General features: G+C 43.9%; 1 protein-coding gene across 2 annotated transcripts; it reads right to left on the bottom strand.

The window, feature by feature from the left end:
* Positions 1-34,129: 34,129 nt before the first annotated feature.
* Positions 34,130-141,618, bottom strand: LOC132825009 (E3 ubiquitin-protein ligase TRIM33-like). 2 transcript variants are annotated; one of them, XM_060840000.1, is made up of 19 exons: positions 141,171-141,618; positions 100,439-100,557; positions 70,935-71,082; positions 69,474-69,606; positions 67,791-67,907; positions 65,973-66,087; positions 64,053-64,199; positions 63,512-63,629; positions 60,814-61,097; positions 59,770-59,928; positions 57,653-57,835; positions 55,262-55,397; positions 54,147-54,219; positions 53,857-54,028; positions 46,751-47,088; positions 43,291-43,423; positions 40,286-40,363; positions 39,654-39,806; positions 34,130-34,499 (listed from the first exon to the last, which is right to left on the bottom strand). In XM_060840000.1, exons 1-19 carry the CDS (start codon positions 141,439-141,441, stop codon positions 34,278-34,280), a joined length of 3,099 nt encoding a protein of 1,032 aa, XP_060695983.1. In that variant the 5' UTR covers positions 141,442-141,618; the 3' UTR covers positions 34,130-34,277. The 2 variants fall into 2 exon arrangements, with proteins under 2 accessions (XP_060695983.1, XP_060695984.1); XM_060840001.1 differs by lacking the exon at positions 57,653-57,835.
* Between the last annotated feature and the right edge of the window lie 2,561 nt (positions 141,619-144,179).

The following is a 144,179-nucleotide window of genomic DNA, read 5'->3' as shown; positions in this document are numbered from 1 at the left end:
CCAAAATCCTCCCCTTTTTTTGCACGGACAGAGGCAACTCTAACTCCAGCTTGTCCACCAATTCCAAACGCTTTGCCTCGCTCCTTTCTGTAAAACTCCCAAAGTGACTTCTTCCACCCCCCAGGAAACTCTTAGTGGCTGAAAGAGCCATCACTGCACAAGCACGCCTTGTTTAAACCAATCATATTCAACGCCCAAAATGTTGAGTCCAATAGTATTTTGATTCTGACAAGAGCCCCCAGTTTGTTATGGATCAGACCAAACTCCGCTCAAAATATATTAAGAAGGTAGTCCAGACCCTAATGTTACAGTGTTGTGTTCCAGAATAATTCGATCAGTCAAACTACCAGGCTTGAAGTAAAATTCATACCAGACTTGAATATGAGATTTTGTTCATATGCTATAATTAAAATACAGCCAAAATAAGAAGAAAAGAATTGACTTATCTGTAATTCTTTTGCTTCACAAAATTATATATGTATTAACTGCTAATTAACTGGTCCAGTATGGTAACATCCCAAAGACACACCCTTGGCAAAGGCAAATTCACTAAAATAGATTGTCTCACATGCAATTCTCGTAGCAAGAAGAGAACCCCAGCTTTTAGCTGTAACAGAGAGAGGAATAAAGGCTTCCACATCCAGCTTCAAGACCCCAACCACTGAACGCTAAAACCAAAAATCCTGGTTCTGTGGGAGCTTGACCCCACCCATTCAGGCTGCTTCTATTGTTCCAACTTTAAAAGAAGACCCAAAGCTTCAGAAGCAATTTTTTTTATTGGCTTTGGAGCGGGGTGCTCAGTACCTCTGTCTCAACCTGTCTCTGTTTTTAAAACTAGAACAGAATAGACCCCTAAAACCCATGGTATTGTCACAATGGGCAGTGCCATCAGAAGGTGGGTCGTGACATTCCCACTTCAGAGAAAAAAGTGCACTGCCCTCTGCTACCCATTAAGCACATTGTATACTTCACATTTTGCTGTGGTGAATAATAATCTTAGAGAAAGGAATTTAGGGCTGAATCTTAACTGTATTTTGCCAAATTGTCATCCAGTTTCATGGAGTATTTCTTTCTGCAAGGTTGAGCTAGTTTTATTACTCTGTTGCCCAAAGCAAATCCCATTAACAAAGTCACCATTGTCTTACCAGGCCATATGGCTGTTCTCTCATTAGAGAGGTGCTTTAACCTGTCTTGGGCAAGGGGTGAGATTGAGAAGGAGAGTCCTTCATGGAAACCATCAGACTCAGGTCTCTAGAGTGGGACTTGAATCCACAACCTTCAAAATTCAGAACCAAATTATCACTGAGCCACAGTGAATACTTAACCAGGATTCTCATTATGCTTAAATGATGCACTGACCACACACTTCAATATATGATGCTCTGTGTGCTTTGTGTTACTGTACATCACAGTTTAAAAAACTGAGCCTTCTATGTATTTTGCTGAATTCTGTTCCAGTGGCTTAGTTCATGCTGGATGTGTACAGAATCGATTGATTCAATCTGGATCGTTACTGACTGGATCAACGCAGACTCGATCGACTCAGACTGGAGCAAGTCAGACTCAATGGACAGCAAATGGATTGGTTCACACTGGATTGGCGCATACTTTGTTAGCGCCTAGATGTATTCAAACTGGATTCATGCAGAATAGATCAGTACAGGCGGGATCAGCACAAATGGCATCATTACAGAAGGGATCAGTAGGATCTGGAGTAGTACAGGATGGATTGCTTCTGACTAGATTGACACAGCAAACTGGCACTGGTACGGCCAAGTCTGCCCACAGGTAGGTCACTGATGCGACGGTTACTTGTCACTTTGGTAAAACATAATGTTTTAACTTGAGTTCTGGTGAAAGGCTGCTTCCAATGAGTACTAAGTCATGCAAAGCTGAAGACTGACAGTTTCAAACTGACCCCAGCCTTTCCCAAGATGACTGATCTTATTCGGGGTGCCTTCTGAGGGAGCTCCTGTTGTCTGGGGACCATAAATACCAGTTATCGTCCGAGCAAGTCAGCTGCTGAAACGCGTGGATGTCAGGTGAGGGCGAGGACATGAGGATGCCCCCCACAGCCAAAGACCTTGCCAATGTGCATCCAGTAGACTGGAAATTTTGGACATAACCCAAGTAATATAGGCTGACACCTCTGAAGCCAGGAGGCACAGTCATTAATATCCCAATCTCTAACCTTTCCAATGCACCGTCAGATACCCATTACATGGTAGAATCTTACAGGTTGGAAGGAGGCCATTCAGCCCAGCTTTAGAGGACTATCCAATTTGTCCCACTCTTCCCAACTGCTCTAATTTATTTTTCCTTTTGAAGTATTTATCCAATTCATTTTGAAAGTGACCATTGAATGTGCCTCCACCGCCCTCGAGACAGCACAATCCACTATGAAAAGTAACTTATCACCTTCTGACCCCGTCTTTTTTCAGGGAGTGTGTGTGTGTGTGTGTGTGTGTGTGTGTGTGTGTGTGTGTATCAGACCCATCCACAGTGATACTCCATACCTCCCAATATCCATCCCTGCACCAAAGGGACAGGGAACAGCCATTCGTAACAACTGTTAAGGCAGAAGACACAGGCAGGAAGGATCATGGAGAATGGCTCATTCAGTGAGTTACTAATCCTGCGAGGACATCTCTTAATTTTCAACATCTCTATTAAATCACCCCTTGATCTGCCAACTCTGGCTTCTGCAGTCTCTGCACAAAACTGATATTCCTTGACCCAGGCACCATTCTGGTGAATTATTCCCTGCCCTTCCCAATGTCACAGATAGTTTTGTATTTCTAAGATGGCAATGGATTGTAGTTAATGAAGGAGGCAGCCTGAGATTACCCTCAGTGAGGCAAATGGGCCCCTTGTGAATCTGCCCATCATGCAACTAATCAGCTGAAGCTAACAGTGATAGCATGAGAAGTATGTATAGGGGTCGTATGTGTCCTTGACAGCTATGCTCCAGTTCATTTCTAAAGAAAGCTAACATTTGACTAATTTATTTTATCTTGGCTTGTTGCACCTTCATTTTAACGTTTGCTGAACAAAAGAAACAAGAGTGAATCATTTTGCCCTTTTGGGTTTAAGAACATAGAGCATAGGACATTACAGTAGAGTACAGGCCCTTCAGCCCTGGATGTTGTGCTGACCTTTTATCCTACTCTAAGATCAAATTAATTTACATACCCTTTACTTTACTATCATCTATGTGCTTATCCATGAGTTGCTAACATATCTGACGGATCTGATTCTACTCCCACTGTTGGCAGTGTATTCCACACACCCACCACTCTCTGTGTGGAAAGAACCGACTTCTGACATCTCCCCTAAACCTTCCTCCAATCATCTTAAAATTATGCCCCCTTCTGACAGCCACTTCTGCCCTGGGGGAAAAGTCTCTGGCTATCCACTCTATCTATGCCTCTCATCATCTTGTACACCTCTATCAAGTCACCTCTCATCTTCTTCCCTTCAATAAGAAAAGCGCTATCTCCCTTAAACGTTCTTCATAAGGTATGCTCTCCAGTCCAGGCAGCATCCTGGTAAATCTCCTCTGCAGCCTTTTTAAAGCTTCCACATCCTTCCTATAATGAGGTGACCAGAACTGAACACAATCGTCCTCATGTGGTCTAACCAGAGCTGCTGCTTTCTTCTCGAGTGGAACAACTCCCAGGATGCTCTCAATGAAAACATTTATTGGTCTCTCATTCCAAAAATATCTCCTCCTTTATGTTTCCCACAAAAATGCTAAATTCACACTTTGCCACATTTTCTTTTACCTTCCATCTCCTTGCCTGCACACCCAACTTAAGATCATCCTGTTGTCTCTATGTCTTCTTCAACACTTAGTTTCACCCTCACCCTAAATTAGATAGAAAATAGCAGCAGTAGGCCACCCAGCCCTTCAGCAGTCCTGAAGAAGGGTTAAACCCAAAACGTCAACTTCTGAACCTCCTGATGCTGCCTGGCTTGCTGTGTCCCTCTCCCTCCTGATGCTGCCTGGCTTGCTGTGTTCTCCCAGCCTCCTGCCGGTCTATTCAGCCCTTCAAGCCTGCTTTACCATTCAGAATGATCATGGCTGATCATCCAACACCCTGTTCCTGCTTTCCCTTTAGCCCTAAGAACTATATCGAACTCCTCCTTGTAAACTTTCAATGTTTTAGTTTCAACATCTTTCCAGGACAGAGAATGCTGTGACATTCAATTCCCCCATTTGATTTATTAACATTAAATATAAATAACTAAGGCCCGAATACTGATCCTGGCAGGCATACTCTGTCAATTTGAAAATGTTCTGTTTGTTTATCTTCTGTTCACTAAACAGTTCTCCATCTATGCTAACATCTTCTTCGTCTTAAGTTCTCTGCTCAAGTGCAAGCCCAGCCACAACACTATGTCCTTAATCCAAGGCCGAGAGGCAGATCCTGAACCCATCCCAGCCAGGATGGGGATCAAACCACATGCTGCCTAATCCACACCAGCCATCCAATCAACTAATCAAACAGATCCACAAAGAGTCCGAGTTACTATGGCAACATAGACATTTGCACACACGCTGTAGTTCAGAATTATGAATAGCAATGGTAAAGGCTCTCATTGCCATGTCAGTAGTCAAGCCCTCCCCTGCTCTGACTACCTGATGCTGAAGATTAGATGGTTCTCCAAGTTGACGCTTAACCTGTTTGACTGTATCGAAACACACCTTCTTCTGCCATCAACAAATCCTGGAGTGGGATTCAAACCCCTGACTTGGCACAGGGATGCTCCCCACTGCACCACAGGACCTCATTATGTTAATATATTACTCCTTAACCACATGCATTAGTTCACAATTTTTGGAATCACTTCACGTGCGGTGTTTTTCCAAATACTGTCGGAAAATCTCAGTATGCTACATCCCCCTTTTTGATCCTGCTGGTTACATTCTCTGAACTGCTTAGCCAAACACAATTTTCTTTCGTAAATGTATGTTGATTCTACTTAGTCATATTTTCGTTTTTTAATTGTCATATCCCTAGTAATGGATTTTGATCTTTAGTCTACTATGATGTTAGACTAGCTAGCCTATGGTTCCCTGCGTTCTGTCTCCCGCCTTCCTTGGGTTCGGTTGTTATTTCATAATCCGTGGGACCTCTTCTCAAATCTAAGTAATTCTGGAAGGCTACCACAAGTAGCTTTGGAAAATAGAATTAGGGAGAATCCAAAGGGTTTTTACAAATATATTAAGGACAAAAGGGTAACTAGGGAGAGAATAGAGCCCCTCAAAGATCAGCAAGGCGGCCGTTGTGTGGAGCCGCAGAAAATAGGGAAGATACTAAATGAGTATTTTGCATCAGTATTTACTGTGGAAAAGGATATGGAAGGTATAGACTGTAGGGAAATAAATGGTGACATCTTGCAAACTGTCCAAATTACAGAGGAGGAAGTGCTGGATGTCTTGAAACAGTTAAAAGTGGATAAATTCTTAGGACCTGATCAGGTGTACCCGAGAACTCTGTGGGAAGCTAGAGAAGTGATTGCTGGGCCTCTTGCTGAGATATTTGTATCATCGATAGTCACAGGTGAGGTGCCTGAAGACTGGAGGTTGGTAAACGTGGTGCCACTGTTTAAGAAGGGCGGTAAAGACAAGCCAGGGAACTATAGACCAGTGAGCCTGACCTCGGTGGTGGGCAAGTTGTTGGAGGGAATCCTGAGGGACAGGATGTACATGTATTTGAAAAGGCAAGCACTGATTCGGGATAGTCAATATGGCTTTGTGCGTGGGAAATCATATCTCACTAACTTGATTGAGGTTTTTGAAGAAGTAACAAAGAAGATTGATGAGGGCAGAGCAGTAAATGTGATCTATATGGACTTCAGTAAGGCGTTCGACAAAGTTCCCCATGGGAGACTGATTAGCAAGGTTAGATCTCATGGAATTCAGGGAGAACTAGCCATTTGGATACAGAACTGGCTCAAAGGTAGAAGACAGAGGGTGGTGGTGGAGGGTTGTTTTTCAGACTGGAGGCCTGTGACCAGTGGAGTGCCACAAGGATCGGTGCTGGGCCCTCTATTTTTTGTCATTTACATAAATGATTTGGATGCGAGCATAAGAGGTACAGTTAGTAAGTTTGCAGATGACACCAAAATTGGAGGTGTAGTAAACAGCGAAGAGGTTTACCTCAGATTACAACAGGATCTGGACCAGATGGGCCAATGGGCTGAGAAGTGGCAGATGGAGTTTAATTCAGATAAATGCAAGGTGCTGCATTTTGGGAAAGCAAATCTTAGCAGGACTTATACACTTAATGGTAAGATCCTAGGGAGTGTTGCTGAACCAAGACACCTTGGAGTGCAGGTTCGTAGCTCCTTGAAAGTGGAGTTGCAGGTAGATAGGATAGTGAAGAAGGTATTTGGTATGCTTTCCTTTATTGGTCAGAATATTGAGTACAGGAGTTGAGAGGTCATTTGCGGCTGTACAGGACATTGGTTAGGCCACTGTTGGAATATTGCGTGCAATTCTGGTCTCCTTCCTATGGGAAAGATGTTGTGAAACTTGAAAGGGTTCAGAAAAGATTTACAAGGATGTTGGAGGATTTGAGCTATAGGGAGAGGCTGAACAGGCTGGGGCTGTTTTCCCTGGAGTATCGGAGGCTGAGGGGTGACCTTATAGAGGTTTACAAAATTATGAGGGGCATGGATAGGATAAATAGACAAAGTCTTTTCCCTGGGGTCGGAGAGTCCAGAACTAGAGGGCATAGGTTTAGGGTGAAAGGGGAAAGATATAAAAGAGACCTAAGGGGCAACTTTTTCATGCAAAAAGGTGGTATGTGTGTAGAATGAGCTGCCAGAGGATGAGGTAGAGGCTGGTACAATTGCAACATTTAAGAGGCATTTGGATTGGTATATGAATAGGAAGGGTTTGGAGGGTATAGGCCAGGTGCTGGCAAGTGGGACTAGATTGAGTTGGGATATCTGGTCAGCATGGACAGATTGGACTGAGGGGTTTGTTTCATGCTGTACATCTCTATGACATTAAGTACAGCCATTGTCTCTAGAGCAACCGTAGAGACATACAACACGGAAACAAATTCTTCGGTCCAACTCATCTGCGCCAACCACACATCCCAACCTGATCTAGACCAAATTTCCAGAATTTGGCCCTTATCGCTCCGAACCCTTCCTATTCATGTACCCATCCAGATGCCTTTTAAATGTTGTACTTGTACCAGCCTCTACCACTTCCTCTGGCAGCTCATTCCATACACGTACCACCCTCTCCGTGAAAACGTTGTCCCTCAGGTCCCTTTTAAATCTTTCCTCTCTCACCTTTAACCTATGCCCTCTGGTTTTGGATTCCCCTACTCTGGGAAAAGACCATGACAATTCACCCTATCCATGCAGTTCATGATTTTATAAATCTCTATCAGGTCACCCCTCAGCCTCCGACACTCCAGGGAATAACACCCCAGCTTATCCAGCCTCTCCTTATAACTCAAACCCTCCAGTCCTAGCAACATCCATAATAGAATCCCTACAATGTGGAAGCAGACCATTCAGCTGATTGGATCCACTCTCCGAAGTGGATCCCACCCAGGCCTACCCTATTCCCTGTAGCCTGAACATATCTGAATACTACAGGCAATTTAGCATCGCTAATCCACCTGACCTTCAAATCTTTGGAGATGGGAGGAAACCAGAGCATCCGGACGAGACCCACGCAAGACACAAGGAAAATGTGCAAACTCTACAGAAGGGCTCTGGCCCGAAACGTCAAATTTCCTGTTCCTTGGATGCTGCCTAACCTGCTGTGCTTTAACCAGCAACGCATTTTCAAACTCCACACAGACACTTACCCAGGTGCTGTGAGGCAGCGGTGCTCATCCTTGTAAATCTTTTCTGAACCCTCTCACTTTTAAAACTCTAGAATGCAGGGTTGGCAGGTTGAGAGAATGTCTCCATTTAGACAATGACTCATTCTCCTTTGAGTTTCTGTGTTTTAATTGGGAGAGTAAAAAGTGAGGTCTGCAGATGCTGGAGATCAGAGCTGAAAATGTGTTGCTGGTTAAAGCACAGCAGGTTAGGCAGCATCCAAGGAACAGGAAATTCGACGTTTCGGGGCAGAGCCCTTCATCAGGTATTCCCCTTTTTGATCAGGTATTCCTGATGAAGGGCTCTGGCCCGAAACGTCGAATTTCCTGTTCCTTGGATGCTGCCTAACCTGCTGTGCTTTAACCAGCAACACATTTTCAGTTTTAATTGGGAGACCCAATGGAAGTGTGGTCAATCACTATTTACCAAAGGGACCTTATACGTACTCTGCCTGTAATGGCTGATGATCTGTTCTTATAAGTACAGGTTATACTTATACGGTGCCTTTAACCTACCAGAGCATTCCTGATTCTCCTCTGCTGTAATCAAACAAAACAATACACTCAGAGCCGAAGAAACCGACATTAAGATAGAGACCAACAGGGATGTAGGTTTTCCTGAGTGAAGTGCAAATCTAAGGCATAGAGCCATAAAGAAATGGCTATCAATGACGGAGGAGTCATGTTGAGGTTGTACAGGACATTGTTGAGGCCTCTTCTGGAGTACTGTCTCCAGTTCTGGTCACACAGCTATAGGAAGAATACTATAAAACTGGAGAGGGTTCAGAAGACATTTACCAGGAACTTGCCAGGAATGGAGGGTTTGAGTTGTAAGGAGAGGCGAGATAGGCTAGGACATTTTTCACTGGAGCGTAGGAGGCAGAGAGGTGACCTTATAGAAGTTTATAAAATCATTAGGGGTATAGACAAGGTATCTTCTCTCTAGGGTGGGGATTTCAAGGGGTAAAAACAATGACTATAGATGCTGGAAACCAGATTCTGGATTAGTGGTCTGGAAAAGCACAGCAGTTCAGGGAGCATTCGAGGAGCAGTAAAATTGACGTTTCGGACAAAAGCCCTTCATCAGGAATACAGGCAGAGTGCAGACACTCTGTGCAAGTTTTACCGGCACATCCACTAATATAATTTATTGTATCCGTTGCTCCCGATGCGATCTCCCCTAGATTGGGGAGACTGGGCGCCTCCTAGCAGAGCGCTTTAGGGAACATTTCCGAGATACCCACACCAATCAACCACACCGCTCCGTAGCCCAACATTTCAACTCCCCCTCCCACTCTGCTGAGGATATGGAAGTCCTGGGCCTCCTTCACCGCAGCTCCCTCACCACCAGACGCCTGGAGGAAGAACGCCTCATCTTCCGCCTCAAAACACTTCAACCCCAGGGCATCAATGTAGACTTCAACAGTTTCCTCATTTCCCCTTCCCCTTCCCCCACCTCACCCAAGTTCCAAACTTCCAGCTCAGCACTGTCCCCATAACTTGTCCGGACTTGTCCTACCTGCCTAGCTCCTTTTCCACCTATCCACTCCACCCTCTCCTCCCTGACCTATCACCTTCATCCCCTCCCCCACTCATCTATTGTACTCTATGCTACTTTCTCCCCACCCCCACCCTCCTCTAGCTTATCTCTCCACACTTCAGGCTCTCTGCCTTTATTCCTGATGAAGGGCTTTTGCCCAAAGCGTCGATTTTGCTGCACTTTGGATGCTGCCTGAACTGCTGTGCTCTTCCAGCACCACTGATCCAGAATACTTTTGAGGTGAAAGGAGAGAGATTTTTAAAAAGACGTGGGGTGGGGGGGGGGTAAAAGTTTTACACAGGGAGGTTCACATGTGGAAATGTGGGCCAGGAGAAGTAAGGTGGGATTAATCGAGTTTGGAATTATTTTCGACGAAGACTGGCTGAACTGAAGGGTCTGTTTCCGTGCCGTATAACTCTATAAACTTAAGAAAGCAAGTAGGGCTTGTACAAGAGATCAGGATTGGACTGAAGAAAGTAAATAGATGCCTCATGTATTGGAAAAATCTTTATAGAAATGATAATATCCTTGAACAAGCCAGGAATCTGAAATCTTCCCAATTATCCAGAATTGGTGAATTAGGAGCTTTTGTGGATTTCATAAATGATGCCTTGACTGCCCCCCAGTGGCTGACACAGTCCAAGCTGCGTATTTTTTCCACCCTTAGCTCCAAGAGTGCTACTAGCTTCGCCCAGATCCACTCAGGACAAACCAGCACGGTACAGAACAGGATGGTACAGAATCGATTGGTTCAGACTGACCCAGTATGGAGTGAATCGTTCCAGAGTGGTACGATGAAGTCTACCAGCAGGTAGGTCAATCAGCTTGTTTCAAACTATCAGCTGTTAACCCAGGATGCTCGAATGTGGTTTGGTGAATGGAGGTGGCAGAGAATCTGAGGGCGTTAGGAGTGAAAATGTTAGTCATCCATCTCTATCTGTCTCTCTCTCTCTCTCTTACCACCCCCTCCTTTTCTCTTTCTCTCCTTTTATCCATCCCTCTCCTCTTTCCCTCTCTCTCCTTTTTTCCCTCTCTCCTTTCTCTCTGTCTCTTTAATCTTTTTCTCTCACACTTTTTTTCTCTCTCACTCCCCTTCCTCTCTCCTCCTTTTCTCCCCCTCTCTCTTTCCCTCTCCTTTCTTTCTTTCTCTCTCTCTCTTTCACTCTGTCATTTCTCTCTATCTCTATCTGTCTCTTCTTTCCTTCTCTTCAGACACAGTCCTTCACTGCCATCTCTACCTGATCCATCTTTACTCCAGTCTGTCCTCCCAACCTAACCCTTGGATATATCCAGAGGGGAAAAGACACTGAAAAATACAATTAAGACCTAGAAATGAGTGCACAGTTGATACTATAGCTCCATTTTGAGGCAGACAAAATATACCAGACACTGGTACAGGTGCTATTCATAAATGTACTGGGTTTCTTTCCTTCTGTAGACACTCTGAGATTGTAAAGAAATTTTGATTACACATTTATTTTGAAAGTATTTTCTTCTGTGTTGCCTTTCAGGTTCAGTGATGCATCAAGTTTGGTTGAGTCAATAAGGTAATCCCATGTCATAAAACAAATTCTTGACAGTGGAATTTGTTAAGTGTACACAAGGAATTTTTCTAAGTCAGTATGTCGATGTACCTACTTGAGAAGGTGCAACACTTGCCCTACTCTTGGGAAATAAGGCAGAGCAAGTGACTGAGGTGTCAGTGGGGGAACACTTTGGGGAAAGTGATCATAATTGTTTTAAAATAGTCATGAAAAAGGATAGCTTTGGCAAATAGGATTAAAGAGAATCCAAAGGGATTCTATAAATACATTAAGGGCAAAAGGCTAACTAGGGAGAGAATAGGGCCTCTTAAAGATCATGGCCATCTATGTGCAAAACCGTAGGAGATGGGTGAGATACTAAACAAATATTTCATGTCAGTATTTACAGTGGAGAAGGATATAGAAGCTGTGGAACTTGGGAAGTAAATATTGATGTCTCGAAAAGAGTTCATATTACAGAAGAGCGGGTGCTAGAGGTCTAAAATTCATAAAGATAGACCATCCCTGGGACCTGATCAGGTGTTTCCCTGAACTCTGTGGGAAGTTAGGGAAGTGATTGCTGGGCCCCTAACTGAGAGATTTGTATCATCGACCACCATAGGTGAGGTTCTAGAAGACTGGAGGTTGGCTTACGTGGTACCAGTATTTAACAAAGGTGTTAAGAGATAACCAGGGAACTATAGACCATTGAGCCTTGTGTCAATGGTGGGTAAGTTGTTGGAGGAGATTCTGAGGGATAGGCTTTACATGCATTTGGAAGAGCAAGGACTGATTAGGGATAGTCAGCATGGCTTGGTGTTTGAGAAATTGTGTCTCACTAACTTGACAGATTTTCTGAAGAATGACAAAGGAGATTGATAAAGGCAGAGCGGTGGTTCCACATAGGCTGGTCAGTGAGGTTAGATCAGTTGGGCTCCAAGGAGAGCTAACCAATTAGATACAAAACTGGCTTAAAGATGGGAGATGGGGCGGTGGTGGAGAGTTGTTTGTCTGACTGGTGGCCTATAACAGGATCTGTGCTGGATCCACTGCTTTTGTCATTCTATTTAAATGATTTGGATGTGAATACAGGAGGAATGGTTAGTAGGTTTGCAGATGACACCAAAATTGGTGGTGCAGCAGACAGTGAAGAAGGTTACCTCATTGTATAAAGGGACCTTGATGAAATGGACCAGTGGGTGAAGAAGTGGCAGATGGAATTTAATTTAAATAAATGTGAGGTGTTGCATTTTGGTAAGGCAAACCAAACCAAACCCTACTTAGTGGTAGGGTCCTGGGGAGAGTTGCAGAGCAAAGAGACCTAGGGGTACAGGTTCATAGTTCCTTGAAAGTGGAGTCACAGGTGGTCAGGGGGTGGTGAAGGGGTTTGGTCCTCATGCTTTATTGGTCAGTGTACTGAGTATAGGAGTTGGGAGGTCATGTTGTAGCTGTCAGGGACATTGGTTTTGGAATACTGTGTTCAATTGTAGCCACCCTTCTATAAGGAAGAATGTTGTTAAACTTGAGGTGATGCAGAAAAGATTTACAAGGACGTTGCCAAAACTGGAGGGTTTAAGATACAAGGAGTGACTGAATAAGTTGCCACTGGATCATCAGAGGTTACCATGAGGGGTTACCTTATAGAAGTTTATAAAATCATGAGGAGCATGGATAGGTTGAATAGTCAGGGTCTTTTCCTGGGCGTAGGGGAGTCCAATACTAGAGGACATAGTTTAAGGTGGAAGGGGAATACTTTAAAAGGAACCTGAGGGGCAACTTTTTCATGCAGAGGGTGGGGCGTGTGTGGAGTGTGGTTTTAGCTTAATTTCTGAGTGTAGTGCTGGAATGTCTGAAACTTGTTGCTACGTGCTTGGGATAGAGCTTGAAGTGAACAGTTTAGTGCTTTGGAAACAAGGCTAGAAGACAAGAAGAATGCTGCTGAGGTTACCGAAATCCCTGTGTTTACTTTCTAATTCTAAATTTTGCAGTAGGGGGCTGAATAGTCTGGGGCTGGATAGGGTGAATAGTCAATGACTTTTCCCAGGGTAGATGGGTCCGGAGGAAGAGGGTATAGGTTTAAGGTGTGAGAGGAAAGATTTAAAAGGGACCTAAGGGTCAACTTGTTCACACAGAAGGTGGTGCGCGTATGGAATGAGATACCAGAGGAAGTGATAGAGACTGGTACAATTTCAACATTTAAAAGACATCTGGTTGGGTACATGATGGGTTTAGAGGGATATGGGCCAAATACTGACAAATGAGACTAGGTTAGATTGGGATTTCTGGTCTGCGTGGACGAGTTGGACCGAAGGATTTGTTTCCATGTTGTTTTGATTCTATAACTCCCTGCTGTTACAATTTGGGGCCTAATATTACCATCAATGTTTACTATTATAAGTTTCTATGCCAACATTTTCCATTAAATGATGCAATGACTCTCACGATACGGGTTGCAAGGTATCTTATTTTATTAAGCACAGTGGCTCAATGGTTCACACTGCAGCCTCACAGCACCAGGATCCCAGGTTCAATTCCAACCTCGGGTGACTGTCTGTGTGGAGTTTGCATGTTCTCCCTGTGTCTGCGTGGGTTTCCTCTGGTTTCCTCCCACAGTCCAAAAATGTGCAGGTCAGGTGAATTGGCCATGCTAAATTGCCCATAATATTAGGTGCATTAATCAGAGGGAATTGGGTCTGGGTGGGTTACTCTTCGGAGGGTCAGTGTGGACAGGTTGGGCCGAAGGGCCTGTTTCCACACTGTAGGGAATCTAATCTAATCTAAATGATACCACTATCATAGATATGACATAGAAATTAGGAATTCTGCCAATAGGCTATGGTTGCTTGGAAGACTGAGGCTACCAGACGTTTGTCAAGTAAGTGTAACCGGAGGCTTGTGTTGCTAGGTTACCTGGGTAGGGTGTTTTCTCTATTTAAACGCGCAGGCGAGTAACCCGAGGCACTTCGGCAGAAGAGCCTCCCACCCGCCCTCCTCCTCTAACCTAAATAATAAGACCCGTTGCGGCAAGCAGGTAAGTGCTGCGTTTTGCTTGTTTGGTTTCTTTACATTTAGTTTTTTTCTTAAAGAAAGCTAGCTTTTTAGAGGGTTGGCAGTGCAGGCAGTGCAATGTTCCTCTTGCAACATGTATGAGGTAAGGGAAGCCATTGGCATCCCTGCTGAGTACACTTGCAAGAAGTGTACCCATCTCCTCCAAGCCCGTGTTAGGGAACTGGAGCTGGATTTGGATGAACTGCGGATCATTCGGGAGGCAGAGAGGGTCATAGATCAGAGCTTTGGGGAAGTAGTTACTCCGAAAGTTCAAGATAGATGGGTGACAGTGAGGGGGAGTGGGAGGAGGAAGCCAGTGCAGGGACCCCCTGCGGTCATTCCCCTCAAGAACAAGTATACCGTTTTGGATACTTGTGGGGGGGATGACTTACCAGGGGCAAGCAACGAGGTTCAGGCCTCTGGCACAGAGCCTGGCCCCGTTGCTCAGAAGGGAAGGGTGGAGAAAGGTAGAGCGATAGTTCTTGGGGACTCGATAGTGAGGGGTACAGACAGACGGTTTTGTGGGGGCGACAGTGACTCACGTTTGGTATGTTGCCTCCCAGGTGCAAGGGTACGTGATGTCGCTGATCGTGTTTTCCGGGTCCTTAAGGGGGAGGGGGAGCAGCCCCAGATCGTGGTCCACGTTGGCACCAACGATATAGGTAGGAAGAGGGGTGAGGATGTCAGACAGGCTTTCAGGGAGCTAGGTTGGAAGCTCAGAGTTAGAACAAACAGAGTTGTAGTCTCTGGTTTGTTACCCGTGCCACGTGATAGAGGGTCGAGGAATAGGGAGAGAGAGCAGTTAAATGCGTGGCTACAGGGATGGTGCTGGAGGGAGGGATTCCGGTTTCTGGACAACTGGGGTTCTTTCTGGGGAAGGTGGGACCTCTATAAAAAGGATGGTCTACACCTGAACCTGAGGGGCACCAGTATCCTTGGGGGGAGGTTTGCTAGTGCTCTTTGGGAGGGTTTAAACTAACTCCGCCGGGGCATGGGAACCTGGACTGTAGCTTTAGGGTACAGGACCTTGAGTGTAGGGAGGTTATGAATAATGCAGCGATCTCGAAGGAGGGTGCCTGTAAACAGAAGGGTGGACTGAAATGTGTATACTTCAATGCCAGAAGTATAAGAAATAAGGTAGGTGAACTTGCAGCGTGGGTTGGTACCTGGGACTTCGATGTTGTGGCCATTACAGAGACGTGGGTAGAACAGGGACAAGAATGGCTGTTGCAGGTTCCAGGGTTTAAATGTTTTAGTAGGATCAGACATGGGGGTAAAAAAGGGGGAGGTGTGGCATTACTTGTCAAAGATAGTATTACAGCAGTGGAATGGACGATGGAAGAGGACTTGCCATCTGAGGTAGTTTGGGCTGAGGTTAGAAATAGGAAAGGTGAGGTCACCCTGTTAGGTGTTTTCTACAGGCCTCCTAATAGTCCTAGAGAAGTAGAGGATAATATTGCGAGGATGATTCAGGAAAAGAGTGAAGGTAGCAGGGTGGTTGTTATGGGGGACTTTAACTTCCCAGATATTGACTGGGAGAGCTATAGCTCGAGTTCATTAGATGGGTCGGTGTTTGTCCAATGTGTGCAGGAGGGTTTCCTGACGCAATATGTAGACAGGCCAACAAGAGGTGAGGCTATACTGGATTTGGTTCTAGGTAATGAACCAGGCCAGGTGTTAGACTTGGAGGTAGGTGAGCACTTCAGGGACAGTGACCACAACTCGGTGACTTTTACTTTAGTGATGGAGAGGGATAAGTGTGCGCAGCAGGGCAAGAGTTATAGCTGGGGGCAGGGAAATTATGATGCGGTGAGGCATGACTTAGGATGTGTGGATTGGAAAAACAGGCTTCAAGAGAAGAACACTAATGAGATGTGGGGATTGTTCAAGGAGCAGCTACTACGTGTCCTCGATAAGTATGTACCGGTCAGGCATGGTGTAAAGGGCCTTGTGAGGCAGCCGTGGTTTAGTAAGGAATTGGAATCCCTTGTGAAAGGGAAGAAGGCGGCATATGTAAAGATGAGGCGTGAATGTTCAGTTGGGGCGATAGAGAGTTATAAGGTAGCCAGGAAGGATCTAAAGAGAGAGCTAAGAGAAGCGAGAAGGGGACATGAAAAGTCTTTAGCTGGTAGGATTAGGGAAAACCCAAAGGCTTTCTATAGGTATGTCAGGAATAAAAGGATGACTAGGGTAGGTATCGGTCCAGTCAAGGATAGTAATGGGAAGTTGTGTGTGGAGGCGGAGGAGATTGGAGAGACACTAAATCAATACTTTTCATCAGTATTTACTCAGGAACAGGACACTGTTGCTGATGTGAATATGGAGTCACAAATGATTAGAATGGATGGCCTGGAAATATGCAGGGAAGAGGTTCTGGGAATATTGGAGAGGATGAAAATAGATAAGTCTCCTGGGCCTGATGGCATTTACCCTAGGATCCTATGGGAAGCTAGGGAGGAGATAGCAGAGCCATTGGCCTGGATTTTTATGTCGTCATTGTCAACGGGAATAGTACCAGAGGACTGGAGGATAGCGAATGTGGTCCCCTTGTTCAAGAAAGGGAGTAGGGATAGCCCTAGTAACTATAGGCCAGTGAGTCTGACTTCAGTGGTGGGCAAAGTCTTAGAGAGAATGGTAAGGGATAAGATTTATGAACATCTGGGTAGGAATAACGTGATCAAGGATAGCCAGCATGGTTTTGTGAAGGGCAGGTCGTGCCTCACAAACCTTATTGAGTTCTTTGAGAAGGTGACCAAGGAAGTGGACGAGGGTAAAGCAGTAGATGTTGTGTATATGGATTTTAGTAAGGCGTTCGATAAGGTTCCCCATGGTAGGCTAATGCTAAAACTACGGATGTATGGCATTGAGGATACATTAGAGGTTTGGATTAGGAATTGGCTGGCTGGAAGGAGACAGAGGGTAGTAGTTGATGGACTATGTTCATCTTGGAGTGCAGTTAATAGCGGTGTACCACAAGGATCTGTTTTGGGACCATTGCTTTTTGTTATCTTTATAAATGATCTAGAGGAAGGGCTTGAAAGCTGGGTAAGCAAGTTTGCGGATGACACAAAAGTCAGTGGAGTTGTGGATAGTGAGGAAGGAAGTGGTAGGTTACAGCGGGATATAGATAAGTTGCAGAGCTGGGCAGAAAGGTGGCAAATGGAATTCAATGTAGCTAAGTGTGAAGTCATTCACTTTGGTAGGAGTAATAAGAGGATGGATTACTGGGCTAATGGTAGGCTACTTGGTAGTGTGGATGAGCAGAGGGATCTTGGTGTCCATGTACACAGATCTCTGAAAGTTGCCACCCAGGTAAATAGTGCTGTGAGGAAGGCATATGGTGTACTGGGCTTTATTGGTAGAGGAATTGAGTTCCGGAGTCCTGAGGTCATGTTGCAACTGTATAAGACTCTGGTGCGGCCTCATCTGGAGTATTGTGTGCAGTTTTGGTCGCCATACTATAGGAAGGATGTGGAGGCATTGGAACGAGTGCAGAGGAGGTTTACCAGGATGTTGCCTAGAATGGTAGGAAAATCTTATGAGGAAAGGCTGAGGCACTTGGGGCTGTTCTCATTGGAGAAGAGAAGGTTTAGGGGAGATTTGATAGAGGTGTATAAGATGATTAGGGGTTTAGATAGGGTCGACACTGAGAACCTTTTACCGCTAATGGAGTCAGGTGTTACTAGGGGACACAGCTTTAAATTAAGGGGTGGTAGGTATAGGACAGATGTTAGGGGTAGATTCTTTACACAGCGGGTTGTGAGTTCATGGAATGCCCTGCCAGTAGCAGTGGTGAACTCTCCTTCTTTATGGTCATTTAAGCGGGCATTGGATAGGCATTTGGAAGTTATTGGGCTAGTGTAGGTTAGGTAGGATTCGGTCGGCGCAACATCGAGGGCCGAAGGGCCTGTACTGCGCTGTATCTTTCTATGTTCTATGTTCTATGTGTATCAAGGGACATGGAACTAAGCTAGCTAAATGGAGTCAGTGTACTGATTCGCTAGGAACTTGAATGGCAGAGATACACTTGATGGATTAAAATGGCCTACTGTTGTTCCTGAGGGGAATAGAGCTCAGGACTAGGAGGCTGAGAGGGAGACAAGGATTGGGAGAATTGAATCAGGAGACTGCTTGACCAGGTTTTGATTAGGTTTTGAAGTGATAGTGGGCGTGTTGGTTGAAATGCTTTCATTAATCACCCAACAGGAACTGATGTGTTATCCAAATGAAGGTGGGCACTTCCTAACATGTTTTTTATTCATATTTCAGAAGCAGATCTTCAACCAATTTCCTTCAGTCAACCATGAGGTATGTGATTAGTAACACTTGTTAGATTTCTCATTTACATTGCAGTATGCAATGCTGTTGTCTTGTAGTAATGATCTCAACGTTAGCTGTCACATTAATGTAATACATATCTCTGAACAGTCCTTTTCATTGTGCTTCTTGTGGAATTATGCAGCATGGAAACAGACCCTTCGGTCTAACTCGCCCATGCTGACAAAGTTTCCCAAACTAAACTCATCCTACTTGCTAGCATTTGGCCCATATCCCTCTAAGCCCTTCCTATTCATGTACCTGTCCAAATATCTTTTACATATTGTAACTGTACCCACATCTACTATTTCCTCTGGCAGTTCATTCCACATGGAAACCACACTTTGTGTGAAAACGTTGCCACTCGGATCGCTTTCTCTTCTGAATTTGCCTAATAGTTTGGAATTCTCCTACCCTAGGGAAAAGGCCTTTGCTCTTAACCTTATCTACGCCCCAGATGATTTTATAAACCACTATGAAGTCAACCCCTCAACCTCCTAGGCTCCAATGAAAAAGTCCCAGCCTAACCAGCCCCTCCTTATAACTCAAACTCTCCATTCCCAGTAAATCTTTTCTGAACTCTCTCCAATTTAAATAATACCCTTCCCACAGCAGAGCGGCATCTGGTGAGCTGTTTGTATTTCCATGTTGCCCCAGGGTTTAGATTCCTTGTTCATCTCTACACCACCATGTGTCCCTCTATGTTGTGTTACAATCACCGTGGAGACCAGTGACTTTTAAAAATATATTTAATTCCCACTGACTGATTTTGAAGTTTGATTTCACAATGAAGAGATCAAATTCTTTCTCATGCTCCACAGTGTCAGGGCAATTTAAAGCAGAGCCATTTGGGTTTAAAGCACTGCTTTCCATTATTCCCTCATCAGCTTTGAGTGCTGCTGCTGTCTGTTTTGACATCTCAAGATTAAAGGTTGCCTGAAGGTTTAATTCCAACAGTTTTAAATAGTTTCCAGCTGCTGTTGATTTTTTGTTGTCAGTCTGACGGCCCCAGTGCTCGCTGATCTTCAGCCATCTGAGTTAGAACATAGAATAGTAAAGTACAGGCCCTTCGGCCCTCGATGTTGTGCCAACCTTTTATCCTACTCTAAGATCAAACTAACCGACACACCCTACATTGTAGTAACTTCCATGTCACTGTCCAAGAGTCGCTTAAATATTCTAAATGTATCTGATGCTACTACCACTGCTGGCAGTGCATTCCACACACCCACCACTCTCTGGATGTGGACTCCAAGATCCCTCTGTTCCTCCACACTGCCAAGAATCCTGCTTTAATCCTGTAAACTGCATTCGAATTCGACCTTCCAAAATGAATCGCTTCACACTTTTCCAGGCTGAACGCCATCTGCTGCTTCTCAGCCCAGCTCTGCATCCTGTCTCATTGCAACCTACAACAGCCCTCGACACTATCCACAACTCCATCATTCTTCGTGTCGTCAACAAACTTACTAACCCATCCTTCCACTTCCTCATCCAAGCTATTTGTAAAAATAATAAGGAGCAGAGGTCCCAGAACAGATCCCTGTGGAGCACCACTGGTCATCGAGTTCCAGGCTGAAACCTTTCCATCTACTACCACCCTCGGTCTGCTATAGGCCAGCCAATTCTGCATCCAGACAGCCAAATTTCCCTGTATCCCGTGCCTCCTTACTTTCTGAATGAGAGCCTACCATGAGGAACCTTATCAAATGCATTGCTAAAATCCACGTACTCCACATCCACTGTTCTACCTTCACCAACGTGTTTTGTCACATCTTCAAAGAATTCAATAAAGCTTGTGAGGCATGACCTGCTGCTCACAAAGCCATGCTGACTATCTCTAAACCAAGCTATGTTTTTCCAATAATCATAAATCCTGTCTCTCAGAATCCTGTCCAATAATTTGCCCACCACTGACGTAAGACTGACTGGTCTGTAATTCACAGGGTTATCCCTATTCCCTTTCTTGAACAAAGCAATAATATTTGCCACCCTCCTATCATCTATTTTCATAATCATAAATTCAACTCAATTCAAATTCATCTGGTACTACTCCAGTGGACAGTGAGGACGCAAAGGTCATCGCCAAAGGTGCAGCAGTCTCTTCCTTCACTCCCTGCAGTAACCTTGGGTATATCTCATCTGGCCCAGGAGTCTTAACTATCCTTGTGTTTTTCAAAATTTCCAACACATCCTCCTTAACATCAGCATATCAGCCTGTTTCACGCTGTCCTCACAAACAAGGTCCCTCTCACTAATGAATACTGAAGCAAAGTATTCATTAAGGACCTCCTCAGACTCCAGGCACAAGTTCCCTCCGCTATCCCTGATCAGCCCTACCCTCACTCTGGCCATCCTCTTGTTCCTCACATTGAAACAGTAGCTTCTACAGCAGGCTGCCAGAGACTCCTGAATCAATGGTCGCCATTTGCCAAGGAGAAGAGCTCTGTCAGCTGGGTCTGGTGTGCACCATCAACTGGGGCAACATGTTGATAGAGAGAAGGGAACTGCAAAATGGGGATTGAAGAGAGCTGTAAGGGAGAAGTGGGAAGCAATAGTGACAGAACAGCTTTAACCTGTTAATAAAGGAATATACAGCCAACTGGGATGCCAGAAAACTGTAAATCACTAATTAATTGCTTGTAAATGAATGTGGAATCTCTACCTTAAGGCTGCAAAAGTTCATATTTGCAAAAAGAAATGAAGTGGATCTCACTGAAATGAACATTATTAATGGTTAAATTAAGATCCGAGACTGAGATCTGAGATACCTTTTAAAAGGGTATTTGGGGAGGGAGAAGAGGGAGAAAGTGTGTGTTGTCAGGGGAGGGGGAATCTTCTGGGGGGAGGGGAGAGGGTGAGTGTTGTGAGAGGCAGAGAGGGAGAAGATAAGTGTTGTTGCAGGGAAGATGATGAGGGAGGAGGGTGAGTATTGTCAGGAGAAAATGAAGGAAAGAGTGTTGGTTCGGGGGGGAGGTGTGGTGGGATTTTGGCTTCTCCTGTCAGTTTCCACTGTTCCTCACTGTCGAGGCCCAAGATTAACGCTGCAAGAAGACTCGGTTAATTGTCCGGGTAAGTCTACAACACCAAGCCAATGTCTTTGTTTTCAGTGTCATTTCCCATTGTGGTCCAGATTGTGCATTTCTACCATTGGGAGTTTGAACTTCCCAAGTGAACAGCCCACACCTTTGCATGGCTGATGAATTCACCAGGTCCCAAAGAGCAGGAGAGAGTTCCTCAATCTTCCTTGTTGTTGCTTTGGGAGAATTTGCCCATTACAAATGGAATGTGCCCACGACCTCCCCCTGCTGGAATTGTAGATGTGTTACAACTCAGACTTCCTTTGTTTCCCCCCACCTGAGTTAATGAGTTAACAACAAAATAAAGACCCAGAAGCAAAGGAATGTTTTTGTAAGCTGTTCTGAGTTGGCCTGTGCTGTCACCTATTATGCGATTGGCCACTAGAGATCAGGTAATTGTCTCAGTCTTTAAAGATTGTAAATATGGTCAATCGTTTGTGTAAACTCTGAGGATCTGAGTATTGCCAATGCATCTTGTGGCAGGTCTGTTGTATGAAGTTATATCCTCTGGCTCTAGTAACCATGCAAGTGAGGAGCTGAAATCTTCATGCATTTACTTACCTGCACTTTAAATATTTTTAATCAAGCTATTCAGACATGTGTGGGAAAAATTGGCACTTGAACGTGGCTTTTCTGGTAGGTCCCACAAGAGCCCTAGACACCAAGACATTTTCCTCCAAAACACCTAACTCTCGACTCCTTTTCATTTTGATTAGATCCAGTGAAAGCTCCCCTTAGCCAGAAGGCTCCACATTTCCCCTCTGTCCTAATGACTGGCATTCCATTCTTTATATTGAGAACTGCATTTAAATAGCATCTTTAACCTGGTAAAATATCCCAAGACTCTTCACAGGGAAGTAATTGGACAGAATTATTTATGCCAAGCTAAAAGAGACGGACATAAAGACAGGAGACCAGATGTTTGGTCAGAGGTAGGTTTGGCTGGAATGCCAAAGCTTAATCATAGAATCCCTACAGTGTGGAAACAGGCTATTTGGCTCATCAAGTCCACACCAACCTTCCCAAGAGCATCCCAACTTCCCCCCCCCCCCCCCGCCTCCATTCTTGTAGCCCTGCATTTCCCATGATTAATGTACCTAGGCTGCACATCCCTGGAGTCTGTAGGCAACTTAGCATGGCCAATCCACCTAACCTGCACATCTTTGAGATTGTAGGAGGAAACTGGGGTATCCAGAGGAAACCAACTCAGACAAGCTCCACATTGACAGTCGGCCAAGGCTGGAATCAAACCTGGGTCCCCAGCACTGTGAGGCAGCAATGCTAACCACTGAGCCAGATGAGGACGTGGCCACTAATCGTAGGGGGAAATTAATGAAGGCTGACAAGTGGACAGCACCGGCTCGCAGGCAACAATATCTGCCCTTTGTGATGAAATAATTCTTTGTGGGAATAATGTTTGCTGAGCCCTTCATATCGCCTATCACCAATTCCAAATCCAGGAATACCTCCACCATCTTGGAACAGTGTAGCAAGCTTTTTGAGAAATGCCGTAAGGAATTGAATAGTGTATGAGAAAGGGTTGTGTTGGGAACAAAACAGCCAGGATGGTGCCAAAAGCGCAGCAGGCCCAACAAAAAAAAAGTTTCATGGATTGATAATGACCATGTTGGAAGAGTTACTGTCCTTCTCTCGTCCCACTATAACAGGGGTCACAACGTAGAAAAGGATAAAATGAATTGTATATGGCCAATTGTGTGCCTTCTCTATATTACACTTAAAGTAAAAAGTCTTAAGATTTAGATTACTTTGATTGGAAACAGGCCCTTCGGCCCAACAAGTCCACACCGACCCGCAACCCACCCAGACCCATTCCCCTAGATTTACCCCTTCACCTAACTAACACCACGGGCAATTTGGCATAGCCAATTCACCTAACCTGCACATTTTTGGACTGTGGGAGGAAACCGGAGCACCTGGAGGAAACCCACGCAGACACGGGGAGAATGTGCAAACTCCACACAGTCAGTCAGTCACCTGAGGTGGGAATTGAACCCGGGTCTCTAACACTGTGAGGCAACAGTGCTGTCAACTAAACACAAAATTATTCATTTATTATGGGCAAAACTTATTCAACGGTGATACAAAACTGGTTAATTTGCAGTGTGGAAATATAAATGTTTACTCTTCCAAGCAATTCAAATACACACACACACGTGCACATGGTGAAGGACAAAACATATTTCTCTCTGCAGAGATTAACTTCAGAAAAATAAAACCTTTGGCCAACAGGTCTTAGTTCTTACAGACAAAAGGATAAGGTCTCATATTTATGAACAGAAAGACAGCTTGCTCAGCAAACAGTGCTGAGAATTTCTCAGCAGGACAGTCAGGGTTCAGACTGCACCAGGGATCCAGGTGCTACACTGTTATCTGTAGAGTTGGGCTGGGAGCTCTTTCCCTTCCCAGTTGGGCATCCTTTCAATAATCCAAACAACCTCCAAAGCAGAAACAGCAGCCAGACAGTCATTGTTCTGGTCTGTAGTAATCACAAGACACGACTTTTAACAAATGGCTTGTCAAATGAAAGGTGTTCCACTGTTCCTTTATTTAAAAAGAAAATCAAACAGAAGTGCGTGAAGAATATTAAACACGAAGCCACTGCAAAGCTACCATTTGAAGTGATGTCTTGAGCAACTCACACTGGCTGACAAAGTCCGTATGACATCGCTGTCAGTGGTACCTGCTGTCACCTCACACTGAACTTTCAAATGTTCATTTCTGTCCCCTCAGCTCCAGGTATTCCACTGGCTTAACCCTGGCCAACCCGGTACAAACCGGTACAGTACAGAATAGGATGGTTCAGACTGACCCAATATGGAATGACTCACTCCAGACTGATACACTGCAATCTGCCAGCAGGTGGGTGAACTTCGCAGTTTGTTAACCCCAGATATTTTCATGTGATTTTGGTGGGGTGGAGGCAGAAGAGAGACTCAGGACCTAAGACGCAAAATATCTTTCTCACATTGTCTCAGGACACGGCGCTTTGCTCCTACTCTCTATCCTCTGCATCTTTCTTCCTGTCCACTTTTCTACTCAACTCATGAGTCAGGTCTATAAAAATTCTTTTTGGCTGATTTTTCTTATGTTGACTTTATTTGAGGTTTTGTGTTACCTTTCAGGTTCAGCGATACGTCCAGTTTGGTTGAGTCAATAAGGTGAGTGCATTTCACACAACTCCACTTGTGTATTGTCTTGCCAATGGCACACGTCCCATTGTCACCATTTCTCTCATAGCTTATTATAAATCTCAAGCGGGACAGTTTTCTGTTCCACCATACAATGGTTATTGTCACAGTGTAGTGCCCTGGTCCTGGGCCACATAAATAGCTCTATTCCATTTTGTACCTGATCACAATTTTGAACATGACAAGTTTAGAATTCTTCCTGCAAACATCTGTAGTTTTCTGAACAATTGGAAACCTCAGAACTGTGATGTTGTTGGATGAAGGCATCAAGGAGCAGGAAGCTAAAATATATAAATGGAATTGAGTCAAGGGTTTGGGTGGGTTACTCTTCGGAGGGTCAGTGTGGACCTGTTGGGCCGAAGGGCCTGTTTCCACACTGTAGGGAATCTAATCTACTTCCACATTGATCATCCCAACGATCTCCTGGCTGAGGGGTGACCTTATCAAGGTTTATAAAATCATGAGGGGCACGGGTAGGTTGAATAGTCACGGTCTTCTTCAGAGGGTAGGGGAGTCCATATCTAAAGAGCAGAGGTTTAGGGTGAGACGGGAAAGATTGAAAAGGGACTCAAGGGGCAACCTTTTCACTCAGAGTAGTGCTTGTATGGAATGAGCTGCCAGAGGAAGTGGTGGAGGCTGGTACGATTACAGCATTTAAAAAGCATCTGGATGGGTGTATGAATAGGAAGGGTTTAGAGGGATATGGGCCAAGTGCTGGCAGGTGGGACTAGATGACCTAATTCCCATGACCTAATTCAACCTTAAGAGTAAGCTCAAGTTGCTAAATAGTTTACTCCTGCTCCCGAGGCAACAGTCTTGCCCAGCACTCAATTAGGAAAACTAGTACCCACAAATTGTGGCTGGGCAATAGCTAAGTGTCCTTTCAATGTTCCTCTTTTTCTTCATCTCAAGGGTGGCACAGTGGCCCTGTGGTTAGCATTGCTGCCTCGCAACACCAGGGTCCTAGGTTCGATTCCAGCCTCGGGTGACTGTCTGTGTAGAGTTTGCACGTTCTCCCCGTGTCTACACAGGTTTCCTCCGGGTTCATTAGTCTGAGGGAAGTGGGTTACTCTTCAGAGGGTCGGTGTGGACTTGTTGGGCCAAAAGGCCTGTTTCCACACTGTAGGTAATCTAATCATTCAGTTTTAAATGTATTAGTTGCATTTATATAGCTTCCTTTAACATAGTTAAATATCCCATGGTAGTTCACCAACAACATTACCAAACAAAGTTAGAAGACATACCATCTCAGGAATAACTAGGATGGGAATTGTTGGTCAAAGAGTTGGTTTTTGGAGGGGGTTAGGTGTGGGGGTGGCATTGGTAGTAACATTGATTGAAATGCTCATAGTCCGTGCTTGACCAGAACTGATGTAGTATACAGCTGGAGGTGTAGGTGCTAAACATGATCACTCCTTCAGAGTGCAGTGTCTATCTTTTACTTCTGACATGACTTTCATTGGTGTTTCAGGAGCAGATCCTCAACAGGGTTTCTTCAGTCAGTCAACAGGTACGTGACTTACAATGGATGCTGTTTCACACGGCATACTGGTACCATTTTACAAAGCAATGTCAAAAGCCTTAGGACACCTCCCCGCCCCCACTCCCCCACCACCACCACCATTGTCCTGTTGGGGTCGGTCCCATTCTTTAACACGTCAAGTACTGCCAGAGAATATTCTCAGTCAGATCCCTTTATGAAATAGAACAGCTGTAGCCATGTCCTCTTATTGCCCATCTGTATAAGCAGAGAGCAACCTCTCTGTGCTGCCAGGCTGAGGGTGGCTCCTGCTGTGATCCCACCACAGGACTGAAGACAGTCCACCACCTGCAGCCTGAATACAACTGAACTGAGCTGCCAGTCTGGTGCCATTATACTAAGCAGACTTTTGGATTAGCAGTCGGAGTGGAATTTTGAAGTTGCCAGGAGTACAGAAGGAGAGGGGAACCTATAGACTACAGCTGAATCGATTGCACTAACGTTAAGAGAATCTCGTGGTTGTCTGAAGGTCCTGACCTCTGGCAGCACCACATTATTACTGGCTACAGAAGAGTTTCAGTTCTGTGACATTAGAAAATTCAAAGTGTTGACTGTCAGTTTTCAGGGAAGTTATCGTAGAGTCATAGCTGTAAAGTCTTTGGTCCAACTGGTCAATCTAGTCCCACCTGCCAACACTTGGCCCATATCCCTCTAAACCCTTCCTATTCATACACCCATCCAGATGCTTTTTAAATGCTGTAATCGTACCAGCCTCCACCACTTCCTCTGGCAGCTCATTCCATACAAGCACTACTCTGAGTGAAAAGGTTGCCCCTTGAGTCCCTTTTCAATCTTTCCCGTCTCACCCTAAACCTCTGCTCTTTAGATATGGACTCCCCTACCCTCTGAAGAAGACCTTGACTATTCAACCTACCCGTGCCCCTCATGATTTTATAAACCTTGATAAGGTCACCCCTCAGCCAGGAGATCGTTGGGATGATCAATGTGGAAGTAGATTAGATTCCCTACAGTGTGGAAACAGGCCCTTCGGCCCAACAGGTCCACACTGACCCTCCGAAGAGTAACCCACCCAAACCCTTTTCCTTTTGACTAACGCACCTAATTGACAATTTAAGCATGGCCAATTCACCTGACCTGCATATCCTTAGAATGTGGGAGGAAACCAGAGCACCCAGAGGAAACCCATGCAGACACGGGGAGAATGTGCAACCTCCACACAGACAGTCACCAGGGGATTGGAATCGAACCTGGGACGCTGGTGCTGTGAGGCAACACTGCTAACCACTGAGCCACCGTGCCGCCCTATTTGGCATGGATAAGAGTGTTTCAACAGCATACAAGCTGAAGTAGAAAGGGAGCGATGTTAGACAGATGGAAATAGGCTGTCTGGATAGAGACAGAATATCTTGTTGGAAGTTCAATTCAGGGTCAAAATAGAACTCAACAATTGCCAGGGTCAACCTCAGCCTCAGGTTGGGGTAACGGGATTCAGTGACTGGAGGACAGAATTTGCAGCAGAGACACAAGACAATAGCGTTGTCTTATTAAAATGGAATACTTCATCAGAAAATTTCTGCTCACTCAAAACCAAAGGTTGGTGGTCTGAGAGAGATGGTGATGAGATGGAACCCGACAATGCCTAGTCCTATGTGGAAGCTGCCTTTGTGTATGTGAATTATCTCAGAGGGGCATATAGAATTCAACATTTAACGAGTTTTATAATTATCTTCCATTTATATACCTCCTTTACATCCACTGGTACAACCAATCAATGCTCACCACTTATCTGAATATAACTCTTCATAATTTCTGAACACCTATCCCCAGCTACCCCTTAACTTGAGGTCGAAGTGAATTATTTACTAAATTGTGAATATTAAAGATTTGAACAGTGGCATCATTATCAATGTTCCCATGTGCTCTTCCTGCTGGCATCCAAATATGTTACAATTACTCTGAGTCATTCTTAGGCAAGGGGCCACTATAACAGACCACACACTTCATGATTTATTCATGGAATGTGGGCATCGCTGTCTCACCAGCCTTTATTGCCCATCCCCCAGGCAAGGTGAACTGCCTTCTTCAACTGTTGTAGTTCATATGCTGTAGGTAGACCCACGATTATGTTTAGGAGTGAATTCCAAGATTATGACACTGTGACAGAGATGGAACAACAATATATTTCCAAGTCAGGATGGCGAGTGGCTTGCAGGGGCTGGTGTTCCCATGTATCTGCTGCCCTTGTCCTTCTAGATGGAAGTGGTCATGAGTTTGGAAGGTGCGGAGGATCTTTGAAGAATTTCTGCAGTGCATCTTGTCATTAGTACACACTGCTGCTACTGAGCGTCAGTGATGGAGGGAATGAATGAGGTACCAGTCAACGGGAGGCTTTGTCCTGGATAGTGTCAAGCTTCTTGAATGTTGTTTGAGCTGCACTATCCAGGCAAGTGGGCAGTATTCCATCACACTCCTGACTTGTCCCTTACGCGCACTTTGAGCTGGCAGGAGGTAAGTTACTCGCTGCAGTATTCCAAAATGGTGAAGGAATAACAATATCATTCCAAGTCAGGATAGTGTGTGGCTTGAAGATGGTGGCATTTCCATATGTGTGCTGCCATTGTCCTTCTAGATGGTAAAGTTGCCAAGTTCGGAAAGTAAGGCTTGTATATCATAAATACTAAGCTACTGTACGTGGTGGTAGAGAAAGTTAGTGTGAAGCTTCTTGGGTGTTGTTGGATCTGCACTCAATCAGGGGTAAGTGGAGAGTATTCCATCACACTTGTGACTTGAAGATTGTGGGCAGGCTTTGGGGAGTCAAGAGGTGAGTTACTCATGGCTAAACATCCAGACTTTGAGCTGCTCCTGTAGCCACTGGTGCTTGAGTTAAGTTTCGGTTAATGCCCAAGATGATGGCGGAAGGGTGGTAAGGTGGATGGCGGAAGGGAAGGTAAATGCCGTTGAATGTGAAGATGGGATAGTCAGATTCTGTTTTGTTGGAGACGGTCTTTGCCTGGGCCTTGTATGGTCTCAATGTTACCTCACCATTTATCAGCAGGATGACGTAGCTCCAGTTCTAAGCAGTGTCAACTATTTGGCAGGTAACTGTGCTGTAGTTTCACCAGGCAAAGATTTGATTTTGAGGTTTATCCTTCTGCACTGTTCCTTGAACCAGGGTTATTCCACCTGCTTGACAGTAGTGGCAGAGTGGGAAATATGCCAGTTCAGGAGATCACAAATTTACAATAGATGTACACTTTTTAGTGACCTAATCTGTTCTGGATTTATCCCATTCAGAACCGTGGATGTAACTACGTCAAATGGAATGTAGTCATTCAATAATTCAGGGCAGCACAATGGCTCAGTGATTAGCACTGCTGCCTCACAGCAACAGGGACCCAGGTTCAATTCCAACCGAACCTGTGTGGAATATTGCACATTTTTCTAGTGTCTGTATGGGTTTCCTCCCACAATCCAAAGGTGTGCAGGTTAGGTGAATTGGGCGTGCTAAACTGCCCATAGTGTTAGGCACATTAGTCAGGGGTAAATACACGATAGGGGAATGGGTCTGGGTGGGTTACTCTTCAGAGGGTCAGTGTGGCCTTAGAGTCATAGAGATATACAGCATGGAAACAGACCCTTCGATCCAACCCATCTATGCCGACCAGATATCCCAACCCAATCTAATCCCACCTGCCAGCACCCGGCCCATATCCCTCCAAACCCTTCCGATTCATATACCCATTCAAATACCTCTTAAATGTTGCAATTGTACCAACCTCCACCATACCCACTGGCAGCTCATTCCATACACGTACCACCCTCTGTGTGAAAAAGTTGCCCCTTGGGTCTTTTTTATATCTTTCCCCTTTCAACCTAAACCTATGCCCTCTAGTTCTGGACTCCCCGACCCCAGGGAAAAGACTTTGTCTATTTATCCAATCCATGCCCCTCATAATTTTGTAAACCTCTATAAGGTCAACCCTCGCCTCTGACGCTCCAAGGAAATCAGCCCCAGCCTGTTCAACCTCTCCCTGTAACTCAGATCCTCCAACTCTGGCAACATCCTTGTAAGTCTTTCCTGAATCCTTTCAAGTTTCACAACATCTTTTCAATAGGAAGGAGACCAGAATAGCACACAATATTCCAACAGTGGCATAACCAATGTCCTGTACAGCTGACTAATAAAAGAAAGCATACCAAATGCCTTCTTCACTATCCTAAGTGTGTACAAGACAATTTTCTGATTCAGTATGTGGATATACCTACTAGAGAAGGTGCAAAACTAGACCTACTCTTGGGAAATAAGGCAGGGCAGGTGACTGAGGTTTCAGTGGGGGAGCACTTTGGGGCCAGCGACCATAATTCTAATTTGTTTTAAAATAGTGATGGATAAGGATAGACCAGATCTAAAAGTTGAAGATCTAAGTTGGAGAAAGGCCAATTTTGACGGTATTAGGCAAGAACTTTCGAACGCTGATTGGAGGCAGATGTTCACAGGTAAAGGGACAGCTGGAAAATGGGAAGCCTTCAGAAATGAGATAACAAGAATCCAGAGAAAGTATATTCCTGTCAGGGTGAAAGGGAAGGCTGGTAGGTATAGAGAATGCTGGATGACTAAAGAAATTGAGGGTTTGGTTAAGAAAAAGAAGGAAGCATATGTCAGGTACAGACAGGATAGATAGAGTGAATCCTTAGTATAAAGGCAGGAGGAGTATACTTAAGAGGGAAATCAGGAGGGAAAAATGGGGACATGAGATAGCTCTGGCAAACAGAATTGAGAATCCAAAGGGTTTTTACAAATATACTAAAGGACAAAAGGGTAACTAGGGAGAGAATAGGGCCCCTCAAAGATCAGCAAGGCAGCCTTTGTGTGGAGCCACAGAAAATGGGGGAGATAATAAATGAATATTTTGCATCGGTATTTACTGCGGAAAAGGATATGGAAGATATAGACTGTAGGGAAATAGATGGTGACATCTTGCAAAATGTCCAGATTACAGAGGAGGAAGTGCTGGATGTCTTGAAATGGTTAAAGGTGGATAAATCCCCAGGACCTGATCAGGTATACCCGCGAACTCTGTGGGAAGCTAGAGCCTCGTTGGGTCAAAGGACCTGTTTCCATAATGTAGAGAATCTAATCTAATAAAGTCTAATAATTGCCTTCAGGGCAATTAGGAATGGGCAACAAATGCTGACTCTGTCAGTGGATTCCTCTTAAACTATAACTATAGCATTTAAAGTCAATAAACAGTGCAGACAAACTTGAGGGTGATCACTGAGGATATGTTCTACCACTTTGTCAAAACATCCAGCAGAAATTGATACACCATCTCATCACATGTTGACATGTCAAACATCCTCTCTTCATCAATGGGGCATACAAAAGGGAAATTAATTAATGAATCCCAGACAAAGGGACTGTGTTGATAGTGGATGAAAATCTTTCCACAGAGGGAGCTCATTTACCACAAGCAAAGAGCAGCGAGCTGTTCAACACAGTTACATACATACGGAATATTACCAGATACAGGCATCCATCGATCACAAAAGGGGATCTGTTCACTAAAAAGGGCCCCATTCTTCACAAAGCTATGACTGTCAGCAGAGACAGGAAACCCATTCATCATAAAGAGAACCCAGACACTGCAAAAAACCTATTTGTAGCAATCCCAGAAAAATGGCAGCTCATGTATGAAAATGGGGAGAGAGTGCCATTAAGGAGGTCTCATTAATTGTAGGCTGATTGTGAGCTGGTGCATAGTGTGGTTATTAATATTCCCACTTATTCTTCTTCTGCTTTGACTTCCAAAGTCCATGAATTGTAAGTCAGTGCTGTAAAATGGTGTCAGCACACCAATTATCCTGCAGGTACTGGCTAAAGGGAACATATGTCATCATTAAGACCAAAATAACAAGCTTGCCTCAGAGCTAATATGCTGAAGCAACTTTGAAAACTGATACTTATCCAAACTCTTCCAAAATAGGATGGAAAAAGCCCTTATATATTACAGATAAAAGCATACAGACAACAATGGCTGTGCATATTAGTGATCTGATCTCAGTTGTGGTTTGTTATGGATGTGAGCAATCCATTTCCTTGATCTAACTAGTAGAGATTGAGATTTGGACAAACAATGTTCATTGCTAGAAACTGAATAGAGTTACACAAGTACTGCTATCAATGCAGTACTTGATCCAAGCTTGCTGTATCTCTCCCCTGACTGATTCCATCAGTCCATGGTGTTAACTACACTCCAGACACTAATCCTCTTAGGCTAACAGACAAAAACCTCATCTGGGGCAATCGTGCAGGTACATTTGCCCTGTGAAATCATCTTGGTTTCAATCTCCTGCATAATCAAACAGAGAAGCTCAGCTCATCAGGATGCCATTGGCATCATGCTGAAGAGAATCCTGTTGGTATTGACATAGCATGGCCCCCAACAAGCAATACCTTCAGGCAAGGATGCCATTGTCAGAAAAGAAGCAGAGGGGGGTTTGGAAAAATGCAGTCTGTTAAACAGTTTAGCGACAGTGTGGCACTCATGGATGTTTGCTCAAAGTTGACAAACACTAAATCTTTCATATTTTCTTCGACAGAACTAGAGTATTTTCAACTTAATCAGCCTTCAGTGAAATTGCTGAGAACTGCCATTTCTTACCTTTAAATTTATATTCTAGCGGTAGGCCTTTTGACAGAACCACAACTAACAATAAAGTACCTCAGATATTCTGATGAATTGTCTGCCTGTTGACTTTTCAACACCTCCGCAGCAGAATGACATTTGCAAATCCTGCTCTGTGACAAGGAGGGGAATGGAGGACTATAGTACACAATGACACAGCAGATCTGCCCATCACAAGGCAAAATAACTAGCTATTCCTCTGGTACACACACTGCACAAAATGTCTGCCTAGCTGGTACTTCATTCATTTAATACGAATCTTAATATTATCCACTTATGTAAATACAAAAGTGACCTTTGTTTTATTTACCAAAAATTTCTGATTCATATACTAACATTATGTACCTTAATCCCACCCTTTAGGTAATGAATGACCATCCATCCAGTCTCAATTCAAGTTGAAGCTTGTACAAGATTTATTTTTGGGGCAGGGGTTGTAGTTAAAATATTCTTTTAAATTATGTGACTAATTACATGGCTTTTAAGTGTTGAGATATATAATGATGACAAACTCAAAAGCCTGCATTTATTCATTTTCACATTGTCATCCTTATTCTATTAATCACAACTAGTTATCCGGGTGAAACAACTGTCAGCATCTGTGGAGAGAAAGCGGACTTAGTCACTGGAGTAGCAACATTAACCCTGCTTTTGCTGCACAGACTTGCTGAGTTTCTCTAGCAATTTCTGCTTTTGTTTCAGATCTTCAGCATCCGCGGTTCTTGGTTGTTATTTTAGTAGGTGGCTTATTTTCAAATCGGGATCGTGTATTATGGAGGTTAAAATAAACTTCTGTCAATGCTGCCATAATTTTAACTCCAATAAAAGCTCTCTAGCCAAATTACTGCCTAATTGTGTTTGAAGCTGAACCACAACACTCAATGAAGGCAGAACAGCAGCACCATTCTTCAAGTGTTTTTTGTGAAGAAATATTGCCAAACATTTATGTAAGAGCTGAGCTATCCCACTTCATAGCCTCGTGGGTAGCAGTCACCCAGGGACCTGTCAAAGTTTTCATTTTACCTGCAGGTCCTGCTAGTTTTACCTTGGCTACAGTCACTGGAGACTGTGCTCAGCAGGGGGCAAAGGGTACTATGATATTATTTTCCTCAGTGAATTCACTGTGAACATTTGCAATTTTAAAAATGGTCTTAAGGCAGCCTGGTCAGTGGAGGAGTGAACACCATGGTGACAGTGTGGTACTTCTGCACACTGGAGCATGTGGAGAACTTCCAGATAGCAGCAATCACCAACTCACCTCAAAGGGTAAAAATCAAATGTAAACGTGAGTGAAAAGTGGTGACCGATACTGGAATTCACAAACAAAAAAAGGGCAGACATGGTTATGAGGTAGTAGAAATGTCTTTAATTTACCACCTGCTGGTTTGTACTTCTAATACAGAATAGTGTTCATCACTAACTAGATATTTCAAGCATCGCTTCTTAAATATTATTTCTATGATACAAATATTACAATTATCACCAAGTCTATGTAACAAGAGAAGATTGTTTTACAGTCATTTGATGAAGATAGGGCTGTCTCTCCCTTTGCAACGCTTTCGTCGAGGCTGGACCACATCGTCGTCATCGTCGTCTGAGTCAATGTTGACCTTTGGACTCTCACTGTCCACTTTGGTGGGTGGCAAGGGTGGGAAAGTCCTGTCTGGAAACAGCGCCATCAGCTTTGACTCAAAGATCTGCTCCAAGGTCTTACCAGCATGGGCCACCTCAGAATCCGGCTGCAGGGAAACCAAAGCAAGTGGTATTTCTATAACTATAGCACATCTTTTCCTCCCCCACCTGCACTGGGCCAAACACAATCTCTGCCATTTCCCTGAAGGCACCCAGATCTCTGCTGTTTTGCAAGCTCTGTAGTTTATGTTTTGCCATTTCAGATTGTGGGGAGAAGCTAAGGGGAATGTGGATGCATATTGAAGTCAACAAGTTCCAGTCTGGTTTACGCGAATACATTCCCTTTAGAGCACTGAGGGGATATGATAGAGGTCCTCAAGGTCGTGAGGGGTTTGGCCAAGAAAGATGGAGGGAGTCTTTACCCATTAGGTAAAGGGTCAGCCACCAAAAGACAAAGGTGACATAAGGAAAACATTTTAAAACAAGTAGGTTTGGAATATACCAGCAGATGTAGAGTCAGTATGGATAGAGCTGAGAAATTCTAAGGGTAAAAACTCTTGGGAGTTATCTACAGGCCCCCAAACAGTCTGGATGTCAGATGTAAGTTGAATCAGGAGTTGAAATTGGCCTGTTGCAAAGATGTTACTACAGTTGTTATGGGGGATTTCAACATGCAGATAGACTGGGAGAATCAGGATGGTATTGGGCCTCAAGAAAGAGACTTTGTGGAGTGCCTCTGAGATAGATGCTTAGAACAGCTGGTGCTGGAGCCTACCAGGGAGAAGGCAATTCTGGATCTGGTATTGTACAACGAACCAGAGTTGATCAGGGACATCAAAGTGAAGGAGCCAATGGGAAGTAGTGACCATAATACAATAAGCTTCAATCTGCAATTTGAGAGAGAGAGGGTACAATCGGAAGTGACAATATTTCAGTTGAATAAAGGGAACTATGGAGCTATGAGGGAGGAGCTGGCCAAAGTTCAATAGTACAATACCTTAGCAGGGATGACAGTGGAGGAACAATGGCAGATATTTCTGCGTATAATGCAGAAGATGCAGGATCAGTTCATTTCAAAAAGGAAGCAAGATCATAGGAGGAAGCAGTGGCTGATGAGGGAAGTTAAACATATCAAGTTAAAAGAGAAAAAGTATAACATAGCAAAGATAATTGGGAAAAGGGAGGACTTGGAAGCTTTTAAAGAGCAACTGAGGATTGCGAAGAAGGAAATACACACAAAAAAAAGAGGTACGAAGATAAACTGGCCAAAAATATAAAGGAGGATAGTAAAAGCTTTTTTTAGGTATGTGAAAGGCAAAAAAATGGTTAAGACTAAAATTGGGCCCTTGAAGACAGAAACAGGAGAATATATTAAGGGGAACAAAGAAATGGCAGAAGAATTGAATTGGTATTTCAGATCTGTGTTCACTGGGGAAGACACAAACAATCTGCCTGAGGTAACAGTGGCTGAAGGACCTGAACTGAAGGGAATTTATATTTGCCAGGAACTGGTGTTGGAGAGACTGTTAGGTCTGAAGGTTGATAAGTCCCCGGGGCCTGATGGTCTACATCCCAGGGTACTGAAGGAGGTGACTCAAGAAATCATGGATGCGTTGGTGATTATTTTCCAGAGTTCGATAGATTGGATCAGTTCCTGTGAATTGTAGGGTGGCTAATGCTGTACCACTCTAAGAAAGGTGGGAGAGAGAAAACAGGAAATTATAGACCAGTTATTCTGACCTCAGTGGTGGGAAAAATGCTGGAGTCTATTATAAAGGATGAAATTACGACACATCTGGATAGCAGTAACAGGATAGGTCAGAGTCAGCATGAATTTATGAAGGGGAAATCATGCTTGACTAATCTTCTGGAATTTTTTGAGGATGTCACTCTGAAGATGGACAAGGGAGATCCAGTAGATGTAGTGTACCTGGACTTTCAGAAAGCTTTTGATAAAGTCCCACACAGGAGGTTAGTGAGTAAACTTAGGGTGCATGGTATTGGGGGCAAAGTACTAACTTGGATTGAAAGTTGGTTGGCTGATAGGAAACAAAGGGTAGTGATAAATGGCTCCATTTCAGAACGGCAGGCAGTGACCAGTGGGGTACAACAGGGATCAGTGCTGGGACCACAGCTTTTTACAATATATATTAATGATATAGAAGATGGTATTAGTAATAACATTAGCAAATTTGCTGATGATACTAAACTGGGTGGCAGGGTGAAATGTGAGGAGAATGTTAGGAGATTACAAGGTGACCTGGACAGGTTAGAAGAGTGGTCAGATGCATGGCAAATGCAGATTAATGTGGATAAATGTATGGTTATTCACTTTGGTGGCAAGAACAGGAAGGCAGATTACTACCTCAATGGAATCAATTTCGATAAAGAGGCAGTACAAAGATCTGGGAGTTCTTGTACACCAGTCAATGAAGGTAAGCATGCAGGTACAGCAGGTAATGAAGAAGGCTAATAGCATGCTGGCCTTCATAACAAGAGAGATTGAGTATAGAAGCAAAGAGGTGCTTCTGCAGCTGTACAGGGCCCTGGTGAGACCACACCTGGAGTATTGTGTGCAGTTCTGGTCTCCAAGTTTGAGGAAAGACATTCTAACTATTGAGGGAGTGCAGCGTAGGTTCACGAGGTCAATTCCTGGAATGGCAGGACTACCTTACACTGAAAGACTGGAGCGACTGGGCTTGTATACCCTTGAGTTTAGAAGACAGAGGGCATCTAATTGAGACATAAGATTATTAAAGGATTGGACATACTGAAGGTAGGAAATATGTTTCCACTGATGGGTGAGTGCCAAACCAGAGGATACAGCTTAAAAATACAGGGTAGACCATTTAGTACAGAGATGAGGAGAAACTTCTTCACCCAGAGAGTGGTGGCTGTGTGGAATGCTCTGCCCCAGAGGACAGTGGAGGCCCAGTCTCTGGATTCATTTAAGAGAGTTGGCTATAGCTCTCAAGGATAGTGGAATCAAGGGTTATGGAGATAAGGCAGGAAGAGGATACTGATTAAGGATGATCAGCCACGATCATATTGAATGGTGGCACAGGTTCGAAGGGCAGAACGGCCTACTCCTGCACCTATTGTCTATTGAGTACGGACGAAGCACTTTGAGAGGAATTAGGAAGAAATAGTTGCAGGGTTAGGAGAAGAACACAGGGGAGTGGGACGAGCTTGTTGGAAGTAATTGATCAACCTGAAAATACCAGCCAATTGTTAGTACCTACTTGCAACTCAACGGACATGGAAAATACGGGCACAGCTAAGGCAGGGAGATGGAACAGACCAAAATTAAAACCTGATGCCACGTGGCAACATCTGTTTATAGTGACATTTGGGAACAGTCATCAGCTTCACCCCACAGTACCATTCTGAATACATAATCCAGGCCATGTCTCCAGTGTCACTTAAAGTGTGACAATGCCAACGGTACTAGCCAGTGCATAAGACACTAACAGGCTCTGTTGGAGAATTGTAACTGTCTGAAAGAGAGGAATATAAATTTTAGCTGCAGCACTTTGGTGACATTTCTGTGACAAGCTAACTTGGAAAATGGTTGCCCTTTTCTTTACACCTGCAAACTACTTAAAGTGTACATTGCGATCCCAAACCAGTCAGTCAGTCAGTCAGTCAGTCCGTAACTGCTGTACCCCTAATGAATAATGTGTCAAGGAATCAATTAGGAAATAGGTCATTTTTGATCAAGTATTGTGCAAGGACAGGTTAGTTAGTAATCTTAAAATATAATTAAAGTACCCTCTGGGGAACGGTTATCAAAATGATTTAATCTCAAACTCAATATGAAATTATTATAATTGAGGCTAAAACAGAGGTCTTCTGTTCAAATAAAACCAATTATGTCAGGAAGAACAACAATAAGTTGGACAAAACAGATCAGGCATTTCAGTTGAAATGTATGACAATGTTAAAATCAATTGAACTTTTTTTTAAAAATCCCTCCATTCTCAACAAACGTGCATTGTGTTGGGGAGTAAACGCCTTCACAAAGGAAGTCCTCAACCAGTGAGGGGTGGTCCAGATGCTTAAAGCGAGATACGTAAAGGCTACTGGAAAAAATATTGCTTCAGGAAAATCATTGTAGCAGCATAATCCGGAACTGTGCTAGTAGTATCAGGACATGTGCAAAGTTCTAATTCGGAAAGAATCACAGGAATTAAAACCTAAACATCTGGGATAAACTGGCCCACACCTCTGCCAGTAACTGTGTTCCATAACTAGCCCATCTTTTCAACCAGCCTCCTCCTCATCCCCAAAATGACTTCGCCCAACCTTCCTTTGTATCTGTCTTCAGAGCAGAAGACAAAACAACGTTACAAGAAACAAAACGTCTAATGAGAATGCAGAACATATTGGGACTAAAGAAAGTGTTAGGTCTTTAAGGTGGCAGCCTCCACCATAGGGGTTTAAAATAAATGGAAGCAGACAGAAAGAATGGGCATATTGGTTTTGTTGTGTCAGAACTTCTGAGGTTCCAGAACAGTCCTCGGTGGATTGGAAGGTAGCAAACATAGCCTTGTTAATCCAGAAAGAGGAAGAGCGAGAAAAACAGGGAGCCACAGGGTAGAACAACAGTAATTCACACATATTCAGCATTTTTAAAATAATAAATATAATCCCTGGTGCTTCCAAGGAGCTCAAATCAAATAAACTCTAATGTCGAGCCACAGAGCTCACCCAATATCAGTAGCAGGGAAAAACTTTGACTTATTAAATCAGGCACACGACCAACAGCGCATAACATAATCCAAGCCCCCTTCTCTCCCGGAGTGGAAGTACGTCACCTTTACCCTTGAAAGGCTGCCAAACAAGACAGCGACAACAATCAGAACAAGTGGGCAGAATGGTGAAAGGGAAAGGGAAATAGTGTGTGACATCTATTAATGACCTTTGAGGCTATTAGCTTCAAGGGTAGACAGGAAACTAGCAGCAGGGATATACTTGAGGCATTTGAAATGGTTCACAGAAGAGAGAATTTCACAAGGAGTAGTGCTGAGTGGGGTACGGGGTGGGCAGGGGTCATGTACAGACATAGGCTTAGGATTGGTTCCAAAGGAAAGCCACTGATCCAGGTCATCCCAAGCTGACCCTCCCTCTCCCATCATGCCCCCATTTTAAAGAGTAATCAAACCTACCACTCTGCCAATTTAGGTTTCCAATCAACACATGCAATCCCACTAACTACAGAACGTAGGCCATAAACTGGTTTACTAGATTATTGTCGTTACCTCATTGAATTCTTCACAATTCTTAAAGATCAGCCTGATATCACCCACAAACTCCTCAGCCGTATGATAGTGCTGCGAGTGTTGCCTCTGCAGTTTCATCTTCACAGTGCACATGTCCATTGGCTTCTTTATAATCTTGTAATAGTCAGGAACCTGCAAGAGACAGAGGAGCTTTCTTGAGCTCTCAGTGGGATTAATGGCAATAGGAGATGGAGTGGGTGGGCAACAGTGGCTGCAGACTGGCAGACCAGAGGATGACTGTTCTAACCTCACCATCCAAAGTATTCTCCCTCCTTCAACCCAGTCCCTAACATGGGATTCCAGCCTCAACCAATGGGGCTATGACCTCCTGCTCAGTAAGAAATACAGTTCTGCTTTTAAAAATCCTGGCTACACACACACTCCAGTCTACCTACAGATTCTGAATGTGGTCCGCACATTCCCCACACTGTTGGCAAGCTAGTATAGGCCTCACCAGATGAACAGATAGATAATCTGCACTCAGTCACAGCTTACACCTCATGGAATTGTCAGTGCAGGATGAAACAGGGCAATGCCTCGTGGCTGCACAGTACACCAGCTCATCCTCAGGGATGTGGAATATTAGAGCAAACCAAAGAAAACCCACTTACAACGGAGGCAGGAACTGGCTCTTGGAAAGCAACACTCAGTTCATCACAGTACATGGACAGCAGCAGGTTCTCACATTTCTGAAACAGAAAATACATCCACCCATCACTCTCCCCAAAGAAAGATCCTATGTTCATTGCACCATTCACCATCCAAGTACACACAACATACTTTACAGCCAATGAAGTATGATTGCAATTTTAGTCAGTCATTGTTGTAAAGTAGTATGGCAGCCCATTTGCACACCAGCAGCATTGTGAGAATGACCATGTAATTAGCTTTAAGGTGTTGCTGAATGATAAGTGTTACCCCAAATACAGTGAATCCACTCTCTCCTTGGGATGTCTGATGTCCTACTGAAGGGACAGATGGAGCCTAGTCAGAGCCTACAAAGCTTAAAATGAGAACTCACCTCTTGACTCCCCAAAGCCTGTCCTCTATCTACAAGACACACATCAGGAGTCATAAGAGAATGCACCCAACTTGCCTGGATGGGTACAACTTCAACAATACTCAAAAAGCTCAACACCATCCAGGACAAAAGTAGTCAGTATCAGCAGTGCGCACGGTTTACAAGATGCACTACAGAAATTCCTCAGGCAGCTTCTTCCAAATCCATGACCACCACCATCTCGAAGAAAAAAAATAGACATCAGATGCCATCTAGAAGGACAAGGACAGCAGATGCATTGAAACACCTGCAAGTTCCCCTCAAACTCACTCACGATCCTGACTTGGAAATGTGTCACCACTCCTTCAGTTTTGTTGGTCAAAATCCTGGCATTCTCTCCCTAATAGCATTATGGTCTCCCAACATCACAAGGGCCGCAGCAGCTCAAGAAGGCAGTTCACCCCAACTTCTCAAGGACACCTAGGGAAGGACAATAAAATGCTGGCCCAGCCAATGACTCCCAACATCCCACGAGTGAATAGAGAAACAAAAAACTAACATTTAATACATTGTAGGCCACTCCTAACAGTTCATCACCTGTTCCACTCTCGGGTATGGGACATGTGCCTTGTAGATAGAGGACAGGCTTTGGGGGGGGGGGGGGGGGTCAAGAGGTGAGTTACTCATTTCGAGTTGAGAATCCATCTGTCCCAATGGCTCAGTGGTTAGCACTGCTGCCTCACAGCATTAGGGACCCAGGTTCAATTCCAACCTCAGGCAACTGTATGTGTGGAGTTTGCGCATTCCACGTCTGCGTGGGTTTCCTCTGGGTGCTCCGGTTTCCTCCCACTAGCACATCTTTGGGCTGTTATGTGAATGGGCCATGCTAAATTGCCCATAGTGTTCAGGGATGTTTAGGTTAGGTGCATTAGTCAGGTGAGTAAATATTGGATAATTGGATAGGGGGAATGGGTTTGGGAGGGTCAGTATGGATTTGTTGAGCCGATGGGCCTGTTTCTACACTGTAGGGATTTAAAAAAAACACTTTCAGGATGAGATGTCAAAATGTTGCCAACGAAGCATTTTTAATATCTATACAACATGCAGAGAGGGTCAATCTATCAATCCATAACTGAACCATCTCCACCTCCACTACCCTTCCCCTCCCACTCCCACAAGTCAGTCAACAACGCCTTGAAGTTGATCAAATGTTCATTAATGCTGGTATGCAAATGGGCAGTCATACTAAAATACTACAAGGCAGAATACATACAGGAAGCACCACTCCCAGCTTGCTGATAAGGCACAAGATACTGAAATTACTGAGTGCACCGAGAGAGAAACAGAGCGATGCTTCTGAAAAGACAGGGTGAAACATCAACTCTGAACTCTCTCCAAAGATGCCGAGCGCCTTCCATCCTGTCTCTGTCCTTGTTTCTGATTTCCAACGTGTTGGATTTTTGTCCAGTTTCAATGGATTCAGAATATCATTTTTCTGACCTCTGCTCTCCTCCCACACAAACATTACCAGTTTTCCCGAGGGCAGTGGAGATGGGCAGCAAATGCAGAGCGTGCCAGCCATGCAACAGAATAAAAAAACTGCATCTCTGGCATGAAATGCATGATGCATTTGGCTGAGAGTTCCGACTGAGAACATTGACAAAATGTCCTTTTCTCAGGGATGTAGCTATTAGAGGAGCCACGGTTACGCCAGCCTCTCTCGAGTGAGCAAATAAGGACCCCCTCTGTGAACTAATCAGCTCAGTTGCAAGTCCCCTCTGCTGCTCCCATAGCCACTACATGGGAAGTTGTGGAAGACCACAAGCATATACTATCTGGAGAGCATAGCTCCATTTGGATGTTGGGCCCCAATGAAACATTAGTGAACAATATTGGTCCCAGCGAGAATAACTTTCAGTGGGTAGTGCTCAGACACCGGGCATGGGCTGCAGACTTAAGGCATCACTCAGGAGAGGAATCTCACAATGTGCATTTATCAACTTTGGCTCAAAGTTATAAAACAGCACAGGAAAAAAGAAGGTAGTATAATCTACATTCATGATGCACATTTCACAACTTTTGGATTCCCAAAACCGCTTAGCAGCCAAATACATACTTTTGAATAAAGTACATTATTTTAATATAGAAAATGCAGCCATTAGTATGCCCACAGAAGGCTTCTCTGTGTGATAAGGATGAACTCAACCTTATTATTGATCAGGCCAGAAGGAAAAGCTCCTCTTATCTTTAGAAAAGTGCAGGGGAATTTTTGACATCTATCTGAGGGGACAAATAAATAGGTGTCTAGGCTTAACATCTCATTGAAAAAGCAGGGCCCCTGATGGTTGGCCTGGCTGAGGGAGTGCTGCATTTAGCTTTCCACATTCAAAATCGTTGGAGTGGGACTCGAACCCTGATCCTTGTGGGATCAGAGGCCAGAGTGCTGATCACCAAGTTACAACTGACATCACTCGACAATTTGTGAAGATTAAACCCAACATTACAAAGTCTTTTTTTTAAATTCCCCCCTTTCACTTCTCGAATTTGACAACAGGAAAGTAACACACTTAGCTGTGTTGTTTTCCTAGAAACAGTGCAACCACTGGACGTACATACCCTTTGATCGACTGAGGCCATCTCAGAGACTGCAACCACTTTCCGCTTTTCACCCACTTGCCACTGGTCTTCGCAGTCATACATCACTTCTGGGTTCACGGGGTCTCGACAAAACGTGCAGATCCATTCACCGCTAAACAAAATAAGTTAACCAACTCAGACAGGCGAGACTCTATTTACAACATCGTCTGGGCTAGAGAGGCCCTTCAGTCCATCCGCTCAGGCAAGTCTAACAGATCTCTTTCACGGAATTGAATACTTTCTTGACTAGTTTCAGCTTTGAAGAACCACTTTACAACACTTTTCACTCATGGCTTTGGTCATTTCTTAGTTGTTATGAAGTGTATCTAGTCACTGGTGTGATGTAGGAAACACTACAGTCAATTCAAGCACAACAACATTATGATAAATGGCCAGAGTACTTCCCAAAAAAAAACACAAGTTATGTTGATAAAGTGCACGTAATGTCAAGGGCACCGGGGAGGACGCGCTCATTCACTCGTCTTAGATTAACTTGCAATTTGCTCTGCTACATTATTTGTCAGGAATAATCTAGTCATTATGAAGTAATTTTCAAAAGGGTAACTTGTAATTGTAACTGATTCAGTGTGCATTTAGTCAATTGTACAGTGAAAATGTCAAAAGGAAATCCAAAAATTGACTTAAAAATTTCCATTTGAGCATTAATGTGTGACAACGAGTTAGCAGTTTCCCACCTCTGCTTCCTGGGTTTAAATCACCAAGCCTCCTCTACCTAACGACTGGCGCAGAGGGCTGAACATACAAAACCATTCCTAACTGAGCTATCTCATTGAGAGAGGAACCTGTAGGATGGAATGCAAGAACTGCCAAATGATTGAAAAGGTCCAAACTCCAGTCATGTTACTTTCTATTATCTTGGCGGTTGTATGTTGCAAAGTTAACTATAGGTGTTAAATTATGATTTCAAAACTTTCATTAATTAGTCCACAGAGTCTGATAGAAGGCAAGGATGTATGTAGTAGTGAACAGCCTTGCAAATTTCAGGTCACTTGCACCTGTTAGGTCATATGGTTTGACTACAAATCTGCATTCAAGTCAAACTGGATGAAGAGAAGAACACATTAAGAGCTATATTCAGCTTAGTCTTAGAGGCAACTTATGCCTTTGTACCAAATACTGCTATGCATGGTAATAAAAGACATACAGAAGTTTTTGATTTAACTTGACAGATTAACCCATCTTTGTGTGTTCTTGTCCACATAAGAGTTCATTCATATTCTAGTGTTCTAACTCCACCCACACTGTGCTATTTGTGCGCAGTGATGTGCAGCTCCATGACATCATTGCAAGGTTGCTCCAGGATTCTGAAGTCCTTACAGAGCAGTTCCTCCCAGATGTGTCACACCCACTATGTTCCAAATTACTCACACAGTAGTTTTCTTTCGAAGAAATCAAATTTGCATTTGAATTAAATGATTCTAGTTGCTATCACTGTATTCCTAAGTGAAAGTGAGGTCTGCAGATGCTGGAGATCAGAGCTGAAAATGTGTTGCTGGAAAAGCGCAGCAGGTCAGGCAGCATCCAAGGAACAGGAGATTCGACGTTTCGGTCATAAGCCCTTCGGGCATAATCTTAGCCTGCTGGACACACTTTCCTCATTCCTGATGATGGGCTTAGGCCCGAAACGTCGAATTTCCTGTTCCTTGGATGCTACCTGACCTGCTGCGCTTTTCCAGCAACATATTTTCATCACTGTATTCCTAGTCAGACTGCTCAACAGAAGTGTGAAAACAAACTATAAATCCATAAAGTGTAGGAGTAGAAGGTGGTCATTTATTTAATGAGGTCACGGCTGATCTGATAATCCTCAGTTCCATTTTTCTATTTAATCTGCATTAACAGGCAATCCCCAGTCTTGATTCCACAGATTCAATACCCTCAGAAGAATTCCTCCTAATTCTGCCTTCAATGGGAGACCACTCATTCTGAGAGGATGTCCTCTGGTCCTAGATTCTCCCGCAGAAGGAAACAATCTTTCTACATCTACCATCAAACCCCGAGAATCTTCTACATTTCAGTAAGGTCACCATTCATTCTTCTCCATTCTAGCAAATACAGGCCCAATCTCTCCTCATAAGACAGTCCCTCCAAAGCAGGAGGTTGCTGAAAAAGCTCAGCAGGAGCAGGTAGCGTCTGTGAAGAGAAATCAGGGTTAACGTTTCGGGTCCAGCGACTCTTCCTTGGACCTGGTACGGTGGCGGCGGCTGGAGCCTGCAAACTGTAAATACCAAAGCTGGCGCAAAGCGTCAGAGGAATTGGGGATACAAATGGGCAGGGGCTGGATCAGGGGAGTCAAGGTAGAAAGAGGTGAGTTCTGTGGGGCAGGAGCAGGCTAAAACACTAGGTCTGCCTGGGTAGTCCTGTACCTCCAGGTCAGCCTAGTGAATGTACTCTGGACCATTTCCAACGTCAATGTTTCTTTCCTTAGATAAGGGGTCAAAACAGTATTCTTAGTGTGGTCTGACAGTATTTTGGAAGAGTGATAGATCAGGACATAGTTGGCATGAGGACACACATGTAGGAACTGGGGTAGGCCAGAGGCTTGTTCTGCCATTCAGTAACATGGCGGCTGACCTGACTGCAAGCTAAACTTCACTTTTCTGCCTGTCTCCCATTTTCTCATTCCATGTTGATCCTGATTCGGTCTAACGCAGTTGGAATATATTTAATGAACCACCTTCCACTGCTCTCTGGAGGAGAAAATTCCAAGCATTAACCATCTTCAGAAGGTGGAAAGAAAAATCATTTCAGGGAAATGAGAAGCCCCTTATATGTAAGCAGAGTTAAAAACTAGTACTAAACGTTTCCCATATAAAAATATACTTGTCTCAGTACGATTACATTTCCCTCTTAGTTCATTTGAGTAAAGGACCTTTCCTCACAAGATAACTCATTTATCACAGGAGTCAGCGAGTGAACTTTCTGTGAACTTCTCCAAATGTAATGATAGGTGTCCCTTCGTATCCACGGGTGATATGTTCCAAGACCTACCGCGGATACTCAAAACCACGGACAGCAGCGAACCCCATTATTTAAGTGGGAAATTTATTTCCCCAGCAGCTGCCTGGAATTATTTTTGGAATGATGTAATATCTTTGGGCCACAGTACACCATGGATAACTGAAACCATGAAAACCGATTCCGCAGATACGGGGGTTCGACTGTATGTCCTTCCGAAAACAAACTACATGCAGTGTTCCAGATACTCAAAAGATTCAATTCTTCAATTGTTCAGTGAAAAAAGAACACAATCAGACTAACAACAATCAGAGGTTAGAAATACTGCAGCGAGTAACTCACCTCCTGACTCCCCAAAGCCTGTCCACCATCTACAAGGCCCAAGTCAGGAGTGTGAGGGTATACTCCCCAATTGCCTGATAGGCAAGGATGAGGATGAGGATGAGGATGATGCCATTACCTTGGAAAGCCGAGGAGAGCTGGCACGTGGCAGACGAGATGAAACACTTTGGGGCACTTCTCACAGCACAGCAGGTCACCCCCGTTCTGACAGACCGCGCACCAGTCCTCGTTGGGATCATCCTCTTTCCCATGGTCTCCCCCGACCCGTGCAGGCTTGTGAGACGCACCAGGGGGCTGGGCCCCCCGATCCTGGGAGTCCCCGGGATTGGAGGAGGGGGATGCCGTGCTATCTGGAGGGTCCGCTTTAGCCAGTCCATCGCGGTGGCCAACCATCTGCCCGTCCGACACCAGCTTGCCGGGCAGGAGAGGGGTGTTGCTGTCCTGCAGATTGGTCAGCTACATGGAGACAGCAAGAATAAGAGGGGTCACCACACAAAATACGTAAATAGATAAAATGATAGCAATCAGAAGTCAACGTGATGTTTCACAAACATAGACGAAGGAGTCCATCTGCCTGGGTCACAGCACGGCCGTGATCACCGAGCGGGCGGAATAGTTAAGGACAAATCTGCTCTGGATGATCCCGGTAAGGCTGCGCACCTTCCGAATATCAATGACAGTATTAAGACACAGATCTTCTATAACAGTGGTTTAGTAAGAGCAAGGCAACGTCTACAGTTTTAGTCAATAACATGCACAAACAAGTTGGTGAAGAAACCTCCCAAAGTTGAAATAAATTAGAACCTATCATTTTTCCAACTTATAATAAAATCTGATTGATGGTAGTCCTAATTCAATATCCCATTAACAGATTGCTTTCCACCGTACACCACTCTCTTCTTCCCTAAAATGGGTCCCATTTAAATAAAAATCATGGCCGTGGAGGTGATAAGTGTCGCTAGTATAGTCATTCAGAGATCAGGCTGAAGCACTGTGGACAAGGGAACAGTCCCCATCACAGCAGCTGCTGGGGTTGAAGTTCCATTAATAAAGTCTGGAGCTGAAACCTCATCTCTGTATCAGTGACCTTAAACCTAATTCCTGGATTATTGGTGCTGGAAGAGCACATACCCTCCAATGCATCTCATCCACATCCCGCACTTCCGCCCTCAGTCCCCACCCCACCACCTGTAACAAGGACAGAACGCCCCTGGTGCTCTCCTTCCACCGTACCAACCTTCACATAAACCAAATCATCTGCCAACATTTCCGCCACCTCCAAATGGACCCCACCACCAGGGATATATTTCCCTCCCCACCCCTTTCCGCCTTCCGTAAAGACCTTTCCCTCTGTGACTACCTGGTCAGGTCTACGCCCCCCCTACAACCCACCCTCCCATCCTGGCACCATAGGAATTGCAAAATCTGCGCCCACACCTCCTCCCTCACCTCCATCCAAGGGCCCAAAGGAGCCTTCCTTTTTACCTGCACATCCACCAATAAAATTTATTGTATCCGTTGCTCCAGGCGCGGTCTCCTCTACATTGGGGAGACTGGATGCCTCCTAGCAGAGCGCTTTAGGGAACATCTCTGGGACACCTGCACCAATCAACCACACCACCCTGTGGCCCAATATTTCAACTCCCCCTCCCACTCTGCCGAGGACATGGAGGTCCTGGGCCTCCTTCACCGTCGCTCCCTCATCAGCAGACGCCTGGAGGAAGAACGCCTCATCTTCCGCCTCGGAACACTTCAACCGCAGGGGATCAATGTGGACTTCAACAGTTTTCTCATTTCCTCTTCCCCCACCTCACCCTAGTTCCAAACTTCCAGCTCAGCACTGTCCCCATGACTTGTCCTACCTGCCTAGCTCCTTTTCCACCTATCCACTCCACCCTGACCTATCACCTTCATCCCCTCCCTCACTCACCTATTGTACTCTATGCTACTTTCTCCCCACCCCCACCCTCCTCTAGCTTATCTCTCTACCCTTCAGACTCTCTGCCTTTATTCCTGAAGGGCTTTCACCCGAAACGTTGATTTCGCTGGTCCTTGGATGCTGCCTGAACGGCTGTGCTCTTCCAGCACCACTAATCCAGAATCTGGTTTCCAGCATCTGCAGTCATTGTTTTTACCCCTTAAATCTAATTCCTGATTGCTGTAAACCAGGAAGTCTGCCATTCTCATCTGATGTGACCCACATGAGACTCCAGACCCACTGCAATCGACTGTGAATTGCCCTCGGAAACAACCTCACAAGGCACTCAAGCAATAAATGTCAGGGGCACGGTGGCACAGTGGTTAGCACTGCTGCCTCACAGCGCCTGTAGACCCGGGTTCAATTCCCGACTCAGGCAACTGACTGTGTGGAGTTTGCACGTTCTCCCCGTGTCTGCGTGGGTTTCCTCCGGGTGCTCCGGTTTCCTCCCACAGTCACAAAGATGTGCAGGTTAGGTGAATTGGCCATGCTAAATTGCCCGTAGTGTTAGGTAAGGGGTAAATGTAGGGGTATGGGTGGGTTGCGCTTCGGCGGGTCGGTGTGGACTTGTTGGGCCGAAGGGCCTGTTTCCACACTAAGTCTAATCTAGTCTAATCTAATAAAAAGAAAAAAAAAAATTTTTAATAACGTTCACCCTCTGACACTAAATGTTCCACAATAACCTCCAAGTGCCCTCTGTTGCAGCACAGTGCTTCACGTAGAAGACTCAACAAAAATATCTAGTGGTAGACAATAAAAATCGACAGCACCGATATCCCAAGGAGTTTTTAAAAGCTGGCTAATTGCAGACAGGGTAACTGGTTTAGTGAGTACTGGGAGGTTTGCATTCAGGAACAGTGTTCCTTGGATCATTCTAAATGTCTGACATTGTCTGATTATAGCTTTCGGCAAAAACAGCGTTTTTCACAGGAGGTTAATTGGTTGAAGAGCAATTGGAAACACCTTCAGAACTCAGGACTCCCCTGTTTATACTTTGCCTCACAAATCAGCTTCCCTGATAGAGATATGTAGTTTGCACTGGAACCTTTCTACTCTTAACTAGAGCACAGCTCCACATCGCCAGGCAATGTCCAATGAACAATGCACAATACCACGTGTTTAATGTGCTGCATCGCCAGATACATCCCAAGTGAAGCAAGAGTTGACATCTATGCAGAAACACTGAACCCTCAAAACATATGCACAATTCCCATATTCAGTAACTAGGATGTTACAGGATTTTGACTAACAGGCATTGGTTACACCTTCCACCACAGACTGCAGCAGTTCAAGGCAACAGCTCACCACCGTTTTCACAGGGCAAAAGGGAGGACTGCAGATGCTGGAAACCAGAGTTTAGATCAGAGTGGTGCTGGAAAAGCACAGGAGGTTAGGCAGCATCCGAGGAGCAGGAAAATCGATATTTCAGGCAAAAGCCCTTCGTCAGAAATAGAGGCAGGAAGCCTCCAGGGTGAAGAGAGAAATTGGGGGGGTGCGGGCTGGCTGGAGAGAAGGTAGCAAAGAGTACAATAGGTGAACAGGGGTGGGGATGGAGGTGATAGGTCAGAGAGGAGGGTGGAGCGGATAGGTGGAAAGGGAAATATAGGCAGGTAGGATAGGTCATGAGGACAGTGCTGAGCTGGAAGGTTAGAACTGGGGTGAGGTGGGGGAAGGGGAAATGAGGAAACTGTTGAAGTCCACATTGATGCCCTGGGGTTGAAGTGTTCCAAAGGCGGAAGATGAGGCCTTCTTCCTCCAGGCGTCGTGTGGTGAGGGAGCGGCGGTGGAGGCAGCCCAGGACCTGCATGTCCTCGGCAGAGTGGGAGGGGGAGTTGAAATGTTGAGCCACAGGGCGGGTGTGGTTGATTGGTGCAGGTGTCCCAGAGATGTTCCCTAAAGTGCTCTGCGAGGAGGTGCCCAGTCTCCCCAATGTAGAGGGGACCGCATCGGGAGCAACGGATAAATAAATGATATTAGTGGATGTGCAGGTAAAACTTTGATGGATGTGGAAGGCTCCTTTAGGGCCTTGGATAGAGGTGAGGGAGGAGGTATGGGCACAGGTTTTACAGTTTCTGCGGTGGCAGGGGAAAGTGTCAGGATGGGAGGGTGGGTTGTAGGGGGGCATGGACCTGACCAGGTAGTCACGGAGGGAACAGTCTTTGCAGAAGGCGGAAAGGGGTGGGGAGGGAAATATATCCCTGGTGGTGGGGTCTTTTTGGAGGTGGCGGAAATGCCGGCGGATGATGTGGTTTACTTGAAGGTTGGTAGGGTGGAAGGTGAGCACCAGGGGCGTTCTGCCCTTGTTATGGTTGGAGGGGTGGGGTCTGAGGGCGGAGGTGTGGGATGTGGATGAGATGCCGGCATCTTCAACCACGTGTGAAGGGAAATTGTGATCTCTAAAGAAGGAGGCCATCTGGTGAGTTCTGTGGTGGAACTGGACCTCCTGGGAGCGGAGACGGAGTAATTAGGAATATAGGATTGCATTTTTGCAGGAGGTAGGATGGGAAGAGATGTAATCCAGGTAGCTGTGGGAGTCGGATGGTTTGTAAAAAAATGTCAGTATCAAGTTGGTCGTCATTAATGGAGATGGAGAGGTCCAGGAAGGGGAGGGAGGTGTCAGAGATGGTCCAGGTAAACTTAAGGTCGGGGTGGAATGTGTCGGTGAAGTTGATGAATTGCTCAACCTCCTCGCGGGAGCACGAGGTGGCGCCAATGCAGCCATCGTGTAGCGGAGGAAGAGGTGGGGAGCTTTCACAAGGGCAACCAGCATGGGCTTGCCAGGCATCTCCATATAATGGAAGTGTATTATTTTTAAAAATTAATAGTCAATTCTTGGAATATTTCTCTCAGTAAATTAGATTTTCCTTCATCTCGCAAATTCTGTATATGAGCACTGCATTATGGTACAAGTCTTAACTTTGCAACTTCTTATGAGTAAGACTGCCACTTGGTTGCCACAATACCAAAAAGGTAATTCTGCTACTGCCCTCTCTGTAGGGTGTCTAACCCATGCTATTACGAGTGCCAACAGAAAACTGCCGAATCTGCTGGAAATCCCAGCCGGTGACAGCTATCTAGATTTTCAACCAAGAAACTCAGGTACAGAGTCAGGATTCCACAGTGAGCACACCATCCAGTAATGAACAGGAGATGAAGTAAACCATTAGACCAACCCGATTCATCCTGGAAGCCAGTCGGCTATAATTGGAAGGAAAGACAGAGACAGAAAACATTACAAGTGTGTTTTGGGAGCAAATCTAGGCCTCAAAATTGTGCTGCACTTGTGAAGGGGGAGGGAGGGAGGGAGGAAATAACTTGTTTTTAACTCTAGATTTGTAAATATAATTTTTAAAATCTTCTAAAAATGGATCAAGTATAAAACGTGAACCACTGGTGTTGGGAAAAATGAAACCCCAATTACAAGGTAGATTTCTGAGTGGCAGCAAGTCAACGTAGTTACTTTGTGAATGACAACGTCTCGTGTTGTCGCAGAAAACCACCACCACTCAGACTATCAAAGGGCCTCAGTGACACGATGACCAGTGTTCGAGAGAAACAGACAGATGGAGAGAGAGAGAAAGAAAAAAAAGGAGAGGAGAGAGAAAGAAAAAAAAAGGAGAGAGAAAGAAAAAAAGAAGAAAAAGAACCCTGAGATTAACCTATTAGGTTTCATTGACAATGTAGGTAAAGCATGGAGAATGTTGGTAATCTCAGCAGCTAAAGTACAAAGACTAAAAATTGTTCTGCTGAAAACTATCGTACTCTCTTTAAGGTGAAACAACTTCTTCCATTCTCACAACAATATTTCATTAACAATAAACTCCCTTACTGCAGCAGAGTTATTTAACAAGATCGTAAATGTTACGACATTGAGCTTTAAACTAGCCTCATATTTCACTCATTTGCCTGAGAACTCATTTCTGATCACTGGTCTTTGTGATGTGTGTTAAACCGCTCTCCCCCGCTCACATTTTACCATCACAGGCTGCATTGCCAACTTAATCCTGTTGTAATTAAAAACATACAGATCAGAGGTGGATAATTGAGGCTAATTCCAAACATGCGCATAGCATTTTTTAAGCAGACAAACGTGCTGAGGGAGCAGGGAGAGGGTTCTCTTCTGGACCTGAGAAAATGGGACCATCCTACATGCCAAATCAACTAGTATACTGCGTTTACCATATACAGCACCACTGAAGCGGTCAGGATGCCCCACAGCACTTTACACCGAATTAAGTAGATTTTTGAAATGAATTTTGAAGGACACTGCAGTAAAGTAGGGAAAACAGCAGTTGATTTAGTGATGCCCAATGGAAGGTTCAATATTAGCCAGGACATTGCAGAAAACTTGCCTCCTTTTCTTCAGCCGGGGACGCAGGATCTTTTACCCAAGGTCGACAGAGCCACAGTTTGACAAGTCATGCAGGAGAACAGCTCTTCTGCAATGCAGTTTATCACAATGACTTAGAAAGTAAGAGGAAAGGGCCCATTAATCATGCCCTCGAGTAATATCAACATTCATGAAGCTGAGGGAAGTCAGTTGGTCAGGAGGCAGAGGGAGGAGGATAGCACAGCAGATGTAACTTCAGTGTGAAGTAGTGAAAAGTGGGACTGAGCTAAAGGAGCAATTAAAAAGGTGGAAGACAATAACATCCCGAGAACAGAAGGAGAATGGGGAGATTAAGAAACTGGAAGATGAAAAGCGAGCGGATTGGAACAAGGTGGTAGAAAGCGGCTGGTACTCCGTTCAGGTTCAGGTTTAAGGACAAATCTCAAAGTTTGCAACAAGAAGGGAAGTTGGCCCACTACATAGAGACATTCCAAACATTGATAAGAACAAAAACAATCCAAGGCCCTACATGTTTCCTCTCCATCTCCTGGTAGTTACTTGACAAACAATAAATGGGAGTTGTCAACTAATTATAAATTAATTGATGGAGTTTGATTGGTACAACAGATCAGACTTGAGATCAAAGAAACTCAAAGGCCTGAGTTCAAGTTCCACCTGCTCCGGAAGTATATTAGAACACATCAGAACAGGGGGATTATGACAAGAAATGGAAAGCGTTGGAAACTATCATTGAGCCACAGTCCTGATCTTACAATCAACAACCACTTCAGACTGTTATAATTTTATATTATATAATAACGTTTTTAAAAGCTATTGGAAAACTCACTAAAAGAATGGTTTAAATAGTGCTGACTGGATTTTTCCATGTTAACAAAAAAAAAGAGCTGAAACTAACCTCACAAGGATCAGTATCTTCCTCCCCAGGCTCTTGTTTCACGACAATGATGGGGAAATCACAGAGGTCATCCTCAGTCACTGTCTCCTGTTTGATTTTAATGGGTTCCAAGCGAACGACTGGAGTCATCTGCTGGGACTCTGGTCTCGAGAGCCTACTCGATGAGGTGCAACTGAAACAGGGACAGAGACAGTGAGAGAGTGATAGGGAGACACACCGAGGAAACAAGGAGAGGAGTCTATTCAGAAGGCAGGATTCATTTATACAGATGGCCAATGCCTCACGCTCACCTGCCTCTGCTACCAGTGCTGGAGGTGCTGGATGTACGCCCTGGGACGTGGACGTTGGTGACAGTCACTGACCCTAAGACACAAGAGGAGAAAGCAGGTCAGGGTCTAAATGACGGAGAACCCAACACAAATCCAACCCTTGCATCCATCAATGCTTGACTAAATGTGGCCTCTCTGATATCAGAGTTCTCGGCTGTGAGGCCATCAAAATCCAATCTGATCATATCCTCCCTGCAACATCAGACATGGTGCTGTGTGAACCAGGACAAAGCCAAGCTTCAATTCAATTGTATGGAATGCTCCAAGACATTGGACAACAGGGAGCCGTCACAGTCAAGTCCAAGTCTGAGCTCGTTCAGGTCTCTCACTACCAAGAAGGCTTTTTTTAAAAAAGTCCTTCCTGCGAACGTGGACATTTATTGCCCACCCTAATTTGCGTAAGGAGTATTTGAGAGTCACCCACACTGCTTGGGTCTGGAGTCACATGTAGACCAGATCAGGTGAGAACAGCAGATTTCCCTCCCGAGAAAAGGCATTAATGACCCAGATGGATTCTTATAACAAACATGAGGCTAGCTATTTACTCCAGAATTTTTTTTTTTAAAAAATACTGAATTTAAACTTCTCCAGAACATTAGCCCTGGTTTTCTGGATGCCTAGTCCTGTGGCATTACCACTATGCAACTTAAGGCTCCTGTAATGCATGGTTTCAGACACCAGGAGCACTGTGTTGGACACAGGCAGAAGACCAGCCATTGGTGTAGAGCTCTGTGCAGGACCTTAGCACAATGCCCTCGTCACAGAAATCAAAGTTCAACAAAAGGGTGACAGGGAGGATGGCACGACTGACAAAGATGGCTAACTGACTGCAGCTTTACTATTGAAATCAGTGACCTTCGGAGATTTTCCCCCTTAATCCTCAAGAAAAAACAAAATTACCATTTCATTCAGAAATATTACTACAGATACACAATTACAATGTGCGACATTGCAAATTTGCCTAGCAGTCCCACCTGTATGAAAATTCTTCCCGTCATACCCACTGCTACCGAACATTTGCTTTCGATGTCTGAACACTGAGCTCCATCCTGTGAATAACAGCGACCCTGATTTACCTGAGTGGCCAGGAGAAGGGATGGAAGGACCAGGGGAAGGGTTGGTACTGGTCGCCGAAGGTCTTGCTGCCACACTGTTGCCGTTCCGCTCTCTGGTCAATAAGCTTTCCAGCAACACTGACCCTGCATCATCCAGCTGTAGTTCCAATGAGGAAAAAAAAAGGGCACTGTTCAAACGATCTGCTTTTAAGTATTTCAAGCACTTAGATTACTCAACAGTTAGATGATCGATGACTGAGGCAGTGGACACCTAGTGGTAACAGACAAGCGAGACTCAGGCGGCAAGGTGGCTCAGTGGTTAGCACTGCTGCCTTAGAGCACCACGGTCCCAGGTTCGATTCCAGCCTCGGGTCACTGTGTGGAGTTTGCACATTCTCCCCTGTGTCTGTGCGGGTTTCCTCCCACAGTCACAAAGATGTGCAGGTCAGGTGAATTGGCCATGCTAAATTGCCTGTAGTGTTAGGTGCAATAGTCAGAGGGAAATGGGTCTGGATGGGTTACTCTTTGGAGTGCCAGTGTGGACTGGTTGGGCCAAAGGGCCTGTTTCCACACTGTAGGGAATCTAATCTAATCTATGACAAGACTAAATTGGTAGTCTTGTCATCTACCTCAAACACTGTTAGGAGGACCTTGCTGCATATAGATTAGCTACCACATTTCTGACAACAGTGACTCCACTTCCAAAGTGGTCCATTGGCTGTAAAATGTTCAAGGCAGAGATTATGGAATGTGCTACATAAATGCAAGGCATTCTCCCTATTTCAGTTTTGTGGTGGCGATCCGGCCTTTCAGGAGTCATCTCCTACAGGCCGGAGATAGAACAGAACAAATGCGAATCCTTGAAAATAATTTACCCACAGGCAGTTCCTAATGGTATCGCTCACAGGGGAAGCAAATGGACCTTGATGTACACTCAAAATGTGAACAACAGTGAACTTTCAATGGTTGAAGTCCATTCAAAATATGGGTTACATTGCTGAGTGCAAAATGACAAAGAACGATTGAAGGAGAGAAAAAGTACGGCTTTTGTGAATTAGAAATCTCTCCAACTCAGCAGCAGGAACAGTGCTCTGCTATTGGAACGTTTGTTCAGGGGGATGAAAAAAAAAAGGAGGGAGGAAAAAAACAAAAGAGGGGAAGAAAAGAGAGGGTAAAAAGGAGAGAGAGGAAAAAAAAAGATATTTTTCTGCCACTATCATTTGTAAAGCAACTCTTCCTTCAATCTACATTCAGCAGCCCGGATCACTGGGCTCGGTAAATCACCCACCTCAGCCCAATGAGAGAACCCACACTACCACGGAGAGCCAGCACCAACTGCTTAGGGATCGGAAAAACTCAAAAGTCATGAGGATCACTGAATTCCTCCCTCTCTCCCCCCATTCTGACATTCCGTAAACCCTACTTCATCGACCAAGCTTCTATGCACTTGTCTTAATCTTTCCCAGTGAGGCACAGTGCCAAACTGTGTTGGTTTACTGCCCTGTGAAGCAATCTGAGAGAAACATCCCAGGAGGTGCTATATAAATGCAACCTGCTCCTCCTCAAGCACTTTAAAAAATTTCCAAGGCATCAAAAACACACCCAAGGAAGGACAACCCCTAAAACAGCGAGCTCATTCCACACCTGCAAATAATCCTGTTCTTCCAACTAGAACGGTGTTCAGTAGAAGCTGGATTATCCCTAAAGTGGCTAATTCCTCTTCATCCAGGATGCACACCTCAAGGAATCCCAAAGGGAAGGCAGGCATTGTACCTTGTACAGCCTTCTGTAAGTAACTCAAAAGAACTCATGTCATACAACAGTAGTAGACTTGCCAACCTTAAGGGCATTTAAATGGTCATTGAATAGGCATATGGACAAGAATGAAATAGTGTAGGTTAGATGGGCTTCAGATTGATTTCACAGGTCGGCGCAACATCGAGGGCCGAAGGGCCTGGACTGCGCTGTAATATTCTATGTACAGACCAAAAGAGCAGCCACTGGGGATTGCAGGGGTCACTGGTAATTGTGAGGAAAGGAATGTTGTCTGGGAGACCATTTGAACACCCTACTTTCCATTCCTTGGTGCCATCTTTGACATCTATCTGAACCAAGAGAGCCACCAGACAGTTTAACATCTCACCTCTCCATGGCTCAACGAAATGCTGTCAACATTAGCAAGTGATGGCCTGATATCAATATAGTGCACATGCAGAGCTGCTATATCACTAATGGATTCAACCTGATAGACTCAAACCAGGAACCAAGTCCCAAGTCCCTCAGTTTGGGATACCCCTTTAGCGCCAACACTGTAACAACCATTAAAGTTTCTCTTTAGGCTTATTCGACACCCACCCCTAAGCTCTCTCATCCTCCGAGTCACACCTTGGCGCGTGGTGTGTTTGCTTTTACCTGAATCTGAGGTATATCGGGAAGGCAGGAGAGATGCTCAGGGTTGGTAACAGCTGGGAGCAGCTCAGTCATTGGAATCAGGTGTTTGGAAGCCTCACTTGCAGTCACAAAGAGCATTGAAGGGTAAGAGGGGGCTGTCGAGCTGGCTACTAGGAAGGGCCTCACGTTTCCAGGATTGTAGTGCTGAGAAAGACAGTGGGGGGGGGAGGGGAGGCAGAAAATGCAAACAGTAAAACATTCAACGATGGCCTCAAATGTTACTCATTCACAGTGACCATTCTCAGATGTGCTCCGTGTGCAGCACTTTCCCTCTGGGTCATGCCTCAAACCTCGCAACCTCGAGACACTGCGGTGAAGTGCTGAGGGGGTGCTGCATTGGCAGATGTGCCATCCTTCACACTGTAGCGCCGTCTACTGGTCCTATCGAAGTGAGGGGGGGTACAATAACAATCCAGTATAGCTAGGCGAGGAACTCCCCTGACCAATATTCCTCTCATCCAACACAACAACCGTGACCCATCCATCATATTTGTGAAACTACAAGTGGCAGAAAATGGCTGCTGCACTGGTCTGCTTAACGTTTGCACATCCAAAATAATTCAACATGTGAGAAGAATTTTCAGACATGTATTCACGTCAATGCAAATTCTCTTCTGTTAACAGGAAGGTTGGAATTAAGTAGAAAATAATTCATTTCACAAGGTGAAATCCCTCTTTTAAGCAATGGAATTCTCTCTGCTCCAAATCACTCGGTCTATCTCCGATGTTAATTGCCATTAGTCCATATCCCTGACAATGCTCTTGCTGAAGAGGACTACAGTTCCCTTGCTGGTTTGGCTAGACACACACCCCACACACACACACCCACACACACAGCTTCCTGTAGTTAAATCTTCCTGGATGAATTCAAGAGACAAGGCGGACCGGAGCACTCGAAACAATGCAGACATTTAAAATGAAGCACGGTGTTTACGAAGTCTTGGTAAAAGCTGGGTTTTCGAACAATGCTAAACTCAAATGAGTGAGAAACTGCCTGTCAGAAGGCTGAACTGATACGGTGACTTTAGCAAGAACCACTGCATGGTGATGTTATGGAAGTACCTTTTATGTTGCCTTGTGTCAGAATAAGTAGCTGCTTTGAAAACAGGTGATTAGAAGGGTGTTTCATCCCTTCTGATGGCTCATCATTCTGTTTCACAATATCCCTTCACCAGTTTTCCACCAGCTCTGCCACATTTATTAAAATTTCATTCCAACACAGCATTTTAGCCAATATGACCATGTAAATTAGGGTTAGGCCTCCCACTCTTTCAGCTTGCTTTGCAGGTTACAGTAAACAGGTGGGGCTTCCCAATACAATTCGACATCAGAAGCAATCCACAGTAATCTAGTTCCAAACCATTCGACCCAACTTTCCAAAACAACAGCCAACTTACATTTATGTAGCACTTTTCAGATAAAAGTAGAGAGTGTAGCCAGACTGAAATGGAGACCAGGGTGCAGCAGATATTAATATAAATGGCAGACATTTGGAAGTTGTATCAGGTTTCACTAAGACCATTAGTGATAGGAGCAAGGGTAGGCTATTCAGCCCATTGAGTCTGCTCCCCCATCTTACCAAGATAGCGCCAAAGCATGGCGACTCGTTGCGAGCTCCCTACAGCAGTTCTTTTTCTTACGTATCTTACAGTAGTTCAGCTCTTTTCAGTTCTATTATCCTAATGGTATGATCTACCTGCACGCAAAACAGAACTTTTCATTTTACCTAGGTAAATTCTTTTTCTTTATTCTTTAACAGGATGAAGGTGTCGCTGACTAGGCCAGCATGTATTGTCCATCCCTGATTGCTCAGAGGGCAGTTAAGAATTAACCATTTTGTTGTGGGTTTGGAGTCACATGTAAGGATGGCAGTGTCCTTCCCTGAAGGACATGTGACAATAATAATTCAAATCAAACAAAAAACAAAAACGTCAATGAGATCATGACTCATTATTTAACTACACTCCCAGCTATCCAGCCAAATGTGGAACATGGTGTGCAAGGATCTAACACAGGCAGCACTCGGTCATTGTAACCTCGTGGCTCCTTCGGGTCTTCCTCTGGCTGACCTGTCTTACCTGTCTCATTAGCGGGCTGGTAGCAGCGATGTGTTGCTGGGGCCCCATCATCCTGATGGTGTTGGGAGGCATGCGCATCTGCTGGGCCGGGGGAGGGGGCACGTTGGTGTTGCTCCTCTGCAGGCTCTGGAGGCTGATCAGGCGAGGCGGCTGTAGGGACTGAGCAGACAGGGCATAAAGAGGTGAGCTTCGGCCATGACCCTCCTGCCAGGAAACGTACGTGCCTGACTGCTTCCAAACATCCGTACTCAAAACCGGAACCCAGACGGACAAAACCCCGTTTCATGAAAAAGGTGTCATTCATCACATTTAAAGCCCTCTGTCAATTCTGATCTGTGACAAGTACAATATCTCAAAAAGCCTGACTTTAGGTATTGAGTCAGGTCAAAAGTCACATGGACCATGAGATTGTGCTCTGCTCTAAGTGGTGCAGCCAATAACTCGCAAGGAGTCATCCTGTTCCAAGGTCGAGCCCAAATTGTCCATCTAGGTTACTCTAAGTCATTTCACGCAATTAAAACTGATTTCAAGCACTTTGGATAACTTGGGATTTTCAAATGTCTGGATACAAGACACTGTTCCTGTCCTTCCTTGCTCACTAAAAAGGTGTTGTGAAAGGAATCAAAGAACAACACTGTGGCTAATTTTAAAATATTTTCACAGCAGCAATTCCTGGCAGCCTGGGAACTTTCCCATCATAAAAGACTGACCAAATCCAGACCAAGGTGAATAAATTGGCACTAGGTAATGGTTCTCATCTGAAGAGCCAGAGCAGGTGCAGCAGACTGAATGGTCTCCACCTGTACGGTTTCAATTCTGTTATGCACAATCGCACAAAGTGCGGATGTTACCTGTTCTCTCTCACTGGCAAGACAGTAAAACAGTGCCAAGATTGGGCTGGTGATCATACGTCCCAAACATAAAAGTCAGGCAGTCATTCAGGCTGGAAGAACACCAGATGTCACACTATCCAAGCCCTTTGAAGCCAACGCTAGGAGGTAAGCTCTTTGTGACTTAGCTAGTCCCCTCACGACGAGCACTCACCTGGCTGTTGGGAGACAGAGGCGGCTGCTGCTGCTGCTGCCCTAAGTGGGGGCCTGGAGGCCTAGGCTGCTGGGCGACTGGCAGGATAGGCCTCATCTGGTGCATCCGCTGCTGAATCCTCTGAGCCATGACCTGCTGCTGCATATGCTGGAGGCGAAGCTGGGCCAGGTTAATTTGGCCGTGCACCTTTGCTGTGTTACTGTCCTGGGACGGCATACTCAGGCCCGTGGACACGTTCGGGCCACTGCTGGAGGCTGGAGGATTCTTGTCCAAGACCAAAGAACCTGACAGGAGCGAAGGGAGGAGGAAAACACATGAATCTTCTACTTCAGATCAAAGCACTCGCAACTGCCTCCATCGCCTCTTTATTTAAGGGTAGAACGAAAATAAAACAACAAAACACCGACAATGCAGTTTGCTATCTCCACTTTAAAGCCACAAAAGAAAAAGGGAAACATGAAAAATAATACCCAATTAAATTATAAACAAAAAACAAGAATTAGACCACTCGGCCTTATGAGCCTACTCTGCCATTCAGTAAGATCATGGCTGATCTCATCTTTAATTTGAATTAAACAAATTATTTGCATTTATACAGCTACTGTCATTTCTGGATATCAGCATTTATTGCCCATCCCTAATTGCCCAGAGGGTAGTTAAGAGTCAACCACTTTGCTGTGTGCCTGGAGTCACATGTAGGTCAGACCAGGTAGGTTTCTTTCCCTAAAGGACATTAGTGAACCAAATGTATTTTTCTGACAACCAACAATGAATTCATGGTCATCATTAGAACCTTTCAAAGATTTTGTTTATTGAATTCAAATTCTGACGTGGTGGAATTCGAACCTAGGTCCCCGGGCCACCAGCTGAGTTTCTGGATTAACAGTCCAACAACATGGTGGCACAGTGGTTAGCACTGCTGCCTCACAGCACCAGAGACCCGGGTTCAATTCCTGCCTCAGGCGACTGACTGCATGGAGTGTGCACATTCTCCCCGTGTCTGCGTGGGTTTCCTCCGGTTGCTTCGATTTCCTCCCACAGTCCAAAGATGTGCAGATTAGGTGAATTGGCCATGCTAAATTGCCCGTAGTGTTAGGTGAAGGGGTAATGTAGGGGAATGGGTCTGGGTTGGGCTGAAGGGCCTGTCTCCACACTAAGTAATCTAATCTAATCAAATCATACCACTAGGCCATCGCTTTCCCCCTTCGCATCCTGAAGCATTACTAGCAGTAAAATCACTGGCTAACTTTCCTGTAGTAATGTTACAAAAGATTAGCTAAGAGTGGGTCATTCTGCTCTGAGTCAGCTTCACTCTTATTCTATTGAACTCTCCTCATCCATCCCTTGCTCCATTATATCCTTATCTCGCAAAATAAAAATTCCTTCATTCTAATTATTCTAGCAAATGTATTGTGTTTAAACATTAACCAGGTCACTAGGGATAAGCTCCTCTTCATTCAATGCCACAGAGTTTATGGCACACATCAAAGACGGCTTCTGCTTAAAGTTCTTTCAAAAAGATAGCACTTTAGTAATGGAGTGTACCTTCAGTGCTAAATTATGGTTTCTTGAAGTAGCACTCACAAATCAGCCAATCCTCCCCTCTAGATCTGTCAGCTTCCCTCACTGGTCAAAGCAGTACATAGCGTGTACAACTTTGCCACTCATGCACACACCACACACACACCTCACCACACAACTTGCACAAGAGCTAACACTGACTCAGCAAAGAATGTCTGCCAGCAGGTTGCAGCTTTGAAGTTCTGCAGGCTGAAAGATGAGAAGCCCTCACTCAGGATGACCATCTTTTGGTGTGAGAGCGCACCGAAACAGATCCTTTGATCCAACTCATCTGTGCCAACCAAGATTCCCAAGCTAAACTAGTCCCACTTGCCTGCATTTGGCCTATATCCCTCCAAACCATTCCTATTCCTGCACCTGTCGTAACTATACCTCATTTACCACACCCTCCAGTAGTTCATTCACAGACAAACTACCGTGCGTGTGAAAAAGTTGCCACTTGGCTCCCTTTTAAATCTTTCTCCTCTCACCTTAAACATTTACTCTCTAGTTTTCAATTGCTCCACCCTAGGGAAATAACTACCCTAGGCTACTCATCTTTGCCCCTCATGATTTTATAAACCTCTAAACTAGGGGGTTGAAGGTGAGGGGGGAAAAGATTTAAAAGCAACTTAAGGGGCAACCTTTTCACACAGGGGGTGATGAGTGTATGGAATGAGCTGCCAGAGGAAGTGGTGGAGGTGGATACTGTCACAGCATTTAAAAGGCACCTGATGGGTCTATGAATAGGATATGGGCCAAATGCTGACAAATGGAACCAGATTTACTTAGGATATCTGGTCAGTGTGGACAAGTTGGACCAACGTAAAGGTTGGCAAAAGGGGGAGTAGAGGTAACAACAGAAGACACTGGCAGACTGCACCCCATGGAGCCAATGCCTTTGGGGGTGGGGGGAATTGTACAAATAAAAGGTGTCAAGCGAAGGAAGATTGTTACTGCATTTATGTTCTAGAGAGCTGGATTAAAGCTCCAGAGAATGAGTGCTCAGAACACACAACACGGGCGCTTGAGATTTCCCATTAAATACTTAAACCGTTTACTCGCAAGACACTGAAAACGAAATTCCCTCGCTCAACCGGGTCTGGCAGGAGGGCTGCCTCCATCTCACTTCTCATACCCAAGTTGAGGACATTCTTGGCCCAGAAGGTCGGGTCGCAGTGAAATCGAACAGAGCTGGTTGCCACCGGTGACGCGTCACATCGGGCTCGGAGAATATACCTCAGCTGAAAGGTGATCTGCAATCAGAGGAAAGGCAAGATTTGAGCATTGTGGGCCAGCACGAAGCACGGGGGTGTAACTCCTTGTCAAAGACGCAACCGTGTACAATCCGAAACCGCATCCTCTCTCCCTTTCCCACACTCCGGGAGAGGGGAGGGACCAATCGAGAGCTGGGACATGTGTACCCCAGTTAGTCACCAACAGCAGTGAATCGGACAGCGTAACTGGAACTTGGGATGACGCGCCCAGTCAGATTACCATTATGCCAGCCACCAGATCAGCAACCCTGCGAGAGTTTTCATCTGGCTTTGGTACCTGTGAGCTAGGGAGAAGAAACAAACCCACACAGCAGCCCCAGTCATTGCTCAGGAACCTTCTCTAGGAGCAGTGTCAGATTCCAGGGCCCAAGGCTGAACGTTCAGACACTTTGATCACCTTACCAGCCTTTTACTGTAGAGCAGGGCGATGCTGCTCCTGTTGGAGATAGCCCACTTGGCAAAGTTCATGACATGCTCCACTTGTTTGGACACCCCAGAGATCTCCAGTTGCTGCTGGAGGAGTTTCGCTTGACGGTCTTTGGTTACACTCTGCAGATAGAAAAAAAACCCCAAAAAAGGGGAAAAAAAATTGGCACATTAACCAGAACTCACCACAGCACGTCCCCAAGCAGAGGATTCTTAATGCTAGCATGGAGACAATATCTGACCACTCAATTTAAACATTCTGGCTTCAACTTAAGAAACGCTTGCTTTGACTAACCACAGGGCATTCCAAAACACTTTGCCAATGATCACAAAATTATTAAACTATTGTACAGACAAGCCAGTGTCCATGTGTGCACAGCAAGCTGCCAGAAATCCAGCAATGAAATAGTAACCCAAAATGCAGTTCGAGATGTTAGCAGAGAGATAAATATTGGCCAGGAGACCGGGGTAAACTCCACTGCCCTTTTTTAGGAGGGTGTAAGGGTTTCTTTTCCAGCCACCCGAGAGAATGGAGGAGCCCCAGTTTAACCTCTGTCAATGGCTTGCAACAAAGCAGCACTCCCACTAGGGGAACATCCGGCTAAATTGCATGCTCAGGTCTCGAGAGTGGAAGTCATGCGGGAGGCATGACTGGCAACTTTGCAGACCACACTAAAATTGGTCAGACAGACTCTAGTAATGAGGATCGGCTGTTGACTGCAGGAAGATAATCAATGGCTTGGCTGAATGGACAGAAAAATGGCAAATGGAATTCAACTTGGGAGTAGCGTCAAGGTAGACCTTGGGTGTGGACAAATAAAACAAGGAATACACAATAAAAAAATGGAGGGTGTTGAGGGGTACAGTAAGTGCAACGCCTTGGAGTAAATGCTCACAAGTTCCTGTCGGTGCAAGACAACTAACTACAGGTACAAACGGCGGCATATGGAACGATTCCCTTCTCTAGGCAAAGTAGCAAACACAGGAGATAGATTGCTGGAATTATACAAGACATGGTTAGGCCACAGCTGGAATGGTGTACAGCTCCAGACACCACATTACAGGAAGGTCACATTGGAGAAAGCACAAAGGGAGATTTACAAGAATGTCACTAGAGCTTAAACATTACAGATACATGAGGAATAGGCTGGGGGTCTTTCTCTGAAAGCAGAGGAGACAGGAACTTGAGGTACACAAAAGAACAGGGGGCCTGGATAGACTTAACATTGAAGACCCACTTTCCCTTAGCAGACAGGTTCAATAACGGGGACAGAGTTTGAAGGATTAGGAGGGACACAAGGAAAGGGTTTTTTTTCCACCCAGGGAAAAAAGGGAAGGTCTGAAATTCGCTGCCCAGTTTGATGCTGAGGTGGAAACCATCCATCTATTTACAACAAGTCTGGATCTGCTCCTGTGAGGCTACGGATGAAGGGTTAAATTAACTGGGCTTAAATGGGGGCTGAGTTTGTTCAACTGGTGCTGATTCTTTTGAGTTTAGCCCATTCCCTCCCTACCTCCCATCCACCCCCCATTATTTTTGATGGTTTACATGGTACTTAATGGGCTTTGCTTGTCAACAGTTAATTGGCCACACGGGTGATTGCTGATGTCACTAGCTCAAAAGGGGGATAACAATGCCAAGAAAGAGTCGGTGATTTTGGTGGTGGGAAACCCGATCCACCAGAGCTGAATGGTCACTTTCCCATGCTGGAATTTATTTATGGCTCTTATCAATCATGAATCCTTGAGGTTGAGGGGTTTGGGGATGGAATTCTGGGGGTTAAAGGCAAGGTGATTGAAATAATGACTGATGTTTGGGCCAGAGAAACACGCAAGTACGTGCAAGAGGCCAAAAGTGAAGGGGTAGAGGGGTCTGAGGACACAGAGCCAGGATACCTCCAGCTGCTGCAACAAAGCTTTCCCTTTCTTGTTGATCTCGATCATGAGTGTGAAAACGGCCACTTTTATGTCTTGCTCGACCTTCTTACAATTTTCATTGACTTCATTAATCCTGCAACACAAAAATGCACATTAATGGGCTTTATTAACTTTTAGTATGTTATGACTGAAATGAAAAGTAGTGATTTAACTACCCTTGTATTTATGATAAGGGAGAGAGGGGCTAGATCTATACAAATGCTTGCCTTTACCTGCCCCATTTAATGTAGTGAAAACATCCCAAGGTGTTTTACAGGGTTATTAACGAGTTAAAAAGTAAAACAAGGGTCCTGGTCTGTCAGGATATTAACCGGTTGTGTGAGGTCTGGGAGCAAGAGCTAGGAGTGGAAATCTGTTCTGAAGCATGGGAGAACAATTGGAGGATACTCGAAAGATCTCAAATCTGTAATGGGACATGCGCTACGCAATTAAAAGTTCTGCACAGGGCTCATCTGGCACCAGACCGTCTGGCAAAGTTTAAAAAGGGGGCATCTTTAGTGTACCCCAAATGTAAAATACGTGGAGGTACTCTTACCCATTGCTTCTGGACATGCCACAGGCTCCGTGTTTATTGGAGCGCTGTGGCAGGAGAGACAGGGAGGGTATTGAGGACTGAAGTCAAAGTAGACCCGATCTCTCTCCTCTTAAGTCTACCAAATTTACCATCTTTAGACGGGCATGGGAAGAAACTATTCAATATTCTTGCATCCTGTGCACGGAAGAATATTCTGATGAATTGGGTGTCTGAGAACCCACCGGGATTGCTGGGATGGTGGAAATTAATTGCGGAGCACATTCCCTTGGGCTTTTTTTTTTTACAAACATGGTGCACCACACAACAGACCATTTGTATAAGACATGGCAGCCCTACTCGAGTTATTTGGATATAGATTTGTCAGTTGTCTTAACTAGGGCGTTTGTCTAACCAGGTTGGTTAGATTTGTCAAGCCCTGGAGGGAGTCTCCCGAGTTAATACATGCATATATACAATGCTCCCGTTCCTTCGTTTGGGAGCTTTGCGCCGAGTATAGCTGTTCTGTATTTTGTGGGTTTTTTTAACTTTTTTTGGTATTGCTTTGCACAGTGTTAGGGTTTGTTTTGTATTTTAGGGTTGGTTAGCAGTTGGCAGACAGTAGTTGTATTGTAATTTGTGTTATTTTTTGTTTTTATTATACTGACATTTGTTATTGATTGTATTTTTCAATAATTTTATATGTTTGTAAAGTCAAAAAAAAATTTGCAAATAAATATATTTACAAAAAAAAACTAAGGGTCCTACAATTGACATGCTCCTGCTCCCAAACGCTATCTCCCAATAGCTACACAAAGTGAACATTCATTCTTTTTAATGGCAAGGCTGTCATTTATCGCCCATATTGCCCTTGACCCAAGTAGCTTGCTGGGCCATTTCAGAAACCACTTAAGAGGTAGCCACTTTGCTGAGGGTCAACAGTGACATGGAGGACAGACTGGGTAAGGACAGCAATAATAGAAGACATAGTCACAATCACATCCCTGTGTCCTTTGTATATTCCAGTTATTTTATTGTATTCAGTAACTGAATGCAACATCCCCCAGCTTTGATTTAGGATTCAAACTAGTTCTGCCAAAACATTAGCCTGGTCCCCTTTCGAATTCTAGTCCACCGATGTTACCATTGCGTCATCATTATACCTCAGCCCGAATGCCCCACACTCCAACATATTGCCCCTTGAGCAGATGAATAGCCAGATGGAGTGAGGTGCAAGCTGAGAAGCCTTGAGGAATGAGGGATACCTGTTCTGGATCTGAGTGGCTGCATACTGAATGTAGTTTCGTTTCTCCTGAAGTTTGGCAGTCAGCGTATCAATGATGACTTTCTGATTCTTAAAGGCCTCTTCCAGAAACTGGTATCTGAAAACAAAAAAGGAAATTCAAAACTTGGATGGAAGCTATACTGGACATGCTGACTAACACCAACAGTCATTATTCAGTTCCAACAGATTGTACAGAAATCATTGTATAGAACAGTGAGGGCTTCAAGTAGGAATTGGAACATTAGCTGCAAAGGAAGAACATTCAGGGTTACGGGAAGGTGGTGGGGAAGTGGCACCAGATGAATTTCTCAATCAGAAAGCAAGTACAGACCCACAACAGGCTGAAAGGCCATCGTTTGTGCTGGAGTAGTTTGGAGATTTGAGAGCCTTGTAGCGCAGGTAGAGAACATTTGGCCTAACAACAAATTTACACCAGGACTTAATCCGCGTCCCTTTCCAAGAAACTGCATCAATCCCAAATCAGTGGTAATTAAAATTGACCAGTGACATTCAGGTTACAAAGTGGAGACTGCAAATTGTGGATGGAACTGGGGAGGGAGGTCAAAATGGGCGTTGGTCCCATTTTGGTGACGTGATACTGGATAACACATTGAGCAGCGCAACAATGCAATCCTTCCAGGATGAGCCAGCGCAGGTGAAACATGTCAAGAGGCCACGTCAACCAGTATAGTACAGCCTGAACATTTTTACAGACTCCCTTTTAACAGTGAGTCCCTCTTTTAAAGCCAGGCAGGCTTTAACAAGGTCAACACAGCGGGATGTGGAGGAAGTCACATCTGTCGACTATCTGCCCCTCTTCCATGCTTATGTTTGTGCTTGGGTGTCCTTCAAGAGGGAACATGCAGTGCCCATCAATGCCATTGATGTTTTCAGAGAGAGGTAGGTGCTGCGGGGATACAGTGCTTTATTTCCCCCTCCAACTCTATCTTGATTCCCTGCCCCTGTCTGATTCCACGTTGTTAATGGCGAGCCTAAGCAGCCTCAGTGCAGGAGAGGAACACCGAAACCCCTTACGGAATGGAAAGGGATGCTTCTTTTTTCTGCACAGCTCCACATCAGGCAGTTTCCCCCGGTCACAAACACCTCCAAAGTTTAAGAGCGAGAGAAGGGAGAAGGAAAAGCACATTTCCTGGCTTGGTGAGATACACGCTTTTCCTTTCTGAGTTCACCATAGAGGTAGATCATCTGAAGAATGAATATAGCAGTGTGGAATGAGGTGCAGATCACGACAGAAGCAAGCTCTCATGGGTGAATCACTCAGTTAGCCTTCACGGGCACAGAGAAACAGCACAAAGGAGGAAAAGAGGGACACACTGTCAAAAGGGAGTCTTTAAAAATGTTCAGTGGATTTGTAAAAACTAGTCAAATAATTAAAGATCCAACCAAACAGACGGCGCTGAATGCTTTAATCAGTTGTCTGCAATTAGAAAATACTGTCACTGTTATACAGAGACAGACCTGTCCCCACCAGTACTATACCCCAGTGTTATACAGAGACAGACCTATCCCCACCAGTACTGTACCCCAGTGTTATACAGTGCAGACCTGTCCTGGTCAATTCTGTAACCCAGTGTTACACAGTGACAGATGCATGCCTGAGTGAAGTTAGGGAGCTGGGGCTGGGTTTCTTCTGCCTAGTTACCTGTGTTCCTTGTGCTCCAGCAGTTGACAGTCTCTACACGTTAACCGATCACAGGTCTCACAGAAGAGTTTAAGCTGCTCCTGCCTGTGGATGGGACAGAAGAGCATTCGCTGGTTGGATACACTGACCGCCTCTGAGGAAACACCATGAAAAAGGGGAGACATGGTTAACACTTTCCACCGACAGCCCTGGACTCGTTGGCTGGACTGGGATGAAACCTGTGTGGTACACCTTTGCCTTTAACAGTGCACATAACAGGGGTGTCTCATTTTTCTGGGAACGAGACAGTGTGGTGCCTCAGTTCTTTTCACCTTTTGGTTGAAACTGCCTTTATTTGAGTTGGGTTATTTGTTCTCAATAGAGTGTTTTTCATATTAACAACTGCAAACCCAACCAAATATCAAACGGGATCTTGATGTGACAGACCTCCAGGTCAACTAACCAATCCACTCACCTTTACACTGCCTTTTACTCAAAAAATTTGTTATTTTTAAAACGTACTCATTATATTTGCTGAATTTGGGAAGCCATTACAAAATATCATTTGTTATCCTTGCCGCCTTCCTAGGTCACGCCTTTGTACTCTAAATCCCAACTTAATCCGGAGCATCCAGGTTTTGTTTATTCCAATTCATTCTCAGGATGTGGGCCTTTATTGTCCATTCTTAATTACCCAGTGGATCTGGAGTCACATTAGGCTCGATGAGTTAAGGATGGCAGTTTCCCTGAAGAGCCTTAGTAAACTACATGGGTTATTATATTTTTTTTAAATCGACAATTACAACTAGGTCATTATTATCCTTCATCCCAGATTTTTACTGAGTTCTAATTCCTCCATCCTGGCATGCTAGGATTCAAGTCAGGATGCCCAGAACATGACTTGGCCCACGGGATCATTAGTCTGGCGATAAATACCACTGGGTCATCACCTCCCCCTGTTGGAGTCCTTAGTGACATTTTGCAGCTTCAGGACACTGTTGGAAATGTTCCATCAATGGACATTTCTGGAAAGCAGCCATTCAAAACAACTTAAACCCTGCCTTGAGTCCAATCCCAGGAGTTGTGATAAATGGGGTCCTGAAATAGCTGTAGGAACTATCATTTGCTTTAATGGTATCATGTACTTAACCCTTAAAATATAAAGCTACTGCATCAGTGCCTATGATCCCCTGCTTCCTGTCAGATTTCCTTCCATTTCCAAGTAGTATCTCAGGTAACAAAGACCAACTCTACGTAACTAACCTGACCCTTCAGCATGAGAGTCAGACCCAGTATTTGCCCACACAATTCACCAATGCAGCACGTTGGGCTAACTGACCAACAGGAACATGCCACCAGACCAGCGATTGTCCTCTCCTACTGAGACCCAAATCAGAAAAGGCCAAGAAGCAAACGTTGCGGTGGACCAACAATGGGGGTTGGGGGGTAAGCAGAACTCTGGCGAATTGTTTCAATGTTTACCTGGTGACACATCCTTCTTCTGCCTCACAGTGTGGTCCTTTGTAAACTTGACTCTTTGATGGGCCTCAATGCAAGTTTTACACAGCCACTCAAGACACTCCACACAGAAGCCGCTGGCCTCGGCATTGTCCTCACAGCTCGTACACACCTGAACAGAGGGAAGCAGCAACAGTTATTGCCTTAGGGAGTGGCTGCAGGTAAACTGTATGGTGGAGGGAACAGAACATGGTCTTTGTACAGCAGCCATCTGCAACATGTTCTCCATTATATCACAGCTCAGAGACACAGACAAGGATGCTTATTCCGCTTAGAATTTCAAATCAGATACTCCATACAGATTTACTTATTAATAAAAATCTCAATCTTCAAACCAATCCTCCAGCACTGTCTTTTGGGGAAAGGAGGAAACTAGATTTTTGCCAGGATGACTAGAGATACTGGACATTACTTGGATGAGAAACTGAAAGTACACCGGGTACAAAAATATAAAGCCAGGCTCAATATGCAAGTACAGTAAGAAACAACCTCGAAGTCTCTCTTCGCCTTAGGACTAATACAATTAAACGGAGGGCCTCAGGTAGTGTTAAAGAAGAGGGAACTCAGGGTCAGGTATATAATTCTTTGAAGTTTGCATTACATATGGACAGGGTGTTTAAAAGGGTGTTTAGCACACTTGCCTTCATTGCTCAGTCTTTTAGCATTGGAATTAGGAAGTCATGTGGAGGTTATATAGGATATTGGTGAGGTATCTTCTGGAATAGTGTACTCATTTCTGACCACCCTGTTATAGGAAGAATATTACTTTGCTGAAGAGGACTCAAGAGATTTAGGAGGATGCAGCTGGGTATGGAGGGATGGAGTTATAAAGAAAGGTGGATAGGCTGGGACTTTTTTCAATAAAGCGTAGGAGATTGAGAGGTGACCGTATTGAGGTTTATAAAATCACAAGGAGTACAGATAGAGTTAATGGTATGTGTATTTTCCCTAGAATGAGAGATTTTAACACTAGGGGACATACTTTTAGGGTGAGAGGAAAGACATGAAGGGCAATTTTTTTTTTAAAAACACATTGCGATTTAGTATGTAATGAACTTCCTGAGGAAGTGGCAGATGTGGGCACCATTAAGAACTTAGATAAGTACATGAATAGGAAAGGTTTGCAGGGGTTTGGTCCAGGAGCTGTTTAGTTTGGGATTATGGACGGCATGGTCTGAAGAGTCTGTTTCCTTGCTCTAATGATTCTATAAAATGCTAAATCCAAGGATTAAATTAGTTCTTGCAGCCCCGAGATGTGACAATTTCCAAACAGGTGTGAGATCAAAGTGCTACATGGCTTTTGAACTCATGACTACATTGGATCTGGATCTCCGCACCTGAGAAAAACAGGCTGGCAGCATCTACCATTCTGAAACAAGTCAATCAATCATTCAGAATGCCCAGCAATAACTGGATATCCTGGCAATGTTAACTGCGATCAAACCCTGGCATTCTTGTGACATACGTGTTAGCATTCCACCATTCTAGTTACTGATCTGTGCAAAAGGCAGGCAGCGTTTACAATTTGCTGAGATCGCAATGTGCAGGAGACTGAATGTCCTTCCTATCTTAGCTCAGTCACACAGAAAAGAAACAAAGTTAATTGTCCCCCATCTCAGCAACCGGCTTCCTCAAAAGGACTTGAGGTTTTCACCTCCATTACCCTGACCACATTCCATTACATTCTCTTGTAAAGATGGTAAACCACATAGCAAATCATTTGCTGAGACCACCAGGAGGGATCCTGATCAGAATTAACCCGGTAAATGAGGCATGTGAAATTCCAATGGGACAGTGTGTTACTGCTGAACTGTCATAGAATGATAGACAAATGATTTGCAAACAACAGACTCGCATTTATGTAGCGCCTTTCAAAACCACACTGTGTACCAAAGAAACTTGCAGCTAGTGAAGGGATTCAAGAAACACCAGCAGCAATTTGTGCAGGCAAATTCTACAACACAACACAAAAATGAACAAATAATGTCTTTTAGTAACAACGACTGAGAAGTGAAGGGTCTGTTTCCGTGCTGTACATCTCTGACTATCAACAGGAAACCACCTATACTTCTCTCACTCACACATACAATATGCTTTTTTCTCTTTCTATATCATCTGTATCCATTATTATAGATACAGACAAAATCAGAACAGGTAACATTGAGAAAAGAGTGTGATGCAGGTGTCCAAAAAGAGGAAGATCAACAGATCAATGATTCAAGCAGCACTTTTCAGTAGTGCTGGGAGATTCACTTAACAGGTCACACACCAAAAACACATTCTCAACCCCTGCCCATTTCAAATCTGTAAACAAGTTTATGGTTCAATATTCCATCCAGCAATTGAAGGGCGTTCTAGTGACAGATCTGTCTCCTGTTGGAGATCCTGATCCCCTGCTTCCTAAGCACACGTTCAATTCCTGCCAACTTTGCTTTTGGAATCAAAAGTATTTTCACTGCCGCGGAAAGTTCAAACAGGATCCTCCTGCCAAACAGACGTTCGCCCATACAAGGAATGCTCTGGACCTGAAAAGTGGTTTGACACTGGTCCAGAAATGTCCCAAAGTGCTGTCCAGCCAATCAAGTGCAGCAGCCATTGTAACAGAGGAAACATGACAATCCTTTGTACACAGCAAGACCCCAAAAGGTCATTCAGAAGCAATCAATCTGTTCAAGTCTTGCGGGGGGGTGGGGAAGAGCGTAATAACTTTAGGATAGGGCACAATAGAAAGTTTCCCTTCATTTGATGGCATCTTTCACACCCACCTTCAAACACGCAGAATGAGCTGCCAGAGGAAGTGATGACAGCTGGTACAATTACAACATTTATAAGGCATCTGAATGGGTATATGAAGAGGAAGGGTTTAGAGGGATATGGACCAAGTGCTGCCAAATGGGACTAGATTAGGTTTGAATATCTGGTTGGCATGGACGAATTGGGCCAAAGAGTCGGTTTCCGTGCTGTACATCTCTATGACTTCATCCAGTAGAAAGCACCTCCATTCTCCCTCACCAGTGCACTTGGGAATTTCTGCATGCATCAAGGGCCTGTGCCTAGAGTGGGACAGCTTTGGTTATTTCTTTCCTAAAGACCGAATAAAGAGGCTCATTTAGAACATAATGGAAGCAGGAACATGCCATCTGGCCTCTCCAGCCTGCTCTGCCATTCAATAAGATCATAGATGATCTTGATGTGGACTCAGCTCCACTCACCTACCCTCTCACTATAACCTTTAATTCCATTACTGTTCAAAGATCTATCTTTGCCTTAAAACCATTCAACAAGGTAGCTTTAACTGCTTCACTGGGCAGGTAATTCCATGGATTCTCAACCTTTTGGGTGAATTAGTTCCTTCTCAACTGTCCTAAATCTGCTCCCTCTTATTTTGCATAGCATCTTCCACTGATGTACCCTAAATGCCATTTGGTCAAGTCTTATTGGCAGCATTTGGAGCCTGACTAATAGGCCTCATGGTCCTGAGCTCTGCTGCAGTAGCTTGGTTCGTGACATATGTCCACAGTCTGTGCACTCCCCTGGAGTTCGTCTCTGCATTTGGAATTGGCCCAACAGCATAGTCTTCACCATTCGGCTGCTATTTCCTACTCATCGGCTGGCAGCCTAGCAAATTTGGTGGAACCATTTGGCACATCAAGAGGCCTGCAAAACAAATAAAACAAGCAAGCTGCTGCCCTTGAACAAGTCTGTTGTGACAAATCACTGCCAGTCACTGGGGTGAAACAGGTTGCAAGATTACCCAGAAATCAACTAACGTCAAAAAGAGTTGGCACCTGGTTATGGCAAAAAGGAATTTAAGGCACTTTTAATGAAAAATAAAAGCTTCCATTCTCTTCAAAACATAAAGAGTACTCATCCACATTGATGAAACATCTGGCAGAGAAGCAATCTCCCTTTCACACAGCCTGTGTTACCATCACATTTTGCCAATCTGCAGCCTGCGCCCCAAGATTCGAGGTCAAGCAGAATCTCCTCCACCTTGCCGTAACACATCAAACTCAAAGGCAGGCAAGTGCCTCAGGCTGCACTAAGCTAACACTTATCCATTACTCACCGCTGCCGTCCTGTGGTCTCTCGGAGGAGATTGCCAATGGATGATGAATAAGGGTCACTGGTGTTCCGCAGCCATGACCACTTGACCAGGCTGAGACCAACCAGACCCATTTCACACATCAAGCTAAAAAACAGAGGCAACTTCCATCCCAGCAGTTAGGCTGGAATTGAGCCAGAAAATGAAGAGGTTAATACCTAACCCATTCTGAACAGTCAGTTCCTCCCTCATTACCTATATTTATAACTTTATAACTTTGGGTTAAATCTGCTGTGGGTCCGGGGTCACTGGACCAAGTGTGAATTTACCTTCCAGGAAAGCTGGGAATCACTGACACAGTCTCCCAGTCCTGAAGAAGGACTGCACCACAAAACAAGTCGAGAGAGTGTGGGGTGCTGGAAAAGCACAGCAGGTCATGCGGCATCCGAGCAGCAGGAGAATCGACGTTTCAGACAGGAGCCTTCATCCCCAAAACATCAACTTCTCCACCTCCTGATGCTACCTGGCTTTGCTGTGTTCTCCCTGCCTCCTGCCGGTCTATTCTGGTCCACAGTCAGCATTATTATAATCAATACCTGAAATCAGAGAATCAAGCAACGTAGGAGGCCATTCCAATGGTGATGTGAAAGATATGTCCAGTAGGGGCAATCGTTATCCTGTTGTTTCATAATCTGCCTTTAATTTTTTAAATTATATAAAATTCCTTATCAAAAGGAATTACTGAATCATTTCCACTACCATGTCAAGCTCCTCTTTTGCCCCTTCTGTCGATGATCTCAAAGCTGTGACCTCTGGTTTAACTGCATTAGTATCAATCACAGGCAAAAGCAGTTCCCACTAGCATTCTGCCTAGTCAGCCTGGCCCTAGACCAAAATGGGTCACCCTTGGTCAACTGCGGACAGATATATTGAGAGACCAGACTGACTTCTTCAAAACATTGCACTGCAGGGTCGCCTCAGGCTCTTCGGTGTAAAACAGCTGCATTTCTTCTTTCGCTCATCAACCTAATTTTTCAAAAGGAGGAGATGGAGAGAATCTGAAATGGGAGGGGTTGTGTGGCTGGATAGAAACTGACAGGTCATTCAGTTGGATGAGGAAGAACCACACTGATTTGGGAAAATTTTGGGAAACCTACCCATTCAGATATTTAATTAAATGAAGGCTGTGTTGTTCTCTAGCTCTATATTCATAGTTATCACCACCACACAAAAATCTCATCTTGTCTTGAAATTTTCAATTAGCCCTACATCCTCAGCTTGTTTGTTTAGTTTTTGGCTATTCTAGTTTCCAACATGCTTTCTCCATCCCTCCCCCATTCCCCCCAAGAATTCGCTAGCTTGTCCCTATTTAGCTCTTGAACAGCCCAATTCTTAAATTTTAAAAAAGGGATGCTAGACTGTCCTGAAGTTTCTGATTTGGAACACCAGTCTCACCAATGGCTTGCAGCCTGTTTGGAGCTGGGCTTCTGGAATGCATAGGTTGGGCCACTCGTCCGATGCAAGAGTCACGGCACAGACGATCAGTTTTGACATCATTGGGAGTTGGCTATACGTCAGTATAGAAATTCCAAAAAAAAAGGTTCAAAGAGAGAAAACCCAGCTCAAAGCAGCTCCAACACCTCTTCGGGAGATGGTATGAAGTTCCATCTGATAATGCTCTGTTAAAATGCCAGGCAATGTTCTACAAATGTTCAAGATGCTTTATAAATGCAAGTTGTTTGCTGCAATACATGTTGTGGCAACTGCTCTGCCCAGAACCACGAAGAAACTACAGAGAGGTGTGAACACAGCCCATGCCATCACACAAGCCAATCTTCCATCTATTGACTCCATCTATACTTCCTGTTGCCTCAGAAAGGCAGCTATTAAAGACCCCTCCCATCCCAGTTAGACTCTCTTCCAACCTCTTCTGTCAGGTGGAAGATACAAAACCTTAAATACATGCACCAACAGATTAAAGAATAGCTTCTGCTCCACTGTTAGGTGGCTTCTGAACGGACCTCTCAAAATTTAAATTTAATGTTGATCTCGCTGTCTGTGCGCCCTCTCTGCAGCCATAACATTGCATTCCTCGGTCTGTTCCATTAAACTTACGCATTTTGTAAAGAATGATCTGCTGTTCTGCATGCAAAACAAAACTTTTCACTATACCTAGATATGTGTGATAGTAATGTAATAAATCAAATCAAATCAAGCACTGCCTTCTACCACTGCTTACCTTTTATAAATCTAGTCTCTTGGTTATTTCCTAAATCATGGCTCAATTACATATATTTAGTTATTATCCAAAGATCAGATCACACAATTCCTTTTGCTTATTTCTTCTTTCTGTACAGGTGTCTCGCCTAACAACCAACTTTCCTCTTCCTTACCCCAACCCAAGGGAAACACTGGCTTAGCCAAACCAGGCCGTTAGAAGAGCACCAAAGTACCTTGCGTAATATGCAAGCCACTGTTACCACTCAAATGGTCAGTCAGCTTGTCGTGGACCAAAGCACCATTACCGAACTAAAAATCCACATTCCATTGAGAGAGTGAGAAAACAAAAGTCTAGACTTCCATTTATGTAGAGTCTTGCGCAATGTCTGGCCATTCAACAACATACAACATCCAATTCTTTTTAAAATGAAGTGTGCACCATTGCAATTTTGCAAACACCACTTCCAATTTGCACAAGACAAGTTCCATGTCACAATGTTCATCATCAGAGTCAGTCACAGTTTTACTCAAAACACAGGTCAAAGTTTACTAGGGAGTGGACCATGCAGCCCTTCTACACAGGTCAACGGCTTAGACAACCCACCATGCGAAACATCCCATCTTTGCCCTCTGGGATCTATTTGCAACGTACAGTAACATTTCTAAAAGAGCTGCATTGAGAGCGTGTTCAGAGCACAGCTGCCCTGACTCAGACACGTGATTCACAAGGAAGATTCCAGATCCCGAAGGCCGTGCTCGACAGCCAGCTGAGCACAGAAACTTCACCACAGAACATCCCAAACATGGATAAGGACAGGCTGAAAGCAAACCTTAGAGCTTGCAAGCGGCTCTCAATAGATGAAGATAAAAACAATTTTCAACAGCCTGAAGTGAGTCTCAAAAGTTGAAATCACTCTGTTCAGAGCCCTCAGGATAAATGATGCTACACAAAGCCAGTGCTCCTGTCTGTCCCTCTAATGCTGACTTTGTTTGCAATCAGTTGTGTAAATCAGGATTAGGTCTAGCCTCACACACGAGACTATGAAGCTGGACTGTTAATTGTATATTTGCCAACCACTGATGATTCATCTGACAAAGCAATGGGAGTGTTCAAAGTTATGTTTCACTGATAAAGACATCTGGACGTTACTGGAGAGCTCCTCATTTTCAGGATGATGCCATGGGATTTTTTAGAACTAGCACAAAAAGGGTCTCAATTAAATGTTGCATCAAAAAAGGCTTTGCCAAAGAGGTTCTCTCTCACTTGAATCACAATCCCCCAGTGTAGAAGCAGGCCATTCAGCCCATTGAGTACACACCGACCCTCTGAAGAGCATCCACCCAGACCCAACCACCCAGCCCACCCCCCCTTTTCCTGTACCCCTGCATTTCCCATGGCTAACCCAGCTGGCCTGCACATCCCTGGACACAAACAGGCTATTTAGTGTGGCCAATCCACCCTAACCTGCACATCGTCGAACTGCGGGAGGAGACCGGAGCAAACCCACGCAGACACACACAGAATGTGCAAACTCTACAGTCAGTCGTCTGTGGGTGGGGCCACGAGGGAGCAGCACAAACCACTGAGCAACTGCGCTGCCCTAAACTTGAACCAAATCCTTTGGACCCAAAACCAGAACATGAAAGATGCTATATAAATGAAAGCTGGAGTTATTTTGCCTTACACATGATCACAACTCAATAACATTCCCCAACTCACATGTGGGAATGCATGGCTACTGAACACCACTAAACAAGGCAGATCATTGGGGCGGCACGGTGGCTCAGTGGTTAGCACTGTTGCCTCACAGCACCAGGATCCCAGGTTCAATTCCAGCCTCTGGCGACTGTCTGTGTGGAGTTTGCATAATCTCCCAGTGTGGGTTTCCTTCAGGTGTTCTGGTTTCCTCCCACAGTCCAAAGATGTGCAGGTTAGGTGAATTGGCTATGCTAAAATAGTGTTAGTTGCATTAGTCAGAGAGAAATGGGTCTGGGAGGTTTACTCTTTGGAGGGCCAGTATGGACTGGTTGGGCCGAAGGGCTTGTTTCCACACTGTAGCGAATCTAATCACTGCACCGTGAGATGCTCCATACCAATTGCTACAGATAACAGATGAGGCACACCAGATGGCAGAGGTGATTTATGCCTGGAGTTTACCCACAGCTGACATTAGACAATCCCCTGCTCAGCTTTGGTTGAAGATAACATTCACACTAAGTCACTAATTATATCATTGTAACTACAAGTTTCCAAACAATGGAAGGTGTGGCAGGAGTCAGGGTAGGCTTCGAATTGCTGTACAGTTTCGGGTTCATGGAGAACAAGCTAGAGAGTACACACTGCTGAATTTCTGCAAAAGATAGAGAAAACAAGCACAGAGCTCAAGTAACAGAAAAAGGTGAAGAAAGTCCTTCCCTCTCCACAGATGCAGCCAGACCTGTTGAGTATTTCCAGACAACTCAGTTGTTGGGGTGAGCAGGGTGTGAAATGGAAGGAGACAGAGAGAAAAGAAAGAAGAGTGAGAGAGGTGAGAAGAGAGTCACAAAAGAAGATATAGAGAAGAGAGGAAAATGAGGGACAAGAAGAAGTGAGAAAGAGAAAAGAAAGGGGGAGATTGCTGACTGCTCAGTAAAACAGTGATAATATTGACAGCACTGCATCAGCTAAGGAGACAGGGCAGGATTTCTAGCAAACAAAGTCTATTTTGACAGGAAAGCCATCAATTTAGTCTAAGAACAGTTCTTATGCACAGTATAATATAGTAACTTCCATGTAAAATTAAATCGCTACAGACTACAGCAAGCCAACTCCTGGGTGTGTGTCTCTCAGTGAAAGCAGGGAGATTTACCAACCAGAACGACATTCACCGGTGAATTGTAAGCATGAGAACAATCCCAGTCACTTGCTACTGCAGCAGTTACTAAAATAAATGATGATGATGGATACCTAATTATCAGGGGATTCTAACTATCCCCAACATTATCTGCGTTAGTTGTGGTACTGAATAGGAGTGGATGGATCAGAATTCCTAAGTCGCATTCAGGAGACTTTTTGTGCACCAGAGAACATTGAGGGTATAGCTGTGCACTGGTTTCAGGTCATTTTGTTGGTAGTGAACATCAAATGAGCAACCAATGCCAACATATGATTGGCCAGAAACAAAAGCACAAGTTGCTTGGGAAAAAAACTCAGCAGGTCTGGCAGCATCTGTGGAGAGAAAACAGTGTTAACATTGCAGGTCCAGTGACCCTTCTTCAAAACAGATTGTGGCTAGGAAAAGGTTGGTATATATGTAGTTGGCAGAGGTGGGGGGTAAATGATAGGCAGAGATGGAGCCCAGAGAGAGAATGGGGCAAAAGCAATGTAACCTGGGAGAATGAAGAACTGCTAATGGAGCCCATTACTGGCTGACACTGGGATGGTTGCAGTGGCAGCTCATGTGATGACAAGGTTTGCAGCGTGGAGGTTGGGGTAAGGATATAGCAGAAGGTGCACAATCTTAAAATTATTCAACTCGATACTGAGGCCAGAAGGTTGCAGGGTCTCCAAGCAAACAATGAGGTGCTGTCCTCCCAGCATGCGCTGAACTTCGCTGGAGCACTGTAGCAAGCCCGAGACCCACAACTGTCAGCCAGGGTGCGCCATGTTGAAACGGCGAATGACATGAAGCTCAGGATTATTTTTTTCAGATGGAATGTAGGTGTTCTGCAAAGCTTGGTCTCCCCAGTGTACAGATGACATTGTTAGCAGCGATTGTTGCTATCATCCTCATCACAGAAAGGATGCCATTGCAATGGAAGGTGGTACAGGAGATTTGTGAGGAGGCTGCCAAGTCTAGAAAATTGCAGCGACAAGAAAGGCCTGGTTTCCATGGAGAACAAAAAAATGTGGGAGGAGACTGGAGCACCCAGAGGAAACCCATGCAGACACAGAGAGAATGTACAAACTCCACACAGACAATCGAACCTGTGGCCCCGACAACTGAAGCAGCAATGACAAGCTTTAAAGTGATTGGTTCAGCAATAAGAGGTGGTGGAAGGCATCTGGTACTCACTGCCTGAAAAAGGATGGTAGCAGCAGAAACCGTCAACTCATTTAAAACAGGACTCAACACGCATCTGAAATCCTGTAGCCTCCAGGGATACAGACCAAACTGTTGGAAAATGGATTAGGCTGGGTGGTGCACTTTCAGTAGGTACAGACAACAGGCAGAATATCCTCCTCCTCCTGCACTGTAAATTTTTCTACATATTTTAAACATTTGAAAAAGAGGAATATCCAGGGACATAGGGAGAGGCCAAAAGAGCAACAGTATGTGTGAACTGCTCCTGAGGAGGGAAGCACAGACAATGGGTCAAATGGCCTGCTTCTGGATTGTAACGATCTTATGATCTCTAATCTGGAAAAAGCTGTCATGAAGAACAAAATGACAAGAAAGAAATAGAAACGACAGAACATGATAGACAGGACTGGAGGGAAACAGCAGAGGCAGTGCGTGAAGGAATGATTAACAAAAAACGTCGATTTCTACTCAAATAAATATATTGCAGGAGGAATCAGCTATCCAGGCTGCTGACAGCTATTCTGTCCATTCTGTAGTTAAAGCTGCCTCACATTGTCAATGTGCTTACTTCATACACTGGATGGAACGCTGTACAATCCGTGTCTTACCTCGTGACAGCATTTACAGCCACAAGATTAATAAACAGGCACTGTATTTTAGCTTTAGACAAGTGAAATATTTAAATTAGGGCCACAGGGAGCACTGAGCAATGAAAGCATCCCAGTTAATTACAGGCAATTGGATCAATGGATGCAGGCCTATCATGTAATCTGATCACTGGAAAGAGTAGACAAGGGGGAAAACTGAATGGTATCGCATGACCTATTATAAATAATGCATGACAAAAAAAACACTCAGTGCAAATCCCAAATGGCCCTCTCTGGTTTGAACCGCATTGCTGATAGGCTCATATGGTGTGGACATGGCAGACTTCACGTGCGGATTGTACAATTTCTACTCCTGGAAGCAAACTCTTTTCTTTTGCTTCCCTTTAAAACCATACACAAAGAAAAACAAAATGTAAAGTTAAGTCTTCCCAGATTAGCTAAAGCCAGGTGAATGAATGACAGCAATTGACCACAAACTAAAAACACAGGGACTAGAAACTAGTAAAAGTTGCTCAATGAACAATGGAAGAAAAATAGCCAAATTCTCATTCCCACTTACTCTAGTGTAAAACAGAAATATGAAATAATGGATACAATATTGGAAGTAGAGATCAGAATAGCAGTGTTCCATATTATCTCCCGTCCTCCAAACAAAAAGGACATAACCAAACTAAACCATACCTCTGTTGCAATTCACATATTCAGCAAGGAAATATAGCTTTCCCCAAACATACCTTCCTCTCACACTATGCATTTTCACTTGATGGCAACATACATCTGTTGAAAATCTGCAGCTGATAATTGTTTTCTACACAGTTGGGACATAGGAAGATGGGAAGAAAGTGAGGACTGCAGATGCTGGAGTAGAAAGTGCGGTGCTGGAAAATCACACCAGGTCAGGCAGCATCCGAGGAGCAGGACATTTCAAGCTTAAGCCATAGGAATACGAATAGACCATTTAGCTTCTCAACCCTGGTCCAACATTCATCCTGATCATGGCTTGTATATTCATTATTTACTTGCCTGGATTCCATAACCTCAACATATCCCTTAACCTTAAAAGGAAAGCTTATCAACTGTAATTTAAATTCTCAACGGTCACCTCCTCTTCCTCTCCCTTTCCCTGTATTGTTCCAAGAACATTTTGGGTGCAGTTGAGGCCACCGGGGCTGGGGCTCAAATCTCAAAGTCCCTGTGAAAAACAGGCTCCTGCTACTGAATATCGGACACAGAAAAATGTGTGGCACTTTGCCAGATGATGACTACTGGTGTTTAATGGCATTTGCCATTTCTAACAGTATGTGGTACTGGGTAAGGGTGGCCTGAGTAGCCAGTCATGCTTGATCTTGTTTCTATGTGTAGTGATCTATGGCTACAGAAGAAACACCACCACACAGTAGAGTATCGACAGAAATCACAATGTTCTTAGATAATGTGTGCCAACAGCAAGAACAACATTTGGTCGGGATTGATTACTAGGACTTTAGGGAGCAGTACAGATGCATCTGTTCCATCCAAAAGCAAGATGAGAAGTCTCATTTTCCAGCTACATTACTAGAAAGAAGCCAACATAACAAAAACATCAACCCATTCTGAGCACAATAAACACAACATAATGCGCCCATCATAGCAGCGAAAAAAAAAAGATAACACAGCAGAGATTTGCGAGGATCTGACAGAGAAAAAGCCTCACCCTTCTGAAATCCATACTGAAATAGGGAAGGGCTTTACGTTTTCAATGAAACATGGATTACCATGGTTCTTCAACAGAATCCCTGTCTGCTCATGAAGTTGACTGCAACTGACCAACGTTACTTCCCAACTAATGTATTCAAATAAGTGAATGAGGGAAAATAAATGTGGAGAAATTGAAAATGAGCTACATAGAAGCCTAGTGCCTGCCAGGAACTTGAGCTTCAAAGCCTTGCTTCATTAAGTGCAGACATTGCTGTTACAGCATTCAAAAGGGCTGTGTGACAAGGAGTTTTCAGACTTCCCAAACATCTGTGAAATACTTTGCTGGATGATTCCCTCAGCTCAGTCTCTCTCTTTCTCTCATCAATAGATATACTGGAGGGTTTTTTATGTTTTCAAAAAGATGCTCCATTTGTAGCAATGCTGCAAGTAACCAATTCAACAGTGGAAACCAAATTCTTTGCAGCAGCAGAGTTCAACATCACAAAGTGACTTCCTGAACCATACTGGTCAAGGATACACCCCTATTGGTGTCTTACCACTGAAATGGAGAATGGCAACTAGGGTATTCCAGGGGCTGGTGCCTGTCCCACAATCACTCACTTCTTTTGTGTAAGGCATCAGAATCTAGACCAACTCTATATTTCACCCACAGCCACACACTACCACAGGGTTACTGGATAATCATCAGGAAAGGATAGGACAGTTAGTTAATATATTATCCCCCTGCCTTCTCTGGTCACAGGTCAGTCAAGGTGACTGCCACTCCCCAGTACCAGAGTGTCTCTCACTCACATAGGCAACTTTCTTTTATCAGACTCTATAATTATATAGAACAGTTTTTCATATAAATGAGGATCATGTACAGAAGACCATGTGCAATGACATTTAGACTTGGTTGAAGTGTGTAAAAGCCTTGACAAGGTGGGTGTGGAAGGGATGTTCCCTCTTCTGGGGGGGGGGGGGGGGGAAAAGAGTTGGTGGATGGTGAGGATGAAAGAGAAGTTTCAACTATCGCTGAAATAAAAAGGGCAGAGACCACAGTGGTCAGCATAGCTGCCTCAGAGCACCAGGGACACTGGTTCAATTCTAGCCTTGGGTGACTGTCTGCATGAAATTTACATGTTCTCTCAGTGTCTGCACAGATTTCTGCCAGGTGCTGTGGTTTCCTCCCACAGCCCAAAGATTTGCAGGTTATATTGACTGAGCATGATAAATTGTCCCATAGTCCCTAGATTAGATGGGTTAGCCATGTTGGATGCAGGGTTACAGGTATAGTGTCAGGGTTGGATTTGGGTGGTATGCTCAGAGGATTGGTGCAGACTTGATGGGTCAAATGGCCCCTCCATCTGCACTGTTGGGATTCTATGATTATACTGAATGGTGGAGCAGGCTTGAGGGGATAAATGGTCTACTGCTCCTGATTTGTATGTATCTGCAGCCCACACAGGTCAAATGAATAATTAAACACAAGTCAATTAAGTAAACAACACACAGGGCCTGGTAATCACCACTGACATACATTAGCAGGTTTGTGTGTTGAACACTTATACATCAGCTATCATCTCTCAAAAGCAATCCAGAGTGCTCAAAAGGAAGATCAAGTTATCAACTTGCCTTCTTTTCATTTACTCTATCATGGAATGTGCTTCTCACTGGCAAGCCCTGCCTTTGTTGACCATTCTTAATTACCATTGAGCCGAGCGATTTATGGGACCTAACAAGAGGTCAACCACATTGAGGGTCCAGAGCCACAAGTAGGATTTCCTTCGCTTAAAAACAAACACAGTAACAAACATTTTTTTTAAAAAAACGTAATCAATTTCATGGTCACGAGAGACCAACTTTCAATTCTAGATGTTATTCATTACATTTAAAACTACCATGGTGGTATCTAACATGTTTATGCCCCCAGAGCATTACACACAAATTGCTGGAGAAACCCAAAAGGTCTGGCAGCATCTATGGAGAGAAAGCAAAGTTAACATCACAAGTCCAATTACCCTTTGTCAGAAGTGAACTTCAACAATAGGATCAGAGTGGGCTTATCACTGTACAATGCCTAGTAATTTCTTGGTTTGTCTATCCTTGGTAACTGAAGACAAAAGTTCCTCATTGACGCTAAAATTCCAGTGGCAGATGTCTGCCTCTTCCAGTGACTGCGTAGGAGGCTGATGCCCCTTCATAGTTTCCCTCCTCCCTGACATAATTGCTCTCTCTCCTCACAACCCATGAGGCAAAATCCATACCTCTGCGCCTCCCACACTAAGTGTTATAATCACAATAACTTGCAACTTGCCCCATCCTCATGATTCCAATATAATTTCAAAATTAAAATCAATTAAAAATATAGAAATAAGAATATATGAGGGAATAGGCTTCTCACTGGGCATACAATCGACAAGGTTCCTCATGGTCGACTGGTTAGTAAGATTAGATCACATGAAATCCAGGGGGAGCTAGCCAACTGAATACAAAATTTGCTTGACAGCAGGAGACAGAGGGTGGTGGTAAAGGGATGTTCTCAGACTGGAGGCTCATGACCAGCAGTGTACCACAAAGATCAGTGCTGTGTCCACTGCTTTTCGTCATTTATATAAAATGATTCAAATGTCAACATAAGAGGAACGGTTACTAAGTTTGCAGATGACATCAAAATTGGTGTAGTGGACAACGAAAGAGGTTTTGTCAAAATACAATGGGACCTTGATCAGATGGATGAATGGGCTGAGGAGTGACAGATGGAGTTTAATTTAGACAAATGTGAAGTACAGGGCGACTGCTGTATCCAGTTACAACGGTTTCAGTTACCCGCTGTTTACCACGGCCTGAACATATTACATGGAACATTCCAGAACCATGGACCAGGGGCTGCCGAGAAGGTAAATTTCCCACTTAAATGAATGATTCAGTACAATCTGATTCGGGTATCCGCCATCAGTCCTGGAACATATCCCTCATGGACAGTGATCGCCCTGCATTGCATTTTGGTAAGGCAAACCAAGGCAGGATTTATACAGCTAATTGAGTTTAATTTATTGTCACATGTATCAAAGTACAGTGAAAAGCTTTGTCTTGTGAGCAATACAGGCAGATCACAGAGTTAAGTAGCATAGATAAATAAATAATAGGTAAACAGCGGCAAAAACAAAAACACAGGTACAGACGAACATTAAGAGTTTGAGTCCTTTCAACAGTCTAACAACAGTAGAGTAGAAACTGTTGTGAAACCGGCTGGTGCGTTTGTTCAGGCTTCTGTACCTTCACCCCGATGGTATAGGTTGTAGGAAAGCATTGCCAGGGTGGGATGGATCTTTGAGAATGCTGGCAGACTTTCCTTGACAGTGGGCCTGGAACACTGATTCTATAGATGGGAGGCTGGCCTTTGTGATTGTCCGGGCCGAGTTCACCGTTCTCTGTAACGGTCTCCAATCTTGAATGGCACAGTTGTCATACCAAGTAGTGATATATCTACAGAATGCTCTTGATAGTACACCTATAAAAAGTTGGCAAGGGTATTCGCTGTCATGCGAAATTTCCTGTGGTAGGGCCCTGGGGAGTGCTGCTGAACATAGGTGTTTAGTTCCTTGAAAGTGGAGTCGCAAGTAGACACCATGGAGGTGGCATTTGCCACGCTGGTCTTCATTGGTCAGAACATGGAGTATAGGAGTTGGAATGTCATGTTGCAGCTATACAGAACATTGGAGGAGGCCACTACTGGAACATTACGGTCAATCTGGCCTCCCTGCCACAGGAAAAAATTTTTTTTTTAAAAAAATCACAACACCAGATTATACAGGAAAGATATTGTTAGGCTTGAGGGGGTTTCAGAAATAATTTACTAGGATGAAACCAGGGTTGGAGGGCTGGAGCTATAGGGAGAGGCTGACTAGGCTGGGACTGTTTTCCCTCGAGTGTCAGAGTCTGAGGGGTGACCTTGTAGAGGTTTAAAAAATTATGAGGAGCATGGATAGGGTGAACAGCAAGGACTTTTACCATTTTAGGGGAGTCCAAAACTAGAGGGCATAGGTTTAAGATGGGGGGGAATATTTAAAAGGGACCGAAGAGGCAACTTTTTCACACAGAGGGTGGTGTGTGTGTATGGAATGAGCTTCCAGAGGTGGAGGAGGAGACTGGTACAATTACAACATTTAAAAGGCATCTGGATGGTTACCTGAATCAGAAGAGTTTAGAGGCATGTGGACCAAATGCTGACAAATGGGACTTGATTAAGTTTAGGATATCTGGTGGGCACAGATGAGTTGGACCAGAAGGTCTGTTTCTGTGCAGCATAACTATTGTTGTATAACATTACTCAGCTACCCAACAGGTAGAAGTGCCTTCCATGCCACACCCACAACAATGGTCAACAAAGTGAACTACAATAGAGTCAAATCTCAAAGTAAAACACGATCTTCCCCCTCTAAATTACCCCCATTACTATAACAAACAGGATTGAGCTACCAAAATCATCTTTCAAACAAACAGTCATAAAGATGATCAGAATGTGCTGCCTGAAAAGGTAGAAGCAGATTGAATGATCCCATTGTGTAAGTCAGTTCAGTCAATATCACAGAATCCCTACAGTGTGGAAGCAGGCCATTCAGCCCGTTGAGCTTGCACTGACCCTCTGAAGACCATCCCACCCAGACCCAACCTCCTAGCCTATCCCTGTAACCTTGCATTCCCCAGCCCAATCCACCTAACCTGCCTATCTTTGGACATGATGTGGAGGTGCCAGTATTGGACTGGGGTGGACAAAGTTAAAAATCACACAACATCAGGTTTATTCGAAAGTACTAGCTTTCGGAGCACTGCTCCTGCATGAAGGTAGCTATGGAACAGCACAGGGCTTATGCCCGAAATGTTGATTCTCCTGCTCCTCGGAGGCTGCCTGACCTGCTGAGCTTTTCCAACACCAGCTTCTCGGTTCAGCCCAATCTCTCTAATACAAGAGACCTGACTTGTAAAACAAGTTGCAAAGACAACGATACTTTAATAGATCAACTACTCAAAGCAGATTTGTTCTGGTTTTTAAACACCTAACCATTCTTGGGTCATGGTGTACCAGGTCACGACAAATTCCAATAATGAACACCAGACCACGTAATAAACCTTGGCAGTTGGGCAATAGGAAAAACTCTGCAGTGCTATCATAACAAGCTTCTATTTCTTTCTAACCTGTATCACAACTGCCACGCCAGTACAACACTGTACACAGCTAGAATCAGAGTCCTACCGCATGGAGACAGGCCCTTTGGCCCAAACTGGCCCATACTGACCAAAACATTTCTCCACATTAATCCCATTTCCCTGCACTTGACCCATATCATTCGGAACCTTTCCTATCCGTGTCTTTGTCCGAATGCCTTTTAAATGTTGTTAATATACCCACTGGTAGCTCATTCAATATGCATACCACCCTCTGTAAAAAAGTTGCCCCCAGGTTCCCTTTTATTCTTTCCCCTCTAACCTTAAACTGGTGCCCTCTAGTCTTCAATTCCCCAACCCTGGGAAAAAGACTGAGTGCATTCATCCTATCCATGCCTCTCATGGTCTTATACACTTCTATAAGATTTCCACCTACCACCCCACCCCCCCCTCCGACCCTGTCAGTCCCCTATGCTCCAAAGAAAAAAAAAGTCCTAGCTTGTCCAATCTCTCGCTAGAACTCAGACTGACATCATCCTTATAAATTTCTTCTGCACTCTTTCTAGTTTAATAGCATCCTTCCTGTAACAAGGTGACCAAAACTGAATACAATACTCCAAGTGCAGCCTCACTAACGTCCTGTAGAACGGCAACTTAACTTCCTAATTTCTGTACTCAATGCCCTGACTGAAGGCCAAAAGCTTTCTTCACTGCCCTGTCTACCTGTGACTGCACTTTTAGAGAAACATTCACCTGAACTCCAAGGTCCCTCTGTTCCACTACACTCCTTAAGACCCTCCCACTCACCATGAAACTTCTACCTTGATTTGACTTCCCAAAATGCAAGACCATTAATCTCAATTTGCCATTTCTTGGCTCACTTCCCCAGCTGATCAAGGTCCGGTTACAATTTCCAATACCTTTCCTCACTGTCCATGAAACGCCTATTTGAGTTTAATCAGCAAATTTACTAATCATGCCTTGTACATCCAAATTACTGATATAGATAACAAACAGCAAAGGGCCCAACATTGAACCCTGAAGCACTCCACTACTCTCAGGCCTCCAGTCTGACAAAATATCCTTCCATTATTACCCTTTGCTTCCTATCATCAAGCCAATTTTCCAGCTTTCCCTGGATTCCGTGCGATCTAACTTTCCAAAGCAGCCTATGTGGAACCTTATCAAAGGACTTACTGAAATCCATACAGACTATATGTACCACCTTGCATACTTGAGCTATAGATGCAACAATGGATGTGCCAGGGTAACTTCAGTGTGTTTGGGTTTCTTGTTGTCTCAGGGTCTGAAAGAGTTCATGCTGAGGAGTGCACAAAGTACTGCCCAACAATGATATTACATGACTTGGACAGTTGAGTAGCTTTGTCTCTCAAAAGGAGAAAGAACTAACATTAAAGAGACATCTAACACCACCACCACCAGCTCCTCCCCCCCCCCACCTTCCCATGTAACCACAGAAGGTGCAAAGTCTGCCCCTTCAACCCCCCCCTGCTCACCACTTAAGGACCTAAACAGTCTTTCCAGGTGAAGCAACATTTCACCTGTACCTCCTCCAATCTGGTTTGTATTCGCTGCACCCAATGCGGCCTACTCTACACTGGAGAAACCAAATGCAAAATTGAGGGACACTTTACAGAACACCTCCAGTGTGACAAGCATGACCCCAACCTTCCCATGGCCAGTCAGTCATTTTAACACAGCATCCGGCCCACATATCTGCCCTTGGCATGCTACAGTGCTCCAGTGAATCACAGTGCAAACTAAAGGAACAAGATCTCCTCTTGAGGTTAGGTTCTTCTGTACTTAATATGGAGTTCAACAGCTCCAAATTGTGAACTGACTCCCATTCCTTCCCTTTAGCTGGTCTCCACTCCCCCACCCCAGTGGGACTGTGTCCTTTCCAATCTGGCTGTTAGACACACCATTGTTCTGCCAGCCTCACATTCCGATCACTTAATCGGAATTATCAACACCCTTTCACCCCCTCACTCCAACCTCCTCCACTATAACATAAACGCGTACACTCCACACTTTACCTCAGCTCTGATGAAGAATGATCTAGACTCAAAAAGATCAGCTTGCTGTCTCTCCATGAATGCCGATGTGGCCTCCTCTCTATTGACAGGCCGCCTACTTGCGGAATGCTTCAGGGAACACCTCTGGGACACCCAGGCCAACCAACCCAACCACCCTGTGGCTCAACACTTCAAACTCCCCCTCCCACTCCACCAAGGACATGCAGGTTCTTGGACTCCTCCATCACCAGACCATAGCAACACGACGGCTGGAGGAAGAGCGCCTCATCTTCCGCCTAGGAACCCTCCAACCACAAGGGATGAACTCCGATTTCTCCAGTTTCCTCATTACCCCTCCCCCCACCTTGTCTCAGTCAAATCCCTCGAACTCAGCACCGCCTTCCTAACCTGCAATCTTCTTCCTAACCTCTCCGCCCCCACCCCCACGCCGGCCTATCACCCTCACCTTGACCTCCTTCCACCTATTGCATTTCCAACGCCCCTCCTCCAAGTCCCTCCTCCCTACCTTTTATCTTAGCCTACTGGACAGGAATTTTCCTCATTCCTGAAGAAGGGCTCATGCCCGAAACGTCGACTCTCCTGCTCCTTGGATGCTGCCTGACCTGCTGTGCTTTTCCAGTAACACATTTTCAGCTCTCCATGAATGGTGCCTGACCCGCTGTGATCTCCAGCGCTTGTTGTTTTCAGTAATAAAGAGATTTCCTCCAGTCTCAGTAATATCAGCATACCCATGTGTTATGGCCTAGTTATGTTACTACCGGCCAAAACCAGATGCCTGAATGAAATCTGGCTGGAATATGATTTTTTTTATTTAACGTAATGATCATTCACTGAAACAAACGCGGCTGCAGATTGTCCTGAATAAGAAAACAAAATTGCCTCACTCAAGGAAAAAAATCACAAATCAAAACTAGTCTGAAAGATCTTAAAAACCAAAATCAAAAAATCTTGCCCTTTCCCCAACCATTGCTTTATGGAGTTTCAATCAAGAGAAATCAGCCTACCATAATCATTTATTTAAGTTTGGCTTAATTGCTGTGCCCTACTTCTGTCCTCTCGCCTGGCATGAATACACACAGAACTGAAAGGACAGTGGGCAGCATAGTGGCTCAGTGGTTAACACTGCTACCTCACAGCACCAGGGACCTGGGCTTGATTCCCATCTCAGGCAACTACGTGTGGAGTTGGCACATTCTCCCAGTGTCTGGGCGGGTTTCCTCCGGGTGCTCCAGTTTCCTCCCACAATCCAAAGATGTGCAGGTTAGGTGAATTGGTCATGCTAAAACTGCCTATAGTGTTAGGTGCATTAGTCAGAGGTAAATATAGGGTGGGGGAAATGGGTCTGGGTGGATTAGTCTTCAGAGGGCCGGTGTGGCCTTGTTGGGCCGAAGGGCCTGTTTCCATAGATTAGATTCCCTACAGTATCTTTTAAATAATCTGCCAATTTCTAACCAAACACTCTTGAGTCTGAAGGTTTCACAAGCTGAAAAAGTTTTACGCCAAGCGGTCTGAGCTTTCCCTGGTCTGTCCTGTACTCCTTGCTTCAGACTTCAGTCAGGTCTCTTCCAAAACTGCACCAAAATCCTCAAAGTTCTCGGTTTTTCCAAGCTGAAGTTAATCCATTATTATTTTAAAGAGCAAGCTAATGCTTTTCAATGTTCAATCCCGGTCACAAACCCCACAGTACAGTATAAACAAAATCTTTCATTAATAACGCAGGGAGTATTGCAGTCACTTGATAGGATAGTGGATTAGGTCACATTGCTGAAAAGTCACGACTTTTTTTGTTAGAACTCTTCACACAAATAATCAATATCATGTCACTAGCTTGAAATCCAAACTCAAGTGATATAGTCATACAGTACAGAAACACACTCTTCAGTCCAACTCATCCACACCAACCCCACATCCCAATCTGAACCAGCCCCATTTGGCCCATATCCCTCTAAGCCATCCTATTCATATACCCATCCAAACACCTTTTTAATGTTGTAATTGTACCAGCCTCCACCACTTCCTCTGGCAGCTCATTCCATACATGCACCACCCTCTACTTGAAAAGGTTGCCCCTCAGGTCCCTTTTTAATTTTTTCTCTCCTCACCTTAAACCCATGTCCTTTAGTTTTGGACTCCGCCACCCAAGGAAAAAGACCTTGGCTATTCAGCCTATCCATGACCCGTATGATTTTAAGCCTCTAAATAATAACCCCTCAGCCTCTGATGATCCAGGGAATAAAAGCCCCAGCCTTGACAGCAGAGTCACAGGTAGATAGGATAGTGAAGGCGGCATTTGGTATGCTTTCCTTTATTGGTCAGAGTATTGAGTACCGGAGTTGGGATGTTATGTTGTGGCTGTACAGGACATTGAGTAGGTTGCTTTTGGAATATTGTGCGCAATTCTGGTCTCCCTGTTATAGGAAGAATGTCATGAAACTTTAAAAAGATCAGTAAAAGGTTTACAAGGATGTTGCCAAGGTTGGAGGATTTGAGTTATAAGGAGTGGCTGAATAGACTGGAATTGTTTTCACTGGAGCGCAGGCTAAGTGGTGAACTTATAGAGGTTTATATAATCATGATTAGATTAGAATCCCTACAGTATGGAAACAGGCCCTTTGGCCCAACGAATCACACTGACCCTCCAAAGAGTACCCCACCCAGACCCGACATTTACTCCTGACTAATGCACCTAACACTATGGGCAATTTAGCATGGCCAATTCATCTAACCTACACATCTTTGGATTGTGGGAGGAAACTGGAGCACCCACAGGAAACCCACACAGATACAGGGAGAATGTGCAAACTCCATACAGACAGACAGTCGCCAGAGGCCGGAATCAAACACAGATCCCTGACGCTATGAGGCAGCAGTGCTAACCATTGAGCTACTATGCCGCCCACGAGGGGCATGGATAGGTTAAATAAACAAGGTCTTTTCCCTGAGGTGGGAGAGTCCAGAACTAGAGGGCCTAGCTTTAGGGTGAGAGGGGAAAGAGGGCAACTTTTTCACAAACAGTGGTCCGTGTATGGAATGTACTGCCAGAGGAAGTGGTGGAGGCTGATACAATCCAGATGCCTTTTAAATTCTGTAATTGTATAGGAATAGGAAGCATTTGGAGGGATATGGACCAAGTGCTGGCAAATGGGACTTGATTAGACTAGAATATCTGGGCGACATGGACAAGTTAGACCGGAGGGTCTGTTTCAATGTTGTATATTTCTGACTATTCACCCTCCACCGCTAGCTCAAACCCTCCAGTCCCAGCAACAGCCTTGCCAATCTTTTCTATAAGAAGGATGTTGTTAAACTTGAGAGGGGTGTAGAAGAGAATTGCATGGAGTATTGCAAAATTGGCTTCACTTTCTGTACAGCTTCAACATGACATCGGAATTCCTATTCTCAAAATGTTCTGACAACCGAAGGCAAGCATGCCAAACGTTACCTTCATCACCCTATCTACCTGTGACTCCACTATCAAGGAACTATGCACCTGTATCTCTTGGTCACTTTGTTTGGCAACACTCCCCAGTGCCCTAACATTAACTGGATAAGTCTTGCCCTGGTTTGCCTTATCAAAATGTAATACCTCACCCTTATATAAATTAAACTCCATCTGCCACTCATGTGCTCATTGGCCCATCTGATCAAGTTCCCACTGTACTCTGGGATAATCTCACTGTCTATTACACAGCCTATTCTAATGCCATCTGCAAATGCACTGACCGTACCTCCTATATTCACATCCAAATAGTTTAGACAAATGAAGAAAAGCAGTGTACCCAGCACAAATCCTTGTGGCACACTGGTGGTCACAGGCCTCCAGTCCAAAAAAAATCTCACCACCATCACCACCCTCTGTCTCCTACCTTCAAGCCAACTGTATCCAATTGACTAGCGCCCCTGGAACCCGTGATCTAACCTTACTGAGCAGTATACCATGTTGAACTGTGACAACCCTATAGCTTTAAGAGGTGTATTTTGTCTTTTTTTACTAAAAATGAAGAAAAGGTTCAGATCAGAGGTGTTGAATACCTTTCCAAATACATATAAATCTTGTCCCTCAGGAAACCCCTCCAACAACTTATCCACCATTGACCTAAGGCTCAAGGTGGAAAAGCATTCATTACGTACAGCCATTTAACAGCATTGGAAGCATTCAGTACGCAAGATCAGCTAACAAGGGGAAAAGTATCCATTGTATGAACCCAGTTAACAAGGTTAAGAACATTCATTGTATAACAGTAAAGGGCTTGGTCTCTGCTACTGATACTCATTGATTGTAACAGTCACCCCATTAATATGTACGCTGCCTCATCTGGATGCTCCTCCCTGTGAAATGACTAAATAGTTCATTGAGAAACATTTGTTCCAGAGAAGACCATGAACTCATGTCTCTGTGCACATCAGCGCTCATTCTCTCTCCCTCCAGGGCCTGGAAAAAAGATGGAGGTGGTAAAACTACTGTCTCAGAGTTTGCTTCGAAGGAGGGGAAAGAAACAGGACGACAACTGAAGTTCATTTAGAGAACAAGAACAGAAATTATTGGAAAAGCTCAGTAGGTCTGACCGCATCTGTGGAGAGAAATTAGAGTTAACTTTTCAGGTCAAATGACCCTTCCTCAGAACTTAGTTCTCAGGAACAGTCACTCAACCTGAAACGTTAACTCTGATTTCTCTCCACAGATGCGGTCAGACCTACTGAGTTTTTCCAGCAATTTGTTTTTGTTTCCGATTTACAGCATATGCAGTTCTTTCATCTTTTACCTATATAGACGTCAACCATTCTGCCGTCATCAATTCTCTTCACCTCTTCACAAAACTCAGTCAAGTTAATGAGACACAAGTTCACACACACAAAGTCACACTGACTATCCCTATTCAAATACACTGCTAGTACTCGAGATATTACAACCCTCGAGGACCTAATTTTAAACCTCCTGCCTATAGCCCCTTTGCAGAACGTCATCCCTTCCCCTATCTATGTTACTGGTACCAACATGCACAGCAATCTCCTGCTGATCACTCCCCTTTCAGAATATTCTGCACCCTCTCAAAGACATTGTTGACCCTGATACCAATGAGACAACACATCACTCTGATGTCTCGCTGACAACCACAGAAACATCCATCTGTGCCCCAGACTAGACAGCCCCTTATTACAGTCAATCGCTTGGAACTTGACATATCCCTCATTACAGTATTCACAGTACCAGAAATCTGGCTGTCAGCCCTACAATCCTGAGAGGCTGAATAGCATTTCTGTTAGATAATGGGGATGGCCACGGGAGACTCCTGAACTATGTAGCTACTTCTTTACCATTGCTAGCAGTCAGCCATCTACCTGACTATACCTGCAGTGTCTCCACTTTCCTGAAACTGCCATCCGCCCCATCTCCTTGCTCCTGTAAATTCCTTATTGCCTCTACCTGCATCGTGAACCGATCCTTCTCAGATATTCAAAACAGGAGCCTCTTCTCATTAGAAGAACAGGTGGTTTCCCTTCACCACACTAACCTAAACAGGGGCCTTCAAAGTCCCCATCACCAAAGAGGATGGCGACAACAAATCTACCAGACAAGTCTTACACCATGAACAGCAATACTGAGGACTCAACACAGAATGAAGAAAATGTTATTTGCTTCAGAGTTAAAGACTATTCTGTCTACACTGGACTGGCCGGTATCCTATGTTCTCCCAGTAACCCTACTAGCTTTCTCTCCAGTTACTTCAAGATTGAACCTTGAATGTTACAGTTCCTCCTCAATTACTCCCTCTGGCTAAACATTCAGCACTATAATAAGTTTCTATCAATTTTTCTCCTCACTTTGTGAGAGACTGAGGAATTGTTACCGACTCAACTGGAGATACAATCTTCCACAATCAAGGCACTCAAACAAGCCAAACAAAAAGCCTCCATTAAGTCTCCTCATAGACCTACTTGATCCATGGGAAAAAAAAACGCCCATGAAACTGCACAGAGTCAATGCTTCACAACTCTTAACTGTGCTTAGCCTTGACTAACTTATTGAGTTGAGGTTGGATCATACGGCTACTACATATGGCTTCTTCCTTGTCATGAGCCACTCTTGTTTGGTATCTCTATCTGATGGTTGGTCATCCACAGTCAGACCATTCTTTAATTAGGGTCTTGTGTATGAACATAAGAAATGGGTGTAGGAGTTTTTTTTTTAAAATTATATCGTTCAAGGAATGCAGGCATTACTGTTGGACCAACATTTATTGCCCATCCCAAATTGATCTTGAAGGTTTTGATGAGCTTTTTTCTTGAACGTTGTAATCTGTTTGAAGTAGATGTGTGTGTACACACGCAATGCTGTGAGGAGAGTGTTCCAGGATTTTGACTCAACAACAGTGAAGGAACAGTGATTATTTCTAAGTCAGGATGGTAGTAGTAGCTTGGAGGGTAACTTGCAGACGGTGATGTTCCCAAGTATCTGCTGCCCTTATCCTTTCAGACAGAAGAAGTGATTGTGCATTTGGAAGGTGCTGTCTAAACAGCCTTGGTAAATTTCTGCAGTGCATCTTGGAGATAGTATCCACAGTCGCTACTGAGCATTAGTTGTGGATGCTTGTAGATGTTGTGCTAATCAAGCAGGCTATGCTGTCCTGTATGATGTCAAGCTTTTTGAATGTTGTTGGAGCTGCACCCATCCAGGCAAGTAGGAAGTATTCCAACACACTCCTAACTTGTGCCTTGTGGTGATGGACAGGCTTTGGGGGAGTCAGGAGGGGAGTTGCTCGCTGCAATATTCCTAGCTTCTGACCGGATCTTGTAGCCCATCTTTACATAGAAAGTTCAATTCAGTTAAGCCTGATCTGCCATTCAAGAAGAGAAGAACGAGACAAACATCCAGTCATTAGGATAGAGATTTTTTTAAACCTACCGGTTGCAAGAATGGTGCCTGCAATGTTTCTGGAAAACAGGAGGTACCCTGGAGAATATATTTTGTCCCTCACATCAATATTTAATGCACAGTACGCATCTAGGTCATCAATTAACATCTGATCCTGAAGATTAATATCATTTGGAATATCCTTAACCCCACATTCCAGGATACAAACCAGAAACTCTGCTCTTAAACACAGTAGAGAACAATAGATGGAACAAGGAGTTTCCAGAATTCAAACAAACACTCGTCTTTCCAGCCAACAGACAGCATGAAGAATTCTCCCAATGAAGCAGTGGCTCAGATTAATTGCCCTAACATGCTCATGAACACTATTGAGGTTTCAATGCAACTCCCACATATAACGAACTAACCACTCCCAATATTAAATGCTGACCGAGGTTTTACATACTTGAACATCAAGATCTGTGGCAATGATTTGCTGTGATGTACAATAACAACAGATTTCAAATGCTCTCCTCCCCTTCAAGCTGCAATAATGGGTTTCAATACACACCTTCCACTTGATGTACTGGCTGCCAAATAAGTTAATGATGCAAACATACATGTTCTACTTTTAATAAGCATCCCACAGCACATTGTCAACCCCAATATGTACCTTCTATGCGAAATACTGCTGCTACTCGCCACTGTGCCTGAACAGCAGCTTCCAAACCTGTGACCTCTACAAACTAAAAGGACAACAGCAATAGATACAATGGAACACCACCAACTGCAATTTCGCCTCGTGAACACAGAACAGCACCGTTTGCCCAATTTCCCCTCCCTACTTGTGTTTAAATTCTTTTGTTATTTACTTCCAGGGTGTGGGCATCTCTGGCTAGGCAAATCATTTATTGCCCATCCTTAAATTGCCCAGAAGGCAGTTAAGAGTCAACCACATTGCTATGGGTCTGAAGTCACACGTAGTTCAGACCAAATAAGGATGGCAGATTTCCTTCCCAAAAGTGCATTCATGAACCAGATGGGTTTTTCTGACTATCATTTCACAGACATAATTAGATCCTTAATTCCAGATTCTGTGTCAAATTTGGATTCCACTATCTGCCATGAAGGGACGTCATCCTGGGTCTCCAGAATACTAACTGAGCTTCTGGATTAACAGTCTAGCAATAATTCCACTGGGCCATTGTCCCACTTTCCGTCTGTCTGTGTGCATGTGTAGGCAGAAGGTTTGTAGAGGTTAAGAACGTTAATTTATAGAAATTACTTCGCTTCATGCTCTATCCAAGGCTAGAATCTACTGACTACCAATAAGTAGTGATTTCTTGTTAAAGAACCGAAACCTGTCAAAATCTATTAACCTGGATCCTAAATTTAGATTTTTTTGGATATTTGTGTTTTTCTTTTAAAAAACCTTCAACTTTTGTGATGACTCCAGGAATAGCAGAGCTCAATTTCCAGAGAACTACCCCCCCAGGAATAAGATGTAATAGTACCACCTTATGGTTTACTGGACCGCTTCAGAAGACAGTTGCAAAAATGTCATTAACCCCTCAAACTCGGTTCTTAAAACTGAAATCTTTGTTTTCCTGGTCATTGCCATGGATGCAAAGGCCACCTGTAAGATTCACAACTAATTCTTATCAATTGCAAAGAAACCATATTTGAACAAATGATGACTGCATGCGAGAATTGAACCCACAACCTTCGGACACAGACTTAAGCACACAACCTAGGCTGACATTATGTGCAGGACTGATGCCTGCTCTCACAAGTGAGCAGAACAGAGCTCAAATAGTAGCAGAAATCTCTCCGGCATCAAGGGTAACATTAATCCCCCGAACAATATTATTAATGGAGATCTATTCATTTATCACACTATTTGTCTTTGCTCTGTACAAGTTGGCAACTGTAACTTTCAGAATTACCACATGAAAGGCAGTTGAACCATGCTATATACACACAAATGTATTCAACAGACCACACAAAGTACACAGCCTGTACTGAGTCTACTGGTCCCAGCAAGTGTTCTATGGCTGCCTCAAAAAGTGGCCCTTTCCGAATTCAGATCACTGCTGGTTATCTCTGCATGGTCAGGTCAAAATCTGCCCGTTTGCTACTCCATACAGAGCCAGCATTCACTGCTTAGGCTAAAAAACAAGAGAGAGAGGAGGACAGTTAACAGAACTATAATACAGCAAGATTACAATCTCTTCATTGGAGGGTTGGAAGGAGGAAAGGGCAGAAGTGTGTGTGTGTGTGTGTGTGTGTGTGTGTGTGTGTGTGTGTGTGTGAGTGTGAGTGTGAGTGTGAGTGTGAGAGAGAGAGAGAGAGAGAGAGGAGGTCATTCGACACCTCTGCTGGGTACCCATGACAGGGTTAGGGTTACAATTTGAATGACTCTGCTGCCAGTCTCATTTGCAGTCTCCCAGAGGCAACACACAGGTTCATAAACTGAAAGGCCCTAAATGTGGAGAGCACCACATTTCTCCCCCTTACCCACTGTATCATTCTAGGTAGCACTTTTAGTTTCCATTCCTTAAAAAAAAAACACGTCAACAGCACATACGATTGTCCAGGATGGAGTCAGTGGCCTGAGCCCATGTCACTGAGGATGGAGTCTGTGAGCATCCAAGTCATATAACAGATAATGGTGAAACAAACTCAGTATTTTGCAACTACTCCAACTGACCAGGCATCAAGCACCAGTCCTGCTTAACATGGATTACACTCCACTCGAACACAAACACCTCTCACCTGGTTGAATTTCTCATCCGTGCTGCTGGGCACTTCAGTCGTGTCCTTGACAAAATAGTTGTCGATGATATCTGGCTGCCTGCATTCCTGATGGCAAACCGGACAGCGGATCACACCAACTGCAGGAAAGAAAAGGAGACAAAACACAGAATTACAAACATCGCTCACGGTTCGCTTCATTCAGAATTTGTAGGAGAGGCTCAGAGAGACCTTGAGTCTTTCCAAGCTCAGCCCTATCACCAATTGTAGGAACCATCTTCGAGGTTATGTCATTCCTGATTTTGTTGCAACTTCCTCAAAATGAGTTCACATGATTTTTAAAAAACATCCAAAGTGAAAAGGTCTCACAGATATCAAAGGGAGCCAAGTTAGCAATCATTCACCACAAACTAGTTAGTTAAAGTATAAGGTATGAAAAATAGCACCAACTTTAAGTGCATTTAAATGGCCATTGGATAAATATATGGATGAAAATAGACTATTGCACAATAGATTGGTTTCACAGGTCGGTGCAACATCAAGGGCCAAAGGGCCTGTACTGTGCTGGAATGTTCTAATAGATCACTCAGATGTGCTATTCTGCTTGTTCACCATTGCCCTGTACATTTTCTTCTTTCAGTTTATGTAACTCATTAAACTGACTATTCAATCTGCTTCCACCATCCTTTCAGGAAGCACATTAAAGATTACAATAACTTGCCGCATAAAACCTTCTCATTTTCTCTTTAGTTCTCCAATCATATTCTCCAGTTCCAAGTCTGCTGTCACTGAAAACAAAGTTTGTCCTTACTGACTGCGTTCAGCCCTTCAGAACTGACCATCTCCACGCTAAGTAGTACTTTCCCAATTTTCTACCGTTTGCTGTTCAGAATTGGAGAAAACTGTATCGAGTAATGGTGGTTATTGTCACGATTGAAGCGCTATTTTGGAAAATAAACAGGACGCTCCAACTAGAGCGCCTCCACTCCTTCTATTTATTTCCAGTTTCCTTCTTTTTTTTGTTACCATTTTGGAGTTTTCTCTTTAAATAAGGCAAGCTGCAGGCCCGAGCGGTGTGGGGGATGGCCAGCAGGCCCGAGCGGTGTGGGGGATGGCCAGCAGGCTGCAGGCCCATGAAGAGCAGGGACAACAGGTGGGCTGCAGGCCTACAGAGCGGGGATGGCTGGCAAGCTGCAGGCCTACGCAGAGCAGGGATGGCCAGCAGATGGGAGGCCTGAGTGCAGCACGGACAGCCAGATGGCAATTCAATTCACACCAATAATAAATCAACAGAAAGAAAAGAGAGAGAAGAAAAAAAAAAGAGTGGATGATTGCACTGGACTTTGGAAAGACTAAGGGCTCTGACAATATCCCAACAATCCCAACTGAAGGCTTGTGCTCTAGAATTAGTGATATTCCTCTGATCAAGTTGTTTCAATACATCTACAACATTGGCATTTCACTGCCAATAGAGAAATTTGCCCAGGTATGTCTTGGACACAAACAGTAGGACACGTCCAACTCAGCCACTTACCGCCCGTCTACTCTCAATCAGCAAACTGATGCAAGGGGTCATTAGTTCTTTCTAATGACCTTTACACTGGAATAACTGGTTCATCTACACTCATCGAGTTTTGACCAGAGCCATATGGCTCCTGACCCTACTACACACCATTTCATTCCAAACCTGGCCAAAAAAAAAGACGCAAGGCGAGAGAGTGACTGATCAGCATCAAAGCCGCATCCGTCAGAGTACGGCATCAAGGAGTCCTAGCAACAACGAAGACAATGAGAGTCAGGAAAATGCTTATGGCAAAGTTCCCCATGAGAGATTAGATATTAAGGTTATATCTCATGGAATACAAGGAGAACTAGCCATCTGGATATAGAAGGCTCAAAAAAGTGGTGGTGGAGGGTTGTTTTTCAGACTGGAGGCCTGTGACCAGTGGAGTGCCACAAGAATCGGTGCGGGGTTCACTATTTTTCGTCATTTATTTAAATGAGCTGGATGAGAACATAGGCTGTATAGTTAGTAAATTTTCAGATGACACCAAAATTGGTGGTGTAGTGGGCATCTCTTTCAAGCAGAGGGTGGTGAGTGTATGGAATGAGCTGCCAGAGGAAGTGGAGCAGGCTGGTACAATTACACAATTTAAAAAAGGCAGCTGGATGGGTAAGTGAATAGGAAGGGTTTGGAGGGATATGGGCCAAAGTGCTGGCAAATGGGGCTAGACTAGGTTAGGATATCTGGTTGGCATGGACAAGTTGGACTGAAGAGTCTGTTTCCGTGCTGTACATCTGTGATTGAGTGACTGATTTGCTGTGCTATGCTATAATACCTACCTCAAAAAAATGATTGTGCTGTTTTGGAGATCAAATCATCAGTCTCCAAGCATCACTACAGGAGTTCCTCAGGGTAGTGCCCGGAAAATGCCATTCTTAGCTGATTCAATGGTCTTCCCTCAAATCATAAAAGTTCAGGAGTGGAGAATCATCTGCCCAGCACTATTGACCGGCAGGAAAAGCTCTCAAACGAATTGGTCAATGGTCAACCTCTTGTGTAATCCCACTCTTCAACATAGGCCATTATCCTCAGTCAACACATTAACCCAAAAGAAAACTTGGAATCATTCCATACCAAGTTCAATGATCGCCTGGGGTAACTACCTAGATGTAGGCACCACTGATTATCTATTAAAACTAAATCCATAAAAAACACTATATCTCAGCTGCACAAGCAAAGTTTTAATATCTTCTCACTCCAGGCAAATTGCTGCTACAAAAGCAGCATTAAAAAACATGCAGAATAGCAGTCTATTTTTTTGCTGCTATTTATGATTCAGTGAAAGAGGAGAGCCTCAGGCATAAACAAGCAGTTTGGAAGGAGCAGTTAATTTGTCCAGCAACTACAAAAGGAAAATGAGGTGCCTTCTACAAAATTTAATTTTCTTGATCAAACAGGAGCTTTCAATCAAATGTTTTCATTGCTTTTAGTACGGTCACCTTGCTGACTGCTTCTTCACTTCCTAGGCCCTCCAGACAAATCCAGCCCTCCACTGCACTCCAACCCAACTCAATATAGAAGAGGGCTTGAAAGTTTCTTATATAATTTCATCCTGACTTCTCTCTAAAGCCATCACAACCACCCAAAATCTCTTCCCTCAGAATCCAACAATGAGCTATCCATTTGCTCCTGTCATTCAGTCATTGGCAATCATCTCTTCAGTACTACTTCACCTTACCACAGAACACTCACCATAGACTAAATGGTTTCTGTTGTGACCCTCAAGATTCTACTCGCTGGTTGCCTCATAATACCTCATTCAATAAACAAATTATGGCATCGTGGAATTGGAAGAGCCATCTAACTGGACTAAAATGTTAACTATGTCCTTCCCTCCACAGATGTTGTCAGACCTTAGACCACACGACTGTAAGAAGTAGGGGCAGAATTAGGCCATTTGGCCCACTGAGTCTTCGCTGCCATTTAACCACAGCTGGTACATTTCTCAATTCCATTCTCTTGTCTCCCCTCATAACCCTCGATCTCCTTGCTCATCAAGAACCTATTTCTATATTCAATGACTTGGCCTCCATGGCCTTCTGTGGAAGCCAGATTCACCACCCCCAGGTAATGTCGCCACGAGGAACAGCACCTTTCATGGTCCTCACACTGGCTGAGATTACATGAACACATGCTGTTGGTATCACACTGCATTGTAAGCCAGCCCTCCAGCCAATTGAGCAAAAAATTGCTAAGCTTCTCCAGTGTTGTGTTTCTTTCAGATTTTCAGCATCTGCGGTATTTTGCATTTATTCCAAAATTAGTCCTGCTCAGCATGACTTCACATGCAACAACAACTCTAAGTTAAGAAACTGCCAGCGTAAAGAGGGATTTTGGGCGGACCTTATGAACTACGATAAACCAGTATGTGCTTGTGGTTTTGCTGCAGTTTGATAATAGGATTGTCAGCATCTCCAACTTCTGCAAAGACTGAAACACCAAGTCATTTGTGTTTCCCCTCCCTCTCCACTTCACCAATGAACTACAAACACTTTGCAAATCTAACATCGCCATTCACAAGCATATTGTTTTTCCAAGTAAATCCAAACCATCATAGCTCTGAAACATGGGATCTGAAGCAGCCCAGAGCTTAAATGAGTGCATGCCACAACGGCACCTCATCTATTATTTTCCTCAGAGGGTGGAGTATGTTTGAAATTCCCTTCCCAAAAGTGCAGGAGCTGCAGAACCTTTAACTATTTTAAGCAGGGCTTGATAGATTCTTGATTACCAAGGGGATGAAAGATCATCCAGGTAGACAGGAATGTGGAGTTGAGGTTAAAATCAGATTGGCCTGATCCTATTGAAAGATGACAGCAAGCTGAGTGGCCTACTCTAATTTCTTGTTCATATGTTCATAAACTGAGTGAAGTCTTGGACTTACTCCAAGCGTCCCATCCCTGAAGGCTACGAATCAGAAGGTTTAAATAGTGAGGGCTGAAAGAAAGCCTTCCATTTAAGTGGGTGGCACAGTGGTTAGCACTGCTGCCTCACAGCGCCAGAGACCCGGGTTCAATTCCCACCTCAGGCGACTGACTGTGTGAGTTTGCACGTTCTCCCCGTGTCTGCGTGGGTTTCCTCCAGGTGCTCCGGTTTCCTCCCACAGTCGCAAAGATGTGCGGGTCAGGTGAATTGGCCATGCTAAATTGCCCGTAGTGTTAGGTAGGGGGTAAATGTAGGGGTATAAGTGGGTTGCGCTTCGGCGGGTCGGTGTGGACTTGTTGGGCCGAAGGGCCTGTTTCCACACTGCAAGTAATCTAATCTTAAAAAAAATCACAATACCAAGTTATAGTCCAACCTGGTGTTGTGTGATTTTTTAAACTTTGTACACCCCAGTCCAACACCAGCATCTCCAAACAATTCCATTTAAGTAGCAACCTCATGTCATTAGATCAGAAACACAAGCAGCCAAATCTGTCTCAGGTACTCAGATTTGAATGAGTAACTCTGGCATTCTGGGTGGACAAAAGTTAAAAAAAAAAAATCACAACACAGGTTATAGTCCAATAGGTTTAACTGGAAGCATTAGCTTTCATAACACCACTCCTTCACTAGGTGGTTGTGGAGGACACAAATGTAAGACAAACGTTTGCAATAAATTCTACACTGTGATGTAACTGAAATTATACATTGAAAAATACTTGATTTGTTTGTTGCGTCTTTCATCTGTTCAAATACCATGATAGTTTTTCTTTCATATGTAAATCACAAATTTTTTGTTTTAAAAGTTGCATTCTCAGGTTGACTGTAACAATCAGTGTTAGCTAGACAATATGTTGAAGGTGTTAGCCCCCTTGGTAAGTTCCCTACCCAGACGGAAGGCCTCAACCAAGACCTTGGGTTCATGTTATACTACAGGTGACCCATTGCAACACACATACACACACACACACATATATATGTTCATGGGGTGAATTTGTACTTGCAGTTACATTGTATTTTGCTCAAAAACTGCATGAATTCCTATCTCACTTTTTAGATTAAAATCAGTCTAACAGACAGAACACAGGGGGCCAACACCTTCAACATACTGTCTAGCTAACACGGATTGTTAGTTAACCTGAGAATGCAACATCTAAAAAAAGTTTTGTGATTTACACATGAAAGAAGTGAAACTATCATGGTATTCAAACAGATGAAAGATGCAAAAAACAATCAAGATATTTTTCAATGTATAATTTCAGTTACATCACACTATTAAATTTTTGCTATAAATTCAGTGTCATACAATTGTGTACACCACAACTACATGATGAAGGAGTGGCAGTCCAAAAGCTACTGCTTCCATTAAACCTGTTGGACTATAACCCAGTGTTGTGTGATTCTTAACTTTGTACACCCCAGTCCATCACCGGCATCTCCAAATCATTCTGGGTGGAAGAATCAATATTGACATGTCAAATAGTTCTATGTGCAGTGGAGCCCAACCCTTAGGTGTCAATCAGATAAAAACACAAAGATGGGAGGATATTCAACCAATGAACACTAGGAGCCAGTATAACAGTTTGTCAGGAATAGCTACATCTTACTGATCAAATTTTGCGATTACTAAACAGATAAGGAATTAGTGATACTGACGATAACTATAGGCCTGCATTGCTGACACCTCAAATGAAAACACACAAACCACTATTTCAAAAGGGAACAGAACTTGTTATCTAGATTAAGATATTGTGTAGTTTCATACTTTACATAGGAGGGAGTGTCTTGTGGTTTCAGACCATGTGACAATTTTGCTCAAACTGTCTCCACACACAAAAAAAACCTTCTCAGAAAGCAAAACAGAAGAAGTTGCTGGAAAAGCTCAACAGGTCTGGCAGCATCTGAGAAGAGAAATCAGAGTTAACGTTTCAGATTGAGAGACCTAATGGTAGACCTCAAACTAATGGTAGTTGGGAAAATGTCAGTTTATATGTAGATGATTGGGTAATGCGGGGGGAATAAGGAATAAATGATAGGTGGGAATAGACACTAAAAGAGAGAGAACAACAGTCAGACAGATGAAGGAGTAGATAACGAACTGGCTAGGAGGGTGAATAGCTATTAAACAGGACTCTCCTCTACATCAGGGAGACCAAGCACAAACTCGTGGAATGGATCAGGGAACAGTTCTGGTCTATCTCCACAAACCAACCCCACCTTCCTGTGGCTATCCACTTTAACTCCCCTAAGGACATATCCATTCTAGGCCTCATCCACAAGGCCACCCGCAAACTGGAGGAGGAACATCTCATCTTCCGCCTCGGGAATCTACAACCACACAGCACAAACACTGAATTAATCAGTTTCCAAATCTCCCCTCCCCCACCCCATCCCAAATCCAACCCTCCGACTCAAATCCGCCCTCTTGACTTGTCCATCTTCCTTCCCACTCATCCGCTCCACACTTCCCATTGACCTATCACTATAACTCCTACCTTTCCCCTTGCCCTCCCCATTTCTCTCTTAACCCCCTTCCCCAGTCCTGCCTAAAGTGTCAACTTTCTTGCTCCTCAGATGCTACCTAACCTGTGCCTTTTCCAGGGCCACACTATTTCAACTGATTTCTCCAGCACCTGCAGTCCCCATGGGCTCATGTGTAGACAGTTAGTGGCTAACAACGGGTTGTGTGTAATAGCAGACTGTGCGATAACAAGGCTTGACACATGGGGGTTGGGGTAAGGACATGGGAGAGCTTAAGAGCTGAAGTTATTAAACTCAGTACAGAGTCTGGAGGACTGCAGGATCTCAGAGCGGAAAATGAGATGCTGTTCTTCCATATGCACTGCAACAAGCATGAGACAGGGAACATGGTACTATGGGATCTCCACATTGAAGACCATACACACACTGGGTGACCACTTTACAGAACATCTCCACTCAATCCTCAGGCCTGACCTTGAGACAGGCCGCTTACTTGCGGAACGCTTCAGAGAACACCTCTGGGCCGCCCGAACCAACCAACCCAATCACCCCGTGGCTCAACACTTTAACTCCCCCTCCCACTCCACCGAGGACATGCAGGTCCTTGGACTCCTCCACCGGCAGAACACAACTACACGACGGCTGGAGGAGGAGCGCCTCATCTTCCGCCTGGGAACCCTCCAACCACAAGGTATGAATTCAGATTTCTCCAGCTTCCTCATTTCCCCTCCCCCCACCTTGTCTCAGTCGGTTCCCTCAACTCAGCACCGCCCTCCTAACCTGCAATCCTCTTCCTGACCTCTCCGCCCCCACCCCACTCCGGCCTATCACCCTCACCTTGACCTCCTTCCACCTATCCCACCTCCATCGCCCCTCCCCCTAGTCCCTCCTCCCTACCTTTTATCTCAGCCTGCTTGGCTCTCTCTCTCTTATTCCTGATGAAGGGCTTATGCTCGAAACGTCGAATTCTCTATTCCTGAGATGCTGCCTAACCTGCTGTGCTTTGACCAGCAACACATTTGCAGCTTGAACTTCCAGTGACCTATCACTTTAATTCTGCACCTTGCTCACTCACTAGCCTTTCAAATTACCGCATTGTTCCAGGAAAGCTCAATATTGCAAAAGAGCGAACCTTGCCACTGAGCAACATACCTTGTAGAAGTTTATAAAATCATGAAGGCACATGGATCAGGTGAATAGTGAAGGTCTTTTTCCCAAGGTAGGGGAGTCCCAAACTAGAGGGTTAGGGCGAGAGGGGAAAGATGTAAAAAAGGGACCCAAGGGGTAACTTTTCCACACAGAGGGTGGTGCATGTATGGAATGAGCTGCCAGAAGTAGTGGTAGAGGCTGGTACAATCACAATTACAGCATTTAAAAGTATCTGGATGGGTCCATGAATAGGAAGGGTTTAGAGGGATATGGGCCAAGTGCTGGCAAATGGGACTAGGTGAATTTAGGATATCTGATCGGCATGGATGAGTTAGACCGAAGGGTCTATTTCCACGCGGCATGCCTCTGAGACTATACCCTAATGAGTTGCTACACTTTTGCCACTATGGGGAGATCTGCTGCTACTTTCCTCTTTCCTGGCAGAGATCTACAGGACTGATAGGTGTAGCGTTACAGAGGATAACCACTTGCTGGTCTAATACAAGAAGAGAAACTCTAATCTTAAACAAGATATAGTTTATTACATAGAACATAGAAAAATACAGCACAGAACAGGCCCTTTGGCACAAGATGTTGTGCAGAGGTTTAATCCTAATGTAAAATATAGTAACTTAACCTATGCACCCTCCAACTCACTGCTATCCATGTGCATGTCCAGCAGTCGCTTAAACATCCCCAATGACTCTGCTTCTACCACCACATTCCATGCATTCATAACTCTCTGCATAAAGAACCTACCTCTGACATCTCCTTTATACCTTCCTCCTAATATCTTCAAACTATGACTCCTCATACCAGTCAATCCTGCTCTGGGGAAATGTCTTTGGCTAATGACTATCTAGACCGCTCATTATTTTGGATACACGTGAACAGCTTAGTACAGGCTACCAGATGCCGGTCTCAGTGCCAACGCCAACAGCTTCACCAATGTGTATGAAAGCATAGGCCTTGTACGAAGCACTCCTTTTTTTAAAAAAGGAGGGACCTCTACCAACCTGCCACAGTCACATTGGTTATTTTGATGAGTGACAGACAGTACCATCAGGTCTTAGAAAAGATTGATCACTTTCCATCCCATAGGAGCCTACTGTCCACAAGGGCAGACATTGACAATGTGGTTTAACCCAGCCTTCTGTGTGACAGGGCACATTCCAATCACCTAAAGAGACTGTTTGAAGACCCAGACCACAAATCCAACTCTAAACTCTCAGTCTATAGTGATCCATTACAATAGTGACACCCACCCCTATGTGTGGCTCAGGAGATGTGAACTATGTACTGTAGACACTTCAAAACCCAGGAGAGGTACCAGCAGCAGCATAGGACTACTAGTATCAGTATTCTTACACAAGCCAACAATCCCCCAGAATTAAACATCTCACTCAGCTCTATTCAGTGGGCCACAGGCCTGACACTAAATTCCCAAAACAAGTGTTCAATTCAGACCTTCACACCAACAAGCTAACCCCAGGAAGGCAGAGGAGGTGCATGAAGGGACACCCTCAAATATTCTTCAAAAACAATTGACACCTGGAAAATCTTTGCTCAAAACCATCCAAAGTGGAGGAAAAGCAGCTGAGAAGGATCTGTTCACGAAGTCTCATTGCCAAGCTGAAGTCAAAGGGGTGAGAGAGAAAGAAGCATGCAGCCAACCTCCACCCTCTACCCACCAACCATTGTGCGCCCAATTCATGGGCCAGTCAGAGACCAATGCTGCCTTCTTATAGGAAGGTACTCTGAACAACAAGCCAATCAGACAGTGCCGAGGTCACCAGGCAGCCCATCCCTTCCAGACTTCCTTACCAATGGAGACTAGAGGACAGCAGCTCTTGGGGCAGAAACAGTATCTACTGGAGTTACAGGATTATCGAGCAATCTAGGCCACACAGTACACAATTATTAGGAGAATGCAGTTGCGGGGAAAAGATAGCTGTCGGCAAGCCCTTCCTTCCCAACGTCTCATCCCTTCATCAGGCACTGATACCAATGGCAGCAAAAGGAGGCTTTCAAGTGGTCCTTAACTGGTCATATAAAAATACTGAAACTTAGAATACTGAATATCCTGGACAGAGTGGACTTTAGGAAGAGGTTTCCATGGCAGGAGAGATGAGGACCCAAGGGCACAGCCTTAGAGTAAAGGAAAGGCCCTTTAGAATGGGGATAAGGAGAAACTCAGCCAGAGAATGGTGAATCTTGGGAATTCATTGCCACAGGAGGCTGGGGAGGCCAGGCCATGAGTATACTTAAATCAGAGATATGTTCTTGATTGCCATGGGGATCAAGGGTTACGGGGAAAAAGTGAAAAAATGAGGTTGACCAACTATGATCAAATGGCGGAGCAGACAGGCCAAATGACCTAATTTCTGCTATGTCATATGATTTTATTATGGTCTTATGGACTGCAACCAACACCAGCTGAAAAGGTTGGTCAGTGTCCCCACCTGCCAAGAACCTAATTCAGCAGGAAACAGGAAAGCAGCAGGCTTCAGATAGACGATGATGCTGCCTCTAAGGGGAGCCGAAGATTTTTGTCTGAGGCAACAATGAGTGGAGCCAGAGTTCCCAAATATTCTGGAAAAGGTGCTTATGGGTAAAAAAGATGAAGGAGGAGGAGTTGAAATGAAAGATAAATAGTTATTATTTCTACCTGGAATAATTAATTGAGGTGCTTGTTTTTGCCACAGGGCAGATAGAACAGCCACCCTTTTGAGATCAGGTTACAGGCTTCCCTGTTAAAAAAAGTGAGAGATCTGTGGCCAGCTGAGAGGTTGAGAGCAAGAGGGAGCAAGCCAACCAGACTAACAGCTTAACATCACTCACTGGATAGTATAGTTTGGAGTTATACTCTGTTACAAACTTTTTCAATCAATGTTGAAAACTCTGTATAAAACTTATAGCAAGAAAAAAAAATTGGCAGGCTAACCCTCACTTTGAGCATCAATTTTGGAATTACAGGTTACCTGGCTGGCAAACCTAAAGGGAAACAATCCTTTGGAAACTGGGAGCAACCATAAATTGTTGGTGATAGGAAAACATTATTGGAGGAAGAAAAACATGGGGTCAGTAAAATGGAGTCTTTTATTACTTGAGTTTAAAGTACAAGTTGCTCATAAAGTGTTTAGACCAGTGTTTTTACTGTATTACAATAAAAAATTGAAACATACGATCTGCAAATGTCTTTCCTTCAGCTATTAACTGGAAATTTGAATACTTTAAAAGCTATATCTGAGACTGTAACAGTACCTCAATTTTAACATCCCATTCAAAGACCTACAACGGTGCAGGACTTCAACAAGTCACTGGAGCAACAAGCTAGGCTGACATTCAAAGCCCTTAAGTGTGTCCTTCAATCTCAGTTAAGAGACACATATCTGATCGACAGTAATATACTGGTGGGAAGTTTCTGCTTGCTGTGACCCACACATCACAATAAAATTTGGATAGTAGCCAGATAATCTGGTATCCTCACATAACATTCTGACATGGGTACAACATGTTTCAGCAATTACATCAATAACACTTCAGGGTGAAATCTATTCGCCTATCAGACTTGCTTTAGAGTTGCACTGACTAGAACTTTGCTCCTAGCTAACTTGCACATAACAATATGCATTGGATCAAATCCTTGTCCTGCAGCCATTTAGCTGGTGCCCTGTACTAAGACTAGAGTTAACTTGAAGCACTCTATTAGAGAAGAAATGGGAGGGTAGGAGGACATAGGACGCAAGTTTGACAATGGTTTCACAAACAATTAAGCTTCAAATTTTTCTTATACTTGTTCATGGGATGTGGGGGTAACATTTATTGTTTAAATCTTTGCATTAGCAACAAATCTGGTCTAATATCGTTGATTTTGTCATCCAAGTAATTAATTAACATAGTTGAGTAAGTGGTGGAGACCCCAAATACTTCACCCTCACCTACACCCAACCTTCACGTTGTGGTTGGTCAAGTTGACCATGACCAGAATATTGCTGAAGGGAAAAGCAAAGGCATGCATTGCTCGAGCTCCTTGTTTTTCTAGTGACGCAAATATTTCAATCAAACAGGAAAAACAAAAGATAACATTTCAAATAATAGTTCAGTTCAGCTTTATATGGAGCCTCTCTCAGAAAATGGTCAGCCAATTAAAAGAGAGCACAAGAAGGAAACGTTGCAAATGTAAAAATGAACGCAACATCTATTTTACTAACTGGTTAAAATTCAGAAAGGACACAGCAAAAGATTAGGAACCTAAATGAAATAGAGCCCACAAAAAGGAATGACTGTTGTATGCATGTTTATTCCCCTTTGTTTTCACTGTAGATACCACCAATCTCTCAGAATAATGGCAGTAGCAAAATCAGAGATGCATAGAACATCAGTAAAAGTTGAAGTCTTGCATAGCCCAGATAAGATTCCATCTTGGATTGCTAAGGGAAAGGAGGGTGGAAATAGCACAGGATTTGACTCAAGGTGAGCTACTGACCAAATAACCATAGCCTTTCCAAGGCCACCTATTTTCACTGTAAATAAAACCACACAGGCCCTCACCCACCCCAACACACCTGCTGTAAAATGAAGCACCATTCCTTTGCTACTTCTAGAGTCAACCGACCAAGGTATTCCTGGCTTTAGTCCCCCACTGTATGGCACAGTGGCTCAGTGGTTAGCACTGCCGCCTCACTGTGCTAGGGTCTTCCTTTAGATTCAATCCTCGTGCAACTGTCTGTGCGGGGTGGGGGGTTTGCATATTCTCTTGTTGCTGTTTGGGTTTCCTCCAGATGCTAATCTCCTCCCACAGTCCAAAGATGTGCAAGCTAGATGGGTTAGCTATAGGAAATGCAGGGTTACAGAAGTGTGCGTATGTGTGCTCGCGCACGCGATGTTTGTCCGAGGGTTGGCATGGACTTGATCAGTTGAGTGGCCTACTTCCATACTGTAGGGATTCTACAATTAATTTGAGATCATCCTTGCCCATCTTCTGATTACAGCAAGGAACCCTGTTCATCTTTTCTGGGCTCACTGACCTATTTGGCAACATCTCAATTCTAACATTCTTATGCTGCTTTCTCAAGTCCATCCATGGTCTCTTGGAAGGAAAAGATGTGAAGTCGCTACTAACTTGGAGGTGCAGGAACAAAGAAGCTTAAGGGATTCGCACACAAACCTTTGACACATCAGTACTGAATTATTGAGTAGGTTTGAAAGGGCAGTATGGGCCCATTTTGATGCATGTTTTGCACAGAAGCAGGAGTAGGCCATGCCGCTGCTCAAGCTTGCCCCGCTATTCAATAAGACCACGGTGTAACGCACATTCCCATTCTTAGCGGGATGCTCAAAGTTGATTCTGAAGTTTGTTTTTAAAAATCCTGCTCCAGTGTAAACAATATTCTGACCTGCTGGAGAAAAGGCCATCGATAAAGCAGTTGAAGAGGGATGGAACTAGGACACTAGCCTGAGGAACTCCTACAGAGATATCCTGGAACTGAGATGACCAACCTCCAACAACCACAACCATCTTTCCATGTGGCAGGTATGAATCCAACCAGCGGAGAGTTTGCCACCATTCCCATGGACTCCAGTTTTGCTAGGGCACCTTGATGTGGCAGTTATGTCAAGGCTGTCACTCTTATCTTGCTTCCGCAATTCAGCTCCTTTGTCCATGTTTGAATCAAGGCTGCAATAAAGCTGTCGCTGAGTGAAACCCAAACCAGGCAGCACTGAGCAAGATATTGCTGTACAACGGCTGTTTGATATCACTCAACAACAATATCATTGGATGATCGAGAGTAGGCTGATGGGATGGTATTTGATCAGTTGGATTTATCCTTCTGTGTACAGGATACACCTGGAAAAGTTTTCCTCTTGTTGCTAGATGCCAGTGTTGTAGCGGTGATGGAACAACTTGACAAGAGGCATGACAAGTTCTGGAGCATAAGTCTTTCAGTACTATCAGCACAATGTGGTCAGGGCCCATTGAGTCAGATATTACAGCACAGAAACAGACCCTTCTGTCCAACCCATCCATGCCGACCAGATATCCTAACCTAATCTAGTCCCACTTGCCAGCACCCGGCCCATATCCCTCCAAACCCTTCCTATTCATTTACCCATTGATGCCTTTTAAATGTTGCAATTGTGCCAACCTCCACCACTTCCTCTGGCAGCCCATCCCACACATGAACCACCCTCTGCATGAAAAGTTGTCCCTTTTAATTCTTTCCCCTCTCACGCCCTAAACTAATGCCCTCTCGTTCGCGACTCCCCCACCTCAGGGAAAAGACTTGTCTATTTACCCTATCCATGCCCCTCATGACTTTATAAACCTCTAAGGTCACCCCTCAGCCTCTGACAATCCAGGGAAAACAGCCCCAGCCTTTTCAACTTCTCCCTATCGCTCAAATCCTCCAATATAGAAAAAAAAACCCACAAGGAATTCTGTGATGTAATGTAATTCCAATGCACTAGCAATCCAGATGCCCAGGCTAATTCTAAGAATGTGGATTGAAATTCTACAGTGGCAGGTGGTGGAATTTAAATTCTATTCATAATATCATTATTTTGTAATGCCCGATTTAAGCTAAAAAATCACTTTTCTAAAACATGTGTGGTTCATTAGGACTTGAATATAAAAGCAAGGATATATTTCTGAGACTCAAAGGCTCTGGTCACACCACAATTGGAGTATTCGGCACAGTTTTGGGCCCCATATCTCAGGAAGGATGTACTGGCCCTGGAGTCTGTTCAGAGGAGGTTCATGAGAATGGTCCCAAGAATGAAAGGCTCAACATATTAGCAACATTTGAGGACTGTGGGGTTTATACTTGACAGAGTTTAGAAGGAATGGTGGGGGGGGTGGTGGGAAGAGAGGAATCTAATTGAAACATACAGAATACCGAATGGCCCGGACAGAGCAGATGTTGGGAAGATGTTTCCATTGGTAAGTGAGATCAGAAGGGTAAGGGGAAGACCTTCTATAATGGAGATAAGGAGAAATCTCACCAGCTAGAGAGAGTGGTGAATCTATGGAACTCATTGCCACAGAAAGCTGTGGAGGTCAGGTCATTAAGTATATTTAAGATGGAGATAGATAAGTTCTTGAGTATCAAGGCTTATGGGGAGAAAGCAGGAGAATGGGGGATGAGAAACTTATCAACCATGATTGAATGGCACAGCACACTCGAACTAAATGGCCTAATTTCTGCTCCTGGTCAGCAATGTGGTCTATTGTCATCTGCCCTCCAAAACGGCCAAGGCAATACTTCAAGTCCCCCACCCCCTGCAGTGTGCATTTTTCATTCATGGGATGAAGGCACTGCTGGCTAAACCAGCATTTACCGCCCATCCCTAATTGGCCAGAGGGCAGTTAAGATTCAACCACATTACTGTGGGTCTGGAGTCACGCATAGGCCAGACCAAGTAAGGACGGCAGTTTCCTTCCCTAAAAAAAGACAGTGAACAAGATGCATTTTTCCAACAAGCAACAATGGGTTTGAGACCATTAATCTCAGATTTTTATTGAATTCACATTCCATCATCTGCTATGGAGGGATTCAAACCCAGGTCCCCAGAACATTACCTGGGTCTCTGAATTAACAGTCCAACAATGATACTGCTAGGCCACTGTCCTTGAACATAGGGAAGTCAATAAGTGATGGACAACAAATGCCAGCTTCAGTGATGTCCACATCCCAAAGAATAAATTTGAAAAAATAAAAACGCAAGGCAGGAATGCGAGACTAAAAGCAACACCAGAACAAAAAAAAGGTCAGGACATTTAGCAACAGGACTGAAAACCTACAATGATTTCTTCTTGAGCAAGACGTTCAGAGCTCTAAAAAAAAGGTTAACCTAGATGTAACTGGATGATAGACACCACTGAACAGTTGCAGATAAGCTACAGTGGATGTATAAGAATGGCATAAGGCATATGAGTGTGACACACCGTGATAGACGCTCGCATGGCAAAAACAGCAGTATTGCATTCCACAGCTGTCAGTCTGGCAAGATGCTATTAAGTAGTATTTGAGTCGCAGTATATTCATACCAAGAACAAAAACAATTGATAAAGTATGCAAGAGCAAAGGTTGTTAACAATAGGGAGCTCAGATAAGGAATAGGATACATGCATTTAAGATGGCACGACGGTAATTTGCCAAGACTCCTGAGGCAGCACCTGTCAAATCTGTGGGGAGACCACCACCACCACCAAGATACCCTCCAAGCCACACACTATCCTGACTTGGAAATATGTCATTGTTCCTTCACTGTCGCTGGATAAAGATGCCGGAAGTCCCTCCCTAATAGTTTACCTACAGCACATGGACTGCAGCAATTCAAGATGACACCATCTCTCAAGGACAACTAGGGACAGACAATAAGTGCTGGACCAGGCAGCAACACCTGTGAATTTCCTATGAATGAATGAACTGAAGAGTGGGGTGGTGGAGAGATAAGTGAGATAACTACCCCAAGGAGAAAGGGATAAAAGGAAATACTGAGCAGATGAGGTGGCCAATTGAAGCATCAACTGTTTGATGTGCCAGTTTCCATGCAGTACTCTACCTATAATTCTAACTCACATAACAACCTGCATTGTTCTGCAGCACCAATTCATTCTGAACAATCTGGAAGTTTCCCGACACATGAGACAGAAGCTGGCAACAAAAGATTTCTGGAAAACTGGGTCAATCAATGCACAGAGAAGGAAGTGAGACCAGGCAACAACCAATCTAACCAGGCACAAACAACGAAAGCAACGTTCCAATGAGGCACAGATCAGTTTCAGTAAAACGTTCATTGGAGGCTTCACTTCCAATATAAAATCGAACGAGTTGAACCAAGGGGGTATCAATGACATATATGGAACTGTAAGCTGCACCATTAACTGTCTCTCTGAACACTGAGCTGCCTGTTCCACTCTGCCAGTGGTCACTCTTGCTTGAAAAGGGCAATTGTCCGAGCACAGTCATGATGAAAGAAGCCTGTGCACATCTCTTTCAGAGTTTCAGGTCAAGCCCAGGTCACAAAAGCAGGAAATAGCTGCAGAAAACACATTCCAATCCCTACAACCAAGACCAGGGAAGGAGTTGGAGGCCCTACGATTTTCTGCAGAAAGAAACTGACTCATCTGGCTCAGGCATATGAAACATTAAGTTAAACAATTCTGTCTTTTTTTTAAAAAAGAATATTGAAATACATGTAAAATCTACTAAGGTAGGCCACCTCCCTCACATCCCAGTGAGTAAATCCAGTGGCTAGTCAGCCATTCAGGCTGAAGACCTCCAGATTAGGTGAACTGGCCCGGCTAAATTGCAGAGTGCTCAGGGATGTATAGGTTAAACTGCATTAGTCAGGGAAAATGTGAACTGATAGGATACAGGAATGGGTTTGGGTCAGATACTCTTGTTGGGCCAAATGGCTTGTTTCCACACTGAATTCTCTGAAAAAGATGCTATGAAATTTGGTGTTTAATACATGCAGACTCAAACCATCTTAAAAACCAATTAGATTTTTTTCCTCGGTGACAATAAAAATATGAAGAATCCTTTTTTTAAAAAAAAAATCAAGAGAACATCTTTCACAACATTTAGACATTCCAATATATTTCAGAGTCAATAAGTATTTTCTGAATTATAGAGGTGTACAGCAGAGAAACAGACCCTATAGCCACCTCATCCATGCTGACAAGGTATCCTAAATTAATCTAGTCCCATTTGCCAGCCCTTGGTCCATATCCTTCTAAACCTTTCCTATTCATATACCCATCCAGATCCCTTTTAAAATGTCATAATTGTACCAGCCTCCAGCACTTACTCTGTCAACTCATTCCATACACGCAAAACCCGTTGCATGAAAAAGTTGCCCTTTAGGTTTGTTAAATCTTTCCCCTCTCACCCTAAACCTATGCCCTCTAATTTTGAATTCCCTCCCCAGGGAAAAGATCTTGTCTGTTTATCTATTCATGCCCCTCATGATTTTGTAGACTGCTATAAAGTCACCCCTCAGCCTCCAACCTTCCAGGGAAAACAGCCCCAGCCTATTCAGCCTCTTTCTATAGCTCAAATCCTCCAACCCTGGCAACATCCTCATAAATCTTTCCTGAACCCTTATAAGGTTCACAGGAATTATTGATACGTAGGGATTGCCAATTTGCAGACAGCAAGACAGGATAAGAGAAGAGCAACAACCAGATCATACATTTCCTCTCACTTAGCTGAGGAATAAAATATTCAGAAGGACTTCCCTTTAAATTAGGATCCTTCATGCCCATCTAAATTAGCAGACAGTTATCAGTTCTGAAGTGGGGGAGCCAGTGTTAGACTGGAATGGACAAAGTTAAAAATCACACAACCCCAGGTTATAGACTCCAAGTTCCAAAAGCTAGTGCTTCCAAATAAAACTTGTTGGATTATAACCTGGGATTGTGAGTTTTTTTTTAACAGTTCTGAAGAGTCACTGGACTAACAGTCAGTCACACAGCATGGAAACACACCCTTTAGCCAAGCCCATCCAAGCTGACTAATCTTCCCAAACTAAACTAGACTCTCTTGCCTGAGTTTGGCCTATATCCCTCTAAACCTATCCGAATCACGTACTTGTCCAAATTTCTTTTAAAATGTTGTAACTGTACCTGCATCTACCACTTCCTCTGGCAGTTCATTCCAGATATGAACTATCCCGTGTTAAAAAAAAGTTATCTTTCTCCTCCCACCTTAGACCTAGTTTTGAACACCCATCCCCTCAGAATATGAACTCTGCTTTACTCCCCCACAAGATCTGTTAAGTTTTGCCATCATCAATTTCTGTTTTTGCTCCAAAGTTGAACATTTATACTGAAAGGTGAAAGTTCTAGCACAGCACCGGAATGGCAGAGTTAGTTACAAGGAGATATGCCCAAATGAGTGAATGTAGACCAAGGTCAAGATGCAACTCAAGCCCTTTGTGTTCCACAGATTATCAGGCTCGCAGCTTTCCCCCTCACAAGTAATCTTCTAAATATTGATTAAACCTAAAGTTAATGCTGATCTCGGCCTCCGCACACCTACTCCACAGCTGTAACATTGTATTCCTTGCTCAATTCCACTATCCTAGCACATTTTGTATGGTATGATCGGCTTGTACAGCATGCAAAATAAACCTTTTCACAGCACCTAGGTACATGTGACAATTATAAATAAACCAAATAAATCTGTGTTGTTTACTTGTGCTAGTTTAATTCAAAAAACAGTTGGGATTTGGTTAACAGAGCTCAGGTTGAGAGAGGAATCCCAGAGGCTGTGAGAAATGCTTCCTGCTCAGCTCTTCCTTACAGGATGATGATCAGGAAAAGCCCTCTGACTCTCAGAACTGCATTTATTTTAGGTGAAAGGTTCAAAGACAATTGAAGGCGTGTGTTATAAATTACACTGCCTGTGAGAGGAAATGGATCAAAGAGTCACTTTTAAAAAGGGAGTCGGATAAATATTCAAAAAGGAAAGCTTCACAGGTCAATTAAAAAAAGGCAAAGACATACAAGTCAGATAGCGCTCTCAAAGAGTTGAGAGTATAAAAGGGACCGAATGGCCTTCTCCTGGCCGTATGAATTTGTGATGAGTCGTGACAACTATGTAGCTGAAGTTAGAGGAGATTTTTCTTACAATGGGGGAAAGAGAGGGAGTATGTCTGACATTACTCCAATAATGATGGTTCAGACCACTCTCCTTAAATACATTTGCAAAGCTCCTACCATGCAGTATCACTTGAAGTCCAGATATGACAAGTGAGGAGCTGATTGCGCACAAATCTTCCATTTCTTAATATTAATACCAGATCCAAAAGAAACCATGGTTGATCAGGTCTGTCAACCTCGAAACAATACTTTGTAAAATGAGGGCTCAACTCCAAGAATCTGACCTGGCAAAATGTACTCAGTCATCTCTATAAAACAGCTCAAAACCCTGTCCTTCTGTTAACCCATTGAGATTGCTGCACTTTTCATCAGAAGGATGCACCCCATCTCTGTTCAGCCTCTGACATTAGAGACATGCAGCACAGTCTGCAGACCTCAGTGGTCTCCTTACTGAAGGGAGTCAGTATTCCCATTAGGGGTGAGTAATATCCTGTGTGAGATAGAGCAGAATGAACAGTTACGTACAGAGGCTAGACTCAATTAGGTAACCTCTCATGGTGGTCATGGGATTTAGTCATTCAACCTCATGTTTAAAAGAATGATGTTTGTCACGACTACAACAGCAACTATTAAAGTCCAGCAGATACCTTGAACGCATACTCACCCCAATATGGTGGATAGTGAAGCCTTTAACTTGCTCTCACTTAGAAACAGAGAACTTAGCACAAACTCAATGCTTGTTTGCACAATGAAATAGCAATTTTTCACAATGCTTATTTGTTCCAGCCTGTCTCTGTATCTATTCACATTTTAAAGCCTAATGAATGCAGAAACAGGCAACTGGGGTGTAAGTAGCTATAAATCCTTACACTTTCTTGGTTCACACAATATTTATAGCACCAACAGATTTTAGACACATTTTGGTCTGTGAGATTAGTATCTGATCTTTGTGCTCCCAGAAACTGCCCTATTTCCAATCTTCAGTCAATAGATGCACTTCCTAGCTTGCACACGGTGCCCTTCATTCCCAGACACCACAGCCTCTTCAACAGACCATTCCACAAAGATACATTTTCAGCACGAGACTGAAGCTTCAAGATGCAGACAATTACTTTCCAAACCACCAAATTTTAAGCAGCAAAAGCAGAAATTACAGGAGAAACTCAGATCTGGCAGCATCTGTGCAGGGAAAGCAGAGTTTCAGATCCAGTAACCCTTCTACAGAATTTAAGATCAGTTCTGAAGAAGGGTTATGGGAACCAAGGCGTAAACTCCGCTTTCCCTCTGCAAATGCTGCCAAACCTGCTGAGTACACCTGCTGAGTTTCTCCTGCAATTTCTGTTTATATTTCTGATTTCCAGCATCCACAGCATTCTTTCAGTTTTCCAAAGTTAAGTTTGCAAAAGAATACAGAGCTGCAAGAGGAAATAAAAACATAAGCAGCAAGCAAACCATTCAAACCACTGAGCCAGTTTCATCATTCAAAACAATCATGGCAGATCTTCTGCTTCAACTATACTTTTCCAACTATTGCCTATATTTCATAGTTCCTGGAGAAACCAAAGACGTACTGCTTTCAGCCTTAAATATATTGAAAGGTGGACTATCCACAACCCTCTTGAGGTAATACAATTCCAAAGATCCAAATTCTCCATGAAGAGCCTTCTCCACTCCGGAGCGTGAAAAGGCTGTAGGCAGTGTTCTGGATTCCCCAGTCAGGGGAAACATGCTCAAGCAGCTACCCTTTAAAGGCCCTTCAATGATTTATAACAAAAGTACCTTTCATTCTTCAGAAGTGCATCGGCCAAATTTACTTCACACTCTCTCTCTCACCTCAAGTCCACTCCTCCCAAAACCAAATCTAGCCAATCTTTCACTTTATTGTCACCACAGTGGATAAATATCTTGTCTGCCTCTTGCCCTCCTGATTAAATTCCAACATAACTTTGCATTGTCAGTCACTTAGAGCAAGGGGAAAAATGATTGCAGAAATAAAGGTGCGAGGCAGCCTCTACTGTTTTGTTTCTACCGTAGTAGGAACAGTATTTAATGAATGTTGAAGACTGAGTGCAGGGACAGGATAAAGATGGAACGCTATATACACTTAGTTTCTATTTCAAAAAGAGAATAGCAAGGTGACAGTTGCAAGGAAGAGAATACTGTGAACATTTGTCACTTCATAGTTAGGACAGGGAGACAATGCTGGAGAAACTCAGCAGGTCTGGCAGCATCTGAGAAGAGAAATCAAATCACATGATGAACTCTCTCTCTACAGATGCTGCCTGACCTGCTGAGTTTCTCCAGTACTCAGTGTTTGTTTTGGATTTCCAGCATCTGCAATATTTTCCTCCTATAAATGCTACATTTTTCACTAGCCTTTTCACAACCCCTTCTTCAATCTAGTGATACCAGTAATAGCCGCCTCCTTGTCCAGCTGCTGTTCTTTTGTCCACTGGTGCAACATCCTCCACATCTCACCCGAAAAAAAGGAGAAGCAGAAGGAAAAGTCAGTAAAGCAGATCCAAGGGCCTAAGAAAGTGACACACCAGAAAGGCAGGTGAACAAGTGGTGATCTCCGCAGACCTGCCACAAGCAAATGCACAGCAACTCAATTGAAAGATCCTGCCAGCAGACAACTGCTGCTTAGGCTTCAAGTGTCACACTCTTTTCAACACTTCAATGTTTATTAGGAAAGGAAAGCAGATACTGACTGAAGAGTTAACATGGCTGTCATCCAGTTGCCCAATGCTGCGATTTACAGCCTGCAGTGTCACTAAAAACTCGGCCTTCACTTTAACAGAGAGCTTATATTGTACAATTTAGCAGCAGAACAATCCACGGCTTTGACCTGGCATTACCCAATATCACTTTCCAAATTGTGTGGCCAACACCAGTGCCAGACACAGCCCTGACATGAGTAGCCACAGGATACAACAGGAGGATTCTATGCTGTGATGAAGAACGCATTGTTGCTTACATTGAATCAATGGAAAGCTTTTCACGTTCTACTGGCAGCCTAACAAATCTAGAACAAATGCAAATTCCTCAGGCAGAATCCTTGATGTCAAGTTGCTTGAACAGGTCAGACCCGATGCAAGGAATATAAAATTTGCTGATAAAAACAGACACGAACAGATAGTGAAATACAGTGCAATTGGGAAAAACATGGTGAGAGGAACAGCAAACAAATTGAAGAGCTCCGAAGTGGCAAAATGGAACATGAAGAACAGGTCACAAAGAAGCTTCCGTGGAAGAAAAAAAAAAGGAAATTAATTTGTCTCTTCAAACCAAAGCACAGTGTGACTGGAATAAGTACAAAGCAAAACTGGGTCAAAAAAAATTAGAAATGACGTAAATGCAGATGGTACAAAGTTGACAGGGTCAGTGTCATTTGAAAGACTCATTGACTTGAAACTAGATGGGAAATAGCAGAATTAGAAAGTAACTAACCAGAGAGAATAAAAGGTCAGACCCTAGTTCAGAGCTTAAGTACACAGTTCGAGAGAGAGCGAGAGACCACTCTAGCTACATGTGCACAAAACAGAAAAAAAAGAGAACTTTGTTCCATACTGGTTATGCTACCGGCCACTCATTTTGGGGCGTCCTGAAAGCCAATAGGAAATTAAAACTTCGACAGGATGTAAAACAGACAAGACAACCAGGCACAGATTCCCATAGGGCAAGTTATAAAACTATACCCCCACCCCCACCCAGAGAAACAGACCACTTACCAGAATCCAAAACACACACCATCTCTTGTTCTATTTGGCTCAGTGGGGGTGTGACATGGTTAGCTCAATTGGCTGGATGACTGGTCCAAAACAGACTCATACCAATAGTGTGGGTTCAATTCCTGCACTGGCTCACAATACCATGAAGGACTCTCCATAACAACTTTTGCCCCTCAGCTTAAACCACCACAAGTTGCCCCTCTCCAATAAGACAGCAGCCCTATGGCAACCTTGCCTTGAAAGGCTCAATAACCCCCAGTGTATTAACCTGCCTCTGTGTCCATATGGTAGGGAATAGGGTTAAAAGCACAAAACCTCCACTTGCCCCAGAGTCTAGGACACTAACACTCCAGATGTGCGCACAACTGCACATGGTTAATTGATTAACTGAGTTACATGGAAACCAGTCACTTTGGTACTTGAACGTACAATAAAAAAATACTGCAGATGATGAAAATCTGAAATAGAAACCAAAAACCCTGGAACCACGCAGTATATCTGGCAGCATCTTTGAAGACTGAACCAGCCAAAACGACCTTTTACTGCTGAATTCCAATAAGGTTTCAGCAAGTGAAAAAGGAGGGAGGAGAGTGAGAAGAACACCAAAAGGGCAAGTCCATGCCAGAGTGGTAGATTAAATGACAAGAAAGCAAGACCAAAGGGAGTGGTAATAAGACCAGTGGGGAAAAAAACCAAGAGAACATGTGTCCAAAAGAGGTGTGAATGGCATGGTAATGAATAGCTGTCATCCCCAAAAAGAAGAAAAAGGGGAAACAAGAGAGAGGCCAACAATGAAAAGCAAAACACAATAGAGTAGATGTTATGCTCTAAAACCTGTTACACTTCAGATTGAAATTAGAAGTGGGAATGGAATCAAACATGGCAATGGAGACAATGAGTGAAATTAACCTCAGAATGAGTACAAAAACCATTTCTCAGATACGTTAAAACAATAGCTCTAAGCTTGATCACAGCAACAAAATATTTTGGGGAGACATCAAGGCAGTTCCCAGAGGGCCAGACATACTGCACTGTTTCAGGGCTTTTGATTTCTATTTCAGATTTTTCATCATCTGCAGATGTGTGTCTGTGTTCAAGTACACAAGTGACTGCTGGTTTCCACGTAATTCGGTTCTATGGGAGCAAAGGTCATCCGTGAGAAGGGTTCAAGAGGGAAGACAAGAAGAAAAAAAAAGTGTTAAAACATGCCACTTTACCACACCAACTAAATTTCAAAAGACGTGAGATTAAATTGGAACAGAGATATCATGCTTTGTTCACCAGTAATATTTCTCACGATTATAGACTAAGACATTTTTTCCCTCATGCCCTCACACAAAACATGAGCACTTTTTGGAAGGAAAGCTAACAAATTAAATGGTACCATTTCTAAAAGGGAATAGAGGGGCTTACATACAGGGAAAAAAACCCTTCAATCAAGTTTAAGAAATCCAAATGGAGGAGATTCTTATAAAGAATATGCCTTTATAAGCAAAGGTGAACAGTAAAATAACAAGGAAGACATTCAAATCTTTCTAAAGCACTGGTGAGGTATTGTAGACATTCAGCCTCTTGCATCTATGAAACTTCAATAGAAAGGTAAATTAGCTAGTTCCACCACCCTCCCCCACCAATCTTTAGCCCTGTGAACATTGTCTTCAGGAGCGGATTCAATTCCATTCCCACCATTGAACATGTGCCCACCTCACTCCCAGCTGACACTGCAGATCCTACTTAAACATATGGCTCATTCCTCCATGACTTGCTTCATCTGTGTGGCTTTGATGCAAGTAGCAACAAAGAACATATCCTAGGAAACAAGGCAAACATATTTGTTTCTGTTGAGTGTCTCAACTGAGCACAGGTGTGATAAATTCCATACTGCCTTCAGTTACTGAGTTTGATATCACTGACCCTCAAGTCTCTTACAAATAAAGAATTGCTCAATGTTATAAAGATATAACTTGCAATTAAATGCAGCGATTTCACTAAAAGTAGGTAGATAAACAATAGTGGGAAGGTGAACTAGGCCAACTAACATGCAGAGTAAAAAATGAGGTCTGCAGATGCTGGAGATCACAGCTGAAAATGTGTTGCTGGTCAAAGCACAGCAGGCCAGGCAGCATCTCAGGAATAGAGAATTCGACGTTTCGAGCATAAGCCCTTCATTCCTGATGAAGGGCTTATGCTCGAAACGTCGAATTCTCTATTCCTGAGATGCTGCCTGGCCTGCTGTGCTTTGACCAGCAACACATTTTCAGCAGCAACCAACATGCAGAAACATGTTTTGGTGAATTTTAATCCCACCAACAGTCCAGACTACATAGCATCACTACTTGTGTTCCATTCCCCTGATGAGCAAGGCCATAAACTGGTGGCTGTGATGTTAAACAGTCAGCTCCCATTCTCCAAATCAAAAATACAGTGGAAATCAGAATGAAAAGCAGAGAGCTAGAGGAATTCAGCCGTTCTAGCATCATCTGTACAGCAGAGACAGCAAAACCAAAAATGTTACACTTTGCAATGGAAGGCAGTAGTTGAAAAGTGAGTTTCTAGAGTACAAGGCGGTAAGGAGAAAGATGTAAGGCAAGAGGGAAGATCAGTGCAAGTTGAGGACAAATGCGATTAGCGATCACTTGCCAGAGAAAAAGGTAAAAAGGAGTGGACATATTTATGGAGAGATAATACAGGTCTCTACCAGGTGATAATAGCAGCATGAGTCAGCTCTGCTAGAAGAAAAACAAATAGCAAGTGGGCAAACAAATTAGAGAACAAAGATTATAGTCTGAAGTGATTAAACTCAATAGAGCCCAGAGACTGTGAAGGCTTAAGGAAAACAAGGTGACCTGTTACAGACATCAAAACAGCATTTGATCAGAAACAGCAAAGACCTGTAGCAAAACTGAAGTCAACAGGAATTGGAAAACACTCTGCTGAAGAGTTGTGATTGGAGGTCAATCATCCCAACCCCAGGACATCTCTGGAGGAATTCCTCAGAGTAATCTCCCAAGACCAGACATTTTAAACTGCTTCAATGATCTTCCCTCCAACATAATGTCACACCCCATCTGTTCCCTGATGATGGAACAATGTTCAGCACAATTTGTGACTGAAGCAGTCCACGTCCAATTGCAGCAAGGCCCGGACAACATCCAAGTTTGGGCTTACAACAGGGGTTAGCAGCACTGCTTCACAGCACCAGGAACCTGGGTTCAATTCCTGCATTGGGTGGTTCGATTCGGATTTGGTTTATTATTGTCACACGTACTGAGACACACTGAAAAGGAGCACTATGTGCGCTATACAGGCCAATCATAACTTACATATGCAAATCAGAGTAATAGAACAGAATATAGTGTTTCAGCAACAGAAAAGGTGCAGAAAAAGATAATTCTCATATTAGAGGTCCGTTCATAAGTCTGAAAACTGCAGGGAAGAGGTTTGTGAATTGGTTAAAACACTGTTTGCATGTTCTCCCTAGTCTGCACGAATTCCCTCCCACACTCCAAAGACATGGGGGTTAGGTGGATTGGCCATACTAAACTGCCCATGTAGTGTCCAGAGGTGTGCAGGTTAGGTTTAAAAAAAAACTCCATATGGGGTTATGGGACTGGGTCTGGATGCAATCGTCTTCAGAAGGGCAGTGCAAACTCAATGAGCCAAATGGCCTTTATCTGCATTGTCGGGATTTTATGAAAATTCACACCACATAAAATGACAGGCAAAGATCATCTGAATCAAGATAAGAACACAATCAATGCTTCTTAAAAGTTCAATGGCATTACCATTGCTGAATTAACCACTTTCATTCAGATGGTTATCACAAACCAAAAGCAGAACTGAATCAGCCACATAAACAGTGGCTACAAGAGCAAGAAGAAAAATGGGAATTCTGCAGCAAGTAACTCACCCAATCCTGTCTATCATTTATAAAAAGGCACAAGCTGCACTGAACGAGTGCAGCTCAGCAACAAAAAAAAACTTTCACTGGCTCCCACTTACTGCATTTATTCCCTTCACCACTGACAGCCAATAGCAGTAGCATTTACTATTTTCAGATGCTCAGCAAATCCCCAAGACTCCTTACATTGCACCTTCTAACCTGTGACCACACCAACACAGAGGACAAGGACAGCAGATACATGCAAACACCACTAGCAGCAAGCTCCCCTCCAGGTCACTCACCATCCTGAACTGGAAATACATGACAGTGCCATCACTGTCATTGGTCACAATCCTCCAACTTTAACAGCACCTTGGAAATGCTTAACATGGATTGTTGTGGTTCACCAAGGCAGTTTAGATTTTTAATTGCCCTAGAGAAGGTGGTGAATATTCACTGGTCTAGACAACAGCACCCACGTCCTCTAATTCATTCAGAGTTAAAGAACATTATGTACATAAAAACAAACTCCTCCGCCCATTTCATCCATGCTTACCAGATATTCTAACCTAATCTCATCCCATTTGCTAGCACTTGGCCCATATCCCTCTAAACCTCCCTATTATATAAACATCTAGATGCCTTTTAGATGCTGTAATTGTGCAAGCCTCCATACTTCCTCTGGCAGCTCATTCCATACACGCACCATCCTCTGCGTGAAAAAGTTGAATCTATCCTGAGCCAAATAAACACTGAAATATGGCAATTGATTTTGCAAAAGGTTTTCCTAGAAGACAGCTGAAGGGTGCATACTTTGCCTCAGCTTCTTCCCACGGCAAAGACTAACTTGAAAAGGAACATATTAGAAGTTGAGAAAGATAGAGAACTATGGGGAGCAGGAGCAGGAAAATACCAGGACACTTGTGTCTCCCCATCTTAGCAGACACCACACATACACACAAAGTAGACATTGTTAGGGACCACACCAAAACACCCTCAAAAATATGTTAAGGGCATATAGCTTTTTCTCATTTTAAAATACTAGTGCTAGGCATTGCATTCCAGATGCAACTTGATTGGTCAAATTGTTCAACATTAAGCAAAACAAATTTATTCATATACTACAGTCAAAGTAAGAAGAAATTGGAATAATCTAACTCTATTGGAACAGTTACTGTTTAGTAGTTTTCCAATAAAGTGGAGGTGCCAGTGTTGGACTGGGGTGGACAAAGTTAAAAATCACACAATACCAGGTTATAGTCCAACATCTTTATTTGGAAGTACAAGCTTTCGGAGCACTGCATCAGGTAGCTGAAAGAGCAGCACTCCGAAAGCTTGTACTTCCAAAGAAACACGTTGGACTATAACCTGGTGTTGCGTGATTTTTAAACTTATTCCAATAAAGTCACATCCCATAAATACACCCTTGACAAAAGGCAAATTCAGATTGTCTCATATGCAATTTTCCAGTCTCGGAGGAAAAAGCATGAAGAACAAAACTCAGGAGAGCACCAGGTAGAGATGTACTGCAACTTCCAAACCCAGCTTCAAGACCCAAGCAAAAGTGACTGAAAAACTAAAACTAAAAATCTTGGTTCTTTGGTAGCTTGATCCCACTGATTCAGGCTGCTTCTATCATTCCAAATTTAGGAAAAAAATCTAAGGCCTCAAGCTGTTTACTTTGAGCTTTGAAGCAGACCACTTACATCTGTCTCCATCTTTCTTCATTGAAAAAGAAACCAGGATCAAATACACCTCTTAAAGCCTTAGTATCTTCACAACATACAAAATCAGATGTAAAATTATGCAGTTCAGTTTGCAAGCCAACCTCCCAAACAATAACATACCATGAACATTCATCACACCAGTCCACTGCACCCACTCCTATCTTTTCCCTAGTTTTACATTTGCTTAGCAGCTGTCTGACATTTTCCATCTGAAACATTGGCTGTTCATCACTCTCTCTGTGCCCCCGCCCCACAGATTCCACTTGAGCTCTTGAATATTAGCAATATAATCAGTTTGTACTTTCTAACTTCCAGCATCCACATGATATGATGACGACACTTTAACAGGCAGTTTGTGGCAGACGCACTTACATATTTCTAACTCATACAAATATTACTTAGCAGGCCATTCAGTCTTCAAACCTGCACCACCATTTGATAAAATCTCGGCTAGTCTAACTGTAACCTCAACTCTACTGTTAAATTGTACCCCCTAATCTTACAAAGGAAAAATGCACCTTCAGTACCCACTCTATCAGGTCCTCTCAGCACCTTCTACAATGTTGTCCCTCATTGTTCAAAGCTCAGATGGATACAGGCTCAAATGGATCCAAACTTCCATCCCAAGACAACTCCTCAAACCCAGAAAATCAGTAGAATCACCCTTTTTTGAACTGCTTCTAATGCAATTATGTTGTTTCTCAAGAAAGACGACCATAATTGCACACAGTACACCTGCTGATGCCTCACCAATACCCCAATTTAGCATCAGAGAAGTTTTGCCATGTTCAATAACCCTTGCAATGAACAATGTTCCATTTACCTACCCAAATCATTCACTCAAACAGAATACTAACTCTGGAGATTTAGATACCAAGCTGCACAGATCCCTCTGTATAACACACTTTGGGATCTTGCTGCTTTTATCCTTCCCAAAAATGCATAAGTTCACATTTTCTTAATTGTATCCATCATCGGCTAATTTTTTTGCCTGTTCACTCTGCCCAAGTTCCATAATAAACTCTTCATGCCCTTCTCAGCTTAAGTTTCCCACATATCTTTGCACAAGCCATATGTTCAGACCCTTCATTCGGGTTGTTCACACGGGACTTTAAATAGTTGAGGGCCCCACATCTATCCTTCCAGTACTCCACAGCTTGCTACCCAAAAATGACCCACTTATGCCTACTCTCTGCTTCCTGATAGCTAATGGCTGTGTCTCATTGCGACATTCACATGAGATGCAACATGATGGTATCAGAAGAAAAATAAACAACAATCAAATCATCAGATTATTAAGTTGAGGGTCATAATCACACCAAACTTCAGGGGAGGTATTATTTTTGTAAATCGGAGATAGATAAGTTATTATTAAGCAAAGGCATTAAGGAGAAATGAGCCAGAGGCAGGTATATCAAGTTAGGCACACAGACAAAACCTCATTGAACAATGGGACAGATTTGAAGGGCTTATTCCTGTTCCTAGGATGATATCACTACTACTTCCATCTCTACCTCATATTCCAAATAAAAGGTTAGGTTTCTTTGAAGTGACAAGGCAGTTTCAATTAACCTACATTAAAGAAACAAACATCATCGCATGCTTTGACTGAGCACTTTGCAGTTCTACAAGTTTAGATCATTACCTCTGCTTCAATTTTAGTTCAGCATTTTGCACTGGTCATTTTTGTTTCATTAGTTACTCTAGTTTACCTTCGCAAGGTTGCTGCCCTGTCATTCACACCTCCTCTAGTCATATCTTTTGTTCCTTAAATTGCCCCATTATCATTCCAATTGACTTTACATAAGGAGACAGTACATTGTATTCCCTGCTAGATCACTTCAGACCCACTACCTTCCTTACAGGTGAAATACAGAAGCTAGCTCGAATGACAGTATAGCAGGTCATATCTCGAATGAAAGGGGAGCTGTGTATATCCATAAATAATTTCAGTCACTTTCTACACTGCAGCAAGTCATCACTGCCATTTATGGTACATAGAACTTAGAAAGGGGCAGTCAGTCCAAATTGTCTCTGCCAGCCTGTGTGGCAATACATCCCCTCCCAACTAAACTGATTTGTAGATCATTTTATTTTTCAATTTAGAACTCAAGCTTCATCTTAAATGAATTTATCATCTATCTCAACTTTATAAAGTAACCTAGTATTCTAACCATTCCCTAGGTAAAGGGGTTTCTCACAAATTCCTTTCTGGACTTAATGACTCGTATATTGACATTCCCTGGTTTTGGAAATCTCAAAGGTGAAACAAAAACAAGCTTAACCTACCCTGCCAAACCAAATGAATTTGGAGTATTTCCAAAAAAACAGAGGTGTAGGCCATTCAGCCCTTCAAGCCCGCTCTGCCATTCAATGTGATCATGGCTGATCATTCAACTCAGTATCCTGTCCACACTTTCTCCCCATACCCCTTGAACCCTTTTCGCCCTAGGAACTATATCAAAATCCTTCATGGAAACATTCAATATTCTGGCTTTGCCACTTTCTGTGGCAGAGAATCCCACATGCTCACTGCTCTGTTGAAGAAATTTCTCATCGCAATCCTAAATGGCCTACCTCCCACATCCTTTAACTGTGACCATTGGTTCCGTGATCCCCAATCATCAGGAACACCTTTTACCATGTCTAGTCCTGTTAGAATTTTATCAGTTTCCATGAGATCTTCCTTCATTCTTCTGAACTCCAGCAAATATAGTTCTAACTGACCTAGTCTTTCTTACATCAGTCAATCCTACCATCCCAGGATCAGTCTGGGAAGTTTTTATTGCACTTTCTATAGCTAAAACGCCCTTCCTCAGAATGTGACCAAAACTGCACAATACTCCAGGTGTGGTCTCACCAAGACCTTATACAACTTCAGCAAGATGTCCTTGCTCCCATACTCAAATCCCCTCACTGTGAAGTCAAATTTTAAAAAAATGTAGGCAAGGGATGGGAATTAAGAAAGAAAGATTGTTCTGGACTGTGTCACCAATAGCCAGGGGTTACAGAGCTGGAGGAGGTTCTATGGTGACGGTCGGCAGCTTTCAATTAATTCTGTTGTTTTGTTTTGGGGGAAAAACATCCTCAAAATCCTTGTGAACTTTGTGAAATTCCAGAATTGTGCACATAGTACAAAGATCCTTCCTATTGAGTTACTCCTGGTCATCCCTCATCCAATGTTTGTACCAGTTTCAACTGCCATTTTCTTTAGCCAATCATTGCCTGAGCTATAAAGACAAAGAAAGACATCAAAGAGAAAAATATATATATGGAGGCAACTTGGAAACCCAACAAACAGTCAAAGGTCATGGAAATAATTGGAAACAGCTGGTCAGAAAATTCAAATTCCAAACACAACATGGTTCCACCCTTTCGTGACATAGCTTCTCCACATTTAAAGAATGAGTTAGGAAAGAATCGAGTGAATGGGTAGCTGACAGCTTAAAGCAGGCCCAACAGCCTACTCAGCCTCTCCCTATAGTTTAAACCTTCCAACCCTGGCAACATCCTGGTCAACCTTTTCTGAACCTTGAGTTTAACAACACCTTTCCTATAGAAGGGCGACCAGAGTTGCATGCAGTGTTCTAAAAGTGGCCTAACCAATGTCCTGTACAGCCGCAATATGACAGCCCAAAACTCAATGCACTGCCCAATGAAGGCAAGCATGCCAAACACCACCTGTGACTCCACTTTCAACTATGCACTTCCCGCCCTAGGTCACTTTGTTCAGCAACAGTCCCCAGGGCCCAACCACAAGTCCTGCCCAGGTTTTCTTGACCGAAATGCAACATTTCACATTTGAGCTTAAACTCTATCTGCCACTCCTCGTGCTAACAGACCTTCAATAGAACCAGTCTTGACCATACATCTCCAAGCTCTTTACAGTTAAAAAGAAGAATGTAGTCACTGACAATTTACACACAGCATGTTCCCACGAACAGCAATAATGACTAGATCATCTATTTTTTTGTGATGGTGATGGGGGATATTTTTGGACCAAGATCATTGGAAGAAGTACCCTGCTCCTGGAAACAGTATTGCAGCTTTCTGCTGTGTCAACAGACACAACCTAGTTTATGTTTCTCATCACAAGTGGCACATGCAACACTGCCTCTGTACAGCATTGGACTCTCTCAGGGGATCATAAGGATCACACACACATAGGCTTCCTTGCCCACAGACCCTGCCTTGGGCAGTGGAACGTCTGATTCTAAACTACGCCCTAAGTAAGCAGGTGAGCTTCCCACATCCTACAAAGTGACCATTGTAGGAGGTTTCTGAAGACAAAATCAGCAGCCAGCTAACCCAGCTAGCATCCAGTCTCGGTGAAGTCACCCCAACATCTTCAAGCAATTCAATTTGCCCAGTCCCCAGCTTCCTACCCAATAGCTGGAGGCCAGGAAGCTCCCACCCAGACTCACCCAATGCCCGGGCTAACATCCCTCTCTCAAGAAGTGCCTGCACATAACTGACTTGGACGATTACCTAGCTCAGTCTGCAGAATATCACTGATTCAAACTCCTGCTTTGTCAAATTATATAACTTCAAAAGCATAGGAACTAAGTGCTGCAGAACAGAACATTTGCCAGTTCAGACAAGCTGTAACAAAAAGGAACAATTTTCTTGTTTATCAGTTCCTATGGCCAATTTAGTTTACTTCTCTTAGTTGCATGACGCAACATTAATGGATTGATCACTGGGCAACACTCTCAATCAATTCACCTGGAACAGACCCAGACAAGCATGAGAGAAAACCCAAGCAGTGTAAATCTTAGGGAGCTATTTGTCCAAAGTCACCAGTTTGTCCCAAGCATGTTAAAATTTACCACATCATCTCAAATTACTCCCTTACTGCAACCTTCAGCCTCATTTCCTGAACAGAATCTACTTGCTTTTGAATGAATCAGTACAGATTCCAAAATGTCTACCAAGCAATCTGATCCACAACTTGTATTATCAAGCATTTCTGGGTCAAGTCAGATCTACAATAAGCTATTCCTTCCCTGCCCTCAATGTTAAAAAATTATTTCTAAATTTAGTCTCAAGAACACCATTTACTGTTGTAAGAAAGATATTTTATCTACGCCACGTATCAACCATCCTTTGGCAATACCATTTGGACAGGCCTAAGTCATCCAACTGAAATTTGTGATGCGAGCCTATGCTTGGCAGCTACTAGAACAAAGCTGCCCAAACTAGTTTTAGCAAGGACTCCTGCAGCCAGGATTCAGACAACATTCTTAACCCAAGAGACTGGGCTAAATTGCAATCCAGATTTCAGAGATAGAGGCCACTTAGTATGTGAAACTCAATATACTTTTGAAAGTGACAGGAACTATTTGATCAACGGTGCAATCTATTAGACTTTTTTTTTGCGAAATAATATCTCTCATTTCACATACCTGAAAACCAGAACACAGCCTGACTTGGAGTGAGCTCAGTGTCTTGTGTTTACGTAGCATGTTCAACTGCCCAAAGTGCTTCAGAGGGGCTTTTGCAAACAGACATCTAAGCAACAAAGCAGGATATTTAGTGATTACCAAATACCTGGTCAAAGAGTTGAGTTTTAAGGAGTGACTTTGGAGGGAATTCCAGGACCATGCATGCAAAAAGTATGGCTGCCACTAGCAGACTGATTGAAATCAGGGATGCACAGGAGGTTGGCACTAGAGGATTGTAGATATTTCAAAATAAAAGATAGATAGATAAGAGCACAAGGTTCAAAGTTACAAAAAAATTTGAAGACAAAAATGTAATCAAAAACAAAACTGTGGCCAGACCGGGAGACAATATAGGTTGGGCGGCACAGGGTGAAGAACAACGGAAGATGTAGAAACACAACAATAGACGTGACATCACGGAAACAAAACAAGTGCCATTTCCCTTTGACTTTGTTCAATTTTCTTATTCCTATTGAGAAAGGCTGACCTGTAACTTTCATGCATTCAACAGTGGACTCTTACTTGTAATACACAGATCCCTTTCACAGAACAAGCAATGCTCACACGACTTCAATTTCTTAAAGCAACACGCCTTCAAAATGTATGCTGTCAAAAGTGTAGAGCAAGGAAGGACTTCTTGTTGGATGATTTTGACCATGTCACTTCAAATGCTTCCATAAACCCTTACAGAGCCAGAGAGAGAGAGTAAACCCATTCTACAGTTTTAGTTCTTTGAAAGAGCAACCAATTATTGCCACTTCCTGCTCTTTTTCCTGTAAACCTAGGAACATATTTCTTCTCAAATATTTATCCTTTTGAACATGCTGTTGAATCAACTTCCACATAACCCACCTACCACCCATCTTTCCATCGGGGATCATAACTGATCCTGCAGGCCTTATTTTTAAACCATGGGAAAGTGGCCATTGCTGGAAGAACTGTTTATCTCTATCTCCATAATATTAGCGCACTTGCAAAGCAATTCTGCCAGAGAAATCCCTCCACTCATTAAATGTATCTGTCTAATGACTACTTCATCTCCAGTGGATGTTGCTAATAGCCACATTTACATTGTAACCTAGGTCTCATGGGAGGAAACTAATTAAACCACACTTCCCCCACTCAGATTTCTCCAATGTACCACTGGTCTTCCTTTAAACAGGCTGAACTACCATGACTAAACAGTTCAAAAATGTCCTTTGTTGAGTGACAAGGTGGATAGCTAAGAACAGATGAAGGATGTGGGAGGCTAGACATTGTTCCAAGCTAATTTTTGTGGCATTGCAGAGTTTATTGTAGGAAGACTTACATTCATTAACAACTTTCACCACTCCCGGACATTCCAAAGTACTTAATAGCCAGTGAGGTACTTTTGAAATCAACCATTATCATGAGAAAGGAACTGATCGCGCCAAGTTTTGTTGTTTGCGAGAGATTGCTGTGCAATCAGTTAGTGTCAATTAGAGTCATAGAGATGTACAGCATGGAAACAGACCCTTCGGTCCAACTCGTCCATGCCAACCAGATATCCCAACCCAATCTAGTCCCACCTGCCAGCACCCAGTCCATATCCCTCCAAGCCCTTCCTATTCATATACCCATCCAAATGCCTCTTAAAATGTTGCAATTGAACCAGCCTCCACCACATCCTCTGGCAGCTCATTTTATCAATTGGATCAGTAACAATATTTTTCAGGAAACTGGGGAGAACTCCCCCATTCTTTGGGGTAAGAAAATATTATGAAGTTATTTACAGCACAAAAAGATTATTCTAAGATCCACACTTATGTTTATACTCCATGGACTTCCTCTTCTTCACTGATGCGAGTCAACAAATTCACTGATCCTTTCTCTCTCTCACACACACACAAACTTATCCAGCTGCCTCTTTAGGTACATCTATGCTATTCACCTCAATGACTCCTTGTGGTAGCAAATTTCACATTCTAACCAGTCATCGGAATAGACAAGAACCTTAACAGTAGCCAAAAGGACAATGCAGTGCCTTTTTAAAAAACACCTCATCCAAAAGGAAATGCACAGCTGACAGTGCAGTACTCCAACACATAGGAATGTCACACAAAATGCTACACTCAAGTCCCCAAGGAAGTTCTTTTAAAAAAAAGTCACCTAATTCAGAAACAAGTCTGCAACACAACCACCTGTGGCAACATTCAAAAAAGAAAAGAAGTCTGACTAGATCAGGTAACCAGTGATAGCTACTGTAACTACAGCAAATAATCTGTGAAAAAAAAATGCAAGAGCAACAGAGTCTCAAAACTAATTAAATAGATCCCATACTGATGGCAGAAGTATGCAAAACAAAGTTGAGAACTGCAGCTTAACCCGAATTGTAAAAATTGTGGAACATCAGAACCACCGAGAAAGAGACCACAGCGCTATCATGGAATTAATGGTAACCTGTAGAGGATTGACATTGTGGACAGCCAGCCTGTTCTTAAAGTGCTGATTGATGGATTTAAAAGCTCCTTACCAACAGCATTACGACAGGACTTCAGTAAAGAACCTTCATCACCGCAGCACCTTCCTTGCGGCACAGTGGTTAACACTGCTGCCTCACACATCAGACACTCTGCTTCAATTCCAGCCTTGGGGGACTGTGCAAACTACACACAAACATTCTCCCTGGGTCTGTATGGACTTCCTCTGGGTGCTCCAGTTTTCTCCCACAGTCCAAAAATGTGCATGTTAGATGAATTGGCCGCACTAAGTTGTCCATAGTGTTAAGCAATATGTAGGTCAGGTGCATCAGTCAGGGGTAAATATAGGGTAGGGGAATAGGTCTGGGTGGGTTACTCTTCGGAGGATCAGTGTGGACTTGTTGGGCCAAAAGACCCATTTCCACAGTGTAGGGATTCTAATTGCCTGATCCATAATATTTTCCAGGTTTTTTGGAGCATGGAGGATTGGTGATGTTGAGTTTGCACAGTAAGCACACCAGGCAGTTTGAAGCATCATCTTGCTAATACTGGGTTTTTCCAATTGTAGCTGGCAACAGGAAACAAACTGCTGGATCTCGGATGGACAGCTCCCTTTGCCTTGGGGGCCACCACATATTTCCAAGCCAGTATCTATCAAGAAGAGGCACTTTCCTTTCTTATGGAAAAAAGTGTACACAGCATGGACATCAGCAAGCTCCCAGAAACAGGATATGCAGGTCTTCGATTCCAGGATGAGGGCCTCCTCTCTGTTCTGAGTTTCTACTGAGGCTCTCCAGTGTAACAGAGCAGGCCAAATCCTGACCCACACCTCTCAGCTTGATGTGGTCACTGAGCCCAACGTGGACTTCCAACCTCAACGTGATTCCAGAGCAGTCTGCCAGCCTCAACAACAAGCCCGGAACAGTCTAGAGTCAAGATGCAGAGCAGACTGGAGGCGAGATGCCACCCAACATGGATTATTTGCTGTAGTTATGGTAGCTATCTATTCGTTACATGTTCTAGTCAGACTTCTTTGAATGTTATGCTGCCACAGGTTGGAAGGACTGTTGTTCTTAAACTTTTTATTTCTCTACTTTCTCATTTATTCCCACGATCTGTAATGTTGGACTGACTTCTTTATTTTTCCATTTGTTTTTCCTCAGCAATTGTACAGAAGAATCTGTACCCGGGTACGTTTGCCCCAAGACGGAGCCACAAGTGGGAGACTTGTAAACTTTTCACTGCACTCATTTGAGTATGTGACAATTAAGCTAATTCAATTCAATGTTTCACAGTTTGCACAAGGATACTTACAGATTTACATGTTGCCAGAGGCTCAGTTGATAGGCCTCTCACACCAGAGAAGGCATAAGCAAAGCATTGTGCTTTTTTAATAAAAAAAATCACATACAAGCAAATCTACAAGAAAGGCAAGTTTTTAAACCAGCATCTTCGGGCTCAAGCGTTCGACCATTTTGGTAACCTCTGCGCCAATTTTCAGACAGTAACTATTGGTAGTGATAAATGGGAACAGCAAAATCACATTACTTTGGCTTACACTTGTCATTCCATCTCGTCTTCCAGATGATACCTTGATACAGATCTACTGTAATTAGTTCTGACAAAGAAGTCAACAAAATATGAATTGTTTTTCCTCTCTCCAAATGCTCCCTGTCCATTTGTGCGTCCAGCATTTTACGTTGACACCCTAGATAAGCAGCAACACTTTGGTTTCTGAAAATCTGGTCCAGTGGTCAATGTCTTTGAAAGGGCACTTTTACATGCGACCCCACAAATAAGAAACGAATTAAGTCATATATGTGGCTAGAAATCCCTCCAGAGTGGAGTGCAAGACCCTTAGATGACTGGTCTCTGAGGAGAGTGCAGCCCATCAGTGGAAACTCTCACTAGCCATATTGTGCTGCTAGGTGAAAGCCCCTCCTAATGTAGGTGTTTCCTATTTACTTAAAGCTACTAATAGAACAAGATGTTGTTGTCTTGGGGAAGTGGACAGGGTGGATTTAATTTCAGTTCAGCCCTTTTAGCCTTCCAGCAATTCAGCTGACCCTGCCTAAGACAGCCCCACTACAATTAATTCCCATTGAGTTGCCAAGAAACCACTTCAATCCGGTTCTGACCAGTTCCAGCCGCCCTTGACCGGTTCCAACCGCCCGTAGTGACTCAGCTGCCTCTACCACTCGGAGCTTCCCCATGGGGGCGGAGGTTTGGAGGGAAACGCCACCTTTTAGCCCTGCCTGTCAGTTTGGCGCCAGCGAGGCGCATTCTCCAACTGCCGTGCCATGCAATCATTTCACAGTTTGTTTTCGTTTTTAAAAAAACAGAAAAAAAAGGGAGCAGCTCTGGTCAGGGAGTTGTGCACACCCCTGCGTGTTGGGCGGAAGCGGTACGTTCCTCGCTGCTTGTTACATTGTGGCTAAGCAACGAGAGAGGTAACTAATCAGCACCTCCAATACAATGCAGCAAAGAACTGCTACAATGTAACTACTCCCAGGGACTATTAAACTTTATCAACATTATATATACACATGCTGAATACCAAAACATTACTTGGCAACAACTTATCCACCACAGCCAGTGAATCGGGCCCGAATGGAAATAAATTCTGGCTTGTCAGTTTTAGGAACCTTTCTCTTTGAAACCATCTTGCTATTTCGACCATCGTTTAAAACACTTCCACAAATTATGAGAGAAACAGGTCGTCCCCAGTGCATTTCCTAAGCATTAAAGTGGTGCAAATCGGTTTTAGTCCCGGGTTGTTGGATCAAATGATGTGTGCCACTTTCCTCGGATGTGGAATGATTTGTGTTACTGCATTGAGGTTAGCGTGAGCTAACTGCACTATTGCACGTAGCTCCCCAGCAGAATGAAGCAACTAGCACGGATTTAGAAGATAAACTTTTCCAAAGATTATATTGTTTAAACTAATTGTGACAACTGAAAAACTTTAAAAATAGGCCCATCTTAAGTAAATTAAGAGGAACGCGATTCAGATCTCCCGGTTTCTCCAGTACTTCACCTGGGAGATGGTCGGTCTCACAAAGACCCTCTTTGTTATCTGCAGGTCGGATTAGATGTTTGATTTTTGAATGCCAAATAGAAAGAGACCTTTTGTTCAAAAATCTCAGCAAGTCTCGTTTATGAACTTGAACTGAAAATCCCAGCTAGAAGCAAAAAGCGAATGAATTGGACCCCTTCACTGGAGGTAAAACCCAAAGTACGGGGGGGGGGGGGGTGGGCGGAGAGATCGAGTCCCAATGCCAGACTGACGTTGCAAAAAAAAAGACAACTCTCATAGATGGTGTTTATACAAGATTGTAAAAGGACGCGGATAAATTATTACCCTGCAATTATATTCAATGAAACTACAATGTAGCCGCTTGAATTCACAACCCGAACTGGCCTGCTAACGACAGTGGATTTAAAAAAAGTCAATATATATTCACCACAGCGCCCAAGTATTAGAAAACAAATCACATTCTACTAACTGAAAACCGTTTCCCTGCGATCACTGTAATAGTCTGGATATGATTAGGCAGCAGGCTCTGAAATACTTATCCATAAACAACAGAAAAGTTAGAATATATATAAAAAGGTACATCAGTCATTCAGGAGGTGTCTGGGTTGAGAGGGGCACCCAGACTGACAAAGGCTTCTACACTCGGCCTACTCTGTGTGTGTGTGTGTGTGTGTTTGCACTAGAGCTAACGAATCCGTGCGTTACGCAAGATCCCAGTGTGAGAAAAGGGGCGAGATCCCTCCCTGGCCAATATACTCACTCTGCTGATGCTGTGGAGGGGAGGAATCTGTCAGACTGCCCGCGGCGGCTGCACCCGGCAGCACTAAGTGCCTGAGGGGCTCGGGCAGACACTTCTTGCAGAAGGAGTGCAGACATGGCAGCAGCTTGGGATCTCGACTTTGGAAATTGAGCTTGCAGACGGCGCACGTCTCCAGCAGGTTGAGCTGGGCTCCCTCCGCCTTCTCCCCTTGTTCCCGGCTCTCGGCTTCGTTTCCTGTGTTGAGGCCGGGTTCCTGCGGGCTTTCGGTCATATCTCCAAATTTCAGACACTTCTCCCTCTCGCAGCTCCCATCCGCCTCGCTGCTGGCAGTGAGTGAATCGCAGGGTTGGCTGGAGGGAGGGGTGCCTTCTCAGGCCAAGTTGTGGCAGAGGGAAACGCTGAAAGAGCTCAAGGGGCGTTCTGTTTGAGCCCGCTGTCAATTGCAGGAAATACTCCATCTGCCGGATACGACACGCCAGTGAGAAGCGACGGAGCTCGATTCATCACGGCGCGTCACTGGGCCCTATTAATATTAATAACTCCCAGCAACAGGCAATCGACCTCCTCCTCAAAACTACCCTCCCTTCAACTAGGAGGGATTCCCGAAGTCTGCCGAGTCAGGTCTCTGGAACGTGATCCACATGCTTCCAGATCTGTGCTGACCTCGAGAAGAGAATCTAGGGATGGCAAAGATATTATAGCTAGACTATTAACCAAGAAACTTGGTTTATGTTCCCCTGGGACCTGGGTTCAAGTCCCACAATGGCAGATGGTGGGATTTGAATGCACTTTTTAAAAAGTATGGAATCTGCCATCCTTACCTGGTCTGGCCGACATGTGACCCGCAGCACTGTAGTTGACTTCTAACTGCCCTTTGAGCAATAAGACAGTGACCCTCTGCTGGAAGTTGGGTCATAAAAGCCCTATGCAGTTCAATAATCAAATCCTAGTGTGACAAAAGCTATCTGATAAATGTTATCATTTTCAGAATTTGGATTTTTGAATTATGGCATACTTGGTTAGTTTCTAAGTAACTGGATTATAGAACTTATTTACTCGTGGCATTTGGGCATCACTGGCTAGTATTTGATTTGGTTTATCATTGTCACATGTACAGTAAGTAGTCCATGGCTATGCTAAATTGCCCATAGAATTAGATGCATTAGTCAGAGGGAAATGGGTCTGGGTGAGTTACTCTTTGGAGGGTTGGTGTGGACTTGTTGAGCCAAAGGACCTGTTTCCACACTGTAGGGAACCTAATCTAAGAAGTTTTGTTTTGCATGTAGTACTGCAGATCATAACATACAAAGACACAAAGCTAAGAAATGTGACAATACAATCTGCTGTAGAGAGCTCACAAAGAGTCACCCTACTTCAGCGGCACCTTGTCTAGTAATTGTAGCAGAGTCAGTCATACAGCACAGAAACAAGCCCTTTGGCCCAACTCATCCATGTTGACCAGTTTTCCTCAACTGAACTAGTCCCATTTGCCTGCATTGGACCATATCTCTCTCAATCTTTCCTATTCATATACCTGTCCAAATGCTTTTTAAGTATTGTAATTGTTCCTCCCAGCTACTTCCTCTGGTAGCTAATTCCAAACACATACCATCCTCTGTGTGAAAAAGTTGTTTGCCTCAGGACCCTTTTAAATGGATGTAGGTTTGCTCACTGAGCTGGAAGGTTCATGTTCAGACATTTCATCACCATACTAGGTAATATCTACAGTGAGCCTCCGGACAAAGCATTGCTGATGATTCCCACTTTCTATTTATATGTTTGGGTTTCTTTGGTTGATAATGTCATTTCTTGTGGATATGTCATTTCCTATGGTGATGTCATTTCCTGTTCTTTTTCTAGGGAGTGGTAAATCGGGACAACACATCCATCCTAGGACAAACCAAACAGAGGCATGCACGAGGATTCCTAGAAGCATGGCATTCCAACCGGAACTCTATCAACAAACACATTGACTTGGACCCGATTTACCACCCCCTTAGAAAAAGAACAGAAATTACATCATAGCAAATGCCATCACCACAGGAAATGCCATCACCAATCCAAAGAAACCTAAACATATAAATAGAAAGGAGGAATCATCAGCAATGTTTCGTCTGGAGGTTCACTGAAGATGTTACCTAGTATGGTGATGAAATGTCTGAACATGAACCTTCCAGCTCAGCAAAGCAAACCTACATCCAGAACCTCAACTTGACCTACAAATCTTCTCAAAACTTGCTAACCCTTTTAAAATATCTCCCCTCTCACCTAAAACCTATGTCTTCTGGTTTTGGACTCCTTATCCTGGGAAGATGACCTTGGCTATTCACCGTATCGATAACTCTCATGATTTTATAAACATCCAAAGGGTCACTCCTCAACCTCCTACACTCCAGGGGAAAAAAAATCACAACGTATCCAACCCCTCCTGATAACTCCAACCTTCCAGTCTTGATAACATCCTTGTAAATCTTTATTTGAATCGTTGCCAGTTTGCTTCCTATACTCTGAATTGTACGCGGTACTCCAAATGTGGCCTTACCAGTGTCTTGTACAGCCATAACATGACATCCCTACTCCTGTACTCAATGCTCTGACCCAGTGAACATCACAATTCCATCAAAACTATGGCCCTGCTTGAATCAGCATTATTGGGGCAGGGGTGATGAGTAACAACAACTTGCATTTATATAGCACCTTCAGCATATATAAATGTCCCAAGGTGAATAAAGGTTTAGTCAGCGGTTTTAAGGATGGTCTTACAGTGAGACATGAAAAGTAGAAGTATTCGGGAAGAAATTTCCAACAGTAGGGTATATAAATAGGAAGGTTTTAGAGGATGTGGGCCAAATGCTGGCAAATGTGACTAGATTAGTTTAGGATATCTGGTTGGCATGGATGAGTTGGACCAAAGGGTCGGTTTCTGTGGTGTACACCTCTATGACTGTATGTCATAGGTCCTAGAGAGCTGAAGGCATAACCTCTGATAGGGAGGAATGAAGAGACTGA

The sequence above is a fragment of the Hemiscyllium ocellatum genome, chromosome 19 (assembly GCF_020745735.1).
Source record: "Hemiscyllium ocellatum isolate sHemOce1 chromosome 19, sHemOce1.pat.X.cur, whole genome shotgun sequence".
Taxonomy (NCBI): Eukaryota; Metazoa; Chordata; class Chondrichthyes; order Orectolobiformes; family Hemiscylliidae; genus Hemiscyllium; species Hemiscyllium ocellatum.
Note: the sequence above shows the minus strand (reverse complement) of the source record. Positions and strands in the feature narration are given on the sequence as shown.

Excerpts from the sequence above, each read along its gene's own strand:
- LOC132825009 (XM_060840000.1), bottom strand. The coding sequence starts at position 141,441 with ATGACCGAAAGCCCGCAGGAACCCGGCCTCAACACAGGAAACGAAGCC. Across the intron at positions 64,200-65,972 it reads CTTTGTTGCAGCAGCTGGAG|AGTGTAACCAAAGACCGTCA; the intron begins GTATCCTGGCTC and ends TTCTATCTGCAG. Across the intron at positions 34,500-39,653 it reads ATTGTGAAGAATTCAATGAG|CCGGATTCTGAGGTGGCCCA; the intron begins GTAACGACAATA and ends GTTTCCCTGCAG.